The sequence below is a fragment of the Malus domestica genome, chromosome 14 (assembly GCF_042453785.1).
Source record: "Malus domestica chromosome 14, GDT2T_hap1".
NCBI lineage: Eukaryota > Viridiplantae > Streptophyta > Magnoliopsida > Rosales > Rosaceae > Malus > Malus domestica.
In genome coordinates this window covers 722392-832195 of record NC_091674.1, presented here as the reverse complement: position 1 = coordinate 832195, position 109804 = coordinate 722392, and the positions used below count along the sequence as shown (strand labels likewise).

The 109804-nt window shown below is 37.8% G+C and overlaps 9 protein-coding genes, 2 long non-coding RNA genes and 1 pseudogene across 21 annotated transcripts; 6 read left to right on the top strand and 6 right to left on the bottom strand.

The window, feature by feature from the left end:
• The first annotated feature begins 10838 nt into the window (after positions 1–10838).
• On the top strand, positions 10839–13102 carry LOC139191061 (dynamin-related protein 4C-like; annotated as a pseudogene).
• Positions 13103–18928: 5826 nt separating this feature from the next.
• Positions 18929–22938, top strand: LOC139191060 (dynamin-related protein 4C-like). The gene is made up of 3 exons (XM_070811531.1): positions 18929–20279; position 20742; positions 21716–22938. The coding sequence occupies exons 1-3, from the start codon at positions 19281–19283 to the stop codon at positions 22756–22758; spliced, it is 2043 nt and encodes a 680-aa protein (XP_070667632.1). The 5' UTR covers positions 18929–19280; the 3' UTR covers positions 22759–22938.
• Positions 22939–24241: 1303 nt separating this feature from the next.
• On the top strand, positions 24242–26434 carry LOC103450143 (cation/calcium exchanger 2). Its single transcript, XM_008389453.4, has one exon. The coding sequence runs from the start codon at positions 24543–24545 to the stop codon at positions 26244–26246; it is 1704 nt and encodes a 567-aa protein (XP_008387675.3). The 5' UTR covers positions 24242–24542; the 3' UTR covers positions 26247–26434.
• Positions 26435–32373: 5939 nt separating this feature from the next.
• Positions 32374–34659, top strand: LOC139191432 (uncharacterized). Its single transcript, XR_011575488.1, has 3 exons — positions 32374–32539; positions 32781–33201; positions 33303–34659. It is a non-coding gene; the product is annotated as an uncharacterized lncRNA (long non-coding RNA).
• Positions 34660–36158: 1499 nt separating this feature from the next.
• Positions 36159–42073, bottom strand: LOC103453907 (protein EMSY-LIKE 1-like). The gene is made up of 9 exons (XM_008393499.4): positions 41851–42073; positions 39719–39885; positions 39397–39506; positions 39089–39272; positions 38888–38974; positions 37539–37778; positions 36804–36872; positions 36629–36686; positions 36159–36548 (listed from the first exon to the last, which is right to left on the bottom strand). The coding sequence occupies exons 1-9, from the start codon at positions 41852–41854 to the stop codon at positions 36433–36435; spliced, it is 1035 nt and encodes a 344-aa protein (XP_008391721.3). The 5' UTR covers positions 41855–42073; the 3' UTR covers positions 36159–36432.
• Positions 42074–51229: 9156 nt separating this feature from the next.
• On the top strand, positions 51230–63839 carry LOC103453970 (polyribonucleotide nucleotidyltransferase 1, chloroplastic-like). Of its 4 annotated transcripts, none has more exons than XM_029092562.2 (25): positions 51230–51608; positions 52434–52502; positions 52961–53067; positions 53159–53201; positions 53967–54050; positions 54188–54252; positions 54371–54527; positions 55535–55591; positions 55971–56084; positions 56427–56699; positions 57024–57098; positions 57290–57403; positions 58103–58195; positions 58647–58825; positions 58977–59160; positions 59304–59351; positions 59584–59656; positions 60208–60281; positions 60379–60486; positions 60579–60673; positions 61455–61518; positions 61678–61731; positions 61826–61867; positions 62739–63176; positions 63345–63839. In XM_029092562.2, exons 1-24 carry the CDS (start codon positions 51327–51329, stop codon positions 63072–63074), a joined length of 2790 nt encoding a protein of 929 aa, XP_028948395.2. In that variant the 5' UTR covers positions 51230–51326; the 3' UTR covers positions 63075–63176; positions 63345–63839. The 4 variants fall into 4 exon arrangements, with proteins under 4 accessions (XP_028948395.2, XP_070667968.1, XP_070667969.1 ...); XM_070811869.1 differs by having other exon boundaries at positions 51503–51608; positions 52450–52502; XM_070811867.1 differs by lacking the exon at positions 60579–60673 and having other exon boundaries at positions 51242–51608.
• A 529-nt stretch (positions 63840–64368) lies between these two features.
• On the bottom strand, positions 64369–66237 carry LOC103453971 (aldehyde oxidase GLOX1-like). The gene has a single exon (XM_070811870.1). The coding sequence runs from the start codon at positions 66124–66126 to the stop codon at positions 64507–64509; it is 1620 nt and encodes a 539-aa protein (XP_070667971.1). The 5' UTR covers positions 66127–66237; the 3' UTR covers positions 64369–64506.
• A 3173-nt stretch (positions 66238–69410) lies between these two features.
• Positions 69411–73376, bottom strand: LOC108175201 (zinc finger BED domain-containing protein RICESLEEPER 2-like). 4 transcript variants are annotated; one of them, XM_070812283.1, is made up of 4 exons: positions 73222–73376; positions 69974–72264; positions 69785–69868; positions 69411–69693 (listed from the first exon to the last, which is right to left on the bottom strand). In XM_070812283.1, the coding sequence occupies exons 1-4, from the start codon at positions 73236–73238 to the stop codon at positions 69677–69679; spliced, it is 2409 nt and encodes an 802-aa protein (XP_070668384.1). In that variant the 5' UTR covers positions 73239–73376; the 3' UTR covers positions 69411–69676. The 4 variants fall into 4 exon arrangements, with proteins under 4 accessions (XP_070668384.1, XP_070668386.1, XP_070668387.1 ...); XM_070812285.1 differs by having other exon boundaries at positions 73255–73375; XM_070812286.1 differs by having other exon boundaries at positions 69974–72246; positions 73255–73353.
• Positions 73377–74471: 1095 nt separating this feature from the next.
• LOC103414847 (uncharacterized) lies at positions 74472–78213 on the top strand. 3 transcript variants are annotated; one of them, XM_070812251.1, is made up of 6 exons: positions 74532–74645; positions 74758–74992; positions 75357–75415; positions 77244–77327; positions 77403–77787; positions 77868–78213. In XM_070812251.1, exons 1-6 carry the CDS (start codon positions 74613–74615, stop codon positions 77942–77944), a joined length of 873 nt encoding a protein of 290 aa, XP_070668352.1. In that variant the 5' UTR covers positions 74532–74612; the 3' UTR covers positions 77945–78213. The 3 variants fall into 3 exon arrangements, with proteins under 3 accessions (XP_070668353.1, XP_070668352.1, XP_070668351.1); XM_070812250.1 differs by having other exon boundaries at positions 77172–77327; XM_070812252.1 differs by lacking the exons at positions 77244–77327; positions 77403–77787; positions 77868–78213 and adding an exon at positions 76622–76902 and having other exon boundaries at positions 74472–74645.
• A 2966-nt stretch (positions 78214–81179) lies between these two features.
• Positions 81180–87280, bottom strand: LOC114820998 (cationic amino acid transporter 2, vacuolar-like). 2 transcript variants are annotated; one of them, XM_029092539.2, is made up of 14 exons: positions 86559–87280; positions 85564–85765; positions 85303–85387; positions 85012–85152; positions 84767–84885; positions 84585–84681; positions 84307–84479; positions 84159–84225; positions 83840–83998; positions 83157–83436; positions 82712–82820; positions 82351–82487; positions 81862–81937; positions 81180–81594 (listed from the first exon to the last, which is right to left on the bottom strand). In XM_029092539.2, the coding sequence occupies exons 1-14, from the start codon at positions 86734–86736 to the stop codon at positions 81447–81449; spliced, it is 1971 nt and encodes a 656-aa protein (XP_028948372.2). In that variant the 5' UTR covers positions 86737–87280; the 3' UTR covers positions 81180–81446. The 2 variants fall into 2 exon arrangements, with proteins under 2 accessions (XP_028948372.2, XP_028948373.2); XM_029092540.2 differs by having other exon boundaries at positions 82351–82463; positions 86559–87268.
• A 12048-nt stretch (positions 87281–99328) lies between these two features.
• On the bottom strand, positions 99329–101945 carry LOC139191408 (uncharacterized). Of its 2 annotated transcripts, none has more exons than XR_011575465.1 (3): positions 101694–101945; positions 101143–101344; positions 99329–99641 (listed from the first exon to the last, which is right to left on the bottom strand). It is a non-coding gene; the product is annotated as an uncharacterized lncRNA (long non-coding RNA). The 2 variants fall into 2 exon arrangements; XR_011575464.1 differs by having other exon boundaries at positions 101631–101771.
• A 1429-nt stretch (positions 101946–103374) lies between these two features.
• On the bottom strand, positions 103375–107644 carry LOC103453898 (BTB/POZ and MATH domain-containing protein 4). The gene is made up of 4 exons (XM_008393491.4): positions 106966–107644; positions 106115–106460; positions 105699–105978; positions 103375–103972 (listed from the first exon to the last, which is right to left on the bottom strand). Exons 1-4 carry the CDS (start codon positions 107358–107360, stop codon positions 103686–103688), a joined length of 1308 nt encoding a protein of 435 aa, XP_008391713.1. The 5' UTR covers positions 107361–107644; the 3' UTR covers positions 103375–103685.
• Between the last annotated feature and the right edge of the window lie 2160 nt (positions 107645–109804).

Sequence of the window (109804 nt, the reverse complement as noted above, 5' to 3'; positions counted from 1 at the left end):
CGCTCTATCATGCCTAATATGCCTGGAACGAATCTGGCCCACCGACCCGACATGGTCCTGCACCTCCGTCGGTTTCTCCATCTTCTACCTCATCTGCATCCAGAGCTGGACACGCTAGGCCTCTAACTTGTACGCCTTGCGGGCCTCCACCCTCCTCCCCATTTCCACCCAGAAAGTCTCCGAGTCGACCATTTCTACTCCAGATAACTTCTACACTCTTATGCAGACGCAGAGCCCTTCGAACCATGAATGTCGTCGTCGACGAAGACCAACGACGGAGAGCACGAGGTGGAGCTGATTGTGCACAACCCATCTGCATCAGGGGATGACGGTGGCATGGCCGTTGCGGACGAGATAGTCCAGCTCTTGACGCAGCCGGAGAAGCCCAAAATCAACATTTTCATCCTCCCTTATCCTCGAGGAACATCTAAGGATCAGGTATGAAAACCACTTGAAACAGAGACATCCTTAGTAGCTCAATTTATTTCATGGGTATGGAGTGGATCGAGATACTCCAGTCTATTGTGTATGGCCATCTCAGGTACCATCTACTTTGTCATGGAAGTTTTTACCGATGTTTTTTCTGTTCAGTCCATTCCTTTGCTTAAGGCAGCATTTACAAGGTGTACAATTATTTTGGTATTGTCATTTGTGTGGTTGAGAAAGTGTGGAGAGCCAGTATCTGGATTGGCAATTGGCCTCCGTATTAGGAAAATGAGGATGAGGGTAAAGTTGTGGGAAGCTTTGTGAGAATCAAGTCGGACTCCAATGATTACTTGTAGAAGAAATCTCACCTGCTACTCCAAGTTACTGCTCTCAACAATCCACCCATTGCATCATCCTCCTCTAGAGTTCTTCTGCTTTACCTTTCCGGCCTTGCCCTGGTCAAAGAGGTCCCAATCTCCAGCTTTCCAATGATAACTTCATGCGGGAGAACATGCAGGAAACGGAGTGGGAAACAATAGCAAAAGTGGAGATAATATTCTTTTCTTATTATTAATTCTATTATCATTCCTTGTCTGCCATCTGCAAAAGGGAAAAGAAAAATAAGAAACAAAAACAAAAAACAAAAGCAGAAAGCAAAAAGAAAAGCATAAAGTAAAAGATAAAAAGAAGCAGACAAAATTGCGATGGTGATGGCATGCAGGAAAGGGAATTATGGGCGTGACCCATTGAGCAAAGGGTCAGATTTATTTTTTGAATGATATGATTTATTTTTCTTATCTGTTGGAGACATCTGTATAACCCCATCAGAGGGTAAATAAAGAAAGAAGGCAGCATGCAAAAAAAAAAGGTTGGAATGTTATGTGGAGGGCGAAGACCCATATGCCCAAAAGAGCCAGGCCCTATGGCTTCAAATTTATTCAGCACCTTGCCGCTATTATCACTAACCATGTGATCGAAAGTACGCCCAGTACTCCAAATTATTCGGCAATCTGCCGCTATTATCACCAACCAGGTGATCAAAAGTACATCCAGTACTCTAAAATTATTCGGCAACTTGCCGCTATTATCACTAACCAGGTGATCAAAAGTACGTCCAATACTCCAAAATTATACATAAGCATCACTCATGTCAATCATACATAAACATTCATGAGCATCACTTATGTCAATCATACATAAACATTCATGAACATCATTCATGTCAACATTTATGAGCATCACTCATGTCAACATTCATGAGCATCACTCTGTCAACATTTATGAGCATCACTCATCTAAACATTTATGAGCATCACTCATGTAAATCAGCTTCGAAAGCTTTATTTACAGAGCTCTCGCTTCGAAAGCTTCATTTACAGAGTTCTAGCTTTGAAAACTTCATTTACAGAGCTCCAGCTTTGAAAGATTCATTTACAGAGTTTTAGCTTCGAAAGCTTCATTTACAAAGCTCCAACTTCAAAGTTTCACTTACAAAGCTTCAATGCATGGTATACAAAGACCGCCTCCAAACAACCATCACTTCGGCCCATACATAGATTGAATTTAAAGTTTCCAGCCAACATACTCTATTGACTGAAGACTTGGGGGACTACATTATCTACCATATATTGGGCCTCATGAAAAATACTTAGGGGACTTAGCCCATTACTTATGTACTGAGAAGCGAACCCTTATTCTATAAAATGGACTTCCTCACTTTCATTAGAGAACACCCATTATTCATGTCTTAAGAAGCGAACCCTTATTCTATAAAAGGGACTCCCTCACCTCCATTAGAGAGCATCACCGCCAGCTGAGCAATCACTTTGCCGCGAGCATCAACTTTAGCCCATCACTTATGTATTGAAGAGTGAGCCTTATTCTATACAAGGGACTCCCTCACCATCATTAGAGAGCATCGCCACCTGCTGAGCAACCGCTTCGCCACGAGCATCAACTCTAGCCCATCATTTATGTATTGAGGAGCGAGCCCTTATTCTATAAAAGGGACTCCCTTACCTTCAACGCCACAAGCCAATCCAACCAAGGCAACATAAGCCACAAACCGAGCAGCCTCACAACATGTGCTACTTCTAGTTGAGCATCATTTCAGATTGAGCACCGCCTCATATCAAGTATCAGTTCTAGACGACATCTAGTTACTTTGGCCCACATATGGACTGAATTTCAAGTCTCCAGCCAAAAGACTCTCTTGACTGAAGACTTTGGGGACTACTGTTTGTACTATACTTAGGGCCTCCGTATTTAGACCTCATATAAATACTCGGGGGACTCAAATGTAATTATGTAATAAATGGAGGGGCAAATATGTAGTAAGTGAGGAGCCCTTATTCTATAAAAGGGCCTCATCACCCTCACAAACCAAAAACTCTCATCCTCACAAACAGAAAGCTCTCCCAAACTCTTTCTTTCTTTGAGGGACTCTTCATCACCCTTGTAACCCATACAAACAGTTAGAGAGAAATACAATCAACATCAGTGTGGACTTAGCCCAAACATTGGGGTGAACCATGATACATGTTGTGTTCTTTAATTTCTTGCAGATTCACGGTTAGATTTATTTTGTTCCAAGACCCATCCGGTTTTGTGCATTAATAATCATGAAATACTACTAACTAGTTTTTGAAATAATTTGTAGCAAAAAGGATTTTACATTGAAACTATTTTACATATCGAAGGTAGGTTCTTGCATAAAATAAATCTAATAAAATCATTACGTAAAAATAATTACTCACATACACACATATATATAACTTTTTTTTAAATACGGGGTATTACAGTCCTGCTTGATTCCGGAGCCTCATGCAACTTCCTGAATCCCCACATTGCTGAACAATTGGGTTTACTTATGGAACTAATTGAGCTCGTGAAATTCACCACCGTATCACATGACTGTTATTTCTCCAAACATGTCACATGTGTGACTCTAAAAATACAAGATTACACATTGTAAGGGTCCTTCCTCTTACTGAATGTTCCGGGTTATGGTCTCATTTTGGGTGCAAAATGGTTAAAATCTTTGGGATTTATTGGTTGGCATTTCAAACATGTATTCTCAATTGGAAGAAACATTTACACCCTTCAAGGCTTGACACCCTCAGCATTCTTGTTTCCTACATACCACAAGGTGGACCACTTATTGGAAAATCCATACTCTCTCTTAGCCTTCATAACTTCTACAGATAACACCCTTAACCCACCCATTAACACTTATCCTACCATTATATCCCTCATCCATCAATACAAGTAATTCTTCGCCAATCCATCAGGTCTTTCACCCGAAAGACCAATAGACCATAAAATACCACTATTGCCAAGTACCAACCCCATCAATGTTCGCCTATATCGATATTCCCATCGTCAAAAGGTTGAGATTGAAAAACAAGTGCGGGAATGTTTGAATTCAGGTGTCATTCGCCCAAGTTCAAGTCCATTTTCTTCCCCGGTTCTTCTTGTCAAGAAGAAAGACGAAACATGGCGCTTAAGTATTGATTATTGCGCCTTGAATGCAGCAACTATCAAGGACCTTTTTTCTATACCACTAGTGGATGAACTTCTAGATGAATTGAATCGAGTAACCATTTTTTCCAAATTAGACCTCAGATCCGGTTACCACTAAATACGAATGAGCACTGAAGACATTGCAAGGGCATCTTTCTGCACCTATGATGGCCATTACGAATTCACGGTAATGCCTTTGGCTTATCAAATACACCTGCAACATTTCAATCTTTAATGAATTATATTTTTCGTCCTTACTTATGAAAATTTGTCTTAGTATTTTTTTATGATATACTTGTCTATAATCCTTCAATAGTAACTCACCTCTCCCATTTGGAGACAATTTTCGAGATTCTATCTAATCACAGCTTGAAGGTCAAACTAAGCAAGTGCTCAATCGGCAAAGAACAAATTGATTATTTGGACCATACAATCTCTGACAGTGGAGTTGATGTCGATCCATCTAAGATAAGGGCCATCATAGACTGGCCACGACCAACATCGCACAAAGGCCTTCAAGGTTTCCTCAGATTAATGGGTTATTACCAAAAATTCGTCAAGCACTACAAACTAATTACCAAGCCCTTAACAAACATGTTGAAACATGATAGTTTCTCGTGGTCCCTTGATTCCATTAAGGCCTTCAAAGCAATGAAGCTTGTTTTATCAACAACACCGGTGTTAGCACCACTAGATTTTTCAAAGCAATTTGTCGTCGAAACAGATGCATCGGGCAATGGTATTGGGGCTGTTTTAAGCCAAGATGGTCATCCAATTGCATATCTTAGCAAAGCACTTTCAAGGCGTACCCTTGTCATGTCCACTTATGACAAGGAAATGTTAGCAATTGTCTTCGAAGTGCAACATTGGCTTCCTTATTTGTTAGGCTAGCACTTTCGCATCATCATTGACCATCAACCACTCAAACACTTTCTAGAATAACAAATTACAACTCCACAACTACAAAAATGGCTGGTGAAATTGTTGGGGTACAACTCCTCGGTCGAGTATAGGCCAGGTTCTCAAAATAATGCTCAAGATGCTCTCTCCCGCCAACAAGAACTCCTGCACTTAATGGGCCTCTCCACCCCTATATTTGATTGCATTCCTCAGTTACAACAGTCCTATGCACAAGATCTAGAAGTGCAAAAGTTTTGGAACCTTTTAGTTCCAGCACCCAACACTTCAATCAAAAGGTTCTCAATTATAAATGATGTGTTGCACTACAAGCAATGGATCTTTGTCCTACTCACATCCCAATGGCGACCTAAACTTTTGGACAAATTCCATGCATCTCTCCAAGATGGTCACTCGAGCTTCCTTTGAACATACAAAAGACTCTCCAAAAAAATTTTATGGCCGGGAATTTAGAAGGAAACAAAAAAATTTGTGGCTAAATGTACAGAATGTCAGCGCCAAAATATTAAGAATATACACCCTCCTGGGTTACTGCAGACCTTGCCTATCCCCACTGGCATATGGCAGTACATCACTCTTAATTTTGTCGAAGGGCTTCTCTTTTCTAATGGGTACACCGTGATCCTAGTTATTGTCGATCACCTATCAAAGTATGGCCACTTTATCCCACTAAAGCACCTATACACAGCTGCCTCTATAGCTATTACTTTCATCAAGGAGATCTTCCGACTCCATGGCATGCCCAAGTCGATTGTTTCAGACCGCGACCCAATTTTCATTAGCAACTTTTGGCAAGAGTTCTTTAAACTCCAAGGCAGCAAACTTTGCCTAAGTTTAGCTTACCACCCTCAAACAGATGGGCAAACGAAAGTCCTCAACCGCACCTTGGAACATTATCTTCGATGTTTCTCAACAAACAAACCCACCAAATGGTCTTCTCTCCTTCCCTGGGCTAAATGGTGGTATAATACAAGCTTCCAATCTACCTTCAAAATTTCTCCATATCAGGTTGTTTACGGTATTGAACCACCAACCATTCACATGTATATGCCCGGTTCCATGGCGGTACACTCGGTTGATGCTGCACTACAAGATAGGGACACATTAATCCGTCTTTTGAGAACAAATTTACAGCTGCACAGAACAGAATGAGACAAGTCTATGATAACAAGATAACTGAGTGGGAATTTAACGTTGGTGACTGGGTTTACCTGAAGGTTCAACCATACAGCCAACAATCAGTGGCCACTAGAACAACAAACAAGCTGGCACCCAAGTTCTGTGGACCTTTTTCAGATAACTAAGCGCATCGGTTTCGTAGCATATCAGCTTTGTTTGCCTTCAGACTCCAAAATCCACCCCGTCTTTCATGTGTCTCTCATCAAACAAAAGATTGGTAGTGTTTCTCCTCCATTGTAAGTTTTGCCTCCTATCGACTCCACAGGGGCTCTACATTGGCAACCAGAAAAAGTTTTAGATAGGGGCAAGTTCAAGAAAAAAAATAAAGCTATGACAAAATGACTAATCCAGTGGGCTGGCCTACCCACCGAAGACACCAACTGGGAAGAAGCTGATGACATCTTTGCCAATTACCTTAATTTCTCGACCTAAGGTCAAGCCTATTCTCAAGGGTGGGGGGTGGGGGGGGGGAGTTATTAAGCCCATTTACTTGAGCCCACTACTTCTCCTCTTGCAACGGCCTGTACCAGCCTTCTTTCCTTATGTCCAAATAGCTAAGGTTTTCCCTTTTATGAGGAGTAAAAATATTTAATAATAGAGAGCAGAAATACCCTATGAAATGATGAATTAAAGTTGCCTCTTTTTCCTCAAACTCTTCTTTCCCTTTCCTCTTTTAAATTCCTACACTATTTTCTGTTACAGTTGCCATTTTCAGCCAACTTGAACTGATTAGGCATACCACACCACCATTTGACATCTGTCCAACCATGTCAACATCCATGATATATGGTCTTACAATGGTAAAAGTGAAACAAAATCTCCACTCATAAAGGAATCGTCAAAGGCTTTTTCTCTTCCACTTTTCTCCACAAAAAACAAAAATAAAAATAAAAAATAAAAAAACAGCAACCTTAATCCTTAAGCTTTACCAAATTCAAAAACCCTCCGTTCTTTCAATTTCTCTGGAGCACGATCATAAAGGTAGATTCAATATGATTTAAGTTCTCTACTCTTTTTGTTAACTAGAGTTTCGGTTGTTAGATTGAACTAGTGCTTGATACCCGCGCGTTGCCGCGGGTTTGAAGTTAGATGAGATGTTAAAAATGAAAAACTTTCGGTTACAAAATAGGAACAACGATAATAACAATGAATTTGGAAAAGGTTAAATTTAGATAATAAAAAGATACAAATTATAGTCATCCATTATATTGTAGCAGCTCTATGTATTTCTTGACCAGGAGGATTACATTCAGTTACAAAAAATAGAAATTCCTGGTACAAAGATACAAAAAACATTATAATAACTGAATTTCTTCTAATAACCCCATCTAATATACTTTGTGTTCCAGCTTTTGCATACAAAAAATGAGGAGATGCAGTTGTATGGGGATGCAAAAAATATTGTTGAGTTTTGGGCAAAAAAAGATATGTACAGGTTTTTAAACATGTTAAACATAATTTAATATAGATAAACAAAACACGGTAAACATTCTTGATCAGAGTAGTGAAAGAAAGGTGTCTTCAGCCCTTGTTGTCATTGATAAAGCAACCTAAACAAAAGAGGAATAGAGCAAAACATATTTAGATAGGATTTAGTATCACATTTAAATGGTGATGGTGGAAAAGATAAAACAACTTGAAAGCATACTAACCCAATCATTGTTTCCAGTGCTTTTGTGTGGCTTTGCCTGAGTAGGAGGTGATTTTTTTTTTTTTTAATAACTTGATCGGAACCTGTTTGGACCCAAATTTACACCATCGGCCCGTGTAATCGAGACCGTAGAGTAAACATAGTTCTCAGCCGTCGGATGGAAAAGTGAAGATATTTTTGTTAAAAGATAATATTATGGTTTTTATCATAATTATCTTTTAATTTGAATTATCTTGACATATTTTTAAACGGAATGGATAGGATGCAAATTATATCCTCAAGTAAGAGATACAGTTCAAATTAATTTGGATGTTTAGCAATGAACGTGCAGATTGAAAAAACTTGGGGATTTGATGATTTTAAAGTCATGGTCTTGGATAATGATGGGATAAGGAACCTAGGTAGACTAGGTCTTTTTACATGGTGATGGATGGTGTCAGATGGGGTTTTGATGATAAGAAGTTTAGGTGGGCTAGGCTTTTTATGAGATATGATAAAGCCTAACTTTTATTAGGTTTGAAAAGTCACAAAAGCTGGAGGATAGGCTTTGGCATTTCACACAGATCAATTTTGAAGGAGTCAGAGTTGCAGTTCGTGCCAAGCAAGTACAAAATACTATAAATACAAGCTATTCTGCAACAGAAAGGGGCTCCAGAACACACACAAAACTGCCCTGCGCAAACTTTCTCAACACCTTGAGATTTTTTATTTTCTTTTTTCGCCGACACATCTTCCGTTGGCATCAACAGCACTGTGAAGGCAACCGGTGATATCTTAAGTCGGCATAGATAGCTCTGTCACCGTAGAATCAGCCGATCTCGCAGCATCTTCCGTTGGCAGCACTACGGCGAGGACGACTGGTTACCTATCCAAGTCTCGGTCGAGAAGGATTTCCGAATCCTTATTGGTCGAGGTCATCTCATCAGCCTTCTCGGCGAAGTGAGGTGTTACCAGGTTACTGTATTCGGCACATTGACAGCCGAATTTGAGATTGAACTTCGCAAATTAGCAGCCTTGTCTTCAGGCTCTAGAACCCAAGAGGCCGAGAATTGTTCCTTCCTCAGCCGCAATCGCAAGACACAGAAGTCAGCAGCGCGCTCAACGCAACATCAACAAATTTACTCCTCGGCCGAGCTCGGCCGACGAGTTGGCACGCCCCGCATTCACCGAAGGACGAAGTTAGCTTATAGAATACTCGGCATGCGCGCCACGTAGGCTTTGTAGTTTCTAGGGTCAACAGAACCTCATCACATTCTCTTAGATCAACTTCTTAAATTTCTTCAGATTCACTGATTTGAATGATCATGCAACATTAATATAGTAGAGATAAACAACAAAGAAAATTTGAAAAGAAAACGGAAGAAAGAAGAACAAAAGTAGAGATACTACCTTGTGGCGATGACTGACACGTGGGTGGGTATAAATTTTTATTGTTTATTGTGCCACAAATCATGTGAACCGGTTTTAATCACATTATTTAAATATTTTTTTGTCTTCCCATCAGATATACATGGGTTTAAAAAGTTTACCGTTTCCTGAAAATACAATACAGAACCAAATCATGCACCCATAATAACAATGACGACACACAAATGAAAAAAAGACGAACCTCCGTTTGCTAAAACGCCAAAGAAAGAAGCAGAAAAATAAAAGGAAAAATTGAGGAAAGAAATAGATAAAAATGAAAGAAAAAGGGAGAAGCCCTCTCAGCAGAAAGTCCCCCGATGATCAACACGTGAAAGACAAAAAGCAGAGCAAAACCAAAAAATAAAATAACCAAAGGCAAGGTGGAAGACAGTAGGGCTTCTTACAATTTTTAATATTTGTTTTCCATGCATTCAAAAATTTTTATTGTGCTATGTGCCACAAAATTGGATTAACTCATTTTTTTAAATATTTGTTAGTGTTTTTTTTATTATTTTATCTTTCTTTGTGCCCACAGTTTGCAGGAGACTCTGCATTCAAATGTTTTTATAATATTTTATTGTGTTCTGTGCGACAAATCCGTGCCACCTATTGCATGAGACTTGGCATGGCAGACAAAAAGCCGAGCAAAATAAAAAAATAAAATAATCAAAAGGCAAAGGAATGGGGACAGGTGGGTTTCTCACAATTTTTAATAATTATTTTGTCCCTGCATTCAATGTTTTTATAATTTTTTATTGTGTTGTGCACCACAAACCATATGACCTAATTTAAGTCATATTTTTAAATAATTTTTTGTCAGTTTTTCTTTCTTTGTGCCACAACTCAAGGATCATAGAAACGCAACCCGGGAGGACAAAGGATGATCAGGAATGGGTGAATAGAAATGGCAAATTCGGGATTTTACTGTACAAAAAAGACAAAGGGTAACTGCTGAAGACTAACTTGAGGAGCATTTTGGTCCGCACACTGCCCTAGAACAGTAACCATCGGTTTGGGTTTAGTATATATAAAATTTCTCTAAAATACACTTTTGCACTAACTTTTGCATTTAAAAATTTTCATTTTAACTTTTGCACTTCCTTTTCTCTAATGGGTGCCTAGTACGAAAAATATATAATTTTCTTCAACATCTCGTCTTTGTTGGGTTACAACTTACATTGGCTAGCTTGTCATCGATTATTTGAAAGAATAATATATATAAAGGTTGATTGAAGTCCAAGAGCATCAAGCACAACAAATGATTATCAGTTAACTGTCCATATTACATTTACACTGTTTAGGGTTTAGAAGTTCAAAGGCTCGCAAGGGGTGTGGTTTGCTGAACGTTGGGAAGTCCAAATCACAACTCTCTCAGCATGCGGTTTTGAAACGGCTGGTTGTCATTTACTTCGAGAGGTTTTGCTGAACAATTATACATACTACTAGGAGCCTTTAAGCCTAAGGCACTTACTAAAACCAGCTTTCTCACTTCTTCCTGACTGATATCTTCTCTGACAAGTAATCTTCTTACTTTAAGTGATGTGGCTGCCATGTCAGCTTATGAGTATGAGTGCTATTTATCAATGTAAGCAAATGATGGTACAAACATGTCGAAAAAGTAGCATTTTTGTTAGATGTGTTGTTATTGTTGACTGAGAGTCAGTTAACTTGCTTGAAGGCTAAGACTGATATCTAGCAGTAGCTATAAATAGAACATTTTACTCCATTAAGTCATAAACTCAATACAGAACATTTTACTCCATCTTCGAATTCTCTCTCATCTCTCTACAATCTCGGTTTCCCTCCAGATTTTTCACCATTGTTTTGACTTGCTATAATTCAGAAAAGGAAGCACGAAGGCAAATGGAATCGAGTTACACAGTTTTAAACGGTGAAGGCTCCCTCGCAATGGTTCAGGCAGGACTAGACGCAGTACCTCTCAAATACGCACCCATTGTGTCATCCTATAACGACAAGATCCGCCCTCTTCTGGATGCGGTAGACAAGTTACGCAGCTTGAAGGTGATGGATGAAGGCATTCAGCTGCCAACGATTGTGGTGGTCGGAGACCAGTCATCAGGGAAGTCTAGCGTGCTCGAATCCTTGGCTGGTATCAGCCTACCTCGGGGCCAAGGCATCTGCACGAGAGTGCCTCTTATTATGAGGCTGGAACACCACTCGAGTCCTCAGCCTGAACTTTCCTTGGAGTACAATGGCAGAGTTGATCGTACTGATGAAGACAATATCGCCCAAGATATTGTGAAGGCTACTAATTCTATTGCGGGGGGAGGTAAGGGAATTTCGAACACGCCACTTACTTTGTTGGTGAAGAAGAATGGGGTTCCGGATCAAAGATATGATCATGGAGTATATTAAGCCGGAGGAAAGTATTATTCTGAATGTATTGTCTGCTACGGTGGATTTTACTACGTGTGAGTCAATCCGGATGTCACAAAGTGTAGATAAAACTGGTGAGAGGACGCTCGCTGTGGTTACGAAAGTGGACAAGGCACCGGAAGGACTGCTTGAGAAGGTCACTGGAGATGATGTAAACATTGGTCTTGGTTATGTCTGTGTAAGGAACAGGATTGGTGACGAAACTTATGAAGAGGCGGCGGCGATGGCTCAGGAACTATTTCAAACCCATCCCCTGCTTTCAAAGATTGACAAGTCCATTGTCAGTATTCCAGTTTTAGCACAGAAGCTGGTCCAAATTCAAGCAAACAGCATAGCAAGAAATATACCCGAGATAGTGAAGAAGATCAATAACAGGCTGAACTTCTGCATTATGGAGCTGAACAAAATGCCAAAGAGTCTTTCATCTGTTGCCGAGGCCATGACGGCCTTTATGCAAATCATTGGCTTGGCTAAGGAATCGCTTAGGAAGATTCTTTTAAGAGGAGAATTTGAGGAGTACGCGGAAGACAATCACATGCACTGCACTGCTAGATTGGTTGAGATGCTCAACCAGTACTCAGATGAACTTCACAGATGTGCTGAAACTGATGCAAAGAGCAACTTCTTGATGGAGGAGATCAAGATCTTGGAGGAGGCCAAAGGTATTTCACTTCCGAACTTCCTTCCACGCAATGCTTTCCTCATTATCTTGCAGGGAAAAGTGAATGAAATTTCGAGTATTCCGATCGCATTCGAGGAAAAAGTGTGGAACTACATTGAAGAGGTGGTTATTTCTGTGTTGATGCATTATACGGATAACTATCATCAGCTGCAGCTGTCAGCAAGGCGTGCCGGCCATAGTCTAATGGCCAAGATGAAGGAGAGGTCAATCAAGTGGATGCTGGAGCTTGTAGAGATGGAAAAGCTGACAGATTATACATGTGATGGTGATTATGTTTCCGAATGGAACAAGTTGATGGCTAGTCAAAACGAATTCATTCATGGAGTCTTAACTGATGAGAAGAAACCTTCTATCATAGATATAGAAGGTATCGGGGAACTGGAAGTCGGTGTTCTGAGGAAGTACCCGCATGTGTTAGCTCAAGCTTATGACCTTAAAATGAGAATGATTGCCTATTGGAAGGTTGTTTTGAGGAGGCTTGTGGACTCCATGGCGTTGAACTTGCAGCTGTCTGTTTTCAACCTTGTGAACAAAGAGATGGAAGCTGAGATTGTGAATGAGTTGATGAGACCTTACGGTGGGGGAATTGAGAGGATGTTGGAGGAGTCCCCGGCAGTGGCAGTGAAGCGTGAGAAGCTTAACAAAAGCATAAAAAAACTGAGGGATTCGAAGGAGGTGGTGGCCAAGATTATGGACAGCATTACCACTTATGGTTATTAACTTACTTGCCAATTAGTTGTGAGGGTACTAAAAATGGTCAAAATAAAAGTATGCAGTCTGTTTTCTTATGTCCTTGGTTGTTTGTCTGTCAACTTTTGTTTCAAGTTTTTCCTTACCTTTGTGTTCTTGTTATGTGGTAATTGTATGGTTCTGGTAATCCTTGTCAAGTTTAATGATATCCTACCAGCAGTCAACTCCGATATTTTGTTTTCTGTTTTCTGCTTTCATTACCTTTCATTTAATGTGACAGTGAGCCTTGGTGACTAATCTGATAGATAAAAACTTACTTAGGTAAAGAATCCGACACGTATTGTAGAAACCCTAACTATAAGAAAACCACATTCCCTAAGTTTTCTTAATTTTTGACGTCAAAGTTGTAATAACCTGAAAGTGAATAGGGAAATATTGTTACTTTCCTAAGATAAATAAACTTGTTTGCCGGTTTATACATCTTCTCAGTTCTATGCAGGAATATATTATCATCTTAAAAAAAAACATATATGTGTGTGTGTGTGTCTTCTCCCTTGTATTCCTGTGTATCTTGCAATTTTGGTAGAAATTAATTAAACAACCAAAAACCCAACTTCTTTACAGATAAAGAAAGCCAAGATCCTTAGAAGAAACCTTGCTAGATTATAACAATAAACTTGTATCTCAAGAAGTAAAGTATCCCTTTACTCATATTAAATCTCTTTAGTTCTCTTGTATAACAGTAAAAGAGGAAGTTAAAGAGCACGACAAAAAAATTGAAGCTTTTGAGTTTCTAAAACACCCATTATTCAGCAGTTGTCTTTGTCTATTGTTGCTTTGTTTCTTGTTTGGGCCTTCAAATTGAGAAAGGAAACACAAGTAATGCATCAAATTATTTAAGTATTGATGAGGTGGAGCTTGGTTTGTGGATCGGAACGCCATCTCCAACCGATCCGACCAAAGGATTATAGGGCTAAAAATAGCTCGAAATGACACGAAAATTGTCTCAAACTGAGCGCTAGGCCAAAGAGCTTGTGGGCCCCACCGATCCAAAACCACCAAATTAGGCCAACGGGCTAGCCATTTCCAGCCAACCAACTCTCCCGATGAGCCCAGCCCACTTTTTTTTTTTTGGATGAATTTAAAAAAAAAAATTCTAATTTTTTTCCTACACCATTTCTCACATGCTTTTCATCATTTCATATTATCTTACCTCATTTTGTTTAAATTCTTCACATTCTATTCTCTTCCAATAATCTTTCGTTTAATTTTTTTCAATAATTTTCAAATGACCACCTCTTTCAATAATCTTCCAATATGTTCGAAATTCTTATTTTAATATGGCAATTTAATTTAATTAACTATATTAATTCAATTAAAATAATAAATTATGTTTGGCTTATACCCATTTGTCCCCCTCGGTTGGAAATGATTTTTTGTCAAATGACTATATTTGGCCCATGGCCCTTTGGCCCCCTCCGGTTGGAGATGATATAAAATATAGTTAGACAATATTCATTAAAATATAATTTCTTGCAGGACTATAGGGCTAAACATAGCCCTTTGACCCTCCTTGATTGGAGATGGCCTAATACATTTCTTTAAGTATGATGAGGTGGAGCTTGGTGAAAATGATAAACCAAAAAAATATATATATGGGTGTTAAACCCCAAGAAAATCATTTGCTTTGGTTTAATTTCATGTCTCACATTTCTGTTCTTCTTTTGCGTCATCTTATTACAAATTATTTAAAATCGTTTTGGTCAAATACATAATATATTTACCTCAATTGGTTTAATTTCATGTGTCACGACTCACGTGTTTAATGAGCAGTATTTTAAAAGTGTTGTAAGTATGAAAAATAGTGTAAAAGCATTTGATAGTTTATAATTGTATATAATGACAAAAATAGATGTAACAATGTTGGTGGTGACGACGACAACGATGATAAGGGCAAGGGTTGTGATGGTGGTAATGCCAATAAAGGGGTGTGGTGGTTGGGCTGCAGAGGCAACATTGGTGGTAGGGGTGGCGACACCAGCGATGGTGGAAGTTGTGTCTATGGTGGCGGTGGTGGCATGGTGGTAATGATGGCAATGGTAGTGGTGGTGCGTATGGTTGTGGTGGTGGTGGCGCAATTGTAGTGTGGTGGTGGCGGCAACAATGGTGGTGATAATGTAATGGTAGTGTAAGAGGTTAGGGTTTATAGTGATTGTCACATTATTCTCCAATGATAAAATATGCCTACAAGAATAAATAATGTTATTTTTTTAAAATTATTGAGCGTATTACAGGAATTAAAAATATTCATTAAATGCTCAACTCTGTTTTTTATTAACTCATTCGCATAAAACTTAACACATAAAATGAGAATTCCTTAATTCGAGTTACCAAAAAAGTGTCTGTAAACTTTTAATTTTAAATCTCGACCGAAAGAAATAATGTATAAGCGTGTTTTGACACAAACGAGTGACTTAGAACGCATACAACACCCAAGAGATTCTTAGAAAATGTAATCTACAAACAACTTATCAAGAAAGAAAGTAAAATATAAAGAACATCGGCAAGGAGGGAAAATGATTAATGTCGAAGCGATGAGTGTGACGCAAAATCTCGATCATGGGTTCTCTTTCCGCTTGGATGCCTATGGGGACTGCTTTTTCTTTGACGATGGGTGACATGGCTTGATCCCATCATTCCTCTAATACCAGGATGGGCACATGCTGACCGACACTCGAGGGTGATGAAACCATTTTAAGCATGCCTATAAATAAAACATATAATTAGAAAGAGATTCACAAATGCAGAACCGTGTTCAGAGCATACAACTAATCAAGAATTAAGTGAAAGAATTATGATAGAAAGGTACGAACCAAGGAATGGGTTCCACCCTGATAAGACTCGAAGATCTCTACGCAGAGTTACCCTGACGCCGAGACGTTGTGCCTCAATTCTAACTCTTGAGGGGGCGCAAAACCGAAAATGTGAGTAGACCAAAGTTTATAATAATAATACTTATAAGAAACCATTCTATTTATGAACATATTAACCCCCTGTTTTGAAAACTCATATATACTACTACATATAGGTTTTATGAAAACCCTAGCATGCCATGTAGAACATTCATAGAACATGTATGTAAAGCCAATGCTCAAAAAATGATAATATCGTCGCCTGAAGGCAAATACATAATCTCATCAATAATGTACTCTCTAGGGGTATCATAGTAGCCCGAAAGCAGTACATGTCCATCACCCGAAGGTGAAGCTGTATAACACTAGGTTATGCTAGTGAAGAAACCATGGTCCATAACCCGAAGGTGAAGCTGTACGACTCTGGGTTACGTCGAAAAAGAGGATATATAACATCACACGCCGACACTAGCCCCAGGCTAGTGATGTTGGCGATATATCATCAATATCATATACTCCTAATCCGCCCGAAGGCAATACCTGTCCATCACCCGAAGGTGAAGCTATACGACATTGGGTTATGCCAGTGAAGAAATCATGGTCCATCACCCAAAGGTGAAGTTGTATGACCCCGCGTTACGCCGGAGAAGAGGTATATACATCAATCTCCTCAATTGTGTCATATGGCCATAGACATCTAATACCCGTGTTGTGTGGATGTGATGTAAGATAACCCGCTAGATAAGTATCAAAAACATACCTTGAAAATCTCATATCAAATCACTGGAGCTCAAAAGCTCAAAATCTCATAATCCATGGTAAACCATACTCGTAATTCCATAACCAAATTATACTCAAGAGTCATATGAATTCATATATGCAAATCCAATAATTTATGACCATTCGTAAAAGCGTAATTTCAATAAATCATAAATATTTCGTAAACCATAATTATAGAAATCCATAAAGCATAATATAAAACATACTCAAATCAAGAAATATGAAATGCATGCTAGACTAATATTTTATAAAAATATATAAGCTTAGAAGGGGTCCACTCACTGATTTTATTGCCCGAGAACCACTCGAACTAGCGAGGATGACGTCGCTTCCCGCCAATGCGCATGTGACTAAGCCCAATTTGGCCGGGAAAAGCCCCAATTTCCCTCAAACTTGCCAAAAACCCTAAAAAGGGTGTGCTTTAATCTGTCACCTCTGGTGTTCCGCCGCTTCCAAGGTTGTTTGGGCTTTGTTCCTTGGTTCAAGGAGAGTGTAATATTGGTGGAGATCGAAAGAAATCGTTTCAAAAATGGTGGTTCAAAGCCGAGAACCACCTGGACTCGTCGGTGGGTTTTCTTGCAACATTGGGGCTAAAACTCGTTGGGTTTGGTTGTAATTAGGTGCTGGGATGTTGTGATGAGGTTTGGTGGTGATGGGAGGTTGAAGAAAGCCGGAAAATTGGATGGAAAACCATCAGGAAACTCCAAGGAAACCGGGTCGGTCACGCGGGTCAAGAGAAACCCGGCCGATTCCCCTCATTCTCTCCTCTCTCCTTTCCCTCCTTGCTGTCTATTCTCATTGGTCATTCTTCACCTCCCTTTTTCTGTTTGGTCCGGTTCCTCCTTTTCTCTCTTTTCTTTTCCATCTCAGCCACACATGTGGCATCAACTGATTTCTCCAGCAAAATCTGAAGCCTTCTAGAGTTATGGTCAAATGACTATTTTGCCCTTGACTTCGTTCGTTAGTAACTCCTTCGTTATCACTCCAAATTACGTTCCTTTCGCGTCCACGCGTTTGTAGGGATGAGTACTATGAGGATACGCCAAGAAAACAGATCTTACGTGACACGACAAGGCGGTCAACAAAAGTCAACGTATTTGCCTCAAAGGGCATTTTCATAATTTCACATTTTAAAATTATAAAAACTGTAATTTTTTGGGACGGGTCGTTACAGTGGGGGCCCCAATGACACCATCATTCGACATCTGTACAACCATGTCAGCATCCATGATCTATGGTGTTACAATGGTAAAAATGAAACAAAATCTCCACAACGTAAAAACTAAGAAAGGAATCTTCAAAGGCTCCTTCTCTTCCATTTTTCTTCACCAAAAATTAAAATAAAAAATAAAAAAACAGCAACCTTAATCCTTAAGCTTTACCAAAAACCCTCCATCCTTTTCAATTTCTCTGGAGCACGATGATAAAAGTAGATTCAATATGAATTAAGTTCTCTACTTTTTTTTTGTTAACTTTAATTTTGGTTGTTAGATTGAATTTCTCTTACGAGAACAACACTTTTGCATTAACTTTTGCATTTGAAAATTTTCATTTTAATGAAATGACATAATAATGTATGTTGTTTATTTTCATCGTTAATTCCTAGACAAAAGCTTTAAAATTCTTGCTTTTTTGTGTAGAAAATGGTACATGTTATTTGTTAAAGTGAAAAGATCCACATACAAATGTTAGTGCAAACGCAAAGGCTGCAAGCACTTCCCTTTCTCTAATGGGTGCCTTAGTTTTCTTACCAAAGTACAAAAAATATATATAATTTTCTTCAACAACTCGTCTCTATTGGGTTACAACTTACATTGGCTAGCTTGTCATCGATTATTTGAATGAATAATATATAAAGGTTGATTGAAGTCAAATAGCATCAAGCACAAAACATGGTTATCAGTTAACTGTCCATATTACATTTACACTGATTAGGGTTTAGAAGTTCAAAGGCCCGCATGGGGTATGGTTTGCTGAACGTTTGGAAGTCCAAATCACAACTCTCCCAGCATGCGGTTTTGAAACGGCTGGTTATCATTTACTTCGATAGGTTTTGCTGAACAATTATACATACTACTAGGAGCCTTTAAGCCTAAGGCACTTACTAAAACCAGCTTCCTCACTTCTTCCTGACTGATATCTTCTCTGACAAGCAATCTTCTTAATTTAAGTGATGTGGCTGCCATGTCAGCTTATGAGTATGAGTGCTATTTATCAGTGTAAGTAAATGATGGTACAAATATGTCATAAAAGTAGCATTTTTGTTAGATGTGTTGTTATTGTTGATTGAGAGTCAGTTAAGTTGCTTAAAGGCTAAGAATGATATATAGCAGTAGCTATAAATAGAACAGTTTACTCCATTAAGTCATAAACTCAATACAGAACATTTTACTCCATCTTTGAATTCTCTCTCATCTCTCTACAATCTCGGTTTCCCTCTAGATTTTTCACCATTGTTTTGACTTGCTATAATTCAGAAACGGAAGGACGAAGGCAAGTGGAATCGAGTTAGTTTTAAACGGTGAAAGCTCCCTCGCAATGGTGATTATGTTTCTGAATGGAACAAGCTGATGGCTAGTCAAAATGAATTCATTCATGGAGTCTTAACTGATGAGAAGATTCTTCTTCTTCAAAAAAAAAGAAAAAAACTGATGAGAAGAAACCTTCTGTCATAGATATCGAAGGCAGCAGGGAAGCGGAAGTCGGTGTTCTGAGGATGTACCCGCATCTGTTAGCTCAAGCCTATAACCTTAAAATGAGAATGTTTGCCTATTGGAAGGTTGTCTTGAGGAGGCTTGTCGTTCAGGCAGGACAAGACGCAGTACCTCTCAAATGCGCACCCATTGTGTCGTCCTACAATGACCAGATCCGCCCTCTTCTGGATGCGGTAGACAAGTTACGTAGCTTGATGGTGATGGATGAAGGCATTCAGCTGCCAACGATTGTGGTGGTCGGAGACCAGTCATCCGGGAAGTCTAGCGTGCTCGAATCCTTGGCTGGCATAAGCCTCCCTCGGGGCCAAGGCATCTGCACGAGAGTGCCTCTTATTATGAGGCTGGAACACCACTCGAGTCCTCAGCCTGAACTTTCCTTGGAGTACAATGGCAGAGTTGATCGTACTGATGAAGACAAGATCGCCAAAGATATTGTGAAAGCTACTAATTCTATTGCGGGGGAAGGTAAGGGAATTTCGAACACGCCAGTTACTTTGTTGGTGAAGAAGAATGGGGTTCCGGATCTGACTATGGTTGATCTTCCGGGAATCACAAGGGTTCCGGTCCATGGCCAACCTGAAAATATTTATGATCAGATCAAAGATATGGTCATGGAGTATATTAAGCCGGAAGGAAGTATTATTCTGAATGTATTGTCTGCTACAGTGGATTTTACTACGTGTGAGTCAATCCGGATGTCACAAAGTGTAGATAAAACTGGTGAGAGGACACTCGCTGTGGTTACGAAAGTGGACAAGGCACCGGAAGGACTACTTGAAAAGGTCACTGGAGATGATGTAAACATTGGTCTTGGTTATGTCTGTGTAAGGAACAGGATCGGTGATGAAACTTACGAAGAGGCAGGGGCGATGGCTCATGAACTATTTCAAACCCATCCCCTGCTTTCGAAGATTGACAAGTCCATTGTCGGTATTCCAGTTTTAGCACAGAAGCTGGTCCAAATTCAAGCAAACAGCGTAGCAAGAAATATACCCGAGATAGTTGATGAGTAGATTTTATATTATATATTTTACCCTAATCTTAGTATATTTTGGTTAATATATTGGAAGAATTTTGATACTTTGAATTGTATTTTCAATATAGGACTTTCGACTTCCTCTGGAGCAAAACAGGACCAAATGGACGAATGTTGGAGTAATTCCAGTTGGAGGACGTTCGTGAGTCACTTAGCTTGATCGTATCAAAATTTTGGATTTTTCCACCAAGCGGTTATTTTCTGGCGATGAAATAAAGAAGCAGTGCGCAGTGCTGGAAAATGACGTTTTTGGGCTTAAATGACGTTTTTGGAGCCCAAGATTACCTCGGATGGGTTCGTGGCCTTCTGGAAAAGTGTTCAGAATATTCCAACCATTAAATCCAGCTATATTGGGCCAGTTTTGGAGCAGCTTATGGGCCAAAACGTGGCTGTTCAGATTTTAGACGAATTTTATCATTTAATTTAGGGTTATGTTTCCTAGGGTTTGTGTGGTGGCTTAGCAAATATATTGCTTAGCCGTCTACAGTTTTAGACTACGCTTTATTTTATGCAATATTGGAGACAGAGAGAAGTGCTAGGGTTTTGAAGATTTTCTACTTGAAGGTGTTTTCAATCCTTTTCTTAATAGATTTTTTCTATGATTTCAATTATGAATATGCGGAACTAATTTCTTTTGCTAGGGCGAAGCCTTGAGCCTTAGCATGAATATGTGATTTTTATTTAATTGCTTATGATCGATTGCATGCGTACTTTGAATTGTTAATCACCGGGATAAAAACTATCTAATTGTCGTAATGCCTGATCACCATTAGGATCTTTAGAAAAGTAATTTGATGCAATTTTGGTCGGAAGGTTCCCTGAAATTGACGCTGGCTTCTTGTGATTAATAATTGTAATTTCTCTTAGGATGAATATCACGTCTTAAGGATTGCATGGTTTTTCAAAGGATTTTCATAAAGCATAATGAGTCTTTCATGTTTAGATTTGATCCGAACGTCCGGACGGGTTGCATGTTAGATATACGTTCTATGTTGGAGGTTCCAAGTAGAATATGAATTAGGAAAATCTAACCTTCAAAGTAGCATGTGTAGATCATAAGTAATTGGTAAAATTTCATAGGATTGCTAGGTGATGGTGGAACCCTAGTGCTTTCTTAATTTTATTCTCCCAAAACTGTTTTCTTTCTCTCTAGCTCTAATATTGCAGATTGTTTATTTTAATTCATTAATTTCGTTTTTATTTTAATTAGGTTATAAAATCAATCACTCCAATTTCTACTTTACAATAATTAAATGGAATCTGATTAGTTCGAATTATTTAATAATCCCTGTGGAGATGACCTTGCGAAATCCAATTATACTACAATAACCTTGTGATTCTTGCAAGTAAAATAGGAGATTTAAGCCCGTTCACATGAGTAGTAAAAATCCCTATCAATAGTGAAGAAGATCAATGACAGGCTGAACTTCTGCATTATGGAGCTGAACAAAATGCCAAAGAGTCTATCTGTTGCCGAGGCCATGACAGTCTTTATCCAAATTATTGGCTTGGCTAAGGAATCTCTTAGGAAGATTCTTTTGAGAGGAGAATTTGAGGAGTACGCGGAAGACAATCGCATGCACTGCACTGCTAGATTGGTTGAGATGCTCAACCAGTACTCGGATGAACTTCACAGATGTCCTGAAATAGATGCAAAGAGCAACTTCTTGATGGAGGAGATCAAGATCTTGGAGGAGAGCAAAGGTATTTCACTTCCGAATTTTCGTCCGCACAATGCTTTCCTCATTATCTTGCAGGGAAAAGTGAATGAAATTTCGAGTATTCCGATTGCATTTGTGGAAAAAGTGTGGAGCTACATTGAAGAGGTGGTTATTTCTGTGTTGATGCATTATACGGAGAACTATCATCAGCTGCAGCTGTCAGCCAGGCGTGCCGGCCATAATGTAATGGCCAAGATGAAGGAAAGGTCAATCAAGTGGATGCTGGAGCTTGTAGAGATGGAAAAGCTGACAGATTATACATGTGATGGTGATTATGTTTCTGAATGGAACAAGTTGATGGCTAGTCAAAATGAATTCATTGATGGAGTCTTAACTGACGAGAATAAACCTTCTATCATAACTATAGAAGGCATTGGGGAAGTTGAAGTCGGTGTTCTGAGGAAGTACCCGCATGTGTTAGCTCAAGCTTATGACCTTAAAATGAGAATGATTGCTTATTGGAAGGTTGTTTTGAGGAGGCTTGTGGACTCCATGGCATTGCACTTGCAGCTGTCTGTTTTCAACCTTGTGAACAAAGAGATGGAAGCTGAGATTGTGAATGAGTTGATGGGACCTTACGGTGGGGGAATTGAGAGGATGTTGGAGGAGTCGCCGGCAGTGGCAGTAAAGCGTGAGAAGCTTAACAAAAGCATAAAAAAACTGAGGGATTCGAAGGAGGTGGTGGCCAAGATTATGGACAGCATTATCACTTATGGTGATTAACTAACTTGCCAATTAGCTCTCTGTTGTCTGATGTGGGTGGTTGTTTGTTTGTCAACTTTTGTTTTTAAGTTCCTTTGTTTCCTTTGTGTTATTGTTGTGTGATAGTCTGTAGTCGTATGGTTGTGGTAATCCATGTCAAGTTTAATGTTTTAAATGAAATTTAAGTGCGATTTCCTCCTACGTACAGTTAACTCCTAAACTCCTATTTTTTGTCTCATGTTTTCTGCTTTCATTACCATTTATTAATTTGACAGTGAGCTTTCATAACCAATCTGACAGACACAAAAACTTATTTAGGTAAAGAATGTGACACGTAAAAACCCTAACTGATAAGAAAACCACATTCCCTAAATCTTCTTTTCGACGTCAAAGTTGTAATAGCCTGAAAATAAATATATAAATAGTGTTGCTTGTCTACCATAAATAAACTTGTTTGCAGGTTTATTATGCTCAGTTCTATCCAAGAAAGGTTGTCATCTTAACTGATAAATACATATATATACATAAATACATAAATACATATATATACATAAATACATAAATACATATATATACATAAATACATATATACATATATATACATATATATATATATATACATGTTCTCCTTTGTATCCCTTTTTATCTGGCTATTGTACGGCAGTTGTTTTAGTCTAGTGTTGCTTGTTTCTTGTTTGGGCCTAAACATCAAATTGAAGAAGGAAAGAAAAGCATTTAGACAACATTGTTGATGAAATGGTCAAGTGGGGGAGAATGTGGATTGAATAAAAGCAATCATGTCACGTCCTCCTCATTGTATAAGGCGGAGGGACTTTTTTATGTAATTAAAATTTAGTCTCAATAGCGTCACGAAGTTTTTTTACTCTTTTTAGTTTCTTACATAATTGTCAAAAAAAAAAAAAAAAAGCGAAAAGAATATGTGTGAAAATCACTTTCCAAAAATATTTGTAAATTTGGTCATGTATTGAAAAAATTGTATTATCCATCTAATAAAATTGGCGTAAAACTGAGTTCAGTAACGTTTTAAATTTATACAACCGATCTCATACTCATTAAAATGAGGCTTTGTTGTTGTTATCCATTCATTAAATTAATGATCGTTGCATGATAAATTGGTGATGCAAGAAAATCTCTTTTTAAGAGGAACAAATGACTTATAAAGATCAATGAACCCAAAAATATCTTGGAGAATGTGATCTACAAACAAATAATGAAGAAAGTAAGAAAAAATGTAAAGCACATTGGCAAGGCGACACAAGTTTTTATATCGTGGGTTCTCTTCTCTTGGCTCTAACAGATCAGATGCTAAACTCACCGTGATAGCCGACGTCCACCAAATTCATACGTGTAGTTTTTACCGCTTGAATGCCGTGGGAACTGCTTTTTGTTGGACGGTTGTGGGCCCCAATGACATTATCATTCGACACGTGACCTCAACTCGCAGCATCCATGATCTATGGCCGTACATTGGATAAAGTGACAAATATTCCTACAATGTGGAAACTCAGAAGGGAAGCTACAAATGCTCTGTCTCTTCCGCTTCTCTCCACAAGAAAAGCTGCAACCTTAACACCTTAAGCTTTACCAAATTCAAAAACCCTCCATCCATTTCAATTTCCACCCTTCTATTTTTTGTATATTTTCCTCAGTTTCTGCCCTAGTTTTTGGATTTTTATGATCTTCTCCAATTGGTCTGGAGCACAATCATAAAGGTAAATTCAATTTCAATCAATTGCTCTACTTTTTTTTTTTTTTAATTTTAGATTAGATTTTGAATTTCTCTAATGGGTACCTTAGTTTTCTTACCAAAGTACAAAAATTACATCACTTTCTTGAACATCTCGTTTCTGTTAGTGGGATGCGCTTTCTTGGTCGTACATTCCTATGCTCCAGATTTTCTGGTTCTAAGCACTTCTGGGGTTTCCAGATTTTCTGGTTCACTAGATTGCAAGGGTTTTCTTAGTTTAGATGGCTACAAAGCAAAGTGCTTTTACCTTAAATCCAACAACCCATGTGTCTCCCAAGGCTATATAAACTATCTTAACCTTTTCTACTGCAATTTTGGAACTTTTCCTCTATTGGGTTATTGCTGTATGTTTCTTTGGCTTCTGGTTTTGTTCTATGTGTTGGGGAACACAGCTTCTGAGTACTTTTGTTCTTCACTTGATAGTTTATCTAGGTTGTTAAAACTGTCCCCCACAATCGCTGGGGTAACTCTGCTTTCTCTTGGCAATGGAGCCCCTGATGTGTTTTCCAGTCTTGTTTCGTTTATGGGTGGCGGGACGGGCGAAATTGGTCTTAATACAGTTTTGGGCGGTGCTTCCTTTGTGTCGTGTGCTGTGGTTGGAATCTTAAGCATTTCAATGCGCAAAAGGCGCATTCGAGTTCACAAAGCGGACTTTGTGAGAGATATTTGCTTCTACCTTTTGGTCATTGTATGTTTGGGTGTTATCTTGATTCGCAAGGAAATAGATGTGTGGGCTGCAATGGCTTTCTCTTCGCTCTATATTGCTTATGTGATTGTGGTTTACGTCTCACACAAGCATCGGAAGAAAAGTGTAGAATTGAGCTGTAATTCGAGCAATGAGAGTGACTTGACTGTGCCAATTCTTAGCAGCATTGAAGAGGAAGATCTCAGTGCTGCAGAGGAAGGAGCTGCACAAGGAAGTTCTGAAGTAGTAGAAGTCAAGAAATGCTGCTCTAATCTTAGATCATCGGTTTTTTTTCACACGCTGATTTTCATACTTGAGCTGCCGCTTTATCTGCCTAGGAGATTGACTATTCCTGTTGTTTGTGAAGAAAGATGGTGTAAGCCATATGTAGTTGCTTCAGTGACACTAGCACCAGTGCTTTTGTCAACACTTTGGAACCATCAATTTGGAAATTTTAGCTTCAAGACAAAGCTTGCAATCTATATTATCGGTTTGATTTTTGGAATCACTTTTGGGATTGTTGCTTTTTTGACAACCGAGAAGTCAAGCCCACCAAAAAAGTGCTTATTTCCTTGGCTTGCCGCAGGGTTTGTAATGAGTGTTACTTGGAGTTACCTTTCAGCTCAAGAATTGGTAGGGTTGTTACTTTCTATAGGGTACATATCAGGTGTGAGTCCTTCAATATTAGGGCTGACAGTCCTTGCTTGGGGCAACTCGCTTGGGGACTTGATAACAAATTTGACAATGGCTTTGAATGGTGGAACAGAAGGAGCTCAAACTGCATTTTCAGCATGTTATGCTGGCCCTATCTTCAACACTCTGTTTGGATTAGGGTTATCGCTTGTTGGCTCAGCTTGGTTTAAATTTCCGTCACCTGTTTTGATCCAGAGTGATGCATACCTCTTGGAGACCGTTGGTTTCTTGGTTGGCGGCTTGCTTTGGGCACTTGTGGTTCTACCGAGGAGAGGTATGAGGCTTGATGGGGTGTTGGGAGGTGGGCTTTTGGTTGCGTACATCGGTTCCATGTCTTTGAGGTTGATTCAAACACTTTGGTAGTATGAGTTAATCCTGTAAATTTTTAACTAGTTAATGTAAATATAGTTACTTACAAGCTTTGTTTTGTGTGGTTGAGATACTAAGTTAATTGCAGCTTTTGTTTAGCTTGATTTGAGGTGGTAAGTGTAGTTGACAAGCCTTTAATTAGTGAAAAGAAATGTATACATTGATTTGTTTGTTTGAGTAAACTGTCAGCATCCTGGCATCTAGTTTCTCTTGTACATGGAAATTATGTGTCTTGGGAAAATACATCTTTGCAAGAGATTCGGCGATTGCAAGTTTGAGTTGTAAAAATAGTCTCTTTGAAAACAAGACGAATAAGTTGTGCTATCGTCAATCGTTGCACGTCAAGCTATCACAACCATTATCTATTCGGAATTTCATTGTGACGCACTTATATGAAAAATCAAACTGTATTTTTTTATGTGACACACCATTTCGCCATTGAATAACACTCTCCCCCTTCCTCCTCTTCACTCTTTCCCTTTCCTTCTCTCTCCGTCTTCTCCTCTCTCTAGGCCACCAAAAAGCCAAGGTCTAACCACACCCTATACCACAAATCACATATAGAAATTGTAGGATTTCGTGCCAAAATAAACTTGCATTTTCGTCACGAGAACAAGTACTAAGTAAGCAGAAATTGAATAAAAATCCAAGGAGGATAAGGATCGAACATTTTACCTAGAGGAGAGGCACCAACCTTCGAAGGTTTAAGTGTCCGATTGCTATGTCCCTTTGTTTCTATGCTCAAGTTTGCTTAGGTTTTGTTTACGGGAGATTATTTTCACGCACATTTTTTTATTTATCCGTTCTTGTTTGTTTATGGTTTTTGGATCAAATAAAGAAAGGAAAATTTTTTAAAAAAAACATTAATAAGCTGGGCATGCAGAACGAGGAAGAAGTGTGTAGAAAATATTTCTCTTATTTGGAGAAAAATGTAAGTTGATTTGGAACAAAAGTTTGCTTGCAAGAATGTAATGCACAAAAAAAATATTGAAATAGTACATAAATGCGAAACCCGGTAAACTTATAGGCAGTAAAGTGAAAAAAAAAACTCAATTTATTTCTTCAAACTAAAAGAGAGGCTACCGCTACCCATCCTCCTTCTGTCGTCAACCCTCCCATTCTTCAGCATTATCACTGGCCTCGCCACCCTACATGGACCATCACTTGTATTAGTCTGATTTCATTACATGAAAATGAGAGGGTGACCTGATTTGAATTTGAAACATTTTCCAAAGTTCGACGGGTTTTGGTTGGTTATAAAGAGCGGAGCGACCTAATTTTTTGCCCTAGTCTCATTATGGTTTGCATGCTGGTTGACAGTCTGTGCAATCCGAGAACGTAGGTCAATTTGCCGAACCTTGTTAACTTGTGTTGCTCTTCAGTTTCATTTTTCAATTCTCTGATTGCCTTGTCAATATGCCCGTCCACATGTTCGTAAATAGTCACACCATCCTGCTAACTTTTAAAACTAATAATTGTGTTAGGCAGGAGGAGGATGATTGATCGATCAAAGGCCGGCCCCCACATCAACTTGGGACTTTGTCAAGTGGTCCTATCAAGGTCCGATGATATCGGAAATATCGGTAGTCCAAAAACATGGAAATTTCGATGAAAATATTGGGATATTATCGATATCGATAAAAATTGAATAAAAACCACGGAAATTGTAAGAAAAACTTGGAAATTTTTATTGAAATTTTGCAGGATGTTTATTTAGTCAATTATCTATTAGTTTATCACAAAAAATTGGAAGGAAATACATTGCATGATGGATTTAACTGATTTAAGTTGATTATATAGCGAGCTGGCAAACATTGTGAGTGTAGAAAATATGTAGTAATTAATGAAAGAATTTTAAATACACCATAATCATTTATATATAATGAATTAGTACAATATTTTACACTTTATACATTGCATGGTAAGATACATGAGTAACTTAGTACCACATAGAGTTTCTATCAAGGTCTAAAATATCGATGATATCGGAAATATCGGTAGTCCAAAAACACTGAAATTTCGATGGAAATATCGAGATAATATCGATATTTTAGACCTTAGTCCTATGACATTGTAGCCTATGTACATATTATTACTCAATCCTGGGCTTCCAGCCAAATCATGATTTTGTACTTTTTTTTATCTTTCATCGTTGAATTAAAATTAAACAGTGAGTGATCATAATTTTATTGTACTATTGACAAAGGAAGAAGGTGACACATCATAATTAATTGGATAAATGTAATTAATGGCTAGAAGACACAGATCTGAATCCAACCAAATCAAAGGTTCATGTTGCAGAAAAAAATAAAAAACATTACTTACTAACTAATTAGGGTACGCCAAAACTTAGACAGAGAAATACGAATAAGATATGTGCTATCGTTTTCTCATGGGATATTCCCGCCATTGATTTGTGTGGAGTGATATCTAACCGTTAAACGGTCAGAAACTGTATGCATGCACGTGTAAGTGACTATTTTGACGTGACACCATTTCGCCATTGAATAACACTCTCCCCTTCCCTCATCTTCACTCTTTCCCTTTCCTTCTCTCTCCATCGTCTCCTCTCTCTAGGCCACCAAAAAGCCAAGGTCTAACCACACCCTATACCACAAATCACCACATATAGAAACAATATTCTAAAAAACAGCCTAGCGGCCGCCTAAGCGCTGGGCGGGTTGGAACCGAGGCGATTTCGTGCAAGACGGTTGGAAAAATCGGGATGGCCCTAGGTGGCTGGGTGGGTTTTTTTTTTTTTTTTTTTTTTTGAAATTTGTTTAAAGTCTAAGTTCTAACCCGTGCCCTGCAGCTCTCTCTTACTCTAATTTCACAAACAAATACAAAACCAAGCCGTCATCACTTCGTCTATCTACCCATTTCTCAAATTCTTCAATTCCTTATTTTCCTCCTAATTTCTATTTTATGTTGTTTTACATTGTGAACTTGTTGTACATGTATCATCCTACAATACTCCTCACTATGGTTATATGGCATATATGCTTAATGTGTTTTTAAATTTTGGACTTGTTGGATACTTTTTTGTAAGTGTCAATATGCACTTATTTACAAGATATACAAGAAATTTACCTAAATCCGCTTAAGCGCTAGGCGCCAGCCCGTTGCCTGACTAGCGCCTAGCGTTTTTTAAAACCTTGTATAGAAATTGTAGGATTTCGTGCCAAAATAAACCTGCATTTTCATCACGAGAACAAGCACCAAGTAAGCAGAAATTGAATAAAAATCCAAGGAGGATAAGGATCGAACACTTTACCTATAGGAGAGGCACCAACCTTCCAAGGTTTAAGTGTCCGATTGCTACGTCCCTTTGTTTCTATGCCCAAGTTTGCATAGTTTTTGTTTATGAGAGATGATTTTCACGCACGTTTTTTATTTATTTATCTGCTCTTGTTTGTTTATGGTTTTTGGATCAAATAACGCAAGGAAAAAAAGAAAAAACATAAATAAGCTGGGTATGCAGAACGAGGAAGAAGTGTGTAGAAATTATTTCTCTTATTTTGAGAAAAATGTAAGTTGATTTTGAACAAAAGTTTGCCTGCAAGAATGTAATGCACAAAAAATATTGAATTAGTACATAAATGCGAAACTCAGTAAACTTATAGGCAGTAAAGTAAAAAAAACAACTCAAATTTTATTTCTTCAAACTAAAAGAGAGGCTACCGCTACCCATCCTCATTCTGTCAGTCAACCCTCCCATTCTCCAGCATTATCACTGGCACGCCACCCTACATGGACCGTCACTTGTATTAGTCTGATTTCATTACATGAAAATGAGAGGTTGACCTGATTTGAATTTGAAACATTTTCCAAAGTTCGACGGGTTTTGGTTGGTTATAAAGAATGGAGCGACCTAATTTTTTGCCCTAGTCTTACTATAGTGTGCATGCCGCTTGACAGATTGTGCAATCTGAGTACGTAAGTCCATTTTTCAAACCTCGTAACCTCATCAAGTCCGTCGACATGTTCGTAAATAGTCACACCATGCTGCTAACTTTTAAAACTAATAATTATTGTGTTAGGCAGGAGGATGATTGATTGATCAAAGGCCGGCCCCCATATCAACTTGGAATTTTGCCAAGTGGTCCTATGACTTTGCAGCCTATGTATATATTATTCCTCAATCCTGGGCTACGAGCCAAATCATGATTTTCTACTTTTTTTTTTTTTTTCTCTTTCATTGTTGAATTAAAATTAAACAGTGAGTGATCATAATTTTATTTTTATTGTACTATTGACAAAGTAAAGGTGACACATCATAATTAATTGGATAAATGTAATTAATGGCTAGAAGACACGGATCTGAATCCAACCAAATCAAAGGTTCATGTTGCAGAAAAAAAATAAAAAACATTACTTACTAACTAATTAGGATACGCCAAAACTTTGACAGAGAAATACGAATAAGATATGTGCTATCGTTTTCGCATGGGCAATTTCCGTCCTTGATTTGTGGTGGAGTGACATCTAACCGTCAAACGGTCAGAAACTGTATGCATGCACGTGTAAGCAATTGTTTTTCTTAGTAAAGTTTACAAGTAACGCAATTGTCTGCCTTATTCACTATATTTTTAAGGCTCCTAATGGAATCCCTTGATTTCTTATGGTGGATTGGAAGAATTGTCTTTGTCAACTTCATCAAATGCGATTTATGTGTACACATACTTATATAGAGAAGGAAATGGTTGCAGATGATTTCGCTTCATTTGAGGCAGATAGTTATACTTACTACTAGAGGTCTACGGTTCTAGATTGTTTTACCTCTACCCATGCTCATGACATTTTGTTTTATTCTTATTATTGTTCTCATTGATCGTTTTGTCTTTGCGGATCTTGGCATCGTTCCCCTGCTTCTATCTTTTCCGTTTACTTTCATCATTATCAATAAATTTGGTGAATGATGGACAGGTGGGGTTTCTAGGTGTAATGGTCCTCATTTCTTCAGGGGAGGGTAGGTGCCTCATACGCGACTATTGTGAAGAGCTAATCTCGCATAATCTTTCTCCATCTAGAAAAAGAACTGAGATGATATAATGCTATTTAGATACACAAAATTGACATATATATTAGCACAATTTTAATAGTATTGGCTCTATATTTGCATGTAAAACTCACATGTATTAGTAGATGTTAATTCCGTATGTCCAAATACATCACTTTCGAAATACGTAATGACTATATAAAAGTGGCATTAGGCAAAAAGAGTCACTCTCTTGTATACTATAATGTCTTACATCATCGTTATTGATTTATTGATTAGGAGAGAGGATACATTTCATGAGGCCAGTTGCAGTCGATTCAAAAGTCGTCACAATTTGGCGCAGTGCATTCTTAAAGCCATGCTGAAATCTGAATGGTCACAAAAGCTTTCAATTGTTGTCCAATTTCTATGCAATATAGTCCAAAATACATGGGGACATATATCATCTTCTGAGAAAACGATGGAACATATCTTCTTTCTTGCAGACCTTGACAAGATCATAGAACACTGATACAGCAAATAACGATATGACAATGCTTAGTAAGGCGACAAGGAGTTCACCCCTTATGACCATCAATTATTGTAAACTACTGCATAAACTCAAATGTTTGATCTCCATTTTGTTGATGATGTTCTTCTTACTCCAAGTCTCCGGCTCCTTACTTTGATTCTGGATAAAATATGGGTCAATTTCAACGAAAAAAAAGATAAAATAAAATAAAATGTTTCAAATTTTAGAAAAGAAGAATAAAGTTAAGAATTATTGAATTCAATCGATATGGCGACATATAAGGGAGCAAGTAATTATTTTGATATCCACTAATATGTTGTTTTTGAAGAGAATCGTGAGTAGGAGAAAAACTTGTGTGGGGTTTGGCTTGCCACTGGATTTCGTTGAATGGCACTACAGTCTACTCAAAACTTGCCATGTGGCAAGTCTTAAATATAATCTTTTATCTTTCTTTTATATTTAAAATTTTTATAATTATTTTTTAACTAATTAATATATTATATATATTAATGTTATGCTTCCTTTTTTGTTTCTTCCCAAATCCCCCCCCCCCATGTTTTGCCGAAGGTTTTTGCCAAATGTTTCCTTTTTTATTTCTTTCCCCCTTTTTTGTTTCTTCCCAAACCCCCCCCCCTCCATGTTTTGCCAAAGGTCTTAGGCTTCAAAACTCCCTCCCCTTTCTTTCTTTTCCAATTTCGTTTCTTTCTTTCTTTAAATAAAAAATAAAAAAAGTTTTGCACCTACTCCAATTTTATCATGGAAAGCAACCAAGAATATGTAAGTTTCTTTTCTTTCTTTATACAATAGTTGCTTTGATCATGTGACATGAATAACCCACATATATAGCTGTATTAGGGTTATTTTCTTTTCTTTTAATTGAGGGTTTTTGGGTTCGGGTGAGGGTGTTTTTTTATATTTATAATATGAATTAGGGTATCTGCTATGTTTGCTACCTTCTTTATTATGAGTCTTTAATTAATATGTTAGTCTAATCTTTGATTTTTTTTTCAATTGATAGGTTGCTACTGAGGCAACGGAGTTTGAAGAAAATCTAAAAATCAGAATGGTGGTGCATTCAGACGCTGAAGCTTTTCAGGTATGCAATGCTTATGCTTTGAGGAAGGGGTTCAGTCTTCGTAAAGGGCATATTCAAAGAGATAAATTAAATAATATTACGCAACGAGATTTTTTGTGTTCCAAAGAAGGGTTTCCACTGTTTAAAGACTTACGCAATGACGGCATGGTTGATAAACTTACTACACGAATAGGTTGCAAGGCTTTAATCAGATTTTCAGTAAATCAAGGTGTATGGAAGATTTCACATGTTAATTCAATTCATAATCATGAGCTTGCCAAGCCCGAAGAAAGACAATTTCTAAGATCGGGTAGAAAAATACACGATGCTCATGCTGGGGTCATTAGTTCTATCTTGGATGCAGGTATAAAGCCCTCACAATCATATTGTTACTTAGCAGAAGAAGTTGGACGGGCTGAAAAATATTGGATTAACAAAGAAAGATTGTCAAAATTTTTTGTGTAGGAAGAAGTCTAAAACGATGGAAGGAGGAGATGCACAAAGTTTGTTTAATCATTTCAAGGAAAGGCAAGCAAAGGATTCCAAATTTTTCTATTCGATACAAGTGGACCAACTGAATCGGATGACAAATTTTTTTTGGAGAGATGATAGATCAAGGTTAGACTATGATTGCTTTGGAGATGCTTTATGCTTTGATACTACATTTCGAACTAACAAGTACAATTTGATTTGCGCTGTATTTGTTGGAGTTAATCATCATTGGAAGAATGTGCTACTTGGTTGTGCTTTTTTGTTAGACGAAAGCACCGAATCATTTGTTTGGTTATTTAAGACATTCTTAGAGTCGATGGGTAATAAACAACCAAAGACTATTTTCACTAATGAAGATCAAGCAATGGCAAATGCTATTAAGCAAGTGTTTACAGGGACACATCATCGGTTATGTACTTGGCACATCGCACATAATGCTACAAAAAATATTTCTAGCCTTTATGCCAATCCTGAGTTCAGAACACATTTCAACAAGGTGTTTGGTGGTTGTCAAAGTGTACCAAAATTTGAAGCTGCATGGGATTCCATGACTAGTAAGTTCAACCTTCAAACTCATTCATGGCTTAATAAGCTATATAACCTTCGTAATAAGTGGTGTTCTTCTTTTAGCTTAGATACTTTCTCTGGAAATATGAAATCCACTCAAAGAGTTGAGAGTACAAATAATGTTTTCCATCAAATGTGTACAAAGACAACAAGTATTATTGAGTTTGTGCTTCACTATGAGAAAAAGCTAGAAGACATGCGTTTGACAGAGTTGCAGGAAGATTTTCGCTGCAAACAAGGTATGCCTCGTCTCAAAGTAATTAGTGGAATTTTATGTCATGCAGCTGAGGCGTACACCAATAAACTATTCAAGTTCTTTGAAATTGAGTACATGAGTTGTTTGACAGTAAGGTTAAGAGAAGTTAGTAATGAAGAAGGAGTTACTATCTATGAAGCAACCGAAGAAGGTCATAAAAGAGTGAACACAATTGAGTTTATCTCTCATACTTCCATCATTTCATGACTTTTATAATTATGTTTGTATTGAAACTTATATTTGGGGTTATAAGTCACAATTTGTGTTATCATTCTAACATTTTGTTTATTGATTTAGGTTAATTATGGCAGTAGACATCTTGGATAACACAACTTTAGCTCTTCAACTTCAAGAATTCTTAGAAAAATGAGCATATGCTGGAAACATAGAGCTCGTGGATTGAAGATGGATGAATTGAAGAGACGATGTGGGATTTTTTTTTTCTTTTTATTTATGTAGTCTGGCTGCTTGACAATTAATCAAAATAACTTTTAGATTCACCTTGGATATCAAGTTTTTTAACAGCTTATTGTTTGATCAAAGTTTTATTTCAAATAGTATTATCTATAGTTCTTAATTATATTTGGTAGAGAAGTACTGAAACCTAAGACACGGCAAAACTGGGAAAGAAAGAAAGAAACAAAACTGGGAAAGAAAGAAAGGGAAGGGAGTACTAAAACCTAAGACACGGCAAAACATTGCGGGGGCTAGGATTTGGGAAGAAAAAAACAAGGGGGAAAGAAATAAAAAAGGAAACATTTGGCAAAAACCTTCGGTAAAACATGGGGGAGGGGGGGGGGGGATTTGGGAAGAAACAAAAAAGGAAACATAACATTAATATATATAATATATTAATTAGTTAAAAAATAATTATAAAAATTTTAAATATAAAAGAAAGATAAAAGATTATATTTAAAACTTGTCACGTGGTGAGTTTTGAGTAGACTGTAGTGCCACTCAGCGAAGTTCAGTGGCAAGCCAAACCCCACAAAAGTTTTTCTCTGCGAGTAGAATAAGACTCATGGTTAAACCATGAGCCCACCATGTTTAAGTCCAAAAGCGATGATTTAGGCTTCCAAAACTACAAGATAAAGTTTGTAATAAATTTCGAACTTTTCAATTTCTGTTCGAATTCATGTCATTTAATTTCCTAAGACACCTGAGCTTCCCCAACTATGGTCATGGTCTTTTTGAGTTGTTTTGCTCCCAATGTAATTCATCAATTCTGAATTAATCAAATAATCTTTTTCTCTCAAACTCTGATGGGTTCCAAAAAACTTGGTTCTTCTAGGGCATACAGTTGTAACCCTCAACGCTCATGCTGCGTCAATTCCTTCTCATTTCAATTCAGTGTGTCAGGAACAAGGTCTAGTACTACAAGTGTCATAGGACAATTTATTGAAAAATTTTATTCCAAATTTCCAACCACTTGTATTATTACAATTGGTGCATCACGTGTGTTCGCACTGAAAAATCTCTCTGCATGCATTAAACTACTCTTCTTGAAAAACACTCTACCTTGAGCTTCCTTTGAATTTTTCTCTGTCGTTCGGATGACCTTTACCACTTCAAATCTCACAAGACCCACCTAACAACGATCAAACTTTGGAGGAACATCAAAATTTAGGATGTTGTCACCTAAAAAATCTGAAGCAATTGTTTCTTCTACTTCCGTTTGTTAGAACATACACAACCTTAATTATTGACATCAACGACATGTTCTAGCCAAATGAAGATATCGTTTTGTAGAAATAGCGGATTGAGGAATCTATTGAAGATCTGGAAACTCAAATGGAAGGGCTTTCAAATGATATATGGCATGAAGGTTGAGTACAGTTACTGAACTCGAAATTTGGACCGCAACAAGGTTGATTCTAGTTTCCACACAACATCGAAGCTCTGTGGTATTTTGCTGATATATGTTCACAAATTTTTTTGTTGATGCACAGTTTGCTGTATTGGAACTAGACACCCAAAACTGAGTTAGTTTTGACGACAAACTGAGATAATGCACGAAGATACCACTATTGAGTAATTAACATCAAAGTCTTAAGTGTTCAGTTCATATTGGTTACCTGTTAGGACTACGCAAAATAGCAAGAAGTGCCATTTCTGCGCGCTACGTTCTTGACAGCCTATATGATCGAAGGTATGTTGCGACAATGTCGTATTTACATGATTTCAAATCTCCAAAATTACGATGTCAAATTAACTATCAGCTTGCATGTCAATGAAGGGAATCCTAACTCTGAGAGAGAGCTTGAACTTTGAACAGAACTCTCAGTATGCCAGCCTACCAGCCTGTCCATACAAGTCATTGCGTATCAACATTGCACGTCCCATTCCTGGAAGCTCCTCATGAGGATACTTGTGCTGCATTTGCTTGGGAGAATCGGCTACAAACGGAAACACTTGTTAGTACTACATTCCAGAAGTCAAGGAGAAAGCAGAGAGCATTAAAGAGAGAAGTCCTAACCCATCTCTGACACATCAGGCAGTTTATCAAGTGCGTCGAGGATAGCTCTTTCGTGCTCCTAAACCAAATTAAACATTATTTATAACATTGTTTTCAATAGAGTTTAACAAGAATAGTTGAGTTCTTAATCACCAGATAATTGAATACAAACTGCAGGATGAGGCCTGAAACTTACTCGAAGGATTAGCTTTGCCTTTTCTATATGAAGTGGGACTACTCTTTCTTGACTTAGCAGCTTATAAGCCTGCCAGAAGCAAAACAAGCAACGTAAGCAAACTCATGACAAGCAGCTGCTTCTTGGTATATAATAAGGCATCCCGATAATCTGGACCACCAAACCAAGAAACCTGTGTAAATACCGTTCTAGAAGAATGCTCCATTATAAACGCATCTCCACAGATTCTCTGTGGCTAAGATCCCTTATAAATGAACAACTGACCACATGACAGGCATGCTTCATTTCCATGGAAACTTTTAGCAACAGACATGCTGATATAATGACACTTCGTATGAGAGATTTTTCAGTGTACATGGATATGCTGAAAAGTCTCCACAGATTTCTAGGTGTACTGGGAACATGGCCTGGTACACCAAGTGTCATAATACAAGTGGGGAGAAGTTTTTATTTTCAAGTGTCTATCCACGCATTTACAGGGAGCAACTGAAAACAACTTCATATATCCCGAGTTTGGGGTGCACAAGTTACCAATGTCAAGTACTGCGGAGAATCATATTGAATGTACCTAGGCAAAATTACACTTATTCATATTCTGCATCGTATTTTCAACTTCCCCTCTAAATACAGCACCCAAAACCAGTTGAAAATTACATACCGAAATTAACTCATGCAAACATTGGAAAAAGTAAATAGATAACTTAAGAAAACATGTGAAGACAACTTTTCCCTCACCTGATGAATAACTTGATCTGTAGCACGAATCCTAATAAAATCACAACTTTCCTTGAAATTATCAGAGCCAGGTGCGCGGAAACCTATCTTAGATTGGGGTTTTACCAGTCCAGTACTTCTGCTACCAGATGGAACCTGAGGCTGAGGATTATGACAACTTATATTCATAGCCTGCCTGCCTTTCTCAGAGGAGAGCATTGCCGGGTCGGTACTTTTATCATTGCTAAGTTGTCCTTGGTACTGTATGCATATTTTAAGAAACATCATTTAAAAGACCATAAGGAATCAAACGTAAATCTGAAACTCAACAAAGATAAAACGAACATGTCCTCGGTACAGGATGGTTGAGGTACAGGTAGGTCGTAGAATCAGAAAATCTAAGCCTAAAGAAAAACATACAACTAAGTAATATTGTCGTGATTACATACTAGCTTAATCAGAGATTAAATGGAAATCGAAACACCCACCCAAGGGTATAAATGGATCTTAGTTATAGGTATACTCTGCTAAAAACATACTTTCCTTTATAGGAAACCAATTTTATTAAAGAGAAAAAGAAATTACAAAAACAGGATGGGGGACAAGAAGTCTATCAGGAAAACGACTACTGAGAATATCAACTAATAAATAGGAATTCATGTTGTATAAAACTTACTAAGTTCATTATGCATACAATTTTAGTTTCTTACTTACAGCCTACTGCCAATAGTTACCTCCTGTGCTCATATATTATAATTCGAGTATTCAACGGAGAAATACTAAGGTAAAAAACATAACTTACAATTTAAATCCACGGAACAACACAACATAAAAAATAAGTCACCGAGTTGAATTCAACAGACTAGTTTTACCCATGTAAACATAAAAGACGTTAGGATAACCATATGCAATTGTTACTATCAAGAAAGAGCAGTAAATTATGATAGCCCCATACAAACCAAGATAGTTAAAGGAAGAGGTATTGTTGACAGAAATGAGTTGAAAATAAGACTCATCCACCTGACTTGACAGTACAGTTTACAAATTTTTAACCAATAATACAACACTAGGGGTATGGACACTTAAAGGTAAGCCTACTCTGTACCTTCTAAAATGAAATGCCCCACCCCTTATTACAACCACAACTCCCACATATGCCGCTAACTTTAGCATCATTGACTCGTGTGCATTGTGGACATATTTGTTTGCTTCTTAAAAAAGAGAGCTGTTCAGAGAGACAGCTCGTCTCTGTGTGTGTGTGTGTGTGTGAGAGAGAGAGAGAGAGAGAGAGAGAGAGAGAGAGAGAGAGATTGCATTTACGAGACAAACAATAATCAAGTATGCACCATTGCGATTGAATAAATACATGCCTTCAAGCTCACGACAAGGCTGTTTCCTTGAGTTAAGTTTTTTCCACGTTTGACTTTCATTCCATTAGTGTTTTTGGTGTGGGCATCCTGTCATATTTTTTAAGAGGATTACTGAGACTAAATATCATTCCATGATATGCAGAAGAGTGTGCTATAGAATAAATGTAACAGCAATATTCTGCTTGGAAACTTTCTACTCACTGGTGCAGCAGGAGCAGTTTCTTTACAAGAATGACTGTATGAGACACATTTCTGAGACTTTGAAACAGGAGGATGTGAAGTCTCCAGTTTTCTCGGTTCAGCATTGATCACTACTTGAGGAGGAGGATATCTAGGAGCATCCTCACTATACTCTTGAGCACAAGGGGCACCATTCCGCCATTCCCTGCATGACATACACATAAAAAATAAAATAGGAAGTCTGAATAAAATCATTGACATCTGAGTTATCATACCAATCACAAAACATGTGTCAGTCTACTGATTAAACAGGAAGAAAGTATGAGGACCTTATCACTTTGATTGACTGATCTGACTTAATCTTAATGAGCAGCTGTCCATGTTCATCATCTGTAATATTAAGTTCCCTCCGCAGCTCAGTCATAAGTGCCTCCCGTGCCTATAGAATAGAAGACGTTTTGGACATTAAGATAACAAAAGAAAGAGTGGAAAGGGAATTGTTATTAGCGCTCCGGAATTTTTTTTCTTCACAATAACGCTATTTAGGAGTGTTAATACCAATTTGCTAAAAAAATCAGAATAACACAAGGAAAAAGCAAAATGATTAGGAATTTCTACAGGCCAAAAAAAGGTTAACAATTAATAATTTACCCAAGTTAGGTTATTAGATTGAGCGCTAAAAGCCTTCAGAACAGCATGGTATGCCTCTGTTTCCAAATGGTGAATGTGAAGCTCCATATCCCATAAATCCTTTCCATGAGGTTTTGTTGCTGGAGACGTCCTTTCAGATCCAATGCCATGGTTGTGCTTGTGATTGCCTGATGAAAACATTCAAACATCATTTTTATTACACGGAGGTTTGATCCTAGGATCTCTACCCTCATCCCCACCCATCCCATACAACTTGAGCTACGGTAGAGGGCCAAAGGACAATTTAAACCCCCATTTGCCTCTTTTATCTGAGAAAGCCTAGTAATATATCAGTCTTAGTTGGGAAAACTTTTAGGAACAAAAAGGTTTACATTAATCACAGAACTGCTTATTTAAGCTGTTTTCATTATCTTACTGTTATAATTTCACTCAGATACCAATGAAGCATGTCACATCCCAGTCCGTACAGTGAGATATTGTCCGCTTTGTGCCACGCCCTCACGGATTTGTTCTTGGGCTTCCACCCAAAACGCATATCACTACAAGGGAGGTGGGCATGTACATATAAGGCACATCACCTCCTCTCCCCCAGGCGATGTGGGATCTTACAATCCACCCCCCTTAGGGGCCCGACGCCCTCGTCGGCACACTTCCAACCGGGGAGTGGCTCTGATACCAAATTGTCACATCCCAGTCCGCACAATGAGATATTGTCCGCTTTGGACCACGCCCTCACAGATTTGTTCTTGGGTTTCCACCCAAAACGCGTCTCACTGTAGGGAGGGTGGGCATGTACATATAAGACACATCACCTCCTCTCCCCTGGGTGATGTGGGATCTTACAAAGCATATCAAGTACAAGAAACTAATTACAAGTAATCATAGGAACGAATAAAACGAGCATCAGTTCAGCATTCGCTACAAAGTATTAATTTGCTTCAATGAAGAATTGCAAAAGGCGACCGGATTTATAAAGGCACAAGTGGTGCATTATGGAGGAATATAAGACCAATCACATTCTAGATTTACATTAAATCACAGAAGTGATGGTCAAAATGGAAGAAATGCAGATTAACCATGATCAACATCTCAACTTTAAGCATCACTTGTGCAGGGAAATCATACTGTGGTTTAACTAAAAACGAGACATCAGAATACATCAAATGGTCATAACCAACTACGAGCTCAGTCTGTTACTACATTATAGGTAAGAATTGGAACTCTGCAGGAAATATTCAGTTCACATAAGATCTTTAATAACTAACCAGTTGCAGGTCCTTGTTAGGAGTGGAGAAGAAATCTCTTTCAACAAGCAAAAGTTGAACAGAAAACAAAAACTCACATGCTCCATGAAATTAAGTTTGGTTAAAAGTCCCATATCTAGCAAAAAGGATGATTTGGTGGGAAAATTGAGCACCTCAAATAAAAGAAGTTTAAGAGCAGATTATTTAAATGAACATAATTTATATGACTCATTACCAATAAAAAAGGAAAATATGCACAAATAGAACCGTTTACAAATCTTCAGTAAAAAAATTAAACTCTTTTACTAAAGAACCACTAAACCAGCAATAAAACACATTTTAGTGCCATTTTATTGTCTATTTAATTAAAAAAAATCGCTTTTCAATTGAAAATTTGTAAAATGTTCTATTTGTGTATTTCCCAATAAAAGTCACTAAAAAAATGTGTCTTTCTTCTCCCCCATTTTTGCCCATAATTCTCTACATTTTGGGAGAGAAGACACCATGGTCACTATAAAATGCAGCCCCTAATTTCCAACCAAAAACGAAATTAACTTAGCATTAATTTAAGAGTCAAATATTCCCAAAAAATAAATGTGGGTCAGTCTTGTTACCAAGATTCTAGGCAACCAACAAGCATATCCCTCTCACATTTAATATTAAATTAATTTTTTTTTTTTTGTCAATGGATCAAAGAGAAAGCTTTGAAATGCCCAAAAAATCTCTCCCAAAAGGATTATTTTATTTCTCCTCACTTTCCATAAAAGTTGACATCCTTAAGCAAATAATACATTTTCAGAGCCACATTTCTGTGAAATCTGTTTGGTAACTGAGAAAACGAGAGAAGATGAAGTCGAAAGCAGTGAGTAGTAGAGGAAACGAACATACCCATTTCGTCTTGGAACGAGAAAATCCTAATGGGTGTCAGAAGATGGGCGGAGACTGGTACAGAGTTGCTTCGGCGGACGAGACGATCGGAAAATGTATGGAGGTTTGCTGCTGCGGTTAGCCTGGGTACTACATTCCCAAGTTATGACCGTGGTCTGTAGCAAGTCAAAATGTCACTCAATTTTCTTTTCTTCCTGTTAAGTGAGGTCACGAGTCTCATTTTGACTCGTTCAAAGAGTCCAACACAATTTAAATTCACTCAACAGTGGAAAATAAAATATTGAGTAACGTTTTGGTGTGATAATTGTACATTTTGAAACCATCAGTTTCATAGTATTTGAGTATCGTTTTGGTGTGATAATTGTACATTTTTGGTGTGACGGTTGTTTGTTTTATGTCATCGTCTCGGGACCATCAATTTCACAGTATTCGAGTAACGTTTTGGTGAGACAATTGTACGTTTTTGGTGTGACGGTTGTTTGTTTTATGTCATCGTCTCGGGACCATAGGATTGTACATTTTGGTGTGATGGTTGTTTGTTATGTCATCGTTTCGGGACCATCAATTTAACAGCGTTCGAGTAACGTTTTGGTGTGACGATTGTACGTTTTGATGTGACGGTTGTTTGTTTTGTGTCATCGTTTTGGGACCATCAATTTCACAGTATTCGAGTACCATTTTGGTGTGACGATTATACATTTTGATGTGACGATTGCAGAATTACATGAGTGGTATCATTTCATTGTATTTCGATTTTAATGCTATACCATGGTTGGGTGACATATTAACCACATCGCTTTCGGAAAGTAATATATGCACACATTTTTTCTCTTCTTACACCTTGTTCTCTTTTTTGGTGGTTGGAACAAACCCGTTGCACAAAGATACAGTCAAGAGTTAGGTCTGGAGTATGAAGAGACCAGTTGTTAGGCACACAACTCCGAGACGTATCATGCTTTAGCTGCTACAAATGGTTGGAAGCTTAGACAGCTCCCATTTTTTCTGATCAAGTCACAGACCGCCCTCCTCCCTTGACGGGATGTCTAGAAACGCTCGAGGGTTCTTCCATTCCTAATCATCCGAAACTATTTCGTCATCTGTTTCATCATCTGAGGACGATTCCATTCCTTCATGCATGCATGCAGCTCCACTCCCTTTCTCGAAAGCTCCATGAGCTTGCTCATTTCCTCCTCATAGTACGGAACCTTTAGTCGTCTTTGATGCTCCTGCCAACACGGCTCACAACCCCAAACCTCCGCTTTCTCATGCCGATTCTTCGCGCCTTCCCGAGCTTGAGACAAAACGCGCTTGACGTGAGCTCGGCTCGTCCGGCGGCTTTGCTTGGTTGCTCGTCTACTTCGATGTCAGACACGACAAGCAACTCGACATCCAAACCCTTGAGCTGAAAAAAATGATAAAAAATGGTAAGTATCCCCAGTCGCGCACGTTATTTGAAGCCAAAAACGAAAAGTGAACATGAGACTGATGAAGTGCATGCGTACTTGTGCATTGTTCTCGACATTCTTGAGCAAATGCAAGATGAAGTTGGCAGAACTGAACTGACAGGCCAGCGCTTGCCCTTCGCCTGACGTCGACGACGGAAATGAGGGAAGGGAATGGCTTGCTTTTGGACCTTAACAACGTCCACAAAAAGAACAAACGAGCAAATGCAAAAGCAACAGCAACACTTACGTACCTTGAAAAAAAGGGAAGAACATATCACAGCATATCATTTGAGTCCTTGGCATACGCATAGGGGACTGGTTTTAGGGAATAAAACCGGTCCCGTACCAGTTTTGTGGAGATCTTCGTTCGGTATGATACCGAAACCTTTGAAAATCCAAATATCGGGACGGTCCAGGTTCGGTTTCGGCATTCGTTTTCAAATGCTATGATTTTTCAATTAGCTTTTTAGTCAAAATGGTCTCTGGTTTGCATTACACATCACTTTGGTTCCTGAGATTGAAAATCAATAGAAATGGTTCATGAGATTTATAAGGATCCAAGTGAAGACACAAGTGAAGGAAATAGCTATCCAAGTGAAGAGAAGATCAAGGGTCAAGTCAAGTGACATTTGTCAATAGATTAAAGGGATGAGCTGTTATAAGTTGTTAGAATATAGTTGGAATAAGGAGATGGAAGATTAGCAGCTAAGTAAAAGGAAGATTATATAACAACAATTGTAACCATAACTTGACAATCAAGAAATCAAAATATATTTCTTACTCTCTTTTTTTTCTCTCTCTCTCTCTCTCTCTCTTCGTATACATTATGTGTAAAGTTCTCAAGAACATATTGCATTGAAGCTTTCATAATCTTCATGGTATCATCGCCAAGAACGTGATCTGGCGCTTCCGCATCCTCGATTAAAAGCATTCATTTCTTCTTCTAATACTCTATTTTGTAAAGCTACTATGTGATTCTGCAAATTTGGGATTTCTTCTATCTCCACGACCCTCAAGAATCTGCTATTCTTTGTCTGCCCTCTACGTGTTTGATAAAAAGCGTCTAAGAAAATTTTAACAATGGTGATTGTTGATCAATTGAAGATTGTTCAATCCCCTATCACAAGTCTTGTTTCCACGGTCTCCACTTCGGTTACAGTGAAGCTTGATGACTCCAATTATCTCACATGGAGTTTTCAAATCAAACTACTCTTTGAGAGTCAAGGTATTATGGGGTTTGTTGATGGATCAAGAAAGTGTCCTTCAAGATTTGATGATGATTCTGACATCGAAGGAGTTGAGAAAAATGAGTACTTGATTTGGAAAATGCACGATCGTGCACTTATGCAACTGATGATTGCAACGTTATCTACTACGGCAATGTCCTGTGTAATTGGAAGTCAGAGTTCTCATGAGATGTGGGTAAATCTTAATGAACGATTTTCTACAGTTACAAAAGCCACGATTTTTCAGATGAAAACTGAGCTTCAAAATATCAAGAAAGGGTCTGAATCTGTCTCTGATTATCTGCAAAAGATCAAAGATGCCTGGGATCATCTTGCAGCTGCAGGAGTCATATTTAATGATGATGATATCATAATTCTAGCGCTGAAATGACTTCCTGCAGAGTTCAACACTTTCCGGTGTGTCATAAGGGGCAGAGAAAATGGTATTTCTCTTAAAGATTTCAGGTCACAACTGATTGCAGAAGAATCTACCATTGGTCAGTATTTTGACTCCTCATCCTCTTTGCCATTTGGGACTGCAATGGTTGCTGGTACACAGTCAAACAAAGGGAAAGCATTAGTTCTTGATCAAGAGTCATCACATTCTCATGAAGGTGGTTCTACTTCTGCAGTCTCTAGCCAACAGTTTTCCAATCATGGTGGCATGGCAAATGCTCCAGGATTTACCAATTCCTATCAGGGTTCTCATCACTATGGGGGTTACACAAGAAATCATTTTCGTGGCAAGGGACGCGTGTAATACCCTGAAAATTTAAATATATGAATTATATATTCATAATTATGAATATGTGAAGAAAATCGAAAGTAAATCGATGTATGGGTACGAAAATAAAATTTGGGAAATTGTGAAGTTTTGTTTCTAGACATTATGATAATATACGTATTGGTCTTATTGAGTTTTTTGTTATTTTTCGAGAAATTTTATGAAATTGTTTGAGATTAGTTTTTAAATTAAACTAATTACGAGGTTTAAAGGTTGGAAATTAATTATTTAAAATTTATAGACCTTTTGAGGTCGCAATTTATATTTTTGAGTAGAGCTCGATCTCACGAACGCGTAGGCCCAAACTGTTCGTGAAACGGTATTTTATCGAAGAAGTTATTAACGTTTAAAATTTGGGGCAATTTAGTAAAATAGTTGACTTCAAGATAACTCCAGATTTTTAAAGAAAAATCCGGAAGGCCACGTGTGTGGCCAAGATTTGAAAACAGGAAAGATGGGCGGTGGAGATGGTATATAAAGGAAGGAAAGAAGGGAGAGGTGCTAATAAGGAAAGGGGGAGATGATTGAGGGACCAATGGGGAGAGAGAACCGGGAGGGAAAGGAGAGAAAGGGGACACGGGGAATCGGGACCCGAGCCTTGGCGACCCGACCCGGTTCAGCGCTACACACATTTCCTACGGAATTTCACCCCTTTTTCCGGTGAATTGGGTCAATCAATCATTTGGAAACCCCTCCACGACCTTCCCTCTCCCTATTACCCAAAAAAATCATGAAGTTTGGTCTTGAAATTTGGAAGAACACACCCGAGGGTGCCGCGACATACCTTGCTTAAATTCAACCAAATCTGAAATGAATTGATTAAATTTCCACTACCAATAGACTCCTATCAACCCTAGGAACAAACCCCAAGCAATGGTTGGGGCGTCAGAGTTTGTTTGAAGTCGAATTAAGGATACCCATTTCTAGAGTTCCGGTGGGTTTGGGCCAAATTGGAGCCTTTCTAGACCAAATTGGACTTGGCCACAAGTATGAAGTTTTCTCTACTCTTTGAGATCTTTATTTCTGTAATTTTTGAGAATTTTTAGAAATAATTGAATTTTCCGGCGAGTCGGGGCAGCTGACCGCCACCCGCGGTGGCGGGTGCGACGGCGCACAGCCAGGGAGCCGATAATTGTGTTTTATGTGAATGTCGTTATTTTAATTATGTTTTTGAGATCAAATTGTTGCGGTTTGAATATTAATACGATTTTGGAGTATGTGAACTATGAAAGGCTTGATCCCACTCCAGGGTACGTAGGCAGTCTAATAGTGTTATACAGCCTTAAATAATCGAGAATTTCACTTTAATTGAGAATTATTTTTATTTTGAGACCTTTGGTCAATTGAAAGGAAATGGAAATATCTTGAAATTATAATTGTGTGGTTGTTCAAATAATAATATTTATGAATCATATTGGAAATGAGGAAATTTTCTATAAAGTGTAATAAATAAATTTTAGTACAAAAATTTGGCAAAGTAACTATACGTTCTAATCTTTAAATTAACATTGATGGTTTTGTATGTGAATGAGTTATTTAAATAAAGATTTGTGTTTTAAAATTTGCTAAATAAAGTGGAGTTTAGTTTGGGCCTATTAATACTAATAATATTATTTCTGGAATTAAAGAATTAATTCGGGACGGGGCGTTACAATGTGGCAGAGTTTTTAACTATGGTCCTCGATCTTACACTCCCCAAATGGTAGTCCTGGAATTCTTGGTGCTCCAAAACCTTATCAATCCACTTGTGCAGAGCATCATTCCGAGGTTCCTATATGTCAAATTTGTAACAAGAAGGGGCATGTTGCTGCTGACTGTTTTCAAAGACACACATCAAACTCTAGTGTCCCAACTCAATGTCAAATTTGCTGGAAATTTGGTCATTTAGCTCTGCAGTGCTATCATCGAGGCAATTTTGCATACCAAGGCAAACCTCCTACACCAAATCTCACTGCCATGCATGCTCATCCTCAACCTTCTGCACCTGAGCAGCAGTTCTGGCTTGCAGATACTGGAGCCACTACTCATATGACTTCTGAGTTAGCCAATCTGGAACTTGCTGCTCCATATAAAGGCACAGATACTATAACCACAGCAAGCGGTACAGGTTTGACTATTTCTCATATTGGCACATCACGATTACCTGTTTCCAATACAACACTTGCACTGAAGAATGTTCTCCATGTTCCACAAATTTCACAACACTTATTATCCATTTATCAGTTGTGCAAGGATAATAGGTGTTGATTTATTTGTGATGATACTTGTTTTTGGGTTCAGGACAAATCCACAGGAACAATACTCAAGGGGCTGTGTAGAGAAGGCTATTATCCCATTCCTTTCAACATCCCAGAGAAGCTGTCATCTGCATTACCTCATAAGCATATACCCTGTCTAGCTAAACCTGTCAATACACATTTATGGCATAAGAGACTAGGGCATTCATCAAATGTCATTACCTCTGCAATTCTACATCAAAATAAGATCCCTACATCACTTGATCCATGTCGCTCCATTTGTACACCTTGCTTAGAAGGAAAATTTACAAAGCTACAATTCAATTCCCATGTTGCTAAATTTGTACAACCTCTAGAGGTCTTACACAATGATGTATGAGGACCTACCCCCTTGTTATCTCATGAAGGATTTAGGTATTATATAACCTTCATAGATGAATGTACCAGATACACATGGGTTTTCCCTTTAAATAATAAATCAGAGGTTTTTACAACATTTGTGCAATTTTATGCTTATCTATGTACTCAATTCTCTGCAAAACCAAAAGTTTTACAAAGTGATGGTGGGGGTGAGTATGTTAGCACAAAGTTTCAACATTTTTTATCACATCAAGGCATGTTACATCAAAGATCTTGTCCCTACACCCCAGAACAAAACGGTTTAGCCGAAAGAAAACATAGGCATGTTGTAGAAACTGCCATTACCTTACTTCAAACTGCACATTTACCATCTAAGTTCTGGTTTCATGCCTGTGCTACAACAACATACCTAATTAACAGAATGCCCTCAGTTGTGTTACAAATGAAGGCTCCATATCAATTGTTATTTCATAAAACTCCAGATATTCGTCATTTAAAAGTTTTTGGGTGTGCCTATTTTCCCTTACTTAAACCATACAATCACTCCAAACTGCAACCAAAAACTAAAACCTGTGTCTTTCTGGGATATGCAAATCACTATAAAGGGTTCATTTGTCTAGACATGGTCACTTAAAGAACATACATCTCTAGGCATGTTCTGTTTGATGAAACTTGTTTTCCATATCTTCATGCACTATCCTTATCTTCTTTCCCAGTGTCATCACTTACAAATTTACATATGCATTCTCACAACATTTCACCAGCATCTATATCATTACAAAATCAAGTTGTGTTCCCTACATCTCATACTCCTTCATTCTCATCTACAACCACAGATTCCTTGAACTTGCATTCATCTAGTGCTTCAGAATCCATGACTGCATCCAGAGCCTCAGAATCCTTGGATACATTTGCATCTAGTACTTCCGATGTTATTTCTTCATCTCCACAGCCATTCAATAATAACCCTGCCTCTCTTACACAGCATCCCATTCATGTGGATCCTGATTTTCAACATGAAAATCTGCAAGTTATGTTACATGTGCCTATGAATGTTCACCTTATGCAAACATGATCTAAAAATGGTATCTTCAAGAGGAAGGTTCTCTCTGCCTCTTTAAGCTTTTCTCAGGACTCCATCACAAAACCAAAATCCTTCAAGGCATATTCTCATGTTTTAGAATGGCAAGAAGCTATGAAAAAAGAAATTAGTGCTTTTCACACTCAAAAGACTTGGTCCCTGGTTCCTTTGCCACCTGATAAGAACCTAGTTGGTTGTAAATAGGTCTATCAGATTAAAAGGGATGCAAATGGGTGTATTGCTTGATATAAGGCATGGCTTGTTGCGAAAGGATACAGTCAGGAAGAAGAGATTGACTACGGTGAAACATTTAGCCATGTGGTGAAGCCTACTACTATAAGACTGATTCTTGCTTTAGCCGCACAGTTTAATTGGCCTCTCAGACAAATGGATGCAAAAAATGCCTTTTTACATGGCATTCTTTAAGAGGAAGTGTTTATGGAACAACCTCCAGGGATTCAAAGTGCAGATCCTCCTCCTCATTATGTGTGTAAGTTACAAAAATCTCTATACGGGCTTAAACAAGCTCCTAAAGCCTGGAATGACAGGTTTACAAGCTTTTTACCTGGCTTAGGATTCAAAGCTTCTTAAGTTGATCCCTCATTGTTTGTTCAACATTCATCCAAAGGTACTGTAGTCTTGCTGCTCTATGTTGATGATGTGATACTTACTGGCAGTAGCTCTGAACTTATTTCAAATGTGATTAAGGGTCTCACAGAGGAATTTGATATGAAGGACTTGGGCAACTGAATTATTTCTTGGGGTTACAGATTAGTTATACCTCAAGAGGGTTATTTGTTTCTCAAACAAAGTATATCAATGAGTTAGTTGCGAAGGTTGACTTGCAAGATTGTAAACCTTGTGCTACACCTTGTTTACCGTATCATCGATTACTTAAGGATGATGGCAAACCATACCATAATCCTGAGCAATACAGAAGCATAGTTGGTGCCCTTCAATATCTAACATTTACTAGACCCGATATCGCATTCTTAGTGAATCAAGCCTGTCAGTTTATGCACAATCCTATGGAGTCTCATGTTATTGCGGTTAAATGAATCATACGATATCTCAAAGGTTCATCAAGCCTTGGTATCCAGTTCAAGCCAGGATCACTCCATTTACAGTCCTATAGTGATGCAGATTGGGCTGGGGATCCCAATGATCATCGGTCTACTTCAGGATTTGTTATATTCCTTGGTTCAAATCCGATTTCTTGGTCATCCAAGAAGCAGCACACAGTTTCCAGGTTTTCCACAGAGGCTAAGTATCGAGCCTTAGCCATTATAGCTGCAGAGTTGGCTTGGATTCGACAGTTGTTTTGTGATTTACATGTTTCTCTTTCAAATCCTCCACTGATCTATTGTGATAACATCTCAGCGATTGCACTTTCCACTAATCCAGTGTTTCATGCCAGGTCAAAACACATTGAGATCGATTATCATTTTGTACGGGAACGGGTCATTCGAGGATATCTTCAGATTTAACATGTCTCCTCTGCGGACCAATCAGCTGATATACTTACAAAAGGGTTGTCCGCCCCTATGTTTCAACAGCACTGTGGCAATCTCATGCTCAGTTCCCTTCATCATTCGATTGAGGGGGGATATAAGGATCCAAGTGAAGGAAATAGCTATCCAAGTGAAGAGAAGATCAAGGGTCAAGTCAAGTGACACTTGTCAATAGATTAAAGGTATGAGCTGTTATAAGTTGTTAGAATATAGTTGGGATAAGGAGATGGAAGATTAGCAGCTAAGTAAAAGGAAGATTATATAACAACAATTGTAACCATAACTTGACAATCAAGAAATCAAAATATCTTTCTTTCTCTCTTTCTCTCTCTTTCTCTTCGTATACATTATGTGTAAAGTTCTCAAGAACATATTGCATTGAAGCTTTCATAATCTTCAGATTGTCCACCATCCATTATTTTGGTCATTCCGTTAAAAACTCCGTTAAGTATTCCAAAGTTCTTGGCTGGAAGTTAAGTTTGGATAATTTTCAAAGCTCCGGGACACTTAATGGAGTTTTTAATGGAATGAACAAAATAATGGATGATGGACAATCTCATGACCATTTCTATTGATTTTCAATCTCAGGAACCAAAGTGATATGTTATGCAAATCTCGAATACTTTTCTTGGCTAAAAACCCTTTTCAATTTAGGGGGGCTAAAATGATACTCCATGTTAGTTTCAGGGTCAAATGAATAATTAAGACTTTCTTCTTTATTTCATTTCTGCCTTCTGTCAACCCTGCGCGCCTTTGAAGTAAGCGGATAAAGTCTTCTCTCTCTCTAACCAGTAGAGTGAAGCGGAAGCGGCCACACTGATAGAAGCAAGATATGTTGGCAAATCCTGACAGTGGCAGACTCCACTGCCCTAATCCCTCCCAATTCCTGAACCCAAACAGGCCCAAATGTTTCCGCTTTCCAAACTGCCCTCGTTCCCCATGCTTCCCCAGCAAGTCCAAGTTCTGCAACTTGTCCCTGCTTCTGCCCAGGCAGACCAGCAAGAAGGGTCTTGGCATCAGAGCTTTGTCCGATCCCGGCGGCGTTTCGACGAGCGGTGGTCCTCTGGGATACCCTCAGCCGTACTCTGTCAAAATCCCTGTTGGTGATAGACATGTGAGTCGAGTTTTCACAAAATTTGGTTGCTTCATTTTTTAAAAGAATGTGTTTTGCATGCTTACTAGCCGCCTTTGTTCCGTGTTCTTTCGTGTTTTTCGTATCTTTTTGTGCATTGGATAATTGGGATTATCCTGATCAGTTTCTTCTTCTTTTTATATGCATATTTAGAGAGATTTTGGATAGGATTTGTATCAAGTGTGTTGAATAAGTACTACCAAAGTTTGGAAATTGGTGTTAAAACTAAACGACATTGTGTTTCTGAATCTTTTGTTGAAACTCCATTGTAGTTTCTTCTGGTACAGTTAATCATATAGCGGAAATGGATGAGATTTTGAAAAAGGAGTAGAGTAGGATCGAAAACCCATTTTCAGAGTAACGCTGGTGTTCAAACTTGAAAGTGAAACAAACTTAAAGTGGAGGTCTTGCTGATTATTTTCAAGCGACCGTCGAGAAAACCTAATCTGTTCACATTGTTCAAATATTTTCTTTTGAGCTACTTCATATCTTTTTCAAAGGGCTCTTATCATGTGTTCCACTTATTTGCGCCTGGCATATGAATAACTTTGTGGATAACTAATTTCTGCAAAATGCATTTGAATTGGATACTTCCGTGATTGCCACAAATTATTTATAGAATCGTGGTATATGGAACGCCCTTTAGGACTGAAAAGTGTACAAAAATATTGGTTTTGCAGAACATGTTTATCAGTTCAGTAATATTGTATCGACAATTGTGACATAGCAACTTGTTTGAGAGAAAAAAGATATACTGAATTAAACTTGATTGTTTTGTCATGTAATATTTATTTGGAATCTTTACAGATTTTGGTTGAGACAGGTCATATTGGGAGACAAGCCAGTGCTTCTGTTACAGTGACAGATGGAGAAACCGTAAGTTATTTGTGCTTGAAAGCAAATCGTTCCTTTTTCAGTCTTGTACTTTTTCTGCAGTAGTCAGCAGGCAAATTTTTCAGCATGTCATATATGAAATGTATAACTGTTATACTATTTGAGGCATTTTACATGTTCTTTTTATACAATACTGATATTCTAAACTATCATCTAGAATTTCCAGCTTTAAGTGAACTTATGCCATTTCATAATTTGTACCTATATTTCCAATTTTTACAGATCTAGAATATTGATGTCTACTAATTTGAGTATTTTGGCTAACACATACTTGTCATCTAAAAACGGAAAGCTCTAAGGTTTTGCATTGTGTTATGCAGTAAAAGTATATTTTTGGTGTGTTGCTTTTGATAATAATCTTTAATTCCTGCTTTTATTTTATAGCTGAATTTAGGTATTCTTCCTCTGAAGATTTAGCAGATTTATGTTTCTTGTTGTAGATTATTTACACATCTGTTTGTCTGGCTGACACTCCAAGTGAGCCTTCAGACTTCTTCCCTCTTTCAGTACATTATCAGGAGCGCTTTTCTGCAGCAGGTCGAACTAGGTTTGTCTTGGACTTTTTTCCTGTATGGTTAGTTGGTTAGACTCTTACTTATTGCTTGTCTAGTGATACTTTGTATTTGACATTGTTTTAGTGGAGGCTTCTTCAAACGAGAAGGAAGGGCAAAAGATGATGAGGTACTTGCCACCAGCTTTGAGTATTGACTATTAAGAACCCCCGCCTGACAGCTTGAGCTGTCTTATTTAATCAAGACATGCAGATCGAAATGGTTATTTATTTCGTGCGATTGCTATTGCATTGTTTTATAGGTCTGGCGTGTTTATCTGTTCTTCCTTAGGAAAGCATGCAACGTTTGCCTTCTTAAGTTGTACGTGTACATCTAGGTCCCAGGAATGAAAGGAACAATATTTAAAGTCGAAGGTTGAATGCTTACTGTTTCTTCGTATAAAAAGAATTCTTTAGTTCCTATTTAGAGGTCTGTGCTATATTATCAGCCACCAAAAATTCAGATATACCTCTTGACCATTTGGTAGCTCCTCTTATCATCAATAAGGGTGGAAAGTGTGGTTGTGGGTTCACGTTGTACATGGCATCTCAGATTTAAGAGCAGAAACTGTAGCATGGAATTATTGATCTGAACTTTCTAAGCTTTTCCTCTCTATTGAGTTCCCATATTGGGAAGATCGTCTCACTAAAAAATAAAAATCCCACGTAAATGTACTGATGTATTCATCGTACAAAAGTCATCATTCTCCTTTTTTTATATTTTAATAAATATTTGTTTTAGCTTTATTTGAGAGGTCTGGTTCTGTACTTTAGGCTTAATTTTTAGATTTTGGATACCTTATCCACACTTTGTAATTGCTTCTGTTTCTAATAAAAGTGTGTTTCATCTAAAGGAAAATAAACATAAAAATATTTTAACTTTTCATTCTGTGCAGGTTCTCATTTGTAGATTGATTGATAGGCCTTTGCGTCCAACTATGTTGAACGGCTTCTACCATGAAACTCAGATACTTTCTTGGGTACGTTCCATATGTGTTTTTAGATTTGTTAATTGCTCTATTTAAGCAAATAACGAAATAAAGAAATAAAGTGCAATTATATTGCTTGGTTTATATTTCCTCTTGCTAACAGCTCCTTTGTCAACATACCCCTACAGGTTCTGAGTTATGATGGTTTGCACTCTCCTGATTCTTTGGCAGTCACAGCAGCTGGGATAGCAGTGTAAGTCTGGCTGTTCCCAGCTCTCTGGAGCATTTACGACGTACATCTTACAATTTAGTTCACCTTTCTTACAAAAGAAAATGACACTTTATTAGGCCTAATTATTCAACTTCCACAGGGCTCTTTCAGAAGTTCCAAACTCAAAAACTGTAGCAGGAGTGCGAATTGGTCTTGTTGGTGACAAATTTATCGTGAATCCAACAATAAAGGAGATGGAAGACTCTGAATTGGACTTGTTGGTCGCTGGCACGGATAATGCAATATTGATGATAGAGGTAAGTTACTGAAAAGTTAAATGTAATGTTCGACAATTCCGAACCCTTGTCAACTTAAGTCCTTAGAAATGGATTACTGTTGTAAATTCAATTATGCAGACTATACTGAATTCATATGGCAGATTTATCACTGTTAAAAAAGTTTGTAGGCACATTTTCTGGGATTTAATAAATTAATACTTTTAGAAGGTATCAATAATTCTGTTCTCAGCCTCTGTAATTTTCCTTAGTTGTTGTGGAAAGAATGTCTATTGCGGGACATGGAAATAAACAACATTTTATCTATCTGTTCATTGATATGCTATTGCAATTGAATAAAATATATTTTAGTAATTTGCATCTCAAATTACACAATGTAGGAAATAGTATTTAGAAAGGTTACTATGATATTCAGTACATGTTTAGCAGTGAATAAAATCGCACTTGCTATTTGTTCTGTCAACTGGACTACTAGAGTAGAGCTATAGAAATATCTGGTGAAAGCAATGAAGAAATCACTATGATTGATCTGCAGAGAAGCCCAAATAAGTTACAAGAGAGAAGCTAGAGAGAGAAGTCTACACTTCCCTTTCGAAGAGATAGAATGTATTTTTTCATTACTTGAACTGGATTAATTCCATACATCAACTAATGCAGCTCATCAACAACTAAACACTATTAATTAACTTTAATACAACTGAATGATTTAATTGTCTAACTTAATCATAGCTGAGTTGGCACTTGATTTGGCTCTAGACTGAGAGAGTAATCTGATACAATAGAGCCGATACTAACATCTGGTTCTGTCTAGACTCTAAATCACATCTTTAGTCGTTATATGTGTGTGTGCGCATCACTTCAATTAGATTTTTACTTACTTTTGGGCTTTTAAATCCATTTTTTATCTGCATTACTTTATGTGCACATTATACGTTGACATGAAAGACTATTAAATAACATTTTACTTTCTCCAGTGGTGGATATAGTAATGCTGACTCACACTCATTGGTGTAACATCTTATTTGCAGGGCTATTGTGATTTTCTCACAGAGGAAAAGTTGCTGCAAGCAGTAGAAGTTGGGCAGGTTGTTACTTCTTTTGAGTATGTAGTCTACCTGCTTGCACGAGTTATATTATTTGCCTCAGGTTAAAAAAAAGATTATGCTACATTCCAATTATCTTGGCCTTACCAAGGCTAAACTCTAGAATTTCTGGTTAGGCCTGTAGTGAACTTGTGCCCTGTATGTTATGTACTGTATTGAAGATATAATTACTTTCTCTATTGGAACATGATTTTTTTTTTCAAACTATATGTACTAAGTCTCGCTGCTGGGAGATCTGCAACTCTATTTGGTTGGTCAAAGAGTTTTGTTTAGTTATTTCTTTGATTGTTTATTAGAATAATCCCACAACAGACACATATCCATATTAGATGTATAAACTTTGCTTATACACCAATGTCAGGATGCCATACGAGCAATTTGCAATGAGGTAGAAGCTTTGGTTAAGAAGTGTGGAAAGCCAAAAATGCTTGATGCAATCAAATTACCTCCCCCTGAGCTATATAATCATGTTGAGGTATGCTTTCTATCTGTTTTTTTTTTTTGTAACAGAAAGATATCACCTTTTGAATTAGAATGATCCCCCTCCCCCTCTCTTTCTCTCTCTCTCTCTCTCTCTCTCTCTCTCTCTCTCTCTCTCTCTCACACACACACACACACACACAAACTCAGAAGTAAGTTTAATAATAAAATTGTTAATTACATATTTACATGAAATTCCTAGTTCCAGTATAATTGTGGAATACTTAGTTTTCCATAAGAAAAGTGTTATTCCTTTTGTTATTTTGGTGACCAAGGTTTTACCTTTTTATACGTGCCAAACATTAAGTGCTCACGAGTTATAGTTTACCATGTGCAGGAAATTGCCGGTGATGAGTTGGTAAGAGCTCTGCAGATTAAGGACAAGATTCCTAGAAGGAAAGCTCTCTTGTCTTTGGAAGGAGAAGTTTTAACTATACTAACAGAAAAGGGATATATTAGTAAGGATGCAGCTCTCATAGGCAGTGAAACAATACCAGATATATTTGAAGATGAAGAGGAGGATGAGGAAGTGGTTGTGGATGGTGAAGTAGATGAAGTAGATGAAGGTGATGTTCATATAAAGCCTAGTTCACGAAAGTCAACCCCCTTGGTATAGGACAATTCTTTCTACTCTGTATTCAAGTGTTTTGTGGTTGTGTGAATGATGACATTATCTTTTATTGTTAATGCATATATATATGTATGTACGTGTATGTATTTATCCAATGTCTATATTTAAGAAAGATGGAACTATCTTATTCTTATTTGTTTTCTTAACTAAAAATCTTGGTTTGTTGATTGGTCTGGAATGGTGTTGATAAAAGTTTTGAATATTTCAATTGATAGTTGTCTTATTCTTCGTCCGTCTCCTTGTTTTATGAACGCTTAATTGTGAGTGCAATTGTTAATAAAGTAATGGTTTTTTGTTTTCTAGTTCTTTTCTGAGGTAGATGTGAAGCTGGTATTCAAAGAAGTGACATCCAAATTTTTACGAAGACGCATTGTGGAGGTATGAGCATTTTCTTTTAGTTCGATAACCTTTACTTAACTATATTTGAGGTAGATGTGAAGGTGGTGCTTACTTTTAAATATTTAAACCATCAAACCGATAGAAACCTTAGATTTTTGTCATCTGGCTGTTACAAGTTGCTATTCACATTCATGTCTTAGATTTTTTTTTTTTTTTTTTGGTTGTTACAGGGTGGAAGAAGAAGTGATGGACGTACCCCATATGAGATACGTCCAATTAACTCAAAATGTGGACTGCTTCCAAGGGCACATGGAAGTGCTCTTTTCACACGTGGGGAAACCCAGGTTTGAATTTTATTATTCAGCATGAATTGATGGCTTACCTGGTTGTGTTTTGTGTACTGTAGCTACTCTTTTGGGTTGTTCTATTGTGATTAATATGTGTAGGTGGAACTTAAATAATGTATAGATAGTTACCTGTTGTTCATGTATGGTCGCCTTTGCGACATGTGTGTTTGTGTTTTAAGGATTTCAGCATGATTTGTTTCTTTCAAGCACTTAGTTCCATGCATGGAGCTATCCCAATAGTAGAAGCCAGTTACCTCTTATATGATTTTAATAGTATGAATAGTTTGTCAATTAATGTGAATTGCGCTCTTGAAATAGGGTTATGTCTGGCTATCCCAATTGTCGAAGCTAGTCACCTCTTATATGTTGTTAATGAGATCAGTATACCAGTGATGGAGCCAAAGAGTATCCTTGACTTCTTTAATCACACCCCATATTTGTTTAAAGCCTCTCATTCGACTCTCATTTGTGCTAAAGCCTCTTAATGCACAGGTTTTATAAATAAATTTTTTAGGTTGTCACATCACATTGCCAGTCTTATCTTTGTTTAGTTTAATCTCATATCTTGCCAGAAAATGAATTTCTCAGGCAATTATTTAACAAGTGTTATTGATTCAGTTATGTGGATATTTCAAGGCTGTTAATGTTTTTAGTTTAGTTTCATTAACCATTTCTTTTCATTTTTTTCTATTGTAGTCATTGGCTGTTGTTACACTCGGGGATAAACAGATGGCACAGAGGGTAGACAACCTAGTTGATGTTGACGAATGGAAGAGATTCTATCTCCAGGTCTCTCTATATATCTCTTATTTAAGTAACTTCGCTATGTGGTAGACATTTTTTGGCAATGTAGTAGCTCTGGCACACATGTTGTTTCCTACAGCTATAAATATGTGATATTCTGCCCTTCTCTTCTGATCTTAAGTAGATTGGTCTTTTTCTGATTTCATCTGTTTCCTTTAATCATTTAACTTATGATTGTCATCTATGATCATTTTCTTTTGTGTTATTTGGGAAGTTGTCATCATAATTACTGACAGGGTCATAATTAGAGTTACAGAGAAACAAGTTGTTTGATTTCATAACAAATTTCTCTGTTTGGAATTACCACCATTCATTGATGTTTGAATTCCACTATTTAAATCATGCTTCAATTATTACAATTGCCATTTCTAAATATATTTGCATTTCTTTATGTTATAGCAGTGGGAACCTGGCTAATAATGTATTGATTTTCCAGTACACATTTCCCCCTTCATGTGTTGGGGAAGTTGGACGGAATGGAGCCCCTAGTAGAAGAGAAATTGGCCATGGAATGCTTGCTGAGAGAGCTCTTGAACCAATTTTGCCTTCCGAAGATGATTTTCCTTACACTATACGTGTTGAGAGTACAATTACTGAAAGCAATGGCTCTTCAAGGTTGACCTTCCACTGAATAATTTTTCTTATTATCAAATATATTTCAAACATTTATGACATGGTCAATATTCTTATGAATGGTTTTGCACATATTAATCCAACTTATACCACTAAGATGTACCTCTTAACACCCTTCTTCTGCGGAATACAGTATGGCATCTGTTTGTGGGGGCTGCTTAGCTTTGCAGGATGCTGGTGTTCCGATCAAGTCCTCTATAGTTGGGATAGCAATGGGTATGGTTCTGGAAACTGAGGAATTTGGGGGAAACGGTTCTCCACTAATTCTGTCTGACATAACTGGATCTGAAGATGCATCTGGGGATATGGATTTCAAGGTCTTATGTTCTAGAATTTATTTAGTTCACTATCCTAGTGTTTTTGTTGGTTTTTCCTTGATTTTGATCATCTGTTGTCAAAGTGGTCCTCAAAGATCATGATTTTATGGCATATATTGTATTGAATAATTCAGTGGTTGCAGGTTGCTGGAAATGAAGATGGTGTAACTGCATTTCAGATGGACATAAAGGTCAGCTATCACATACGTGTTGATATTTCTTCAAGATGAATTTCATTCTTTTCTGTTCAGCTAAGATTAACTGCTGTGTTTTAGGATGTATAGTTGTTACTTCTAGGTTATAAACCACTTCCCACGCCAAATGTCAGGGATTGTGTAAACAGTATGCGTATGTGTGATGTTTCTGTTGTTCGGGTTTTCTGTGCATTATAATAAGTAATGACCTGAAGAACTCCTATCTTAGGTGAGCGGGATTACTTTACCAGTTATGAGAGAGGCACTCCTACAGGCAAAGGATGGCCGTAAGCATATTATTGGTAAGGTTTTCTAATTTCTTTTCTCTCATAAAGGTATATGCACTGATTTACAAGAGTTCGGAATAAGTCTAGGGAAACAATTAAAGTAAAGTAATTACAAAGTTAACTATCGTAACTACGTATAGGCTAATTATAACCTAATTACAGCTGTACATGCTAACAGTTTGTTGAAAATTTTATTTGCTTCTGACGAAAGTGCTACTTTGCAAAACTTGTACAAGGTAAAAATGCTTCCTCCAGAACCCACTCTCAGACATGCCCCAATACAAGCAGTGAAGTATCTATAGTTCAATTGATTAGCACTTTGATCTTCCTTTAGACAGCTGCATGGGTACACATCATGTTGATCATCCTAACTTATAGGATTAGAGCTAGTGGGTCAGTTTATATGATTGTGTGTTACACTTTTGTGGGTTCTAAACAACTGCCAAAGATGGTCGGTATAATTTTATGGATTCTAGGGATACCGTATCTTGTTATCTCATATTTTATTCTGTCAGTGGAAGTAGAAGTTAATTATTGTTTTTCTGTTATTTTGGGTAAAAATTCAGCGGAAATGCTGAAGTGCTCATCTCCTCCTTCAAGATCGCTTTCTAAGTACGCACCACTGATTCACATAATGAAGGTTTGTTGATTACCAGAACAATATTGCTAAGCAAGTTATAAAACTGATGTCTGAAGTATGTAATCTGCTTCTTTCTTACGACCTGATATTGTAATAGGTCAACCCCGAGAAAGTAAGCTTAATCATTGGTAGTGGCGGGAAGAAGGTGAAGAGTATTATAGAAGAGTCTGGAGTAGACGCAATTGACACACAAGAAGACGGGATAGTAAGAGCAGACTATTATCCAATCTGACCATATATTTCCCTTAAAAGTTTCACCGTAAATATTAAATATTACTTTTGTTCTGGGTATTGAAGGTGAGAATTACCGGCAGGGATTTGTCTAGCATAGAAAAGACTAAGGCTATTATTACTAACTTGACAATGGTTCCGTCAGTTGGTGATATCTTCAGGTAGCTGTTTCTTATGTGGAAAATATATGCTTATTCACAAAAGATACTGTTATTGCCCTTATAGTTCAAAGGTTTAAATATCATAGTAGCTATTGCATTTCCTTTTTTATAATATTTAATCATAACTTCATTCTGCATTGCAGTTTTACATATAGTTTATACAGTTGGAGAACATTCCTTGCTCTCTTTCAAATATGTTGTCAAGAACCATGATGTATATAAAGTTAGGTAAAATGCACATGTGGAATGAAAGTAATGGTACTGTTAAATTCTGAGGAAATGCAGTAGTTATTAATTATATTTAATACTGCGACAAATATAAGGTGTTCATGACATTTTTTTTTCCTTTCCAAAACGTGGTCAGACTGCTTGCATAAATAGAGAGATCTCATTTAAAAGAAAATAATTTATAGAACTAATTCTTAATAATCTTATGGACTTAAGGACTGGGATCTATTACTCCCCTTGATTTTGTATCTTTTTCTGTTTTATTTATAAGAGTACATCAATATATTAGCTGAAAATTGGCCAAAGTCCTTATACTCTAGGAACTCCAGGCACTCTGTTGATTACTACCTGAAATTGTAGGCTATCTGAATTCGTGTGTGCTACTACCAGAACATAGTTTCTGTTAAGTGTGGTATGGAAACTCATAACTGATGCATGTTGTCATTCATTAGTGTATCTGGAAACAGGATGTCTCTTTGATATACCTTGTGCTTGGTTAATCGTGGATTAGATTAGTAGCTAACTGTTTGACTTTCTGGCTTTGATTTATCAGGAACTGCGAGATCAAATCAATAGTTCCATATGGAGTATTTGTGGAAATAGCACCTGGGCGAGAGGTATAATGCAGTGCATTCTTAGTACATAATTATTTAGTTCTTTTACCTCTGTAAGCCTTATAAACCTAGTGATATATAGATAGATATAGGCCTCAACTTATAAATAAATGGGGTTGAAACGGTACATCAACAGACAACTCACTTCTTAATCTTTTACAGGGACTTTGCCATATTAGCGAGTTGAGTTCAGAGTGGCTGGCAAAGGCAGAAGACGTAAGCACATAATTTTTATCTATATTACTATATATGTGTGTGGGTGCTTGTTATGATCATGGAGATAAAACCTTTATTTTTTATTTTTTAACAGGCTGTTAAAGTTGGACAGCATATTGATGTTAAACTTATTGAGGTACGTTTGCCATTTCTGACATCTTTGAAAATAAAAACCTAACTTGAACTGTTCAGTGATAAGTGATTAATTTAGTGTGACATTATAAATCTTCGTCTCAGTGGAACAATAACCTTTTCTAACAGCCAAATACACAAGAAAAATGTAGAGTCTCCTTACCTAGACCATGAAGAACATGTCTTTTCTAGTAAGATTAGCAAATTCCATTATAGTCTATGGTCCTGCAAACGTTGGTTTCATTAAGGGAAGTTCGAATCCAGTCTTAACCTTTGCATCAAGTTGCTATTTCATGACTTGAGCCTGTGTAATTGTGTTTTATATCTTGAAACTTTTACCATTGCATTCAACAATGATCTTGCTAATACTCCATCATTCCACTGTAAGGTTCGTTTCCATTTCATACCCTTAAACAAAGTGAGGAATCCTCGCACATTGAAGACATGTTGACAAGGATACTCATTAGACTTGGTTGAAATTTTTTATGCCAATGCATACGACTGCCAGATTTTGATGGCAACAACTCTAGTCATTCATGTGAGAATTTGAAGTACAACTGTCTCCCTGGCATAAAAATCTTGGAAACATTCCTAATGTCGTAATTGCAGTAAACATTGCATCATTGGTTTTAAGAAAGCTCTTTTATAAATAGATTACTGACATGAATGCATAGTTACAGACCAGATGCGTTGTTTTTCTTGTTAGGTAATCAGTCAAGTTGTTTATGTAAATTTTTTGTAGTTTGTTTATGTATAGCTCTGCCATAACTGTGACAATGCCTTTTTTTTAATTCCTTGCTATCTGTTGACCAAGTTTGCTTTTACTGGGCCAACTATGAAGAACTGCAATCAGATAATTTGGCCTTATAATGCAGGTAAATGAGAAGGGGCAACTTCGCCTTAGCCGCAAAGCTCTACTTCCAGATACAGATGCAGAGAATGCCAGTTCAAAGCAGCCTACGGGTGACTCCAGTGATGTAGCTTCCCAAGAAACATCTGACAAGGGTTCAACGAAGAAAATTATTAGCACTCCAAAGAGGGACTTAGCTGGAGAGCTCCCACAAAAGAAGTTCATTCGGAGATTAGTCAGTGCTGCCAAAGACAGACCAAATATCAACAAAGATAAGACAAAGAAGAGCAGTAAAGTAGTCAGTAGCGTCTCCAGCAAGGACGAAAATACTTTAGTGAATGGAGAGGCTAACATTGGATAGTATGGATATTTTCTTCTTGACTAACTCGCGAGGATTATTTATTGCTTCCTGTTTGTCATGTTGAAAAATGATGGTGCAGTGCCTCCAGCTGAGGAAGAAACGGTATGAGTTACCTGCTAATACATTCTTTAAATGTCATATATGGATGCATGTACATATAGAGTTCATACGATCTACGTGAAGTAAACTAGATTTTGAGCATGATAGTTCGCCATAATTGTATTTCATAATCATTCACTAATTGGAAATGATGGAATCTGCTTTGGACAGGAAGTGATTTATTAGCATGTTCCACCAAAAGGCTCACCTCGCGTGCATTGACGTGAATGTGTCCCATTTAACTGAGGAACCGGATTAAATGTAGCAACATCATGTGTGCTTTAAGAAAGCTGGGAACTCTTATGAGCTGGGAAAGGTTGCTGAAGCGATGAGTTTTACTTGCTCAAGAGTCCGAGAGCTCCATTTGGTTGGGGTAAGCTTCCCTGCTATGTGCTTGAGACTTTCTTTTGCAGTAGAGGAGGATGCCCCATGGTGCATTTTTTGTTCAGATTTCGACACGATAGTTTCGTTTCTGTTTTCTGCTTATTGCTGCGCCACAATATTTTTAATATTATGTTGTAAACGATCACGGTTGAGCTCCATCGCAACTTTTTTTGTATAAGTTTTGGTTCTCTGAGTTCAAAATCCTCATGGCATAAGTATTTCTCCATGTTTGTCAAATTATTGACATCGGATTCAATCAAAGTAGAACAACATCCTACTCTAGCTATGGACTGATACTCTTAAAGCTTTGAGCTGTTAAATAGTCTTGTATTCGGGAGAGGGGTTGTTTTCGGGTAACTGTAACCGGACAGCATTGTCTGGTTTGTACACAACCAGGTTCAGAACCGGGTTATGTTGAATTCCCAACCCGCAGTCACAACCGCTGCACCATTACTATTCGAAGCAGAGCAGTTGGTGAGCAATCTCATATCTCCCATGACTCTAGCTTGGGGCATGGTCTTCACAACACACTGCGGCTTGGGGTCGATTATTTTGATCGGCCCGCATGTTTTGTTGCTTCCGCAAAAGTCCCATTTCCAGCTTTGGAATAAGACCCTTTCGGAGCTCCGCCACAAACCAAAACCTCATCCCCCACATTTGAGCTTGTAAGTTTTTAAGGTAGCAGTACGGCCATGCGGCCGACCTTGGGTTGCTGCCGGGGATTTTCAGGTAAGTTTAAACTACTATTCTTCATATAATCGAGCAAATTTGCGAATATTAGAGTAGAGATTAAAGTTAAATCACAAAATCATTTTGCTAAAATAAAATTTTATTCATCAGATTAGATACAAACTTTACGATTAAGTTTGGTAAAAAGATAACAAAATACAAAAGAAAGTTGCAACTTTACCTTACACAATGTAAAATCAATGTACCTTCCCCAAATTTCTCACAGAATTTGGACAAAGATGCCCTCGCTTGGAATTTGTTGATGAACCACATACAAAATGTAAAACCCGGAAGGTGCAAGGTTTCCCGAAGGCGGCGTCGTCACCTGAGCTTGATACGTCGTTGGCCCTACCTGTCGTACGTTCTCCGCACCAAGAACCAGCAGCCTCTGATTCATTGAGAACGAATGCGTGCTAAAAGGCGGCGCCACCATTGTCAGGTACACTGAATTCGTTGCTAGCGTGCCCGTAAGTGAGAATTGAACGGCTAGTTTTATTCCATAGCGGATTTTGGCTTGGTTTAGAGGTGCAATGATCGTAGGACGCAAATCCGCGTACTTAGCGTCGAGATACTGAGGACTAAATGCCTCTAATCTCAATTCTGTTGAGAAAAGCACGTTGTTGCCAAACTCGTATTTATCATGAGGGTTACTACCTCCAACGAGCACTCTACCATCGCGTACCAATAATGCTGTGGAATGGTACATCCGCGGTATGGTTGTAGGGTTTTGTTGTTCGAATCGTGATCCGACCGCGTTATTGGGTCGGTACACAACAGGGTTGAGAACTGGGTTACGTCCAAGTTCCCATCCCGCAGCCCCAGACGAGGCACCATTGATGAGCAAAACGGTGGCATCTGGGAGCAATATCATGTCACCCATGACTCTAGCTTGAGGCATAGTCTCAACAACCCACTGCGGGTTCGGATCAGTTGTTTTGATCCGAGCGCATGTGTTTAGAGCTCCGACAAAAGTACCGTTTGTTGCCTTGGTGTAAGATCCTTTTGGAGTTCCACCGCAGATCAAAACCTCAGCCTCAACCGACGGAGCCGTCAAGTTCTTCAACGGCAGCAACACGGCTGAACCGGTGCTGGGGTACGACCTGGGGTCGCCACCAGGTATTTGCGGGTAGCTTTTAACGACGGTGTTGTTCACATAATTGAACAGAATAGCTCGGTTGTTGGCGAAAATAAATAAGTTGCCGTCGGGGTTGAGAAAAACAAAAGGGTAGAGATTATTTTCCTCGCCGGCATCGTTGGTCTGCGAAAGGAACGGTAAACTGTAGACGCTGCTAGACGATGGCGTCTTGGGATAAAACTCGTAGTTGAACTGCCTCCTGCCGCCGACGATAATCTGCCGTCCGTCGGGCAGAACATGATTGGTGGCGTACCAACGGCGCACGTTTACGCCGTCCACAATCTCCTTCCAATCACAACCCGTGCACCGTTGGAAAACCCTGACGCGGCGCTCTCCACCGTTGAAGCCGCCGGTTTGGATTAAGTTACCGTTGGGGGCCATGGAGCCGGAGGAGCACCAGACGTCGGATAAGACGGTGAGGGGGCGGACGGCATTGGTTTGGACGGTGAACTCTGCGGAGTGGGCGGTGCAGTCGTTGTTGACGCAGTTACCGTTGGGTAATGACAAGTTGGATTTGCCGAAGTCGGTGCGGTCGAAGAGGATGATGCGGTCGTTTTTTAAGAGCTGCATGTGCATGGCGGAAATGCCAACGTTCTTCAACACTTGCCATTTGCCACCGGCAGCGTCCGCCGTTGGATTTTGAGAGAAATGAAATATTAACAAGAGAAATAATGAAAGATCAATGAGACTAACATTTGTCATCATTCTTTTCTTCTTGGATTTTGCTTAATTAATTACTTGGTCTGTACGTCTTCATGCTCAACCCTAGCCCTCCTTAAATACTAGCTAGGGTTTCGAGCATCATCTCTGAATGTGTACAAGTTCAAGTCATGTTGTTTTAATTCCATATTTGTTATTAAAATGAGATATAATTCCTTTATTAGTGAATTTGGATAATTAATTATTTACGTATATACGGTTGATGGGGATCATCAAAATTTGTTTGGTACGGTTGATTTAGACTCAAGAGACTCATACATTCTCTTCAACCAAATTTATAATGTATTTCTCATCTTATAATTCATACGATGATTGAAAAATTGATCAACTCAAATGGTCTGACCGTGGAAAATAGAAAAAGACATGCACCACGTCTTGATATGCGATTCTTTCGTTCCATTTTTTATGTTTTGGTCGAAGAATATTGGTTTGTTCGAGCTTGCTGAAATTCTCCTCACATTAGTCAACGCTTTTTTTTTAATAAAAAAATTGCCAATCATGTTTTCTGTTTTTTTTTTTTTTTTTTTGGTGTGTGTGAGTGTGTGTGTTTGTAGTATTCCAAATTTGAGATGCAAAAAATATATTTACGTTCTCTTTTATATTTTTAGTAGATGTAAATGAAAAATCTACTTCGATAGGCGGGATGTAAATTTGAGATCCAAAAAGAATGTAAATTTTAGCTTTTATTTACATCTTAGTGAAGATAGATAATTTACATTTCGCCATTGGAAAATTTAAAAAAAAAAGATGAAAAATACCCATTTAAAGGCGTTTTACATTTTTCATTGGAGATGCCTTAAAGAGCTAAAAACGCTTTCTGACAACTTTTAATGATTTTGATAAACTTTCAAGAAGAAAAATGCTTGAATTTTAGTAAAAACACTTGACCCTTTTTTAATACGATGATATAAAACCAAAATGATTTTATACAAACTAAATTAGGAGACCACATATTTATGTATCATGAGATGTGCTCAATAGTTCACGTGATAATCAACATCTAAATGATGTGACCTGTATATATCATTTACTACTACACTAACATGATATACAAAAGGGATACTTTCGATGCGGTCCATAGCTATCAATATTCTTTGATTGAAACCTTGTTAGTTTTTAGTTTTTTATTGAGGTCCCTGACATTAATGTAATAATGTAAGTTACTATATTTTTTAAATTAAAAATTAAAAATTGAAATTTGTAATTGTTTATATTAATGAGATTTTAAATAAAACCCATAATTTATGGGATTAAAAATAATAAAATATAAATTATACTCTCTATTATATTGTGTGTGTGTGTGTGCGCGCATTTATGTATGGGTACATTAACCAAAATTAACAAAAAAAGTTATTGTACCAAAACATGGATACATTCTCAAATCAACGAAAAAGAATGTACCCATATAGGTTTAAACATGGATTAAAAAATTTGAATGGATTTTATATTAAAAAAAGGGTACATTTTACATATAACAAATTGATATATTTGAGAATGGGTACATTTAAGATTAAAAAAATTGAAAATTTATATGAATGGGTACATTTAAGATTAAAAAATTGAGAATCTTTTTATATATATAAAAAAAAAAACTAATAGGTACAAACTTAATTTAATTTAATTTTTTATTATTTTCGAAATGTTTGAATTGAAAATTAATTAGAAGTTTAATAGAGGTGTGAGCATTAAACCCTAAATTAATTACTAATTTTTATATTAAAAAAATTGTATAATAAACATGTAAATTCATTATCACATTAATGATAGGGACTTGAATCAAAATTTGAGAACTAATAAGGTCTTAGTCAATGAACAGTAAGAATTAGGGACGAGACACTAATTTTTCCTACACAAAAATACGATCTCTCTAACATTTTCAATTTAAACCGCTTAGGGATTTTTCATACAAATTAAAGTTCTTAATTCATGAACCTACAAAAGAATGTTTAGCCGCCATGCTGCTTGTTAACCAACAAAATATGCGAGTCAAACCTTTCATTCATGACCCTATAACAAGCACCACCCATTTTGCTTCAGCAGCAGGAGACAAAAACCATTGCTGTTGGAGGGACAACAAAAATATAATGCAGAAAATATTAATATTTTCTGGTGAGAAATATGTAGAGGGCCAGAAAACCTAAAACGTTTGCAGCACGATCGTCATTAAACTTATATTTTTGCAACATTTGGTAACCATGGCCATTAACATTCAATCTTCTCATCACAGCTCAGCTACCTTATTATAATCGTTGTTTATTAAGAAAAGTCAACATTATTATCGTTTATTAATTTGTTTTTGTTTCGTTCACTTTGCCCTCCTTTCAAAGAAGATTGGTGCTCAATAATTAAGAATGAGGATCCTCTTTGTGAGGATTCCGGAAATCCTCCAATCATATCCGTTTATTGTACATCATGCGGTCAAAAATTATTGTAATTTTTTTTATTTAAAATTGAATATAAACAATACCTGACGAAAATTGACTGCACGATGTACGATGAACAGACGTGATTGGAGGATCTCCAAGATCCTTACAAAGAGGATCCAAAGAGAATCCTCATTCAATAATTAATTAAGAAGGATTGAAAGGTTTAATTAGAAATGACCAAAAATGACTTGTTCATATGAAGTTTCTCAGAGTGGCTGTTTCAAGGCCTTTTTTCTATGTGAATGTCAAATTAAATACTTGGAAACGACGAAGTACCAATATATCTATTGTGAAGAAGCTTTTTCCTTTTTCTTTTTGCTCAAAAGAAACTTAATTGGAGCTAAAGGGAAGAGAGGACGAGATTAATCCCAATAATGCTTAAAAGGGAACGAAATTAGAATAGTCTACATATTTCCGCATTTCCGCCACAAAGATTAATCCTTTCCACTTTTTGGTGAAGTTTCTCCGAGTTCATTTCCTTTTGGTGGTGTTAGTCACAGTGATTGATCCTTTTTCTTTCAGATTATTCCCCATTTCCACCACTTTCATTACAATACCAAAGGGGAACGAACTCTAACATATGTAATCCATACATCATTTGTGTATATATGACTCTACATGCAAAAGTTGGGTCAATTGAGTGCTACCTGGAAAAAAATATTATTAGTTTGATAGTTCAACTAATAGAGGACCAACATCGTAACACTCACTGTTATGTGAATATATCGTTGTATTAAAAAAAATTAAAAAAGAAGAAGAGAGAGGAGTAAGTCACCCCGCAGAAAATAGGGGGTATTTGGCTAATGCAAAAGTAGGAGAAAAGGAGAAGAAAAAAAAGATGAATTTGACAAAATTCATGAGTGCATGTCTCAGTAATGATCTGGTTTTGAATACAATTTGACAACATTGCGTCACACTCAGAAACAAAATACAACAGAAAGTACATAGATTAAGGGTAATTGGGTAATTGTTGTCTATCAGACTAAATGGTCCAGCCAATCAGTTCAAGTTATCCAATGCCAAACAATTTCTCCACTGCCATGCACATCGGGAATCCTCCACCACTTCCAAGCTCTCATGATCCACAATTCGATTTGAAGTTCAAAACTTCAATCCTCGAAGAGATCTGTTAATCAAACACAAGATCATCTTACATTGTTAACCATCTGATATGATTAATTTGATAAGAGAATGTTGTTAACACACCAAAACAATACCTTCATAATCTGACAGGCCTTCGTTATCGGACATGAGATTGTCTGATAGGCCTTCGTTATCTGATAGCCCTCCGTTATAGAACTCTACACAAAACCATGGAAAGTGTTTGAAGAAATCCATAAACTCTACACTGACCATATGTATAAGTAATAGGTTAATAAGAAAGAACAAAGAATTTGAATTGTTACCTGACTCGATTTCTTTGTAAAATATCGCATCCTCAATTAATACTTCATCATCATCTACCATGACAGGAGAAGATGGTAGGCTTCGTAGCCAATCTTGTGAGCACATCAAGGCCTGCACAAAGCTAGGAGGGTACGAGCTCCAGTACTTATTTAGAACACACCATCTTGTGCTAAATGCAGACTCAGATGAAGCCATTGTAGATACGGGGATAGCAAAGACATCCCTCGCAATACGCGACAGCATTCCATACTTTGTAGAGTTTACTTTCCACCAATGCAGCATATCAAAAGTGTCATCTGCTGTATTCTCACAACTGTCTGACAAATACCTATCCACCTCATTTCTTAACAGTAAACCTTTCTTTTCTTTGAACTCTAGAAACTTATTCATCCATTCGTAATGACACTGATCACCATTAGAAGCTTCGGTGCAACTAGGAGTGGAATCCGATGCACTATAAACCTCGTAAAGACGAAACAAAAGCTCTTTGACCCCTTTCTCCATCTCTTCAACCATGGAATCACCATATATCTCACCAAAACAAAATCCCACATAATCCAACTTAAATCGTGGATCAAGCACAACTGAAACAATCAACAGCTTGTTGTCGTCGAGAGAACCCCAATATTTGTCATATTTTGTTTTGATACTAGTTGCCATTTTCCCCAAAAGTGAATCTTGACTTTGGCTCAATGTTGTCAACTTAGATCGAAGTGAACACAATGTATCAAAACAGATATTGGAAGTGACACCTGAAGCACCAAACTTCAAGGTTGCATCATAAAAAATCTTCAAAAACCAAACAAAAGCCCGAACGTTTTCCCAATCATCAACTGTAGGTGGACCTATCATTTTTAACCCACTCTCATCCTCTAAGAAATGGCTACCATAATCTTCATCACCTTCTTCTAGCTTCTCAAAAGCCTTTTGGAACTTTAAGGCATCTCTCAACATCAAATAGGTGGTGTTCCACCTAGTAGGAACATCCAAAACCATAAGACCTTTACACTCAATTTTTTCGTGCTTAATACATGCTTCAAATTTCAATAACCCTTCGGGAGACGAACTTACATATTTCACAGCATTGCGAATACTATCAATTGATTCATGCACATCTATCAAGCTCTCGTGCACAATCGAATTCACAATATGTGTATAGCATCGCATGTGTAAACATTCACCATCTAACAAATTCCCAGTAAAATTTTTCAACTTCATTTTCATAGAGTTCAGAGCTGCATCATTCGCATTATCAACAGAAACTGTCAACACTCTTTCTATACCCCAATCAACTAAACACGATGCAATGACTTCTCCAACTGTCTCCTCATTATCATTAGGTACTTCACAAAAGTTCAACATTTTCTTATGAAGCTCCCATTCGCTGTCAATAAAATGGACCTTCAGAGCCATGTACTTGGTCTGTTGCATAGAAGTCCATGTTTGGGTAGTAAGGCAGACCCTCTGAGAATTTTCGATCAACAAGCTTTTCAGTTGCTTCTTCTGATCCAAATAAAGCTGGCATGCATCTCGAGCAAGTGTTACTGGAGATGGGATATCAAAATCAGGACGAAGTAATTTCATAAAAACTTGAACCGATTTTCTCTCTACAAAGCTAAAAGGCAACTCGTCGATAATCATCATCTTACTGCATGCTCTGATATATTCTGCTATACTTAACCACCCTTCCAAAGAATTCTCACCAGAACAACTTGGAACTTGGCTAGTTTCAAGACTCGGGTTCTCTTTCCTTTTGTGCTCTGATCTATGCGGGTTATTTTCACAGTCATCAGTCAAATGATTCCATAAAATACTATCTCCGTGCTTGATATTATCCACACTGAATTCCTCCCCACAGTAATTGCATTCATATCTAGGCTCGATAAGGCCATCATTTTCGAGTTTAATGAAGTGATCCCATACAGTTGGCAGTGGTCCAGGTTGTTTTCCCTTAACGCCCGCACTGAATTTAGGAACTGGTGGAAGCTGGTTAGTTTGGGAAGTTTCAACAGGATTAGGATGAGGAGTTGAATCATTTGGTAGTGATCCAGGTTGTTTTCCCTTGACGCCCGCACTGAATTTAGGAACTGGTGGAAGCTGGTTAGTTCGGGAAGTTTCAACAGAATTAGGACGAGGAGTTGAATCATTTGGTAGTGATCCAGGTTGTTTTCCCTTAACGCCCGCACTGAATTTAGGAACTGGTTGAGGCTGGTTAGTTCGGGGAGTTTCAACAGAAGTAGGATGCGGAGTTGAATCATCGTCCATCTCAACCCTATGAATCAAATTGAGTCTGAAAATATAAATTAGAACATTGCAGTAACAATCAACACAGCATCAAAAGTATCAAATAATTCTCACAAATAACCTCAAAGCATCAGAAATTGCAAGGAATCGGAGACCCATAAAATCAAAATTGGGAACTGAAAGTATATTAGTTAAATACAACATATATTTGTCTGCCTAATGCTACAGAAAACATACACACTCAGAATATTTAGTATCCAAACTGCTAAGAGTCCCTTACCTTAGCTCACAAAAGGGGCACAATATGTGGCCCACTCCACAATGTACTTCCGTGTTATTAGAACCCTACCTATAGAAAGGATTTGGTGATGCTAAAATTCGGTGGTTCTTCAACTATTTCTAATCTAAATAACAGAAAATGAGGTATAATCGGCTACAAATCTCAACACTCATGTATGTATATGTATATATATGTGGTTTTCTAGGATATTGAGTGCAGTGGCGTTCTAGGATTCATACAGCCGACCCCATTTCGTGGGATAAGGGTTTGTTGTTGTTCTTGTTGGATGTGGCTTGTTAAATGACAATATGAACTAGTCGCAACCAGCCCATGATGACAAAACTTTCCCAAGACATAAATCTGGGGATCAATGTACATGTCAATGTCATCACTATTTTCTGGTAATTTTCAACTTATATGCCACAGGCCCAGAGTTAGACTTGCAATTTTAAGAAATGGAAGGCTGCAAATACCCATCACCCAATTTACAGATTTATGCTTTTATCACTCACACCCCTAACAAAAAAAATATACAAAAATAAAAATTCTCCATTTGGGCATGGACAAAAATCATCAAACTTGCTAGGTAACCAAAAAGAATTATCCTTTTCATTACACACAAATAAAGTTCCAGTTAGGGCACAAAATCTTCCAAAGTTTCCATTTTTTTTCCCTTCTAGATGGTGACAATAAAAAAATAATTATGGTAGAAGGAGAAATTACCCAGAAATGGAGTACATTGGAAGATAAACTCACCGGTTCCAGCTCTCATGTTTCGAGCTTTTGAGGTGAGAGAAATGAAAGGGCGAAGAAAGCCTGCTGCAGTCTGCAGAAATTATAAGGGTTTAAAGACCCCGCCTTTTTTTTCTTTTCCCCCCAAGTTCCAAATTTCCGGTTCTTATTATTTTGGGCTAACTTTATTTTACGCCTTCAAATTTAAGGTAATTTTTAAAAGAATAAATTATAACAATAGTTCATCAACTTTAATTAAATTGAAGCAATAGTCCCTTAACTAAAAATTCATTATCATTAGTCCCTCAACTAATTAAAATGTGTAGCTATGGTCATTTTTGTCAACTTCGTTAGAATTTTGTCAAAATGAATTATGTTGGAAGAAACATTGCTACAATTGGGGTCCCTCAACTCATCAAAACGTATAGTTATGGTCATTTTCGTCAAATTTGTTAGAATTTTTCAAAATGAGTTATGTTAGAAAGAACATTGCTACAATTTGGTTAAAGTTGAGGGACCATTGCTCTAATTAGATTAAAGCTAAGGAACAATTTCTCTAGTTGGATTAAAGTTGAATGATTAATGGTAATAGATTTTTCGTTGAGAGACCATAGCTGCACGTTTTGATGAGTTGAGAGACCAATAGTAATGAATTTTTAGTTGAGGGACCATTGCTCCAATTAAGTTAAAGTTAAGAGATCATTGTTACAATTTACTCTTTTTAAAATGAGTCATAAGATTTTAAATTTCTCACATTGTCTTATACAATTTTGAAATTGTATCTATTGACACTTTTTTTTTATTGAACGTCTATTTAATTAAATTGAAGAGTATTTAAGTTAATGTGGTGCACATGTGGCTTACACGTCAACTTAATTATGAGTTTCATGCTCACTATTCAATCATTTTAAGACAAAATATGTAAATTGATTCAATTTTAAAACCTTAGAAAATAATATGAAAAAATTGAAACTTCATAGACCATTTTGAACATCACCACAACATGGAGGCTGTATAATATAGTCGGTTTTTTTTATTTTTTAAACATAGTGGTACATTTATACTAAGGCGATGAATTTGGCTAAGACATGGAAGCTTGATACCATAATATATGATCTCAAATTTATAATTCATTATATTTAAACTTAAGACGTTTTACTAAAAACTTCATCAGACTGTAATAGTGAGTGGTCTCATTTTGATTTTTTCTTTTTTTTTTTTTTTTTTTTTTGAAGAAAATCTCATTTTGATTTATTTGGTTACAAAATATATCAAATTACAATTTTATGTGTGACGGTCACGTGATCATCGGAGCTTTAAAATACAGTCCAGTCCAAAATAAGTTGCTTCAGAGTTCCTTTGACTTGATCATCCAAATTTCCATGGATGAAGCACAACCTCCTACTCCTACTCCGGTAATGCCCCTCCCTCTCCCTCTCTCTCTCTCTCTCTCTCTCTCTCTCTCATCCGATGGATCGAATTTGTACGGAAGGGAAGTCTGATTGTAATTTGTGAATGGGTGGGTAGTTTCTGGAGGTGAAATGCCAGAGTTCAGGGATGACACGGCGGTTCGCGATGGGGACGGAGGCAGGATTCGCAGTCTCACTGATAAACAAAAAATTGGGTGCGGGGGACCCACTTGCTCTGCACATTGAAGCCGTCAAAGAAGGTGAGGAGCCCATCAGTTTCGGCCCCAGCTCCGCCCTCGTCGACTACGGCAGTGGCTGGCGGTTGCAGACCGTTACCCAGCTGGATTCTCCTGGTAATTCGCTCTTCTCTTCAATCACTCAGATCCAAGTTTTTTACTTATTGTATTTTTGAGAAAATTGGAGCATTGGTTCTGAACTATGAGAGAATTTTTGTAAATGAAGTCCACATGAGCCCCTTTCAAGAAGTAAATCGGCAACTGCGCCGAGGGCCAACTTTGACAGAAATTCTTGCAGAGTTGGCGTGAAGGACAACTGCTCCGCGTTGTGTCAAATTTAAAATTGGATATTTAATTCAGGGCCGTAACTACAATGTGGTACCAATGCTTCAATTTACTCTGTATTTTCTTTCATTTTTTGGGTATGTTAAAATGATTAAATTGTGGATTGTAATGACTTTTTGTCTTTGCTTAAGTACAGAGTTTGGAGGTGGAGAAGGGGTTGTAAGGCCAAGGGCAATGCCAGTTCCTGCTGTAACGGTAAGTTTTTGTACATTTTTTTGTGTATGTTAAGTGAGTTAAGAATTCTGTTTCGGGTATATTGTATGTATGAGTTTGAACTGGACATTTGTTTATAGTGATTATGAAAGGAAATATTCAACCTTTTTTTGTGTGTTCAAGCGATATTATACTTAAGTTCAAACTCAGGTGAATAGGAGCCAATAGCCAATAGGGCTGTGCCCACAATAATACGAATTCTGTTGGTTAATAAACAAGTCAGTGGCTTCATTGGATGACTTTGTGGAAGTTTCTAGGTTGTAAATAGATTTTTGGCAAAACCTTTACTTCAGTCAAGAATCAAGAGAGAGAGAGAGAGGTGCGACAGGAAGAAAACATGGGACTAAAACCGAGACTAGATATATACTTTAGGTAGTTTCCGTGATTTGGAAGCTCAGTTTCTTGGGCCCATTAAGGTATTAGAGTGTGCATGGAAGCATCTTGGTGATAAAATCCAGTTCTGTCCAAGAATTAGTCTCTACTCTTCAGCTTAAACCCAGTGTTGTCCATTACGTTGTTGAGGAAAGAGATATAGATAATAAAATAAAGGATTAGTCTATATTTTAGATTTCTAGGCCATGTCTTGGATAGCAAGGGTTTTGATGGGAGGTGGAGGATGTGGATTGAAGGGTGTTTAAGTTCAGTGAACTATTCAGTCATTTCAGATGGGAGGATAATGGTGAGGCAGGGCAATCCATTGTCGTGGTTTCTTTTAAGTTGTGGTCAATGTACTAAGTCAATTGTTCGGAGGGAAAACTTGTCTCATCTCAAGTTCACAGCTTGGCCATGATTATTTAACTTTCGCAAGTGAATGTGCAGACAACTAAGAAAGTAAACCGAAAATGTGAATTCTGAAAATTATGTTCATAACTTCATATGCACTTCTAACCACCTAGTATTCATACTTCATAGGGTTGAAGTTTTGGTTTGTACCCATGTAAAAATCCTTATTTGTGATGTGATGAGTGAAAACTTGCACTTGGATAGTTACCTTTCTTTTCTTCTCAACTGAAGTTTTTGCTTCACGAAAAGTAATATACGATGTTAAATGATTTAAAAAGGGTATCTGATGATGTACAATCAAATAAGTTATTATGTGTAGCGTTCTACCTCTTTTAAGATTGGACGTTCTTTTATCAATTGTTGACGTTTTAGCTTGTATTAATATATGTTTATGATTTTCTGTAGCGTTCTGCCAAGTTACATGATCCAAAGAGGGTGTTGAAACCAGCAATCAGTTTTACATACATTGGAAAAATAGTATTAGCCTTTGTTATGATTTTTGTGCTTGGTGCAATATTCACGTTGGCTCTCGAGAACCTTCCTAGAATGATTTCTTTCATCAATTCATCTATGTAATGCCTTTTGTTATTCTTTGAACAGTGTTAAAGATTATTTATCTTATCTCAATCCTTTTGTATCAAAGAAACTAGAAATGAAAAAGAATAAAGGAAAAATACTTTTCGATATGTATTGTCTCCAACATAATGTATGATGTGGCACAAATAGTTTTCTCTACTTACTACATAGCAGAGCCGAAAGGTTAGCTGAATTACTGAACGTAAGTGTTTGTTTTGGGAAGTAGCAAACCGAGGACAAAAATCATAAACTTGAACAAATTCGGTTGTTGAAATCCAAACCTATGACTCCAGAACCAACCCTAAACCATGAACCTGACATGTGTTCGGCTGTTCCAGTGCATGTGTAGGCTGAGTAGCATAACATTCGGTGGTTGCAGGCCAAACTTTCACAGTTGAGTTCATCCATCAGCTGCCGAATACTGAAACTTAATCAAAATTGTATTTTGCAGCCACAACATGATGCGTCTACTACAAGCAGTGGTGTTGCAATAGACAGCCTTTTGGACACCACAAATGAATTCATCACTGATGAGGTAAAAGAAGTTCTGTTTTGTTTTAACTTGTTAGTGTTGTATGGTTGATTACAACAAATATACGTACTTTGGCAGGTATTCAAGAATCGAGAAGAATTGGTCAATTGGATTCGTGTACAAGGAAGGAGTTGCGGCGTAGGGGTGGTCATCAAGAGGTCAGATGCTGCTGGAAAAAATAGACTACGACGAGCTAGAATTAATCTTTGTTGTGAGCATAGTGGATACTATACAAAGAAGTCTGATGTAGATTCAGATGGCCAAGCAGCGATGAGTTTCAATGCAGATATAGATCATCGGAAGAGAAAGCGCCCTAAGGCCACAGGTACGAAAAAGTGTGGTTGCCCGTTTCTATTGAAAGGTGTAAACATTGGTCCCGGAGATGAGTGGAAACTTGAGGTCGTATGTGGGGTGCATAACCATCCTTTCGGAGGAGGGTGTCTTGAAGGGCAGTCGTATTTAGGTACAGAAGAATATGTTGAATTTGAATGAGCATAGCCAGGATCAAATAAAACCCCTTTCATAATATCATGCAATCTGCAGAGTTTGGTTCTCGAAACGTATGGACTGATTGCTGTCTTTGCATTTCCTGTGCAAACTTAAGCTGCAAAATGTACTGAGCTTTGAAAATTTTCATCGGCGTGAGCTATTGGCACGTAAACTGCCTACTCGAATGAGTTGTGTGATCGGCCATAAAATACGTAAACAACCACTCATGTTAGCAGCGATACAGTACAGCAACACGCGCCCGTGTCCGCCCTGAAAACGAAACAGTATATGGCATTGTACAAGGAAAGAACATTTAGGTCTCGTTTGACACATAGGATAAGACATCGGATTGTATTATATAATCTTTGAGTCTTTGAGAGATTGAATAATCTTTGATGAAGCTCTCACATCCACGCGATTTTTCCCACAAAATTAGCATGACGCCCATAATTATCCTAGGTCTTCACCATTAGTACCAGATCCCTTCCGGATCCAAAGGAACTGAGCCCAACGATCAAATGATCGGGCCATTGAAATTTGATTCAACGGCTACAATTATTATAACCTTTAGACGTTCACCTGTTTGTAGTTATTGGATCAAATTTCAATGGTTCGGATCATTTCATGAGTGCGCTCAGTTCCTTTAGGTCTGAAGGGGATCCGGTTCCTTCACCATCCTCATCCAAATATCTTTATTTTGTAGTTACTATGACGAAGTTCTCACATCCATATGATTTTCCTTGCAAAATGTTCAGGGCTACGAACCAATATGAGATATCTCATAACATGATAAAGTGGACCTTATAAAATTCATGTAAATTGTCATATTATGGTCCAAACAATTTTTGGCTTCGAAGATGACCTAGACCAATTTATAGGACAAAAAAGGTCAAATATGTGAACAACACGAAAGTTTCGAGATTTCACAAACGACAGAAAAGTAACAACAACAACAACAACAAAGCCTTTTCCCACTAAGTGGGGTCGGCTATATGAATCCTAGAACGCCATTGCGCTCGGTTTTGTGTCATGTCCTCCGTTAGATCCAAGTAATCAAGTCTTTTCTTAGGGTCTCTTCCAAAGTTTTCCTAGGTCTTCCTCTACCCCTTCGGCCCTGAACTTCTGTCCCGTAGTCACATTTTCGAACCGGAGCGTCAGTAGGCCTTCTTTGCACATGTCCAAACCACCGGAACCGATTTTCTCTCATATTTCCTTCAATTTTGGCTATTCCTACTTTACCTTGGATATCCTCATTCCCAATCTTATCCTTTCTCGTGTGCCCATACATCCCACGAAGCATCCTCATCTCCGCTACACCCATTTTGTGTACATGTTGATGCTTCACCGCCCAACATTCTGTGCCATACAACATCGTTGGCCTTATTGCCGTCCTATAAAATTTTCCCTTGAGCTTCAGTGGCCTACGACGATCACACAACACGCCGGATACACTCTTACACTTCATCCATCCAGCTTGTATTCTATGGTTGAGATCTCCATCTAATTCTCCGTTCTCTTGCAAGATAGATCCTAGGTAGCGAAAACGGTCACTTTTTGTGATCTTCGCTAGATTGCTCCGGTCATTAGTGTGGATAAGTATATAAATGGATAGAGATAGGAAAGCAAACACAAGATGTACGTGATTCACCCAGATTGGCTACGTCCACGGAATAGAGGAGTTCTCATTAATTGTGAAGGGTTTACACAAGTACATAGGTTCAAGCTCTCCTTTAGGGAGTACAAGTGAATGATTTAGTACAAATGACATTAGGAAATATTGTGGGAGAATGATCTCGTAACCACGAAACTTCTAAGTCCCGGAGTGTGGTATCGGCTTGACTTTCCTTATCTGTCTCATAGGTAGATGTGGAATCTTCTCTGGAAGTACTCTTCCTCCATCCAGGGGTGGTATCTGTAACTGGTGGAGATGCACAAGGTAATGTATCAATGTCACTTGAAGCTTACTTGTAGTTTCAGGCTTGGTCAAGCGCGATACAAACCATGTAGTAGGAGTCCCCCAAGTCGCCGAGCTAGGGGATCTGCTGAAAGAGGTAACAGACAAGTGGCAGTGTTTTTTTCCCTGCATGCTCACTTTACATTCATCTATTTGTAAACACGAAATTCCCTGTAGCAAATAACAAGAGAACCCGTGTACAAAATAAATTTGTATTAATGATTTGTTAGGGTTACAATCTTTGTTTACAAGGTTCCTCTAATTCTATCTCCAAAAGATGTGTAGGTTGTTGATCCAAGGTCGTGATAACTTGATCTTGGATGAACAGTTGTCGTAAGGTTTTGGCTCTTGGTTATCTGAAGGATCAACACGAGTAGTACTTGATGATTCTTTGAAGGAGGTTTGATGAAAAACACAGAGAACTTTCTGAATTCTTCTAAGTGTTTTGAGGATTTGGGTGCTTCAGCTTTGGCAGCGTCTGGGTGCTTGAATGATTTATGGATCTCTTTCTTTTGCCTTGGAGCTTTGTATTTATAAACTTCCCAAGTCTTGCCTACAAATGGATTTGACCTTGATTGTGAGCTTGATTAATTGATGAAAGAATCAGGACTTGATTTGTAGCTGGGTTCGTGATTTGTTTCCATCCATAAATCAATAAGTCAATTTTTTAATTTAAATAAAATCAAATAATCAATTTTGTCCAATTTGGCATTTCTATTTGCTTTAATTTAAATTAATTAATTTGTTTAATTTAAATTAAAATCAAATATTAATTTCCGCCAATCGTTGACATGTATCCTTGATGACTTGTCTGGCCTTGATGAGTCATATGCCACGTAAGCCCTTGTATGTCAAACTTTAATGTGTTGGTGAACATTTATTTCACCGAAATTTCGATATTTACACTATCTATATATAAACTATTTATTAACATAACACACTTTGTCAATAAAACACTTCTGAAAGGTAAGATATTCTCTACTGGGTGGCAGCAGGTGCGAAGCTAGAAAACTACAGGAAAAGAAAACGCTCAACTCTGTCCGAGCCTTCCTCCCGTTCAAGGGCAATCAAGGATTTGAAAGGCAGTTGGGCTGAAATTTCACATTAAAGAATTAAAATATATACGGTAAACGTTGAGCCTTTTAAGTAATGATTTGATATTGAGGTGCTTTTATAAAAAGTAAGTATAAAAAAAAAATTAAGCTCAAAAATGTGTTAGGTAAACACTTAAAAACAACTTATTTTCACAGTTTTGGATGAAAAAAAGGTAAAAACGTGAAGCAGCAAAAATGAGTTTATTCCCACAGCACAGCATAAACAGTTTTTTTCCAAGGCACAACAATACGAAACCAGCCCTAAGCCACACTGAGCAAAGCACCATGTCGTGAAATATGCCACCATTATTTCTGGTATTTCTGGTATTGCCTCTCTCCTAAGAAAGGAGAGTGGAAACTTTGATTAATTGCAAAGTATTTACATTGCTCGAACACGTCCAGCATCAACAAAATAATAATTACACAATGGACTGATTTCTGTCCTTGCTGTAATAAGATTACAAACAACAAATAATCGGAATCAAAAGCACGCGATAAAAGGAAACTTCACGATCTCCAGATGACATGGTACACGATACAACGGACTCTGTTTGTCCTTGCATTTCCTGTACAAACTTAAGCTACTCAATTTCCTGAGCTCCGAAAGATTTCATCGACGTGAGCTACTGGCACGTAAACTGCATCCCCCAATGAGCTGTGCGATCGGCCATAAAATACGTAAATCACCACTCCTATTAGCAGCCATACAGCAACACGCGCCCAGGTGTCCGCCCTGAACACGAAACAATATATGGCATTGTATAAGGAACAGTTACAGACAACAGATTAGACACTGGGGCATTCAGCAGAAATCAAAAGGAAACTTCGTTTGCATTTTATAATCTCTACTTGGTTATGATAATATTGAAAGTGCTTCCCGGTGAAACCACAATACGAATTATCTCAATTCTGATAACATTAAAAGTGAAAATCTATCAGAAATGAAAACGACAAGGTAATTAACATTAAAAAGAACCGAAGTATTTGATTGGATAGTTACTCAAGATTAATCAGTAGGTAGACGTTGATGAGAATGCAGACAATAGGTAGCAATGGCACAAATGGGCATAAGAAACCTGAAAGGAAACCAATACATCACTGTTATCATATAGTCAAATAGTACTTTCCTCTATGAACACTAGCCTAACCATTTAATCCATCCAACGTAACTAAACACGGGATGAAGATATTATTGAGTTTCTTATTATTGGTCTTAAAATTCTAATCGCTGCAAATGAAATCACGTTTTAAGTATTAGCTAGCTAAGCCTACAGTAACCAAATTAGATAACCAGCCTCGTGTGTTATATTCTTTTGAGGAAAAGCTGGCCACATCTACTAGAGCCAAGCCGATATATATGTGTGTTTGTGTGTACATATCAATAACTAGTAAAACACTTTACAAGTTCACCATTTACAGCGTGCAGACAAGGTTGCATCCCCTGAAGCCGTTAAGTGAAATTAGTACTACCGTAAAATAGTGAGCATACCTCCTGTGTGCCCAAAGGTGTGTCGTGCATCATCTTGATCAATACATGTGAGCACAATCAGACCTAATAAAAGAAGAATACCGCCACCCCCACATAATGTATAGCGAAGAAAGCTGAAATCGAAACCAAGAATATTTCTGTAGATTAAGGAACAGAGAATTAAACTATATTACTAAGAGAAAGTAAAACATAAAGCATACTAACGTAAATAAAAGAAAAGCATAAGCAAAACCACAAATCTTGGCATATAAATTTTGGAATATAGAATTCCTCTAGAATTTGTTTTTGCAGCTAAAAACTGAATCATGCAACCAGAAAAATATCATTCTCAGAACTATGTCTAGGACCGAAATTCACCCACCTGGGGAGGGCCAAATCTGATGCTGAATATGTCAGAAGAAGCACGCCGACACATGTGAACATTATGGTCCAGCCAGCAACTTTACGCCTATTATCTTCACTTAACGTGTCTGTAATAATGAATACACAGTGAAAAAAACATTTCAGAAAAGGCCCGCATAACAGAAAAATAGAGCAGAAACTACAAAGAATATTTATAATGTTATTTCTGACACAAATGTAAAGACACGTACATCTCATTGTCATACATACTTTATAGACATGCATAGGTACAAGGAAACATTCTCTTGCCTGACTGAATGTAGACTATTTATAAGGTTGTGCCAGATTCAGATTATGGCAACATAGCTACGATAATAGGACATTTTTGTGTATGTGTGTGTTTCTGTATGACCTTTCTACTGTTGCAGTGGCTAAATATAGTATATGAGACTCTAAGGTCTTACAGTTAATAAGAGGCAGTTGCTTTCCGATCAGAGGAAGTTCAACCATGATATCCACTTTCTCAAGTAGAGGTTTGGTACTCTCCTCCGAAGAACTAACATTAATCTTAGTCTTAGGATTGTCCCCCTTGACCTCTTGAGAATTCCTTCCATGCCGCAACCACACTGAATCAATGGACTCGCGAAGAGATGAAGGCAAAGGCACCTCATCTGGTGGAACATATCTGATTATCAGTACAGATATTGCTACCATAGTGAATGCAACAAGTGTACCCACGCTAACCTGCACAACATAGGTAACTATCTAAGTCAGTCTAAACATCTACATTCACTATTTCAGAAAAAGGTGGATGTCAACATAAATAAGGGTTAAACACATCGATTTCCATCTCGAAGTGAGTTCCTTGAGTCGTTATCATGATCCAGAAAATAAAATCCTCAACGGTATCAGAATTTGTTAAAGGATATTAATATTATCGAGGATCCATTATTGTGGAAATACAAGAAAAGATTTCAAGGCTAGTTCACATGCAGGGGGAATCCCCCTTATAAAGAGAATGTCTTGTAAGGCACAAATAAAGCATTAACATTAAGAATACTCGCATGTCTTTTAGCAAAACAAAGAGTCAACAAGTTATCCACCTTATCAAAAACAATGCCAGATTTTTCCGTGAAGGTCAACTTACCATTCCTGCCAACACTGAAACATCCATGAAGAAGGCCAAGACTGCAGAACAAATCCCAGTTGCTAATGTACTCTTGACAGGAGCCTGAGTTTTTTTATTAATATCCGCTAAAAATGGCGGCAACAATCCATCTCTAGACATTGCCATCAGGATTCGTGGCTAAGAAACACAAGAAAATATCTTCATCAGTGGTACAGTACAGGCGTTGTAAGGAATTCATGGACAATAAATAAACAAGCAGACGAGACCTGAGACCATACATGATACATCTCCAAAAGGAGGAGATAAAAGGAAAAGGAAAGAGATCAGTGAATGATACCTGAGGAAGAATAGAGCCCATCAATGTTGAGCAGAGAGCAGTAACAGCTCCAACAGTTATCACATACCTTCAACCATAAGCAGGAAAATAACTTAGTTTCTCAAACAAATGTAACAAAAAGGCAATCCCCACAATATTATTCACTTACGCTGCCCACTGCATCCCATGACTAGCAAATGCACTGGAAATGGGTGTATCAGGATCCATTGCATAATAAGGCACTAAACCAACAATGACCATCGAAACCAACATATACAACGCACAGCAAATAGATAGTGAAGCACCAATACCGAGTGGCAAATCTCGTTGAGGATTCTTCACCTTTTGATAAACATGAAGGCATAATTCAGATTCTACACAAGTTAAAACATCTCCACAAAAATGATAAGATAGATATTTCGGATGACATATCAAGAACATATTTACCTCTTCAGCAGTGCTGGCAACTGAATCAAAACCAATGTATGCAAAGAAGACAGTTGCAGACCCAGCAAGCATACCATTCACCCCAAAGGGAAAGTACCTGTTACATGGATAAATAGGAAAGAAATTCAAATTTTATTTTTGAAAATTACATGAGTTGATATAGGAATAGGGATGCCAAATACCCAGTAGGAAGTTCATATCCAGTCCAGCCAGACTTGAAACCCAGATAAGTACCAGCTACTACAACAAATATCATTGCACATGCATTTGCTATCGTCACAATGCCTTGTGCTACTGTACTCTGCATAAATGAAGTGTTCCGTTAAAGAAAATAAAGAGAATATTTATGAACAGAAGAAAAAATATGTTTGCCAAGTTTAATAATTGATCTGATACACAAAAGAAAACAACCGAGATGTACGCATACCTCCTTTATTCCCACACACAAGAGCCCTGTAACAATAACTACTAGAATTGCTGCACATGGGTCAACCACCAGACCAAGTGCAGGAATATGTTGCCGGGCTATAAAAGCAGGCAGACTGCCCTCTCCTCCAAAAAGTAATGCCTTCAGAAAGAAAAACAAGCCCATTTAAAGATATATGTCCCATACTTCTGTTAAAAGATTGTCAGAGCATGCAGGAAGATCTTTTTATTTGAGCGGATATTATAATCTTTCTTCAAGAATACATAAATTAGATATTTATAAGAACTGTACCAGATTAGGTGATATGCCCCGAGCAACAGCTGAGCCACCAATTGTATATTCTAGAATCAAAGCCCAACCGACTAACCAAGCGACACTGCAAACAAATGATAGTTTTATCATCACGAACTGATGTAAAAGAAAATTTTCAATGTAAATAGTTTTGTACAACTGTGCAAGCATGTATTGTTAAACAAGCATGATAACGTAATTCTTTTCTTTTCCAATTGCTATGCTCAACACTTTAATGACAAAGAAGGAATGAGAAATTACCCTTCTCCAATGCATATATATGTATAGTGGTAGGCACTCCCTGCAGAAGGGCACCGACTTGCAAGTTCGGCATAACAAAAGGCGGAAAGGGCTGCCGCAATTCCAGCTATTAGAAAGGAAATTGCTAGTGCTGGTCCAGAATGCTCTCTAGCAACTGTTCCAACAAGAATATAGACTCCTGCTCCAATCGTTGAGCCAACCCCTAATCAAAGTGTATGATAACCAACAGTTACTTATATGACAAAGACAAAATAATTCATGATAAAAAAACAGAAGTTGCCTGTTCCATTATTTCAGTACCGAAATGTGTGTATAAGGAACACTAAGCCATAAATATCCATTATGTAGAAACTAAGAAAATATCATATAGAAACTAGTAAGAATATTAGTCAACAATATTAAAATGCAAGGATTAGTAGTAAGTATTCTACAATGACGGGTGCACAGCTACAAGAAGAATCTTAAAACATACCATAAACCTGAAACTTAAAGTGAGGCAACGAACACACCAAAAGTGTTTTTGACTACATTTGACAGGAAAACTTAAAAGTGCTTCTAGTTTATATGAAAAGCACTTCTAGCCGGTGGCATAGCCAGGAATTGTCTGGGAGAGGCGAAATTTAAAAGGGTGTAAAAGGTCCCAGAAAAATGCAGACAACCAAATCTTTTTGGATAGTAGATAAAATTAATGTCGTTCTTAATTTAGCAATACAAACAACTTAGGTCTCGTATCATGAAAACGTCGCATAGTAGGCTCATTATCAATAAAATCAAAGACATCTCTCTTAATATAAAGAACTATAACCATGAATGATTGATCACCCATTTCATCATTCCCTTTGATGAGTGATTTATCATATATGAATATAGCAGAATATAGCTGGCAACCGAATATTCCATCAGCATCATCATCATCATCTCATCAAAAATTACAAAACAGATAACAAAATATATGATTTAAAAAAAATAAGAGGGGGAAAGCAGCAAGCTTTTACCAACTGCAACAAGATGGGGAACAGTCAACTCCTTCGCCAATTGATGACCCCCTGACTTCACATTAACAGAATCCACCTGCTTCCGCCGTATCAAACTATTCCGACCGCCCCATGAACCGCCATTTCTTCCACCTTCTCCGCCGCCCCCTTCCCCATTTGAATCAACCAATAAACCCATCAAACAAACACCACAAAAAAACAAAAAAAAACAATTTTCTCCCGGAAAGCTCCAAACTTTGATCTTCACACGATTTTCCAAATTTTCCTTTGTCCGAACCAAAAATTACGAACTGGGTTTTTCTATTTCGATTGGCACTTTGACCCCAAAGTGTAAAATTCCACAATTTAATCTGAAAAATTGAAAATTTATGTACACTAAAATTCAACCTGCCGGCACACTCCCGGATACATAATATCTGATGCAGATTTCTGAGAATTTTGCACCGAAGGGGGAAGCTGGCAGATTAAAGGAAGGAAAGGGAGGATTTTTTTTTCCCCTTTTTTCCTTTTTTATTTTTCCTTTTATTTTTGTTTGGGTTGGTGTTGGTTGTTTGTGTAGATATCAATCACAAACAATCTGAGATTCTGAAGTTGGTGTTTTTTCTAATCTCTTTTTTTTTTTTTTTTTTTTCCTGTTTTTTTGGTTAACATATGGAGGGAATTGAATCAGTCAAAAAATAACAAGGAATTTGGATTTGGGTAGGTTTTGTTCTCACACTCCTATTGGATATGAAAAAGGCGGTGTGATGTTTATTCTATTTAGATTGCTTTGTCGGTCCACAAATAATTTATAATTCGATATCTAAGTTGTTATTTAATATGAAAGTTAAAGTTAAAGAACTATTAATTAAATTTAAAGTGAACATTATATATTGTAGCTCTTGTACATCCAAAGCAAGAAAATCCGACAAAGTTAAATAACAAGCTAATTTGAAACCGAATCTTTATTAGGATTCATCTTTTTTATTTGGAAATTAGATCCCATTTCAATTCATTTTGTGGGAACCTCAGAGATTCTCACATCTTAATCATTTATCGTTATTTTTTTTATTTAAAATTAAACACAATGTGAATCAGAAGATGATCCTCTTCTTTTTATTTGATGCATTGATGAAAGCAAAACGAATCTAAGCATGGTAAACTACTAAACCCTGATTTGGTACTGTAGTGATTCTGAAAAAAACTAGTATAAAAAAAAGCTGGCAGCTTTTTTGTGTTTGGTAAACATTCAGCTTCAGCTTTTTTTCACAGTTTTAGGTGAAAAAAAAACCAAAAACAAGAAGCTGCAAAACTCAGCTTTGAAAAACCGGCTTTTTCACATTTGTTTTACATAAAAGTTTACTACACACTATAATACTGCTTTTTTTTTTCAAAAGCAATTTTACAAAAAAAGTTTACCAAACACTCTCATACTTTATTTCACAGCTGTTTATTCTCACAGCATAGCATGAGCAGTTTTTTTCAAAGCACAGTCATACCAAACCAGCCTTAAAGCTTTGGTTATTAAATTTTTAATATAATCTCCTTACTATCAGCTCATACGATAAAATAAAAAAATAAAAAATAAAAAAATTCAACTATTGTCTCATGTTAAGCCCTTGGTTTATCTTAATAAATAGATAACTTTAACGAAAAGTTTTCAGCATTTTTCACTCTAACGAAAAATCATATTTTTATACTAAAAAATCAATCCTAATACTATTCACTTTACTCTTTATTTTGTCATTATCGTTAAAACTCAAAATTTTCAAATTATTTTTATTAGTTTACCATAATAAATAAGTTAGAGATACCCATGAATAATCGATGCGCGTGGGACTGAATAGTACCCATAAGAAATGGACAAATGGGAAATCGCGATCGTCTCTTTTTACGAAAGTGACATCGGCACGTTTATTGGCAAAATGCCAACCCAAATAATTCATATGGCGATGAATGATTTAATATTGAATTAAACAAAAACTTGGCACAACTTGCTTCTCGTTTTTTTTCACTTGGTTCCTTGAACACACGTCTTCCAAGAGTCAAATAATGTTGGAATATGGTTAAAACAATTGGAAATCAAATTTTTATTAAATTAATAGCATGGAATACTTATTAAAATATCAGTACGGCATAACGATCAAAGATTGAGAACACAATGACAACATATTTGACGATTACTAAAAAATGCATAATTTTGGCAAACTTCCAAATAATAGTTTGTTGACCATTATTTGGAGTCAGTTATTCGGTTACACATCTGAGTGTTTGTTGTATATTTATTTCTCGGATTGTGATGACGGAATACCCCTATATATGATAACTAGTTAGGATGAGGGTTTCATACTTGGGAAAGAGATGTGCCATCTTTAGTTCCTAGTATTGGATTAGACCGATAGTTCGCCTATTATTAAGGGTTCCACATCATTAATTAGATAACTAGTTAAATAGTTGTACAAGTCATCAATACAGTTAGCAAATATGTTAGTATTTGGTTAGAGTTGTTAGGCTTTCTATTATAAAAACGGAGTGTGTAATCATCGTTCTTTCAAGTCAATATACAAGTCTCATATTTCTCTCTTTAAATTCTCTATAGGTCATCTTTCTCAGTTAGTCTTTATTCTCCATTTTCCCTTCGATTCTCAAATATTTCAATGTAGTTAAAACATATAAGGCTGTAACTATTGAAGTAAGTTGAAGAAATGGAAGCCAACTTTCAAATTTTTTCCAAATTTAAGGTAGTAGGTGTCAAGAAAAAACTTATCGCTTCCAAACCGCTCAACAGGATGTCAACACCTTATAACTATTCCATCTAATTCCTTAACTTGGTCAAAATTAAAAGTTGGTCTTCGTTTCTTTCTCCAACATAGATGTCCAGTCTAATTCAATCGTAGGCACCAAACGCGACGACAAAGATCATATGCTCGCCATGGTCCTGTATGGTTAAAGTAAAGAAAACAGAGCTTGCTCTTCTCTGAATATCCCCCTTCTTTCAAGGCCTACTTGGTATGGCAAAGAACTGAAATACAAGCAACAATTTGGGTTATTAACAATGAGATGAACATTCTGTTCAAAAGTTACAGCATAAACATTTACATGATAGAAACACATTTGTGGCCTGCACCGGGGCGAGTGTGGCTCTTGCCCCGGCACAGACTATGCCGTGTGGTATGACGAGGAGCGATAGATCCCATTAGCATAAGCTGAGGATACATAAACTGAGTTATAAAGTGAACTATGGCTCCGGCTGTAAAACAAGTATACCAATGCTCCTATGGCAAACCATACAGAGATGCGGATCCATGTCGCAGCTTTGCGAGTATGAAACATGTAATTATTTGGATACGAATTTGCTTATTTGCATGTGTGTTACGAGGGGAATGGAGAACTCACCCGAGATGAATCAGCAAGTAGGTATTTATGAGAATGCAAGCAGCAGGCAAAAATGGAACAAATGGACAGCTGAAACCTGCAGAGAGAAACAAAAGGTTGTGAAGTCGAAAACTGATTTTCTTAAACTTTCGAGGATGAAGTCCGCTCTAAACACAAGCAGAAAACATAGAGAAGAGAGTTCGAGAGAATCAGCACTTTTGGATGGACCCATCAACACTGACTAATGCCTATCAATCTCAACAATATTTATCGATAGATTTTAATTGTACCTCCGCTGTGTCCAAATCTGTGCCTTGTATCATCTTGATCAATACAGGTCAGCACAATTAAACAACACAGCAGGAGAACGCCAGACACTCCGCACACTGTGAAGCGAAGAATACTGGCACAATCAACAAGTTGGGAACATTAAACTAAAATTCGATGGAATTGTTAGATGTCTGAATCTCTGATCTCCTCTCTTTCCACAAATGATTTACAAAGACAAAACTACATATGTTCCTAACGGAATATACTTAAGGCTTAGACTGCCCAGAAACATGACAAACCTGGAAACGCCTTTAGCTGAAGCAGGGCCGTCTCTAAGATTGTGGGGCCATGTGAGAAATTTATAAAAACGCCCCTCCTTAAGATCGTCTTAAAAATGTAGGACAATATATTGACGCTAGAAAACAATTACTTAAATCAAAACAAAGTTTAGCACTCACTGATTGCAAGTTTAAAAATATCATTAATAATAAGTAAAAAGAGTTACAAACATAATGTTCACTAAATAATCAAAAGCAGTTCAATCTTAAACAACCAAACAAGAAAACAAACTTCAAAACCTCTCACTTTAAAGTTTCACTTGAATATGTAACATTATTATATGATAATTGTTGTAAACATTCCTAGAATAAGTATGATTGTGTAAATCCTAGATTATATTTGATTCCAGTTATCCTTTCCTATTACAACTTGTATTACTTGGAGGAGAAGAAATATCTTCTCTCCCTTTACTACTATAAATAAAGGCACAATGTAGGAGGGATAACAACACATACATTCCCCTACAATTCTACAAACACACATCTCTCTCCTCTCTCTCTGCCGCCGGCCCTAGTCTCTCTGTCAGATAAAAATAGACCACAACACGTTATCAGCACGCTCCTACCGCTGCGCTTAGGAATCTGACGTTGGAGATTTTTTTTCTGCATCAAACCAGTTCATCCATATCATCACGCAATCAGGTTCTTTCCAAACAACGGTTTTTAACTCGATATTTTGCAAGCCCTGATAGCATGAACATTCACCATGATGCATGACCCAAATTTACGTTTAACGTATTTTAGATTCTACATAAATTGTGTATGCTTCATCACCAAAATTGCTACAATTATGTGAATTTGATATTTGTCATGAACTGAATCTTACATATGTACATGCATTGAAACTATTATTTGCATATGCATCAACGTAAAGATGTGATTCATTAGAATTATACATGCATATAACATAATTGCATTAAATTTTTTTTTTTTTTACGATTGGGGAATTAGGGTTCTTCGAACCCGTGCCTTTCCCGAGCCGAGAACCAATCCTGGAGCCACGGCTCCAGGCCCAACACCTAGACCCGACGCCCAGCAGGCGTCGCCACCCTTGAAATCGTCAACCAACATGGCCTGCAGCCATGCCCAGTTACCCCCGACGACCTGCAGTCGTCCCCGACGAATTTCTTGTCTGCAAATTCGATTTTTTTTGAAATTACAATCGAATTTCTAGGGTTTTGACAATGAATATCGAGATTTTTTTAAATCTCCGTTCACCCCCATGGTCACCATGACTCAAATCGAGTCTTCCACAAAACCCCGACCAACGCCAGAAGCGCCAGGTCCGGTGTTCTCCTCCGACGACACACACCCAGCACTCGCTGGGGTGTTTGATCCCAAAAACCCAAGCCCCAGTGGGCTCCTGTCCCTCGGCTTGCATCAGCGCCCTTTTAGGCTTGCTGCTGCTCTGCGTTGTCACGGCCCAGCCCGTGCCGAAAGAAAAAAAAAACAAATTTTTTTTGTTTCTGGGCTCGCTTGCAGCGGCCCAGCCCGACAAGAAAAAAAAAATTTGGTGCTGCACACAGCAGCCCATTCCCCTTGCCCATGTCTCCCCGTGAGCTCCATGAGCCACCTATGGGCTTTGCCTATGTTTTTTGGCCCCGAAGACTACATAAATTAATTCAATTATCATTATACAATATTTTTGCATACAATATTTGTTGCATATTTGTTTGCATATATATTTGTGTTTGCCTGCAGGAATATATGAACCTGAAGTTCATAATTACTTTGAAACCCGAAGTTTCTTATAAACATGCCTTGTTTGAAAACCTGAAGTTTTCACTTAAACATATCACCCATGAAACCCGAAGTTTTTCATGCGAAATTAAACCAACACATGTCTATTAGAACCTGTATGTTCTACTCCTATGTGAATGGATTGATTTTTCTCCATTACACTAACCACATCTTGTCCATCTATTTTGTGATAGGAACATGTCGAATTTGAACAAACTCGACTTCACCGCTTTGGAGGTCTCTGGGAGGAACTACCTCAAGTGGGTTCAAGATGTGAAGCTCCACCTCACTGCAAAGAACTTGCGTCCTGCTATTGAAGAAGCAACAGATAAACCTGTTGACGAAGTTGAAAAAGCCATTGCTATGATCTTCATCTGAAGACATATTCATGACGCTCTGCAAACTGAGTACCTTGCTGAGGAGGATCCACGTGCATTATGGGTCGCTTTGGCTGATCGTTTTGATCACCAAATGGACATATTCTTGCCTGAAGCAAGACACGACTGGCAGCACTTGCACTTCCAAGACTTTAAGTCTGTGAATGAATATAATTCTGAAGTTTGTCGAATCTGATCACTTCTCAAGTTTTGCAATGAAACTTTGACTGAAAAGGATCTCCTGGAGAAGACCTACTCGACATTCTCTGCTTCTAATATTGTCCTGCAGCAACAATATAGAGCTCAGAAGTTCACTAAGTTCTCGGATTTGATCTTTGTTTTACTTCTTGCTGAAAAGCAGAACCAGCTGTTGATGAAGAATCATCAAGCTCGACCTACTGGGGCTATTGCTGTGCCTGAAGCACATTATAGCACTCATCATCACCCAAAACGCCAAAAGAGGCGTGGTAAGGGCGGCCAGAAGCCATCCCACCAAGGTCAACAGAGCCAAGGCCCATCCAAGGGAGGAAACAAAGCCCAGAAGCGCCCAAACTTTGCTCCAAGGCCCCGAACTTCAAGAATAAGGGCAAAGCACCTGCCACAATGAATGACGATATGTGTTATCGTTGTGGTTCAAAGGACCATTGGTCCCGTATTTGCCGTGCTCCCAAGAAGGTTGTAGATGAATATCATTCTCGTCGTACGAAGTTTGAATCAAACTTCATGCAAGTGGACGAACCGGAGACTACAAAGATGGAGGTTTCTGACTTTCAGGAGGATACCACTCCTATGAAAGATTAGAATCTTAGACATAGACTTATTTTTCAGTTAAAATAAGACAATTAGGGCCGAATTCCACCTAGTGGCCGAACCCCACCTTGTTTTTTGGTTGATTTTGAACAATTTTCCTTTATGTTTTGGATTATTAGTTGGCGATTTATTTTGGATATTAAGTTTTTTGAATAAATGAAATTATTTTGAATTGATACTTGTTTTTATAAACTTTTATGCATGTGACCGATTCAAATTAATTTTTCATTCTAGGTATGACTAGTGGGAAAGTTAGTTGTCTGGCAGATAGTGCAACCACGCATACTGTTTTGCGTGAACGCATTTATTTCACTAACTTCGTACCTAAGAATGCACCTCTGACAACCCTCTCAGGCCCATCCAACTTGATCGAAGGATACGGTAAGGCACGTATAATGTTGTCCAATGGTACAATCTTGACCATTACTGAGGCACTCTATTCTCCACGTTCCGGAAGAACGTTACTAAGTTTCAAGGACATTAGAGATAACCATTACCACGCTGAAACCCACGTAGAAAACGGAGTTGAATTTTTGTGCGTAACTTTCTACGAATATGGCCAGAAGCGTATTCTAGAGAAGATTGAGCGTAACCCAAGTGGTCTATATACTACGACCATACGCCCCATAGAATGCCACTATGTGGCCGGCCCTACCACAGGGACCGCGCACAAAATTACACTTTGGCATAATCGTTTGGGACATCCTGGACGAATAGCGATGCGCCGTATCCTCAAAACTTCACACGGGCATCCACTAACCCGAAGCTTAGGTTTGATCCATGAAATTACATGTCAAACATGTTCTATGGGAAAGCTTATTACTAAGCCTTCTTATGACAAGATTCGTTCGAATCCTCCCATTTTTCTACAACGGATTCAGGGGGACATTTGTGGACCGATTCAACCTCCCTGCGGACCATCTAGATATTTTATGGTTTTGGTTGACGCTTCTACACGTTGGTCACACGTGTGCTTGTTGTCCACAAGGAACACTGCATTCTCCAAACTGTTGGCTCAGGTTATCAAGCTCAGGGCTCACCACCCTAATTATCCGATCAAATCTATTCAATTGGATAATGCTGGAGAATTCACATCTAAAACTTTTGATGACTATTGCATGTCGGTTGGGGTTGAAGTTGAAAATCCTGTACCCCATGTTCACACCCAGAACGGCCTGGCAGAGGCTTTCATTAAGCGTTTACAAATGATTGCTCGATCGTTGGTCATACGTACCAAGCTCCCGATCGCTGCTTGGGGCCATGCAATATTGCACGTAGCAAAGTTGGTCCGCCTGAGGCCTGTTGCGACACAACCATTTAGTGCCCTTCAGTTGGTCACCGGATGCGAACCTGACATATCGCATTTGCGCGTTTTTGGTTGTGCGGTCTATGTGCCGATCTCGCCGCCCTTACGTACAAAAATGGGGCCTCAGCGAAGGATGGGAATCTATGTCGGATATGATTCTCCTTCGATTATTCGTTACTTAGAACCTTTGACAGGTGATATGTTTACCGCTCGTTTCGCGGATTGTCACTTCTATGAGACAGTCTTCCCGTCGTTAGGGGGAGATAAGAACGTCAACGTTCCTAATGAACGACGCGAATTATCGTGGACGACTCCCACTTTGTCTCATTTAGGTCCCCGCACCGCTCAGTTTGAAGCTGAAGTGCAGCGCATATTAGATCTCTAGAGCATAGCTCAGAGCATGCCAGATGCTTTCACCGATCTAGCGCGCGTGACAAGATCACATATTCCAGCTGCGAATACGCCTGCAAAGATAGATGTACCAAATGTACGACGGACTACCCTCCTGGAAGCCCGGGACGCCAATTCTGGTGATCCACGTACATTAGCAGCTAGCCAATCCTCTGCCCCTACACAAAAGCGTGGCAGACCTCTTGGTTCAAAGGATTCACACCCCCGAAAGAGGAAAACCACGGCACAAGGTCCCGAAGAGCCTACCGTGAATCCGACTATCGCTTACTCATTTTACCCAACTCATGAGGAAATTCTAGATTATGGAAGCGTCCTTGAAGAGACGAATCATCCTCCCGAGAATCGTGAGATTTCAGTCTATTATGCTAGCTTAGATGATGTGTGGCGTAGAAATGAGATGATTGTCGACGATGCATTAGCATTTGCAGTAGCTACTGAGATTATGTTGAGCGATGACATTGAACCGCGTTCCGTTGATGAATGTTGACGTAGAGCTGATTGGTCAAACTGGAAACAAGCAATCCAAGTCGAACTTGATTCACTTACGAAATGTAAGGTGTTTGGACCTGTAGTTCCTACTCCTCCACATGTGAAGCCCGTTGGCTACAAGTGGGTTTTCGTTCGGAAGCGTAATGAGAAGAACGAAATTGTGCGTTACAAAGCTCGTCTTGTAGCACAAGGTTTCTCACAACGCCCCGGGATTGACTATGATGAAACTTACTCACTCGTTATGGATGTGATTACTTTTCGATACCTTATCAGTTTGGTAGTTTCTGAAAAACTGGATATGCAGCTGATGGACGTAGTAACCGCGTATCTCTATGGGGATCTTGATACGGAAATTTATATGAAACTTCCCGAAGGACTTACATTGACTGGTTCAAATATTTCCAAACCCCGGAACACGCTCTCAATTCGGCTGAGGCATTCACTATACGGTTTGAAACAATCCGGAAGAATGTGGTATAACCGTCTGAGTGAGTATTTGACTAGTCAGGGATATGTGAACAACGAACAATGCCCTTGTGTGTTCATTAAGAAGTCAAATTCTGGATTTGCGATTGTTGCAGTATATGTCGATGACATGAATCTCATCGGAACTCCTGAAGAGCTCGCGAGAACTGCTTCGCACCTGAAGTCGGAATTTGAGATGAAAGATCTAGGTAAGACTCGATACTGTCTCGGTCTCGAGATAGAGCATTGTTTGGATGGAATCTTAGTACATCAATCGAACTACACCTAGAGGGTGTTGCGCCGTTTTAATGAGGATAAAGCGAAGTCTTCGAGTACTCCTATGGTCGTTCGTACGCTAGATGCAAAGCGAGATCCCTTCCGTCCGAATGAGGATGATGAAGAGATTCTGGAACCTGAAGTTCCTTATCTATGTGCGATAGGCGCTTTATTGTACTTAGCTCAATGCACTAGACCCGACATCTCCTTCGCTGTTAATCTTTTGGCAAGATACAGCAATACACCAACACGCAGACATTGGACTGGCGTAAAAGACATCTTCCGTTACCTTAACGGTACTACGGATTTGGGCTTATTTTATCCCTACGAATCCTCGAGTGATGCCGCACCCTATGCTCATCAGGTTGATTCTCGCCTTGTTGGTTATGCCGACGCTGGATACTTATCTGATCCGCACAAGGTGCGTTCTCAAACGGGTTATGTCTTTACCGTTGGAGGCACCACAATATCTTGGAGGTCAACTAAACAGACCTTAGTTGCCACTTCGTCTAACCATGCTGAAATTCTCGCCTTACATGAAGCAACTCGGGAATGCTTTTGGTTGAGAGCAGTAATGGGCCATATTCGAAGCTCCTGTGATCTTCATCCCGCCGTTAATGCCCCGACGACGATTTTTTAAGACAACGCAGCTTGTATCGAACATCTCAAGAAGGGTTACATCAAAGGAGACAACACCAAGCATATTGCGCCGAAGTTCTTCTTTACACATCAACAACAAGAGCATCGGAAGATTGAAGTCACGCAAATCCGATCACAAGACAATCTGGCCGACCTCTTCACCAAATCACTACCGAAGGCGACGTTTCAGAAGCTTGTTCATGGAATTGGTATGCGTAAACTTTCTGAGTTGTAACTTTACTATTTCTCTTTGGAATTATGTCAAACTCAGGGGGAGTATCTTCTGGATACTTGCTTGATCTTAATGTACTCTTTTTCCTTACGATTAGGAGCATTTTCCACTAGGTTTTAACGAGGCACCCACCTTGGGCTGGTCATATCCCTGATGACGTCCTGTAGACGTTTCTTTTGACTTTGCATTTCTCACGCATTTTTCCTTAGACTATGGATTTTATCCCTACTCGGGTTTTTGCCATAGCCTTAGGGTTTTTTAGTGAGACTTACTACTTATGCAAGTTCCTACCTTATTGAGAATAAGCGTTGTTCCTTGGAATCAATGCCGACGAGTCGACTTTCTCAACTTCTGCATGATGCTGAATCGACCTTAAGTATTTGCACACTCAAGGGGGAGTGTTGTAAACATTCCTAGAATAAGTATGATTGTGTAAATCCTAGATTATATTTGATTCTAGTTATCCTTTCCTATTACAACTTGTATTACTTGGAGGAGAAGGAATATCTTCTCTCCCTTTACTACTATAAATAAAGGCACAATGTAGGAGGGATAACAACACATACATTCCCCTACAATTCTACAAACACACATCTCTCTCCTCTCTCTCTGCCGCCGACCCTAGTCTCTCTGTCAGATAAAAATAGACCACAACACGTTATCAGCACGCTCCTACCACTGCGCTTAGGAATTTGACGTTGGAGATTTTTTTTCTGCATCAAACCAGTTCATCCATATCATCACGCAATCAGGTTCTTTCCAAACAACGGTTTTTAACTCGATATTTTGCAAGCCCTGATACCATGAACATTCACCATGATGCATGACCCAAATTTACGTTTAACGTATTTTAGATTCTACATAAATTGTGTATGCTTCATCACCAAAATTGCTACAATTATGTGAATTTGATATTTGTCATGAACTGAATCTTACATATGTACATGCATTGAAACTATTATTTGCATATGCATCAACGTAAATATGTGATTCATTAGAATTATACATGCATATAATATAATTGCATTAAAAAAAATTTTTTTTGCGATTGGGGAATTAGGGTTCTTCGAACCAGTGCCTTTCCCGAGTCGAGAACCAATCCTGGAGCCACGGCTCCAGGCCCAACACCCAGACCCAACGCCTAGCAGGCGTCGCCACCCTTGAAATCGTCAACCAACATGGCCTGCAGCCATGCCCAGTTACCCCCGACGACCTGCAGTCGTCCCCGACGAATTTCTTGTCTGCAAATTCGATTTTTTTTTAAATTACAATCAAATTTCTAGGGTTTTGACAATGAATATCGATATTTTTTTAAATCTCCGTTCACCCCCATGGTCACCATGACTCAAATCGAGTCTTCCACAAAACCCCGACCAACGCCAGAAGCGCCAGGTCCGGTGTTATTTATTATTATTTTACTGAATGCATTCTGCAGGTACATATTTTTTTCAATGCATTTAAAATAGGAAAAACTTAATATAAGTCCAATTTTTTGAGTCAATAGTAGGAATAATCCAATTTAATAAAATAAGTTCAATTCCTTAAATTTAATTATGTTATTATCAATAATATCTCTTCAATGAAAAAATTTATTGTAAAAATCAAATTTCTTCCTAATTATCTCTTTGATTATTTCTTTTTATTTATTTATTTGTTATTTCTTGTTCTTCCTCTTGCTTTATCCTATTTATAGATTTTATTTTAATTTTTATAATCAACCTATATTACAGGTTAATTGTATTTATCTACCTATATGGCAGATTTTTTTCATAGTCAACCTGCCACAGATTAATGTGTCTTGTTTGTAGGTATATTATGTTTTTGCTACTTGAGTTAGGGTAGAATGTTTTGCAGATAGATTTATGTTAGTATATTAGTTTTATTGTTATAAGATATTAATTAGATATTTTGGAGTTGGAAAATGCATAATATTAAAATATTTTAATTGATTTTTAATATTTTTAGAAGACATTTAATGAGTATAAAAGAAATAAATACATATAATTAGATAACTGAACTCACTCCTAACACTCTATGATTTTGGACTTGAACCTAAAAGCCCCTTTAAAATAATAATTCATATATAATTGCGAAAGTGCAGACACGCCTGCAAGCCAAAACACACAAAAAAAGAAGGCCGTTCTTGGTCGTGGGAATGACCTTTGTATTTTCGCGTGTCCACACTGTAGAAGTTCCCTCTTTATCATGTACATATTTCTCAGCAATATATTTCAATATAAGCACAATTGCATATGACAATGGCAAGAGAAGACGAGATATATACACTGTGCCAGATTCGGGGTTATGCCACGAGCTACGGCGGCACCACCAATAGTATATTCCAGAATCAGAGCCCAACCTACCAACCAAGCAACACTAAAGAAACCAAATGATGTGAGTCACTAACTGAAGGTGTCATAAACATTAATAAAATAGAAAGATTTTCATGGTTTTGAATATATTCAAGGATCAATCACAATAACATATACCCCCACCCACATCTTAAGAAGCAATTAGCAATATACCTGAGAAGCTTAACCATGCTCTCAAACTTAGCACTGTTCTTTACCCGTGCTATCTGTTGGTCGATAGCACGGGTAAAGACTATCATTAATACAGTACATTGAAATGATTAAAAAGATTTATGTAAAAGACTGTTTACCACCCTCATGTTTCGTGGTTTTCAACATTTAGTACATCAAGTTTTTTTCGTCCCAGAGTCATACCTAAAGTGTAAATTTTGGGACAGTCTCATACATATGTTAGTCAAACTGTTAGTTCTCCGGTTAAGTGATGACGTGGCGCCCTGATTAGACGCCACGTGTCATTAAAAAAATAAAAAATTTATTTAAATAAAAATAATATTAAAAAATATTTAAATAATAAAATATTAAAATAATAATAAAATATATATTTTTTTCTTCTTCTCTTCTTCTTCTTCTTCTTCTTTTTTTTTCTTCTTCTTCTTCTTCTTCTGGGTTCGGTTTCTTTTTTTTTTTTTTTTTTTTTTTTTTTTCCTTCTTCCTCCTCCTCCTCCTTCTTCTTCCTTCTCATTCCTCCTCCTTCTTCTTCTCCTTCTTCTTCTTCTTCTGGGTTCGATTTCTCTCTTTTTTTTTTTTCTTCTTCTTCTTCTTCTTCTTCTTCCTCCTCTTTCTCCTTCTTCTTCCTTCTCTTTCCTCCTCCTTCTTCTTCTCCTTCTTCTTCTTCTGGGTTCGGTTTCTCTTCTTTTTTTTTTCCTTCTTCCTCCTCCTTCTCCTTCTTCTTCCTTCTCCTTCTTCTTCTTCTGGGTTCGGTTTCTCTTTTTTTTTTCTTTCCTTCTTCCTCCTCCTTCTCCTTCTTCTTCCTTCTCCTTCCTCCTCCTTCTTCTTCTCCTTCTTCTTCTTCCTTCTCCTTCCTCCTCATTCTTCTTCTTCCTTCTTCTTCCTCTTCTTTTCTGGGTTCCGTTTTTTTTTTCTGTTTTTTTCCTTCTCCTCCTTCCTTCTTAAGAAGGAAGAAGAAGGAGAAGAAGAATGAGGAGGAAGGAGAAGGAAGAAGAAGGAGGAGGAGGAAGGAGAAGGAGGAGAAAGAAGAAAAAAAAAAAAAAAAGAAGAAGAAGAGAAGAAGGAAAAAAAAAATATTTTATTATTTAAATATTTTTTAATATTATTTTTATTTAAATAAATTTTTTATTTTTTTAATGACACGTGGCGTCCAATCAGGACGCTACGTCATCACTTAACGGGAGAACTAACAGTTTGACTAACAGATGTATGAGACTGTCCCAAAATTTACACTTTAGGTATGACTCTGGGACAAAAAAAACTTGATGTACTAAATGTTGAAAACCACGAAACATGAGGGTGGTAAACAGTCTTTTACCCAAAAGATTTTACATTACCCTTCTCCAACGCATATGTATGAATAGTGATAGGCACTCCCAGCAGACGGGCAACGACATGCAAGCTCTGCATAACAAAATGCTGAGAGTGCAGCAGCTTTCCCAGCAATGAAGAATGTAATGGTAAGTGCAGGTCCTGCATACTCTCTAGCAACTGTGCCGACAAGAACATATACTCCAGCACCTATGGTTGCTCCAACTCCTGATTGAAAGGAAGTTTTAAAAGAATCATCTCTATGCTCGTAAGAAAACGAAACAAACAATGTACCTAGCATGACCTCGAATCGATTGTTGCACTCATCACACGGTTAATTTAACACAATGAGGAAGATCATAAGAGCAAAATCTTCCAAGCAATTGCAATAAAACCAAGTGGACCAAACCCATTATACTTTTGAAAAACAAGAACACAAAAAAGAAAGAAAGGGAAACTATATGATGCTAACAAGTAACAACCCCATTAAATAGTGACTTGAGGAACAAATTACTTTCAAAGAGTTAATGGAATAATTAGCAATGGCAATGAGGTCAGTGACAGATAATATCCTAACCAATTGATGATGCCCCTCCCTCCTCCCCACACGAACTGAATCAACTTGCTTCCTCTGAATTAAACTTCTAAACTCCCAAAAGCACTTGCTCCCACCAGCACTTTCCATATCAGCACACCGTCAGCCAAAAACACTTTCCTTTTATGTTCTCTATCATTGAAAGAAGAAGGAAATAAATTGTGGGGTTTGGAACAATTTGGAGATAAGGGAGTTTATGAAGGAGATGACAATCATGGCATTGCCACTGGGTTGTTGGGTGAAAAATCCTGGGGATGGTGGTTGATAGTGATGGATACATTCTTCCAAGTAAAGTAAAAATATTAAATAAACAGAAATCACAGCAGGCTCAGCAGCACAGCAGCAACACACGGTCGTACACTTTCGGTAAAAAATGGACAACGACTGGAAGAGGACAATTGTTTGTATGTTGTGAGTAACAATGTTTGGTTATTCAAGGATAATTAGAAATTCCTACTTTAAACTTTTTGTGTTAAAATTATAGAGTTTTATGCTTATGATTAGAATCGTTTTCTTATTATAAATCACTCTGTAAAGAACAATTTTGAGTAAGAATTTTTATTTATTTTTTAAGTAACCAAGTATTATTTGAGAATACCCAAAATTCAAATCTTTCACAATCTTACGACCAAGAATTTCTAAAGAAATGTACTTACCCCCCAAATAAACGAGTTACATTAGGAGAATTAATAATAACAGCATCGACCCTACGTCCCTACCTCAGATTTTGTGACAAAACTTTAACTCAATTATTAAGACATTAAAAAAATCATGTGATCAAATGTCACGCAGGTTAAAATTTCCACGTGGTATTGTTAGCATTTTCCCTCTTAAAAAGGGGGAAATAAGAAGACTACGAGCCTAAACTCGGGCGTGGGACGCATTTATTTTTTCCATCAAAGCTTAATAATCGTTGAATTTATTTGTTTATAGGTTGTTCAATTAAAAGAACCAAAGTAGCTTAACACATTGTAAGTGATCCTCTCCGGATCCTCTTTGTGAGGATCCTCTCCGGATCTTCTTTGTGAGAATCTCGGGATCCTCCAATTACATCTGTTTATCGTACATCATGCGGTAAAAAATCATTGTAAATTTTTTTTATTTAAAATTAAATATAAATAGTACTTGGCGAAAACTAACCGCACAATGTACAATACGGAATCCGGATCCGGATTCAAATCCTCATTGTGAGGATCCTGGAAATCCGTGAATCGTGTCCGTTCATCGTACATCGGGCAGTTAAAAATCATTTTAAATATTTTATTTAAAATTAAACACAAACATTACCTGTCAGTGCGGTCCGAAATCATTTTAAATATTTTATTTAAATATTTTATTCAAAATTAAACATAAACGTACGGTCAGAAATCATTTTAAATATTTTATTTGAAATTAAACACAAACAATCTCTGACAAAAATTGATAGCACGATGTATGATAAACGAACACAATTTACGGATTCCAGTTCCTCACCAAAAGGATTCGGAATCCTGTTGGATAAATACCACTCAAATTGTACTGACACCATCACTCATCTATGGAAAGAAAGTGAGTAGCATTTGTAACAAACAAAAAAGATCCTGTTTCAGTGAATTTTCATATTTGGACATGAAATCCTCCAGCGTCAAGCCTTGAATGATACGAAAAATGTTACACACCAGGATTATGAGTGGTGAGAAAAATACACTAGGAACCACAATATTTGTACATACACTGGCCCCATCACCCCTCGCACAAAATGCACTATAAAATATCAGTTTTCTCGGTCACTTTAACGCATCACCGGTCGCACCAAATGCGTTAATGTTTGCGGCCTTACAAACTCAAAAATTACTCTCTAATTCAACAAACATACAACGTTACAGAAAAAAATAACAACAGCCATGCTTTTCATACATTCTTTTATCACACAGTTTTCCTAGTCATTTTTCCTTCCATCTACTCACATTCAAACCGATAAACACATCCTCCATGTCAATCATCTTGCCTGGGACTCCTACTTCTACTCCTACCTCTTGCATCACCCCCATCCGAAAGCGGGACCCAAATGCTTTGACTTCTCTCACCTCCATTTTCCCAGGTTCGTTGCCTTACACTCCGGTCATTTGTATCCCCTCCGTCAGAAAACTGGCCCCACACGCTCCGAGTCTTTTCCCCTCCGCTAAGTTCTTCGTCACATCCCGCAACTGTCTTCAGCAGCTCTGACTGCAGCAGTGGGCAGTTTTCCTTGAGATACTCAAAACCATCCGATTCCATGACGGCTGCATCAAACAGGTTAATCAGAAAATGTAGAATTGATAAGTAAGCACAAAGACTTAGGAGACTGGCATGTAAAGTGCAATAGGAACAACAGGCACCATTCTCGATTCCCAGGTTTTCAATATCTTCAAGATCCCTGAATTTTGATCATAAGATCATAACTCACCTGTAATCTAAGCTTAACATTTTTATATATGCATAAAAAGATCGTACCCAGTGCACAAGGCTCCCGCTTTATGCAGGGTCTGGGAGAGGTGAATGTCGGCTAGCCTTACCCCCATTTATGGAGAGGCTGCTCCCAAATCTCGAACCCGAGACCTACCGCTCATGGGCGAAGGCACTTGCCATCGCACCAAGTGCGACCTCTAACTAAATAAAATGACAAAGAAGTTTCCAAAAATAAAATGACAAAGAAATTTTAAAGTGAACGCACCATCGTACTGCAGATATCACAAACAAAGGCATATCATTATTGGTTGTATGTAATACACTCCCACAATATGTATGTCAGACTCACTGTTATACGGCCGGTTCCACTTGCATGTTGTTTGATTGCTCATGCTAAACCTCAATTAGTTTTGGTGAGCAACATAAACTTAACTAGGACCTACAAGTTATACCAGACATGAAACACTTGAAGCTGCTAGAAAATTCCGAAAGCTTGAAACTGAATCAGAATCAGATAACTTCCCTGCTCCTAGCATCCTCAATGTCCATTTGCTATGGTAAATGGGTCTGCGTGAAGTTGGAAGATAAGTACCACCTATGTTACTTATGCACTATTTGATTGGGTCAAGCAGCTGCTTTCGTGTATTTTTTCACAGGGACAGATTGAGGATGGTGATGCCAATTGAAACATATCCTTTTTTTTTACAGGAAAAAAGAAAATTTATCACAAAGAGAGAAAAGTACAGAAAAATAGACAAGATGTCCCCAAGAACAAGGAAACTAGAGAACCGTAAAAGGATAACCCATTGAGGAAGAAGACAGAGGTCTTCTCCTCTGATCCATGTTGCAAGTGTTAACCCTCCCATTAGCAATAACCAACCCATGCTAACAACCAAACCTTTGGAGCTACTTTTGTCCTCCAAATTTCATTTAAGGGGATAAACGGAGAAAGAGAAGGGTTGTCTGTCAAATGTCTCAAGCAAAATTTACAAGAAAAGACCCCTGATGGCTACCTTCCCCTATCCATCCTTCATGAAACCAGCACAACTCTCTCTAACCGAGACAGAAAGGACATGAGCTCCTCAACTTCCAATTCATTCATAGTTCTACAAAACCCAAAATCCAAACTCAAAAGAAACCGAGAAGGAATAACATACGCCCTAGCTATGGAAAATTGAGATACTGTGATAGACGGTATAGTCTAGGAAAAGAAAGGCATAAGGCAATTCCAGCACCTACCCCTCTTCCCAAAACCTGACCCTTTTGCCATTACCCACCACAGATTGGCAGCAAGAAGAAAACAAGTTAACCCCTAGAGAAACGTTTTTCTCTGGGCTCATACTGGATCCTTTATTTTTTATTTTTGAGAAGAAATGAAAGAATTTTATATAAAAGAGACAATTTACATAAGTGGATAAGAGGGACTATACTGGAATCCCAGCCACTGCACTCCCTATTTGTTTCTAATAACAGTATACAGTATACCAAAAGGACACACACACACACGACTTGCATTAAGGAAGAACCATGAAAACAGAAAATTAAACAGGGAGGACATACCAACTAGGTTTTCAGCAGCAAACTTTAGGCAAACAGACTTTAGATCCATAGCACGATAACGGTCAGCCAGGGCCAGAATAATGGCAACAGAATTAACAGACATAATCTTGCAGAGAACAGATTCACACATCAGTCTGAGTCGAGGCAACCCATATTTGTCTGATGCAGCTAGCAACTTGGCAGCTAATCGATCAGATAGAGATGACATGCACAGTGAACTTGCATCTTGCAACTCTTCATCTTCAATAAGGTTATCTGTGTATATGAAGTGTAACAACGCCTGTTCAGAAAGCACAAAAACTACTTAGGATAATGTGGTACATTATATTATTTCCAACTGACATACTACAACAAATACAACTCGCTCTTACAAAAGTATAATTGGACAAGGAAAAGGAATAATTGAGAAGCATTACCTTAAAGACCTTGGGATCCGTATCTGTAACAACTACATCATGATTCTCTTCTTCCATTCCATCGAAAAATTCTTTTTCAAATAAAGGAGATCTAGCTGCCAGTACTAACTTGTGGGCGTGAAACCTTTCCCCACATACATTGAAAGTAACATCTGAACCTTCCTCATTCTCCAAAAGCATACCAAAATGATCTCCAATATCAGAATCGGGGACATGTATGGAGTGCAATCTCGAACTATCTATTGCAGAAACCACAACACCGACAGTGCAATTAATTTTCAAGCAATCATCCTTGAGGAAACTAGATGATTCGAGCAGTGTCCGTCTGAAAAATCGTTTGTAGCCCCTAATATCCAATTGCAAATAAGTTTATTTTAAAATGCATAACATAACGGAGTTCAAATAGCATTATGTAAAATCTACTTATCAACTCTGTTAGTAGGCAAATCCTATCCATTTCTAAGACAAAGACACAATTCATTACAAATGTCAATCCTCCCATGCCCACCAGTACCAAAGTAGCTATTCAAAACCCTATTCCCATTCTAACAAACCGCCAGTCTTATCGAAAAACCGCGAAAAATCATTCAATCACAACATGCATAAACTCATTTTCAATTAAGTAAAGCATCGAATTAGCAAAAGAACTGACGAAAAAAAACCATTCATTAACAACATACGTAAACTCATTTCCAATTGAGTAAAGCATAGAATTAGCAAAAAATTGTGAAAACCCATTCATTCACAACATACATAAACTCTTTCTAATCAAGTAAAGCATCGAACTAGCGAGAATTATCAAAGATTGAAATGAACCCAAAACAACAAACTAGCAAAGTGAAATTACCCACCACATGCTGCCCCTATACTTGAGGGTGTAAGGCCCACTTTCGAGCGAGCGATCGAAGTGGCTATGGACCTTGTGCTTGCCATTAGGACCCTGATCAACGAGTGTCAATTCGAAGAGAGCTCGGACGTCGGTGCCCTCGGAGGCGAGGGCTATGAAGACGGAGACGTAAGCGGAGTTATCCTCAGGGTTTTTACCATCAGGGTAAAAATAGATGGCCCATTGAAACCCCCCGACGGTGAAATTCTCACTGGCAATGTGCTTTCCGACCCCAATTCCTTTGGCCAAGGAATACCCTTTGATGACGAAGTTGTGGGACCCATTAACGGTTTCCGTCACGAAGCGCGAGCTCGACGGGGACGCCAGAGACCGGCTGCTCTTCTGCCTACCGGATATCATCTGTTTCCGAATTGGGGATTGCAGATTCCCAATTTTACAATTTCAGAATTCAAGCAGTAACAAAAGCAGGTCAAAAGCTTTGGACTGGAGAAATCGATTGATTTTTTCTGAGATTTCTTGCGATTTCTGAGATTTTTGTTCTATTGGTGTGTGGTTTTGGCGGTATTGATGGATTTTCCCTGGGAATTTGGGATTGTGTTTTGGCTTGGGGAAGAAGCAGATTTGGTATGCTTCTCAAAGTTTTTTTTTCTTTTTCTTTTTTCTTTTTAATTACTTTTCTTTCCTTCTTTTTTAATAAGGTGTAAACTTCTTTTTCTAATCACCACCCACACCAACACCTTATTGAGATTTGGACTTATTTGTAGAAACTCTATTAAGTACATCAATATTTTTACATTAAAGAGAGGTAGAGTTCGGTTAAGTTACATAATAGATAACCTAATATGGTATCGAATTCGTCATTCACGAGATTCGAATCTAAGATCTCTCACTTTCAAACGAAGATAAATATCACTAGATAGTAATACTGAGTGACAATAACCCTTTTGTTTACGTACACAAGCGAAATTTTACCTTGCCCTAATTTATGGAGTAACATTTTATCCCGTCTTAATCTCTTATCTCCTCACTTCTTTTCTATTTAAACAGAATTAAGCCACATCAATATTTTATATATTTTTTAAAATAAAAAGATATAGATAAAAAAGAAAGCGTGAGAGGTGATGAGGAGAGGGAAATAAAAGATCGTACACCTGATTCATAATGTGAGATTTGACTATAATACTTACATAGTTTAATAAAACCTTTATTTCAACGTGTAAGTATTGTAATCGATTTCATAATGTGGGAAAAAAGAAATTAAATTTGGTAATTAATGTGACTTCGTCTGCCTCTGCAATTGTATGGTATCATTAACTTTTAAATCTAATACAATTAAATAGCCTAATTGACGTAAAATCAATGGAAACCATTATTTATCTGTTTTCTTTGCCATTAGTTATGTGGTCTCAAGATGTACCGATTTTTCAATGTGACGGAATAAAATCTGGTATACCAAAGTGTAATAATACAATTGGTTGGAAAATTTAAAAAAAAATTCCAACTGATTAATTATGATACTTAGTGTTTCAAAGCTGTGTTTCAACACATAGAAAAATTTCTCACATGGGAGGGAGAGGAGTCTTGCCGATGATAAATATATTATAATTTATATTTAGGTGTTGTTTAATACATCATGAATCACACAATGGTGGTTAAGGAGGGGTTGAAATACTTATATGTGAGTGGATTGGCGAAGCTAACAGCTGGTCTTCTTTTCTGTCCCTAAAGAGTAATTATTATTTTTGTATTTTCCAAAACAGAATTTGCCCAAAACATCTGTTGCTAGTTTTTTTGCCCAAAACTGTTGAACTACAAACAACTTCAGATGAGGGCTCGAAAAAAAAAAAACACAGAAATTAAGCAATCGAATCGACATCTTTGATCTGTCTAAGTGCCTATTTAGAACACTCACAAAATCCAAGTGCCTATAGATAATGACAACACATTCAGAAACTACCATTCTTAATATCATAGAATTCTGGCTCGGATTCACAAGAAATACAAAGCAGAACCAGTTTCTTCCTCTCTCTAATGGCATCCTTCACCGCCAAACCACATTTTCCCCCCACCGAAAGTGAAATATACCCACAAACAATTGCAAAACAGAAGATGAAAACTCACAGTTGCATTCCATCAACTTGTCTTCCACGGCCATTACAAGATCAAAATATATGCGGTCAGCTGAGAAGGGATATATAATGGCGGAAACCTGTTTTCTTAATAAGGGGCAACCAGAATCTCCAACCACAGCAATTATGTAGAGTCTTTGTCTTTACACTTCTTTTGTTCAGAAACCCTTGCTCCCGTGATCTTACAAACAGGCTCATCCTTCGACTGCAGAAGCTTGATATCTGGATGAACTTTGAGATCTCCCATTACTATCTTTTGGTTAACATCCAACTCACTCAGATCCACATCAATATATGGAGGAATCACATCAGCAGGACAAAGGAACTTTACGGTCCTCTTGATTGTGTTTAGACAACCATCTGCCAAATTGTAAAAATGTCACAGTTTAACTTAAGAATGCAAACTGATCAAAAAGCTTGTACAGTAAAGATGACACATTTCACTCATAACTCAATCAGAATAAATGAGTAAGGGAAAGAGCAACAGAGAGAGGGAGGGAGGGAGGGGTAGGCATACAGTGCACTCATAACTCAATCAGAATAAATAAAACACAATTATCCTAAAAAACAAAATGCTTGTACAGTAAAGATGAGACATTTCACTCACCTATGAAAACAGACTTGAATTTTGCTATGCAAACTCTCTGGGATTACAAGAGATGTAGACCAAGTGATCTTAAGTGAACTTGCAAACTCCCAAGTTTTAACCTTGAT

Excerpts from the sequence above, each read along its gene's own strand:
- LOC139191060 (XM_070811531.1), top strand. The coding sequence starts at position 19,281 with ATGTACCCGCATCTGTTAGCTCAAGCCTATAACCTTAAAATGAGAATG.
- LOC103450143 (XM_008389453.4), top strand. The coding sequence starts at position 24,543 with ATGGGTACCTTAGTTTTCTTACCAAAGTACAAAAATTACATCACTTTC.
- LOC103453907 (XM_008393499.4), bottom strand. Across the intron at positions 38,975-39,088 it reads AAACTGCTCCTGCTGCACCA|GATGCCCACACCAAAAACAC; the intron begins GTGAGTAGAAAG and ends AAAATATGACAG. Across the intron at positions 36,549-36,628 it reads GCCTGATGTGTCAGAGATGG|CCGATTCTCCCAAGCAAATG; the intron begins GTTAGGACTTCT and ends TTCCGTTTGTAG.
- LOC103453970 (XM_029092562.2), top strand. The coding sequence starts at position 51,327 with ATGTTGGCAAATCCTGACAGTGGCAGACTCCACTGCCCTAATCCCTCC. Across the intron at positions 56,700-57,023 it reads CACGAAAGTCAACCCCCTTG|TTCTTTTCTGAGGTAGATGT; the intron begins GTATAGGACAAT and ends TTTGTTTTCTAG. Across the intron at positions 57,404-58,102 it reads TCACACGTGGGGAAACCCAG|TCATTGGCTGTTGTTACACT; the intron begins GTTTGAATTTTA and ends TTTCTATTGTAG.
- LOC103453971 (XM_070811870.1), bottom strand. The coding sequence starts at position 66,126 with ATGATGACAAATGTTAGTCTCATTGATCTTTCATTATTTCTCTTGTTA.
- LOC108175201 (XM_070812283.1), bottom strand. Across the intron at positions 69,869-69,973 it reads TTACAAAGAAATCGAGTCAG|AGTTCTATAACGGAGGGCTA; the intron begins GTAACAATTCAA and ends GGTTTTGTGTAG.
- LOC103414847 (XM_070812250.1), top strand. The coding sequence starts at position 74,613 with ATGGATGAAGCACAACCTCCTACTCCTACTCCG. Across the intron at positions 77,328-77,402 it reads ATGAATTCATCACTGATGAG|GTATTCAAGAATCGAGAAGA; the intron begins GTAAAAGAAGTT and ends GTACTTTGGCAG. Across the intron at positions 77,788-77,867 it reads TGAAGGGCAGTCGTATTTAG|AGTTTGGTTCTCGAAACGTA; the intron begins GTACAGAAGAAT and ends TGCAATCTGCAG.
- LOC114820998 (XM_029092539.2), bottom strand. The coding sequence starts at position 86,736 with ATGGGTTTATTGGTTGATTCAAATGGGGAAGGGGGCGGCGGAGAAGGT. Across the intron at positions 84,226-84,306 it reads CATGGGATGCAGTGGGCAGC|GTATGTGATAACTGTTGGAG; the intron begins GTAAGTGAATAA and ends TTATGGTTGAAG. Across the intron at positions 81,938-82,350 it reads CACCTTTGGGCACACAGGAG|GTTTCTTATGCCCATTTGTG; the intron begins GTATGCTCACTA and ends GTTTCCTTTCAG.
- LOC103453898 (XM_008393491.4), bottom strand. The coding sequence starts at position 107,360 with ATGATATCCGGTAGGCAGAAGAGCAGCCGGTCTCTGGCGTCCCCGTCG. Across the intron at positions 106,461-106,965 it reads AAGTATAGGGGCAGCATGTG|GGGCTACAAACGATTTTTCA; the intron begins GTGGGTAATTTC and ends ATTGGATATTAG. Across the intron at positions 103,973-105,698 it reads TGCTGCTGAAAACCTAGTTG|CCGTCATGGAATCGGATGGT; the intron begins GTATGTCCTCCC and ends TGTTTGATGCAG.